The sequence below is a fragment of the Melospiza melodia genome, chromosome 2 (assembly GCF_035770615.1).
Source record: "Melospiza melodia melodia isolate bMelMel2 chromosome 2, bMelMel2.pri, whole genome shotgun sequence".
Taxonomy (NCBI): Eukaryota; Metazoa; Chordata; class Aves; order Passeriformes; family Passerellidae; genus Melospiza; species Melospiza melodia.
Genome location: NC_086195.1, coordinates 26910560 through 27054738, shown reverse-complemented (window position 1 = coordinate 27054738; position 144179 = coordinate 26910560). Strand labels below are relative to the sequence as shown.

The window sequence follows — 144179 nt, the reverse complement described above, 5'->3', positions numbered from 1 at the left end:
AAAATTACTTCAGTGTTTTGTGATGTGATTTGGGAATATAGCACCACACAAATTTTTCAGTTTAACTAGAGGATTAAAGAATGGGACATGGTCACAGCGAGTATTTTGCTTGTTGCATTTTCTATATGTAAATATGTGAACAGTCCTGCTTCAGCAATTAAATACTACCCATCTGGTTTTTTGAACTTGGAGTGATAGCTCCTAGTAAATCTATTACAAATGTTCCAACCCAAAGAACCATAAAACAGCCTGAAGTAGAAAAAACCTAGAATTGAATTTGTCCTTATTCTGTATTGGAGAGGACAGCATCTAGATGGTTCTGCTCTCCAACAAATCCAAGCCTCCTCTCTAAGCCTGCTGTTTACCTTCACCCTGCTCTCAATTAACATCTCATTAAGATGCACACATGCCAAGCCCTTTCTTATTGACCATCCCTTTTAGTGCCTTAGTGTTCTTGCATTATTTCCTACAGTTTTATTTGAACTGCAAACACAACCATGGGCAACCCTGCATGAGGAATGACCAGAAAGCAGAGATATTGACACAAGTGAGTTTGCCATTTTCCTCCTCGTAAGATGTATTTGAGTTTCCAGTGAGATGTGGATATTAAATCAGATGTAGAGCACAACAACAAAGAGGATCCTACTCTGTCAGCCTACATGGCTGCTTCAGGACCCTTTCCACATACAGCACCCTCATTTGCTGAGACAGATTTTTTTTCTCTGAGGACAACAACAAAAATATCAACGTCAAGGAAAAAAAAATTAACCAAAACCCCAAAACAAGGAGCAAGCAATGCACAAAAGTACCTTCAGACTCAGTGCACACTGAAAGTAATGTTCTGAATTCTCCATTGAGTGCTGGTTCTCATTAGTGTAGCTGAAAATGTATTCTGCTGTGTCAATGAATGCTTGGTAGAACTTTTCAAGAGTAGTGCCAGAAATGACGGCTTTGAACAAATCTAATGATTTCATTTGTAGGAGCCTGTCCTCCTCACCTGACAGCTGCCCTTGCAGAGCATCAGGTATCGAATCACTGCTTCCACACTGACCTGCAGCTAGTGAAGACTGGTTTTTCTAATACCACAAGCAGCTGATTTTCTCATCTGCTCCATGCTAGAGCCCAACACACCCTCTCTAGACAGCATGGGTCATTCTACATGTTATTCCTTTTAAAAAGGGAACAAACGGTAGTGGAAATCAGAGTTGGTAAATGCTTATTCCCCTGAAAATTCTTGCTGTCTATTCACTGTGACTTTTATGATTCCTTTCTCAGACTTCTCCATAAATCCCTTAAACTTTCTCAGTTCAAAACAATCTGTACCACTGCCTGTGCCCTGCAGCGTGGTGTCTTCCCCACCAACGACAAAGAGCTGCTCCTCTTTGGAACAGATGTATTCACTGGAATACAGAAAATGTAGGAGGTGTTTGTTTGAAGTCAGATGAATTACTATGGTACAAAATCAGGATCAGGGTAGTGCTAATCTCCTTATGCTATATATGGTAATTTAATAAACTAGCTGTTAACTAAACCTCTTTATTTAAAGCTGAGTCTTTCTCTGTTTGGGATAGGCCTAGCTTCTTGTGAGTCAACAAAGTTCTACTGGTTTGACTCCATGCTGAGGACTTAGTAAAAATGTGCAATGATCCTATCGCTACTCTACCATAGGTGGCAGACTTGAAACGTGAGGAATTGGTAGGCTGCATTTGGATGTTTTGGACCTGGATACAACAAAACACTGTTGACATTGTCACCCACTAGTCCTATCACATCTGTTCAGGGAGATACTGTGATGGTTCCCGACCCACAAAGAAAGAATAATTAGGAATCCACTGTTTCCAATTTAAATATCTTTAAATAGCTACTTCCTTTAGCTAAAATCAAATTTATTTTATGAGATTGTGGTTTTTGCATCCGGTTGTTAGGTTCTGTTTTTCAAAATGAGCTTGCTTGTAACTCAGTAAGAAAGTATTTTTTGCGCTTTTTTGTTTCTCTCCTCACAAGCCCCCTAGGGTTTAGGCTATCTGGTGTAAATAATTTCATGTATTTTTCACCTAGCTGTTTTTTCTTGTTTCTCTGTGTGTCAGTCATTTAAATGTTACAGAAAAATCACGATGCCTCTGTTAGATTTTGCAGAGGTAAAAATCCATTTTTTCAACCAAAAGCCATTCTTGTGCCTAGATATTTCCTTTGTTCTTTCTGCATTTATTCAACTCTGCCCATTAAGCTGCAGAAAAAAGGTTGGAGTTTCTTGCAGTGAAGGAAACAAACAAAGCTGCTGCAAAGAAAACAGGATGCTCCCCTTTCAGAAAGCTCTTTAGAAAGCTCTGGCTATCCCTGTAAGCACGATCTGAGCTGAACCCTGGTGACAGGGTAAGCTTCGAACATCGCTTGTCACAACCACTTGTCACAGACTTGTTCAGGTGTTAAAACAGTATCTTCATAAGCAGACACATTAAAATCAATCACTCTTGTGGGAGCACATCCCTTCTCAGCATGAACTGTGACTCCACTATTCTGAAGAATTTTGACTTTGATGACTGATTTATTTTTCTCAATTAGGAAAAAAAATAGCTGTCAGCATCTGTGCTTACTGACAGACAAAGCAGTTCAAAGAATTTTAAAGAGAAGCATCCTTGGCAATTGTACCTACTAAAAATAAGTAGTGCTTTACAATGCCATTAATTACTGTAATTACAGTGCCTTGAGTGAAGCTTGCAGTGGGCGGGAAGCGTTTGAGCATTTTGCTTTGTGCAAAGCACAGCTATGGGAAATTCCGTTTTCACAATGGATATTTTCTCCCAGATGCCCAAGCATAAATTTCATCAACATTAATATGAATTCCAAACCCCATATCCAAGTGCAAAGGATCTCATGATGCTTTTATACTCTCAGGGTCTAAACTATAATTTCAAGCATTAAAAAGCACCACTTAGCATTAAATTTGCTAATGTTATATTATGGTTCTGGCAATTCTATACAAGAAGCACTACAAGCTCAGTGAAGACTAAATTGTGGCACTGAATAAACACTTGAAATAACGAAGCAGAAATAAACACTTAAAATTAATTTAAGCATTTTTCTTTAATTTTTTTTTAGAAAACAAAACCAAGTAAGATTTGAAAAACTCAAATCACCCCATAGCAGTAAAAATGAAATGTATTGCTTAGAGATACCCACAGGAACAAACTCTATCTGCACAATGTACTTACCATCCTCTAAATGCTGTTAGGATCAGGTTTTAACCTGTGGCAGTTCCTGTCTGTGGTATCACATGGGCTATTTTGCCAATATAACCCAAGTCAGGTACTAGATCAACACTGACAACATATTTGAAAAACCCTGTTCTCATGAAAAAACACCCTGAGAAGCAGCCAGCAAACACACCTGGCAAGTCTTTGTGTACATAAACTAGGGGACTTTTATCAGCATTTTTTTCCAGTTAATCCTTACTGAGATAAAATGACTCTGTTTTGTTACTATGAGACATTTCCACCACTACCTGCACTTCAACAGGCTGCTTTGTCCTTGGGTTCCCCAAAAGCAACCAGCCCGAGCCACTGTGTGTCCTGTACAGCCTGATGGAAAAATCCCCATGTGACAGCGTTTGCTCCTCCAGCCATATATATTCCACCCAAATGGTTGTGTCAGCACTTACCAAATTATAGACATATTAGCTTTGCAAGCCCAGTTTATACTTTGCCATGAAAACAGGTGCAACTGCAAATATTTTTCATTAGAAATGTAATTAATATGCATAAACTTGTTTGCCAAGCAATTTGCAAATGAATCAAGAATTAAATTAAAAGCAGACATCTCTTGCCTCCCCCCTCCCTTTCACTGTCTGGATAAAAATAATTTAGAGTAGTTTTCTAGGCAAATTTTTGGAATAAATTTTGTTTTGACTTAAGCTTGACATTGTTTCAGACTTTTCTTCATTATTAGATAGCAAAGATGAGGTAGTAGAAGGATTTATTTCTAAAACTGATTTTCTCCTGCAGTTACAATTCCCTGATAATATGATGGATAGACTGTTATGAAGTATGAAACCTGCTGTGTCAGATATGAAATAGAGATTAAACAAGGACTGCTCTTCACAGATCTCCCTACAATTCCAAAGAAGCTATCCCTATAGAGAAACCTTAAAGTGACTCAACTGCTTACAGCAGAGAAGAATCATTATAAACCACATTTGCAGAATCACAGAACCACAGGATAAGCTGAGTTGGAAGGGACCCTCAAGGATCTTTGACTCCCTTGAAGCCCTGCAAAAGACCATCCCCAAGAGTCACAGCATGTGCCCAAGAGCATTGTGCAAATGCTTCTTGAACGCTGTCAGGCTAATGAGAACCTGACTATGAAAGATATTCCCTATTCACAAATATTTTCTAAGTTATTCTGCTCAGTCAGGGTGCCTTTGTTCACTGTGGTGAGTTTGGCCATGTAAATTACATGGTACAGCTCCTGGTCCATGTCTGGAGGGCTGAATCCCTTTAAAAGCAGAGTGACAGAGAGCAACTAATGAATAACCAAACTGGCTCAAGCTTCTGTGATCCTCTAGGCAAGATGGAGCCAGTACTAAGCTGCTCTGTTCTCAGAAAGGGCACAAAAGGGATAGAGCTGGGAAAGAAGGAGGGAAGGAAGGACACTGAGAAGACTTCTTATTGGGATGGCTAAGGAAGCAGGTGGATGGAACTGGATCACAAATTACTCTTTCTAGAAGAAGACCTTTCCTTGGGAGTAGTTGCCATGTCACAAACCCTGATCTTGGCTTTGCAGGGCTGTGTGGTAGGTAAAGCAGGTGGTGTGGCTCTGACCCACATTGTGCCCCAAGCAGAAGCTTGACTTACCCATACCCAGTGCCACTTGCTGAAACCATTCTTCCAGGAACAGCATTTGGATAAATAATTTGTGCTAATGTCCTCCATGCCTTTGCAATTCAGACACTCACCTAACAGTTGCCATCAGTCATGAGTAATGGGAGCCCACAAGTTAATTCATACCAAATGTGGTTGTGGGTTTGGGCTCTTTAAAGAAGACTTTTAAGTTACTCCTTCCCACTGTTTTTATACTATTGGAATGATTAATCTCTTTTCCATGATCTATTCCAACCTTGGCTGTTATGGACACACATTTGAATAGGGTGAAAAACTGTTCCAAATAGAATTACCTCGGGACTGAGAACAAAACTGCACCACTAAGCAGCCCTTCCAAAGTTTCATCTTGGTTAACCAGCACGGACATGCTGTAACTTTGGGAGACAAAAAGTTGCACATTTTTGTGCTGGTCTCCCAAGTTTTTCAGTTTTTTCCTAAATACATATAAATATGTGCACCACAAGAAACACAGCTTGATACTATCTCATTTTTCCTCCTATTACATAATGAATTAGAAAATAAATTTTTTTAAAAGGAACACTGGAGATCACTCTTTTGCTGCCATATCACAGCACCAACAGGGTTTTTCCCCCAGCTTAGTTTACTTTGATCATGTGCCTCAAACCTTTAAGAAATTGGCAATTTCTGTTGCTCCTCAGTAGAAAACGATGGTAGGTAGGGAATGAAAGTGAAGATAAAAAAGCTCAAGCTAAACCATTATTATTAACATTATTATTAGCCAAAAAGTGATACATTTACACAAAACATCATGGTTCTGTATCCAAATGGATTTTTGTGGAGCATGAAATAGCATAAAAACAGCTTCAAAATTGTATGACACTATTTCTTCAGCTGAAATGTAAAATCTGTAGATTTTGTTGATTTGGAAATAATTGTGTGGATCTTAATGTCTCCATTCCTGTGAAAATCAGTTTATTGTTCTTCTGGCATCCCATCCACTGGAACTAATTTTAAATGAAGTGTTGAAGCATGAATTCAAACGAAAAAAGATGCCTCATGTAGGAAAAATATAAACTGATTTTTTTTCTTTCTGTCATCATCAGTGACAGTCAAATTGGCCAGTACTTTAAATTAATGTCCACCTCTGAACTACTCAGGTAGTGAACAAATCATCTTATCTGTCTACATCAGTTCACCAATAGATTAAAAGATTCATTATTTGATACTCTGCCTTCTCCATTAATTAGTTAATGTTTGTAAAGCATTTTGGAATGAAAGGAGCTATCTAAGCAACACTATTATCATTACACACTTCAGGGCAGATAAAGAATAAACTAATGAAAGTCTGCAGTAAGAAGAAAATGGACAAAATTTAAATGAGGTGTATTCTGCAGGGACTGGGAAGGTGACCAAGTGGCAAATGAAAGCTCAGATAGGACTAAATCATTACATTGTGATGCTGAGATTTGTTGAATGCCCAGCATAGAAATAAATTGGTGATCTTAATCCATATCCTTAAGGACAAGTCTCTCCTTCATATCAAGTCATCATCTTTTAATAGACTCTCTATAATTGAGAAAAAAGCACCTCTGCAAAGTGTGCAGGGGACAGCATACTGAAGCACCTTCTTCCTGTTCCTGATTCAATACTGCAATAGAAGTTTTCTGTTTCCAGGGCTATGTGATTAGTTCTTTCTAATACCACTGACAACTTAAAAGGAAAAAAAAAAAAAGCTTTTATTTCTTCTTTTTGAAACAGGCAGTGAATATGTTTCTTAAGTTCTATAAAGGATGGACATTATGAACCCCTGGAGCACTCTACAGTGACAGAAAAAATAGTGAGGCTATTAATAAAACAAGAAAAGAGGCAGAATTATGGTGTCCTCTGTAGTTTGTGCATCTTCTGTTATTGTCCTTATAAACTTCTCTTCATTAAATCTTTAAAAACAGCTACAATATCTTATGTTATATAGAGCACATTTCCTGATAGGTTCAGAATCACAAAATACTAGAACAAGGTGGGCAGAAGAAAGCAGGACCTTACCAGAGAGGTGGTAAGGTCAGAAGTTGAGCAGAAACAGAAACAGGGAATCAAACTTGAGCAAATGAGAGAGCTTGTGTGGGGAGTGGGCTTTGGCACAGAAAGGTTGAGTATGTGTAAGCATTGTTCACATTTATTTTCTATCTCTACCTCTCTTATCATCCTCATACCTGAGGAGCTCTTTTTTCTGCTCAACACCTGCTAGTGTTTGTAAGTAAAAATGACATTCAAAATTACATTCAATTTTAAGCACCAGTGGATAGCTTGCCTTTTTTTTTTTTTTTTTTTTTTTTATGTAATGCTCTGTGATTTTGGATCTAAGAGAAGCTGCAGTGGGTAGAACAGACATGCTTGATGGAAATTAGGGCCTTTGAAAAAAAGCCAATGTGGAATACTTATCAAAGTAGTTTAAGACATGATACTGCACCTTAAAAACTTAATTCTGCCCCTTTATGCCGGCAAAAAGAAATGCATGCAGAGTCAGGTTCCTGGTTAGAGCGCTCTGAACTAGCAGATCTGGGTTTGTTTCACCTAGGCACTTATCAGAAGGATTTAGTTCATGGTCCCACACACCCTAGACTTCCTTCTGTCAATAGACAAGGGATGTGTAATTCCTAAGACCGTCCCTCTTTCCCCCAGATTTATCCTGGCAATAAAGTTTCCAATGCAGGAACTTCAGTTATGAAATGGAGGGAAGGCAGGATGACTCCAGGACGTGAGACAAGCGTGGAACATCACTGCCTCATCAGAGAACCATGGCTCCACCTCTCCCCTGTGATCCTCTCTGGGGGGAGCAGACTCAGCTGCATTGCTGTGGGACATTCCCACAGCCATTTCCACAGACTCCCTGATTGAGGGATCCCCACTAGGAACCTGCTACGGCCATCCTTAGCCCCCCAAAATGAGCAAGGTGAGTGAAAATGCCACAAGCTTCACACCATCAAAGCAAAGTCCTCAGTCACTCTGGGACCTTCAGGACTCTCCTTTGGGCTCAGCTGTTCTGGCAGTTCTTCCCTCTCTTCTTGGTTGGCACTGATTGTCATCAGCTACACGTTAGGCTGGGTTTTTACTAGAGGATGACCCAAAAATTGTCAAGACTGCTCAGGTGAAGCATAAGCATAAGCATATGAGGTAGAGATGAAATTTATATGAATAATCCCATTTTTAGATTGCTATTTTTCTTATAAATTGAAAAGCATTTTCCAGATTTGCTGGTTTCAGAAGCTGAGAGAGGGGTTTCAGTATTGTGCTATAGCTCTTTGTGAGTTTCTTCCATCACTTTTAAAAGAGTTAAAGAGGATGTTAATAAGGTATTTTAGGAAGCAGACATGCTGCCAGTAGTTTGTTTGTAGTTAGTGGTTTGTGGTTGAATTCAGCTTTACTACTTTCCTTCCAGGCCTCATGAGGCTTAGTTCATCACTTGGTAATTTACTTTTTAACAGCCTTTAATTGTCATTTAATACCTAAAACTCTATTTACATACAACTGCTGAGCTGCTACTAACCACCACCTCTTTTTGATTAACACAGTTCAGTCTGTAAGATTGGTAATTATGTGTTTAGCATGAAGGACTGAACAAAGAAAAGCTCAAACCCAGAACTACAACCCCTTCCTTTTATTACCTCTTTTTTTGGTTCTGCTTTTATGCCATTTTGCCTCTAGACTTTTGCTCCCTTCTGTGGTTACTTTAGTGCCTTACTGCTTCAACTTGTGTAGACAGCATATCTGGAACTCCAGTTTTCACAATTTCCTTCCATAAAATACACTACTGCTCCCTTCCTGAAAACAAATTCTTAAGAGGGGAATAAATGTTAATGATGAAATCCCATGGGCAATTCTGTAACTGCTAATTCTAATAGATCTAGTGTTGACTTTACAGTCTGATCATACAAACTCTGGGAAGAGGTTTGATGACCTCTTTCTTCCTGAGAGTTTTTGCAAAAAAAACCAAACCAAACCAAACTTCAGAGAAAATCCACTGGTTCCTCTACTCTCAATACATACATGTGTTCTGTTCAAAGAACATTGCTCGTTATTTGTGACTTTTGGAGACCTGAGTTTAAAATCGGTGCTTAAAAATGTCTTTCTTGCATTTCATTTTTCCAAGGATTTATATCCTTCTGATACTATGCTCTGCATTCTATGTTTCCCTATACATTAGTTGGCAAAGAGAAGCAGGGAACTATAAGCAATATTTTTGCCAAAGCTTCTCATGGAGTGTGTGAAATAGGGCTCTTTCAAGAAGTTGTATCTCAGCCTTTCATACAGGAAAAATTTATCAGATTAGGGTGTCAAAGCTAATGGCAGAGAACTTGGATGATCTGAGGGATTTTCACTCTACATTCATGCACTCCTAACTGTTCAACAATTTTGCCTTATTTTATCTGAAGAAGGAATAATAAGTATTTTCTAATCATTCAAACCAAGCCTAGGAAGGGCCTGATCAGCCAAACTTTGGATGCATTTAATCAATGTGAATATTAAATTATTATATTTATATATATAGTTTGTCAATACTATCTGCACAGTATTTAAAAAAAACTTGCAATACCAGTAGTCAGGAGATGTAGAGATTAGACTCTGACCTATTTGCCTTGATAAAAGACATACACTTTCCATCTTGTTGCTGAAGAATGTTTTTCTGAAGTCAGCGCCAAGACACACCCTTGGACCAAGCAAAACTTCCATGGCCAGAGAAGGTTTGCTAATTTAATCTGATATTTTGTCTGACTTCCAGGAGGTTGATCTGGAACGGTTTGCCAGTATTCTTGGCACAAAACACAGGAAAATTCATGTTTGGATTCTATATCATTTGCTTTGTCAAGGGAAGATGGCTGAGGAAACACTCCAATGTTAAAAAAACCCCCAAATTATTAGCAAAATCATGGAAGAGATAGGCATGAGTGAAGAGAAAACCACTTTCCCGAGATAACCTAATACTTTAAAAAGCAGCTGAAGCCAATTTATTTTACTCTTTCCCTAATGATCTAATATACAGATGTCAGCCAAACTGGGACAAGAAACAGCAGGACCAGTTGCACAGGCCCTACGCTGTAACGAAAATAAACAGATTTTAATGCACAGTTAGATTGTATTAAGAGATAGATTCATGTTTATTAGAAGGAAATCAGGAGAGCTGCAGAAATTAATTGAGGTTTCCTTTAAAAGCACTGGATGGTTTCATTGCTCTGTGATTTGTGTACCGTACATTCAGATCAAATCTATGCTTTTGCAGGAACTCACTGTGAAAAAATTACATAGTATCTCCAACATAAAGTACTAGACAAAAACGTTAAGGTTGAAAGTCAAATGCTCAGCAGCTGCAAAAAGCCAAAAAAAAGGTTGGAAGGGCAGCCTCAGTAGGATTCCTTTCTATGTATAGGTTCATTTTGAAAAGGAATTCCCATAACACTTTAAAATGGCACTGAAAAAATTTCCTCCTCTTTGAACTACCTGAACTGCTGTTGCTGAAAATTTCTACTCAGTAACTCTAGCTGATGTATGTGCTCAACATGACAAAGTTAAGTGTCAGTCCGCAGGATTGCATCTGAGTTATAGGCAATTAGGGAAATCAAAGATACCGCTATAACAAAAGGACGTGCTGAGAAATCTCAGCTACAATCCTACTTACTGGTCCTGCATCTGATGCAGTCCATTTCTTTAATATGTACTTCTCAGTGCTGTGGCAAGGATTAAGAGCACTTTACATGAACCAAAGTGTAACCAGCTGTCACCAGATTGTGTTTTCTTCATTCCCTCCTTCCAGCAACAACTGACTTCAATTTTTAAGGAAAAAAAATCGGAGAAGTTGGAAGAAAACTCAGATGTATTTATTTTCATATGCTGCTCTTGTTTCTGTTTTTAAGAAACCGTATTTGACTACTGTTAAATCATAGATTGCGCAAAAATACGCTCAATATATCTACAGGCTGCTGACAAGGGAACAGGTAGAAAAAATAAAGGAGAGGGAACTGAGGTGGCAACCCGGCTTCATCATCCTACATCCCGTTCTGTTGCTCACTCTGAGGCCACAGGAGCTGGCCGCTCCTTCTGCGACCAGAGGGGGCCACAAGATTCGCCACTCCCGGGCTCTCCTCAGAGAACCTCGGGGTAGCGGTGCCGTTTGCGGCATGGGTGGCACAGATGAGAGTGTGCTGCGAAGTGCCGAAGCAAAGGGAGGTGAGAGTGGACACTTGTGTAGACGCCAAGGAAACTTTACTCCCACCAGGGATCAGAAACAAGTGTCAGAGAGGAGGGTTCTGGGGAGGCACTTATAAAGGGAGTGGGCGCGATAGGAGGAGACAAAGCAACCAGAAGGCAAAGGTCAGGGGAGCAGGGCGAAACACAGTTGAAGCTATGAGGATTACACAGGGGAGGGAAGAAGCGCCGGAGGCAAATCATGTGTCAGGTTAGGGATGATTGGCACTGAAAATTCATGAAATAAAGGGGGGGGGGGGGGGGTGGTTTTACTGACAGGGATGGGAAATGGGCAGCACCACGAGGATGGAAAGAAACTTACAAGGGCATAGGGGGACGAACAAAGGATCAATCACTTTGAGGGGCAAGCCACTAGTGGGAGAAACAGGTGGTAAACAACTTAGGGAGTAACCATTCTGAGGAGATTACATGGGGGGAACTGAGGATCGAACCATTTCTTAAACTATACAAAAGATAACTAACTTTACAACAGAACCAACGTAAATATTTTAAAAACACACAATACCACACCGTTCCTCCTTCCACCTCACTAATTTGCTTTGACTGTTGTGGTAGTGCATTTTTTTTGTAATATTTCTTTTGACTGTTGTGTTTTGTTCAATTTGTTTAAATGGCTTGTTCCTACCTACCCCCATGCAGTTGGTTTAGTCCAGAATTGTTTCCTCTCCTCCCCTCTCCCTGTCTGTCAGTTCAAGTACCTGCCCCTTATTCCCGATACTTCCATGTCTGTCATTGTAACCCTGCCCCTCTCCCCTGTCAGGTAGTGTAAACCCAGCCTCTCCCTGCAGAACCTTTTGTGTCATTGATGTGATCCCTGAGTTCCCATTGGTTCTGGGAGGGTGCTCTCCTCCCTCACAGCCCTCATTGCTTGTGAGATTATGTATCCCCGCCCTGTGCTCTGCCCCCTCACTCTTCTCGATTGGGTGGTGCAGTGTATCCAACCCCTAAGACCTCCTTCCTTTATAAGTTGTTGCACAAGTACCAAAGTCATGAGTTGTTCCTGTGCACCTTTGGGGGGTAAATCCGTTTGGAGACTCACACAAAGGACTCCTCTCACTCCTTTGTGTCTACCCTCAGTGCCGCTCACCATCCATCCACAGTCGGCATCTGCCCCGCTGCCCGTGCCGGTCGGTGTCGGGCAGGGAGCGGCCCCTTGGTGGGGTGGCTCCGGAGCAGAAGAACCAGCCTGACACAGCTTTCTCCCAGAGACCCACATTGTGGCAGACTGTCATCTGAATGGTGGGAGTGCTGCTCAGTTTCCACCTCAGATTAAGTCTTTGCTTCCTTGAGAAAAATACTTTGTTTAACAAAAACCGCTTAACTATTAACAAAAAATCTGATACTTTCTGCTAAATGTTTCAGACAAGCAGGAAAGCAAAAAAAAGTATTTGTTTTAATTAATTTTATTTTCAGATGACATTTCTGGTTTTGCTACATAAGTGCATTTTACTTATCCCCCTTTTTTACCTTTTAAGTTTTCTAGATGAAGGCCAGCATTAGTTGTTGTCAGTTTTTGTCCTATGTATTATTTATAATGTTTCCTCCAGATCGTATTTTTACATCGTGTTTTCTAAGTAAGTTTAAAGAGTTTTTAAAATTGTGAAAGGAACAAGGAAAAACTGTTACAGTGTTGTATTTCACACTTTCAGGGTCCGTATTTTATCCCATCACCTTTTTTTCCTTTTCTTTCTACTCTTCCATTTATAATTTCTTTCTCCTGCTCCTGTCTGAATAAACTGTTGTGCCTAGAACACTCCAAACACTGTAAGCCTGTGGGATGGATAGTCAGACTGTCCTCCCCAGGCCACATCCCTTCCTCACTGCTCTACAGCCACCCTGAATCCCAGCTCTGGTTCTCTCCCTGCAGTACACCACGAGAAACGTGAAAACACCACTCAGTCTGTCCTAAAAACAGAATCAAAATCAACCACAACCTCCTTCAAAAGGACCAAGGACTCACTCAACAAGGCTCTTCTGAAAATAAAGGCTTCAGAGACTGGGTGAGTCCATTCCCACCCATGGAACTCTAGGTCTTCACATTTTATGACTTTTCAATGTTTGTAGCTCCTTACTGGTTAATGGTGACACCAGACAGGTGTCATTACAAAGAAATTAGTAAGTCTTCTTGCTGATGATGCGCAAGAAGATTCAAGAGCTCAGATAGCTCTTTCTCACCTTGTTCCTCTTCTTTGGAACACTCCTCCAATAGTAAAAATTTATTTTAATTATGCATGTGCAAAGAACTGCCAGTTTTACCTAACGCTTCATTTCAAAATTTTCTAACTTTTCCACAATTTAGCTCAAATTTCAATATAACTGCAGATTCTGTTAGTGAAGGAGAAAATGTTGCATTAAAATTACAGGTTAGATAGCTGAGGAGTAGTGTGCAATTGAGAAGGTGGCATTAGTATCCATTATTTGATTATTCCCTTGCCAGCACACATACACACAAGAACAATTGGTAGTTTAATGAAATAATCATATTCATGCAATCTGTTTAAAATACAATAACTTAATAATACCAGCCATATAAAATTTTACACTGTAAATGAATTAGTTCTGGAAGATTCTGCAGAAGACATTAAATTGTAATCAAGTAATTATCTAATGAGGTGTTACACAATACATTTTCACCTGCTCGCAGTAAAGTGAGAAACAGAACAAAAAAAGATAAACTTTCTCCAAAATGATAAAAAGTTTCAACTCTGCATTACAAAATAGTATCAATGTCTAACCACTGTTTTAGGCTCAAACATTTTATGCAAGACTTTTGATCTTTTTGTCCCGTAATTTGTACATGTAAGTTCACCAGAACTTCTCTGAAAACCGTAAGAGCATTATGTGAGCTGCAAAATACGTCTGAAAATAGCATTAATACATTAAGGTATGTAAGTGTAAGCTGAGGCACAAAGAAGTTGCCCAAATCATCAATTTCTGAAGAGCATCTATTGTTTTCAGCAATTCATGGCAAAAATCACTATTTTGACTTTTACACTTTGCATATTTACATCTTCATGTCCCTACACAGTTCTGTGGATTTGTTCCTTCAACCGATTTTTTTTAAACACCCATATGAGTACCTAAAAATGCATGAACATAATTTCACAGTGTGCAGGTGACTGTGTTGTCAGGACTGGAGTTGCAGTGAGAGCACTGGCTTTGAGCAGTGGGCTGTAAGCCGTATCCCATACCTGTCCTGGTGCCTTGCTCCCTCCTGCACGGCTCTGAGCAGCACCCACACACACATCCTGCCAGAAGGCAGTGCCCTGTATCACTGTGCTGCCTCTGCGTGGGACAGGGTTAATTTTCCTCCCAGTGGCTGCTGTGGGGCTGTGTTGTTTGTGCTGAGCACAGGGCTGATAACACAGAGATGTTTTTGTTATTGCTGGGCAGGGCTTGCACAGAGCCAAGGCCTTTTCTGCTTTGCTGCTGCCACATGCTGAGAGGGCTGGGGGTGAATGGGAGTTTGGGGGGAGACACAGCCAGGACAGGTGACCCCAGCTGACCACAGGGATATTCCAGACCAGGTGGCATCATGCTATGTGTAAAAAGTGGGGTGAAGAAGGAGTAGGGGGGGACATTTGGAGTGATGATGTTTGTCTTCCCAAGTAAACATTACCTGTGATGGGGGCCTGCTCTCCTGGAGATGGCTGAGCACCTGCCTACCATGGGAATCAGGGAACCATTATGATTACAGTTATTATTTTCTTGTTTTGCTTTGTTTGGTGTGGCTTTTGTGGTATTAAACTGCCTTTAATTTAACCCACAAGTTTTCTAGTTTTTATCATTCCACTTCTCACCTCAATTCCACTGGTGGGGAGGGAGGGAAGGGCTGTGTGGGGCTTGGCCGCTGCCTGAGGTTAAACTATTCCAATTACATGTAAATAAATTGTACTGGTACTATTCATAAGTCCTTGATGAGACATGCGCCTACTTTATTTGGCTTTATTCTCGCAAAACTACCATTCTGAAGTAGTTAATTCAAAATCTCATCTAAAGTTTTCCACACCAGTCACATAGAGCACACAGTTCAGCTCGGTGGAACCTGGCTCAAGGTGCTGACACCCTCTTGCTGGCCCAAACTGTTCATAAGAGTCTCTTCCTCAGGGTGCCTGGAGATAAGCTCTCAATTCATGTTTCCCTGTAAATACTGTACTCAGTGACACCTGTGTCCGGAAACAGTTGTGTACAGTGTCCTCAGCCAAATGCCATACAAAATGTCTTGGTATTTCATGTTCAATGTGAGCATGAAAAAAAATATGGAATAAAGCTGTAAAGTCAGGATAATCTGGAACAGTGAAACTGGTTATGTTTTGCCAGTGATCTGTAGTGATCTAATTTCTGTAAAGAAATCTAACCCTTGAAAAACACTTCTCACAGACCTTTAAGAGAGAGACCAGTAGAGAAAAATCCCCAGCCCATACAGAATATTTCACCCATGAAGGGTGAGTATTATGTTTCTCTCATGAGCATAAAAGCTCCGTAAGTCATGACTGTGAAGGCATGGATGAATTATGAAGGTCTTTTGCTTTAGTAAAAGAAGCAGGATCAGCATTTGTACACAGGACATTCTATTTATTTTACGTATTTCTTGGTCTGTTCATTTAGAATTGTTTAAAACTGTCAGTTCTACCAGTAAAGAAATGATCATAGAGAAAAATAGATCAAATTCATTAGAAACACACAAAATGGGTTTCTACAGGTGACCATAAATAATGTTGATTTCTGCAAATGGTTCTCAATTCCATATTTCAAAGAATGACAGGCATTCACAAGACCATCTTGTTTCATTCAGTGCTGCTCATTTGCACCAAATGAGATGGGACCTCAGAAAATAAATAAATGTGAGACTGTGCCATCAGGACTGGAGATTGCAGAAAAACAGAGCTTTTGTCTTCAGAAAGTCTATTTCATCTTTAGTTCTTACAGATAGAAAGAGCAAATAATAATGCCTTTCTGAAAATAAAATGTTACAAAGTGTGTCAACTGAAAAAAAATGCTGTAAAAGTACATTAAGTGTTGGGTCCTCAATGTTTTCCATGATAGTGCAAGGTCTCCTGTGGCCTCATGGCAGATGTAGTTCAAAGTTCCTCACATTCTTCCTTTCCACACTCTCTTTTCAGAGTCCCTTTACAGTCTGTTAAAGATTGGGCACACCTCAACACACCCTGATTTTCCCTGTGCTTCACTGATCTGCTCTCTGGAGTGATGGGATTCTGTTGACCTTCTTCTTTCCATTCATCTCACTGAAAATCTTGAAGTTCATCTTTTCCCACAGAAAACTTTTAGCAGGCATATTTTTCATCTCCAAAGTTTGTACCAGAGTCTGCCCAAATGTAAGTGGGAAGATACATCAATGTTATGAGGCAAGACAAGGAAAGAAGAGCAGGGAAAGTGAGGACCATGCCATTATAAGGCTAATAAAGAAGTCCCTGAAAAGTTTTAAAAATAGAAAAATGGTTTTGCTGCATCTATGCTTCAGTGTTTCATTGGACATTACCAAATAAATTTCAGTGAGACACTAGAAGGAACACTTTTGCTTCCAACATTTTTAAAATTTTCATACTACCTCTGGGTTGACATATCCCTTTCAGAATAATTTTCAAGTTGTTGGGTTTTAATATTGACATGCAGTCATTGCAAGTCCTTTTCTTATCTTCTAACTCTCCAGATGACATGAACGTAGGCCAACTGAATGCTTTTAATGGGTTTATCCTTTTTTACAGATTTTTCCAGCCACCTATCTAACCCTTCTGTCCTAGTGAAAAAAATGCAAGTATCTGTTTATCAGGAGAATGAAGTGTCACCACAGCCCCTGTAGGAAATGGCAGCCACTGTCCACTTCCAGCTAATCATATGCCATTTGAAAAGGGAGTATTGTTCTGCCTGTCCATCTGTAGACTCTAGTCCCTGAAGTAAGATGACAATAAAAAATCTTATGCAGAGAATTTCCAGAGCTGATAATATAAAAACATTGTGCTGAAAATACAATACCGTAACATAGACACTAATTACTTTATTCTTTGATTTTCTTCATCCTCAGTGTCTTCCCATCCAACTTGAAACTCTGCTCAAGTTTGATCCAAAACGGGTGTCAGGCTGGCTTATTAACTTTCAGTAAGTGTGAATCCCTCTTTATATCAGACAAGCCTAAATTGGAGCCCCACTTGAGGAACTGTAATAGACAGGCTGACACTGTTTCCTTTTCTTTTCTTTTTTTTTTTTCCCTTTTCAATCAACCAAACAACTGGTAATTTTATAGTCTGGTATCTCTCTATTCACATTAGATCAAAGTGAATACACACAGCTGCAAAATTCTGTATGCTCTAGTATATAATGAAAAAATAACCACCTAAACCCCAAATCAAGTCCCGGCCCCCCACCCCCCCAAAAAAGAAGAAACCCTACCAAAAAAAAACCCAACAAAAAAAATTGCCAAACCCACCCCACCCTCGAAACAGCTCCAGTGAGAAGCCCAATATAATGATAAGTGAAGGCAACATGTGCTTGTGTGAACATAAGCTTTTGAGTTGCCTGTTGATTTTGGGATCGATCAAGTTGTTCGAGGAGAAGAGTCTATTTGAAGAACACCATTTGATGCCTGTACCTCTTGTGCAGAATTGACTCTACTCCTTCACCCCACCCTACAGAGACAGATCACTGTCAATGATCACATATCCAGTTGCGTGGCTTTGTCTCCTTCCTCTTTCTCAGAAGCTGTTCCAGATCATTGTGTTTGCTATTAAAAGGAAGTTGTTTTATTTTCTTAATTGGGTTATTGTCATCCCAGAATTTCAAGGAAGGAAAGAAGAACCAGTGAAAATGTCACCACAGGCCCTCGGCCGAGTAATAATTAGCCTTGACTCCATGATTCTCAGAAGGCTCCCCTTCGGAATAGTGCTTGCCTGTTGCTTAGGACTGACTGAGCCATGTTCAACTGATGTTCACATGGAACCCTGCTCCCCTTTGGAATGGTGCTCGCTGTCGCTTAGGACCGACTGACCCATGTTCAGCTGATGTTCACATGGAACCCTGCTGCCCTTTGGAGCAGCGCTCGCTGTCGCTTAGGACTGGCTGACACGATACAGGTGGACCCAACTGGTCCTTCAATTCAAACACCATCACCAATGGCTGATTAAGAAACAACCCTCTGGTAAACAAATCTCCATAACACATTCCACATGTTCACAACAACAGGTGCAGCGAGTAAAGATAAGAATTTTTTATCATTCTTTTCTCTGATCTTCTCACAGCCTTCCCCCAGGGCAATGCCTGGGAAAATTATGCTTGTTGCTCTCTGTGGCCAGAGAGCTGCTGCCACAGAAAATATTTTGTAAAAGTTCAGAATTGCGTTTTGATTCTTCATACATCATCAGTAACTGCAATTTACCTTCTGAACTGAATCCTCCAGCCTGCAAACCAGTTTTAAAGCACAGAAATATACTAGTTAATGAAAACAAATAACATAGACAATCTAGATTTCAGATGGAGAATGAGGTGCATACTGTTAGCAGCAGAAGAATGAACTGTCTTTTAAACTGCTTTTTAAACTCAGATGCAACCAAAGCCCAGAAAAACATCTAGTCCGCCCACAACTCATTTAGCACAAATCCTGACCCACAGAAAAGCATCACCTGCAGATTACAGGAAAATAATGTGGTTAAATTTGGTCTCAAAATAAGGAAAGTCTTCAGGTAGCCAGAGGAAAGATTAGAGACAGACAGGTGAGGCATTAGTTAGAAACTGAAACCAGAAAATTAAAAGGTGATGTAGAAACAAAAGGTACATAGTTCAGATTATAAAATAAGTAAATATTTACATACCCCCAAGGGCTCATCTAGAAGAATGGTGTTTGACAGCTATGGACAAATATTACCTCAAAAACTTTAGGTTGGGAGGGCATTATTACGAAAAATCTTTATGATGTCCCTGCCGTGTGCCATTTATGGCAGAAAGAATTGCTATAAACAATGCTAAATCAGTCCTGAGTCTTTTGGTGTATGCTGAAGTCCAAAGAAACTCTGTTTTAACTAGTGCTGTGTTCCTAACAATACTTGTGGGCTCTGGGAAGCCGCGAATCACTGGAGCAGAGCAGGTTTGGCTGATGCCTCTCCTTTTCTCAAGGGTAGCCTCCTTTCAAAGGAATGAGAAGGCGAGTCTGGCAGTGCAGTGACACTTGGCTGTGCCTCCTGTGGGTTCTGGATGGCCAGCAGGCTTCAGCCATCAATGATAGTATGGTAAATTCATTCCTTGTCACATGGCATTTTCAGATAACTCTAAAGTCTGTTTCAAGGATACAAGCCATATAAAGAAATATTTTAGAAGTAAGAAGTGCAGAAGCTGTGAGGTATTTTTGACCACTGTGATAAAGTGATCTCCAGTCCCTGTTTCACTATTTGTTTGCCTTATACACCACAGCATTTATGGATAAAAAGACATCTAATTGCATTTTCTTTGCTCATTATATCTTTTGATCATCTGCTTAGTTGCTCCTAAATTCTGAAATGGGCTGTAGGGACACAGTCCTGTTGCCATACTGTAGCACAACTGAGAGCTGCAAAACCACATCCTAGCAAAATGTTCAGAGGCTCTGCTTCCCTGCAGTGCTATGACTGCAAGCCTCTTCTTGGAGAGGAAGACAGCTTTACACCTTTCAGGATCCTGACAAATACAGCTACAAGAGGAATGCTAAATGTTTGCAAACCTTATTCTTGGGCACACTGTTAAACAACAGGCGCCATACGAAGTGTTACAAATCTGTTGAATACTCAGATATCCCTGGTGATTTTAAAATATTTTCTCAGGTTTCTCCATGCTTCTCCTCCTTGCTGGCTCAGGTTGAAAAGCCAGATGTCTGGCAGGGATGACCACAGTGGCAGGGAGAGCTCCTGCTCTCTGATCCAGTTTGCTGCAGTTGACTGATGAGAGTCTTGGATTTGTTTCCTAGTTTTTGAGAGTTTCCACTGTGATCTTTCCAAGATGCTACCAGACTGAAAAATTTTATGCTGAACACAGATGTGCATGTTGTATTTTTAGCAGAAGATTAATTAATTAATATGGTTTATGTAAATTTAGAAGCTGTTTGGAAGGCTTCATTCTCAGCGCAGTATTCAATATTTGCCTAATGTCTTGTCAGACAGTAATTATATTTCCAGATAGGAATTTATACTCAACTGTAGCAAAATATTTCTTACCATTAATTCTGCCAGAAACAGAAAAGATTAACTGTGCTATGCCTGAAATGGATTATTTAGCATTGCACAGGCAATTAGTATGAAAATGCTTGCATCCTCTGAAAAATGCATGGAGTAAAAAGGATTATAATTCCATTAGGTATAACAAGATGAAACTAGTTTAAGAAAGGAAAAAAAAAAAAAAAAGAAGGAAATAAGATCTTTAACTAGTGACTAATAAAAAAAATTAAAAGCATAAACAGATTTTTTTTTTATTCTTAGAGACAAACAAAGCATTTTAAAATAGTCATCTTGGCCATCATTCCGATGCTGTAGAACACTTTTGATCTGGTCTATAACTATCCTAGTGACATCCTTCAGGACCTGTAACTGGTCTTTATTATAATAACTTGTATCAAACCAGTTGCATATTCCATGTCAGGAAGTCAGAGTTACATGTATAACAGGTTATACAGGTTCAAAATCTCTTTCTCTCTCTCTCTCTCTCTCTCTCTATGTATACATATATATATGTGTGTGTGTGTGTATATATATATATGTGTATATATATGTATATATAGATGTATATATAGATGTATGAAACTGGTTATACAGTAATATAGATATATATACCTGGTTATACAAGTTCAAAATTTCTGAATATTTTGTTTCCAGGCCTGTGCTGTTGCAAATATTCTGGAGTCAAAGTTCACTGTAGTTCTAGAAATGGTTCATCATTCCTGTGGTATTCTTTATTGTGGAAACATCAAAATCCTGGCTGCTGTACACTTCTCACTCAGTTAATATGAACTTTTGCTAATCAGAAGTAGAAATGAGAAAACAGGTAGCAAAATCCAAAATTGTTTATCTAGTCTTCTACAGATACAAACCAAGTAAATCAGATAATTTAAGGGCGTTTAAGGAGATACTTTGCTAATTCAAAGCACTGATTTCTTTCTTTCTTTTGCGTTCAAAAGCCCATAAAAACAATTATGTTTCAGCCGTGTAGGCTCTGTGCAGCTGCACAGCTTGCATGAAATGATACCCTTAACCCACCTTCTCTTCCCAGCTCACTGCATGAGAGTTAATTCCATGATGGCTTCTCCTGTACATCATAAAAGCAGTATAGCTGATCTCCAAACTGGCATGTCAATTAATGTTTACAGCTGCCAAAAAATGAACTGTAGGTTTAATTCACACAGTAAAATGGAATAAACACAGGCCAGGGAACTGTGATGTCCCAGTACACTTCTGACACCCCTATTATGATTTTTCTGCAAGTTCACTTGATACATTTTATTTGTTAATGCCTGTAGTAGGGTGAAACTCAACTGTTGAGGTTGTTTTATTCCAGTGCTCTGTGCTCCCTGGTGCTATTCCTCTGTATCACCAGGCAAAAGCATCTTGTCCTTGTCTGTGTAATCTATCATTTTGTTTTGACTCATTTGTCTCTGCCTTCTCCTTGAAAGACAGTGTCCTTTCACTGATGCACTCTGAAAAGCAACAAGCTTTCCAGTAAGAAATTAAAGCTTCAAAGAGCTAGTTAAATACTGCCACCCCAGAAGTATCTCAGCTTCAGTAGCCTAATTTTGGTTTCCATAAACTTTGTGGAAAAGCTTGTTTTCTGTGGAAGAAAGACCTTCTTACACCTTTAGGGTGTGTCCAGTGACATGATGGATTAGATGCCCACATCTGCAGCTGTCTCCAGAAGAGCCAGGGCTAAAATAAAAGCCATAAGTGTTACAGCCATCTTTTACTAGCACCACTGCCTCGCAGAAGAGGGAGTTAGTTCAGGTGCAGCATCAAATGGAGGCACACACCCATCAGGTGAGGTCTAGTCCCAGTTTTGAAGCCAGATTTTTGGATACTAGCTCAGGGCTCTCTGCAGTCTGTCCCATTTGTTTCCTCTGTGTTTACCTTAATGTAAGGACACCAGAAATCTAACTGGTTTTCAACTTTGCGGACTTTTACACTTATCCTGATGCTTTGTGAGAGATGAAGGAGAGACTTGGTAAAGGATTCACTTCACCACCTTATTTTTTAAAGTAATGTACTTTCTCTGGCAAAAATTAGCATCAGCATTAAAATACAAAATGTTTGAAAAAAGTTACATAAAAATTATTGTTCAACTGTAAAACTATCCTCCTTGAATATCACCTTGATCAGATACTTGTGCAGAACTAGGAAGGCTAAGAACGAATGAATCATCTTGTTCTTAGCTCTGCATTAGTAATTTGATGCCTCCATATAGCAGCTCACCTGCATATTAAAGACATGAAGGGGCTTCCAGTTTTTGCAGCCTGCCTCAGGAGAGAGAAGTGGTGCAGAAGCAGCAAGTGAAAAGAGAAATTTACGTGAAGAAAAGAAAGGGTTTGCTATCTCTGTTTAGGGCTTGGAAAAAGTAAAACCTAATGCTTCAATTTGATGATGAGCTAAAATCAAATGGAGAAGGAGTATGGTCAGTCACCTGCTTCAGTTCATAATAATTCTTAATATACTGATTTCCTTTTAGCTTTTCTTTCACCACCATTCTCCTTTACTTCTTTGGAAGAGGTCTCTCCTTTGCAAAATCACTCAGAGCCTCTCATTTCCATGTTTCCCATAGGAAGACACCTCACACAAGTATTCCCTCTAATTTTGATCCAAAACAAGATCCTACACACAGCAATGCCTGTTCCTTTGGTAGTCTATAGCTAGGCACAGTCCTAACAATGATTAGGTTTGTAGGACACATGGAACAGTATCAGTGTAAAATCTATTCCTACTTCAAGCAACTTCTCTTGCAAAACGAATGAAATGTTGCTCTGATGGCAAATCCAGAAGAGTTTTGCTGAATTTGGCAAACATGAAGTATGTGAATAAGAGACTAAATTGGCTCTGGGAGGGGTGGCACCTAGGGCAGGTGCATGGAAATCACAGTGTTTGAAGTCAGAGTGCAATCTGCTTACAAAGGTGACCCTGTGCATGAGGGGCTCCATAACAGCTCTTCAGTGTCTGGGATGAGGTAGAAGTGAAAATACTATCTGAAAATGCAGAACTGACAGATCCATGAGAAATGTGATTAACAGCTCTGAAAGGTGACTGCAGCACCCATAAATGTTCCAGTTCTTTCCTGCCACAGTACATTTGTGGTGAGGGACTCATTTAATTTCTGAACACATTCAACAACTTTATATATAGAGAGATTAAAATGTGTAATTGTTCAATTGCAAAGTTAAATTTGTATTTTTGCTTTAAAACACTTGGTAAAGTCAAAAGTAGCATTTCCTGCTTCCACCTTAATGAACTAGTGACAATTTTTCCACACCATTTAGGTTATAACCTTTTTTTTATACAACCAGTTATTCTAGCTGATGGGGAGCAAAGAAGACTCCAGTTCATCCATATCTTTCTGGTGGAACTGCCTCTCTCAAGCTTTAGATCTGTGCAAAAACCCTAAAGAGAAACTTTCACAAAAGTAAATTGAGTGTCTTAACTCCTTCTTCATCTACCTGAACAAGATGCACATAAAAACTTTCAACACCAGATGACACTTTGTGTAAGAGCGGACAGCAGATTTGAGGACAGGTGAGTCTGCAAAATAATTCTTGTTTCTGTATAGCAAGTCAGAAGCATGACTTTCACCATTCCCAGCAACAACCAGCAGACCATGAGACTAATGTGGCTCTGAGCAGGGTCCTCTTCCTTTCAGGATTCTATTTTTCTGTTATTCCCAGAGGAAAAATGACCTTATGTTCTCCTGGGATTAAATCGTGGTTTACTGAGTTTAAAAAGATGGAATTTCCCCTGACATGAATAGATCTAAGCTGCACAACATTTTAATACACTTCTAATCAGTTGTATGAGTAGCATCATTTAATTCAGTGAGATTACTCATTCCAGGAAGGACTCAGCTAGCACAGTAGGAGGTTACAGATTTAGTTCATCACTTTTAAGGCTGTAGATTAGAAAATGACACAGTTAATATACTTTAGCCTGACATTCTGGTGATTAAAAAGACACATATTTAAGCAGAAATAATCAAAGGAAGTACTCCTAATTAGAAATTTCTATGACTATCAATAAATTGTTTGGAGATTCTTTGTCAATGAGAAGTGTTACATAAATGTAAATTTCTTTCATGGTATTAGTATTATTTATCTATTTAATTGAAAAAACCCAAGATATTTTATTGTATTTTGATTAGTAAAATACTTAATATGAAGGGCCGAATATTTCCTTATTGAAAGTTTTAAAACTCACAGCACAAATTAATCTGGCCTTAATACCTAAAATACACTAGATTTGCTCAGCACAGAAAGAGGAGACCAAGGACGACCTACTTGCTGCCTACAATGTCCTCGTGTGGACAAACAGAGGGGGAAGTGCCCGTCTCTTCTGTGGTGTCCAGTGATAGGACATAAGGGAACAGATTAGAGTTGCTTCAGGGGAAGTTCAGATGGGATATTAGGAAAAAGTTCTTCACTGATAAGAATGGTCAAGCACTGGAACAAACTCTCCAGGGAAGTGGTTAATGTGGGAATTTACAAAATTAGAGGGAAAATTAGAGGGTTTTGGAGAAAGCTGCAAAAGGCAAACTTCAGATACACCAGAACTGTAAGTAAAGCTAAAGCAGCAGCTATGAGATAGGTCAGCAGAAAAATTATTTAAACTGTAGAAAAAGCAAGGGCAAATAGAACAATGGTCTGCGTATTAACGTTTGTCTGAATAGTTCTTTAAGCTGCAGAAAGTTTATCTAGCAAGATATTAGGAAGGTTAAAGCTTAATAATAGAGCTCTGTGTGTTGTGTTTTAAGGCTTACAACTAGGTATTGTATTTGAAATAAGCAAGCATTGTTTTAACCAAAAGTACGTGTGCTTATGGTGACTGGACGTGTGCTTATGGTGACTGGATAGAACTACTGTCAATATGTTTTTGCTTTGTGTGATTAGTCAAGAAGCTTATAAAGTATGTTGTAACATTAAGTTTTCTAGCCTCTTCCCTTTGTCATAATCATGTAATAAGACTGATGCTGAAAAATAAACAACTCAAAACACATACTATAGCAACCCCATCTCATTCGTGTCTGTAAATAAACCCCCTTGCTGGCATCAGTTAAGGCTCCAAGCCTATCAGTGTTCAAAAAGTTTGAACAATGCTCACAGATACAAGGTTTAACAATTTGGTTGCCCTGTACAGAAACAGCATTTGTGGGCTTGATGATCCTTGTGGGTCCCTTCCAAGTCAGCCTGTTCTGTGGTTCTATGGCCCCAAACATCTATTACCTATTAACTGAAAACAGAAAGCAATGCTATTTTAGCTTAAGAAATAGAATTTTCTTGCAAAATCCAAAATCTCTGCCTTCCTCACACTTAAATATCTTGTGTCCCTTTGTACTCCTGGTTTATTTTCAAGTACCATTTTTGTAATTTAATTTTTAGAAGGGTTTTTAAAAACTTTGTCTTGTTCTCTCATATTAGTTGACTCAACTCCATGAAAAAATTGTCACCAACATGTTTTCTGCAGGAAGATGGTTTCTTATAAGACCTTTTTAGGAAGGTCTGTTTTTTTTAGAAGGGCAGAAAATAGCTAAGATAAATATATTAAACAAAAATAAACCCCAAATCTCACTGAACAGTAGGAGTGAAAGTTTAGACCTTTTTTTTGCTTATTTCAAAAAGCAGGTGCTTGGAATAAAAATGTCCGATGTGGAGGGAGAAGTGACTGTTTTGAAACAGTACTGAGATATAGAATCATAGCATTACATGTTCTGCTTGGTAGTAATACTCAATCTCTGCTAATACCTTTCTGCATTTACTTCATGAAGTTAGTAACTTGTGTTATGAGCCTCCCAGCTTAGCTATAAGTAGTTTCAGACATTTGAAGCAGGACTGAGGAGTAGTGCAGAAGGAGAAGTGAATGTTCCAGGGAGGCCTGAGCAGGTGGACAAGGAGCTAAGGCACCCTAATCACTTTCTTTGATTACCAGATCCTGCAGAGCCTCATACACTAGACGAGAGCTCCACACTATGAAGTGTGAAACATCTAAGCAGGGTTTGCAGTGAGTGAAGCACCTGTGCCTTGCTTTCAGAAGGACTCAGTGAGTGAAACACCTGTGCCTTGCTTTCAGAAGGACTCTCCATGGTGACAGGATGTAAGGCAGAAATCTGTCACTTAGCTCAAATGGCGAGGAGGAGGGTGGCAGGGTGGGATAAACCTGGATCGCTAAATGGACACTGGAGACCACTAGGGAGGCATTTGATGCTGGCTGTACCCTGCAGGGCTGATTGCCACAGCAAGCTCCTCGTTCTGGCTGAACACGAGGAAATTTAAAAGCCTGGTTTTCTGGAACCAGTAATTGCCTTGGTGCTTTCAGAAGAAAAGATATCCTTCTTAATTGCAAAGGAAACAGCAGAAATGACAGCCAGATGCAGGCCAAGGTGTAAGGGTTACTGCAAGACATCCTTTGCCTCTGACTCTGGGTAGCTCTTCCACAAGCTGGCACTCTCCATGAAATGTATGTCCTACTTATCACATACTTTCCCTGCTTAGGGATTATTAAGAGTTCTTCAAAACACCTTGAGATGAGATTTGAATAAGGAGAGAGCAGTGCATTGCTGCAGAAGATGGAGGGACTGGTTTCAATTCAAGAACACATTAAAGAAAGTATAAAAAAGAGCTGAATGGAGGAGAGGAGCTATTTTGGAGCACATACTGTGTATTTGCTAGCATTCTGCACGGAAAAACTCTTTCACATCAGACACCTACTCTCCCTGATGTCTGCTTTCATGTTCCATGGCATTACAAAGATGTTCTAAACCAGAACATCAGAGGTGACACCAATCTCCTGAAAAATTAGACCGACAATCGGTTCTAGCAGCACTAGTTAGTGTGACTAAAATCAGAACTCTCCATGAGGAGGCAGCAACACACATGCATCTATATATATATTTAATGTCAATATCCACACTCTAGATTTGAAAGTCAAACCTAAAACTGTATATTTTTGAATATGTATCATAAATATAATATGTTGCTATTTAAAAATTAGGAGCTATGGCAGCAAATACACAAGTAAAAGTGGCATAGAGCTTTTATTGTTGCATTCGTGCATTGAGGGAGTAAGGTAGTGATGAATGTTCTTTGGATGATGCTTATTGCTGTTTACAGTAATAACAAACTACCATTTAAATGCTAATAATTGTAGTGAAGATTGTCTTGAAGGAACAGAATGTCCCAGGGGACATTCAGAGATTAAATTAGATCTGGACTGACAACTAATTACAATTGTCGCTTTGAAAAGAATCACCAAAACATTTAAGGATGAATTTGCTGAATTCAATAAACAATTGATAGGTGATTTCATTACATCATGAGAACTGATTATATACTAAGTTATCTGATGGTCCTAAAAAGGTGAAATAGTGACAAGTACTAACAGTACAATACACTGGCAGCATTCATTTCCAATCCTAAAACCAGATTCAGGATCCTTACTGCTTAGAAAACACTGCATTGCATTACATTGTGAAGTCTGACATGCCTACAAAATTATAAACTTGATTTTGCCACAGTTCCTCTCAGTTTTTTTGCATTTTAGGGAGACTCTTCCTTTCTTTACCATGTACAAGCTGTTCCATACTCTACTACTATCTGTCCTTTCATAGAAACGTATCTCAAATCAGCAAAGTTTTCACCAAACCCACTAATTCTTGAATATATACCATTTGCTTCATAACAGAAACTCACAGTGTGTTCTGCATGGCAGCAGCATTTTACTGCACCATGCTGTACTTCAGTAAGTTTTTGGTTGATTTTATTTCCCCACTTCTTCTGCAATTAACTCGACAGTACTGCCTGGGTATAAAATCTTATTAGATACAAAATAATTACATTTTTCCCTGTGTTAAGACAAGCATACATCTCTATCTTTTACCAACTGCTATATGATTAATAAGGAGAAATGTAACAACTCCTCAGGTCTATTCTATGTAAAATGTAGACCTGCTCTTGCCCACAGAAGCTGTTTTAGGAGAAAGGAAAATCCTGGGAACCTCTCTCTCTGTGGAATATTCTGACCTGCATGCAGAAATTACCTGCAAAATCTAAGCCTTCAGTAGAGAAAATAAAAGTTCTATGTTGAATAAATGACTATGGGCGGTTTCTGTGATAGTGGAGCTGAACAGCAGATAAAACACAGAGAATGAGATAGTAATATAAAAAAAAGATAAAGCTAAAAGAAATTACAAATAATTATCTGAATAGAAAACAAGAAAGGAACTGGGAAAGTAGAAAGCTCCTACTTGCTAAATTTTTGGATTTTCTAAGCACTTTTTTCTCTAGGACTCAGACAATTAAAAGTTTCTAAAAGCTCTGTGGAAAATAGGTAGTACTGAGCGTCTATGCTGAGCAAGGCAAGAGAATTCCTATGCATAAATCTAGAAATAAGGATATATGGGCAGCAACATCTGCCCATTATCTGGAATAGGATAAGACTCAAAACAAAAAACAGCAAAAGCAGCAGGAGATGTCAGCTATAAAAGCGATACAATCCTGATTTTTTCCTGACTAAGGGAAAGACATCATTTAACTTCATTGGGTCTAGGATCTGGCACTAAGTCCTATTATACAGGCCAGATGTAAGGAATTTATTCCCCTTAGGAGAAAGCAGGAGAAGCAGATGGCTGTTTCTAGCAAACACATTGCAAGCCATAGGAAGAGCCTGTCTGTATTTCCTGTGAGAACTAAAATTTCACTAAAAATAAGAACATCCTTAAAACCAATGCATTCCTTTAATGGCTCAGAAAACAATAACCTACTTATTATCTCATCATGCCTAAAGGTATTAAACATTGTATGCTGGATTTGTTCCTTTGCCTCTCAATTTTTCCTGTGCTTTAGATGGTGGATGGTCTCAAGTTTTGTACTGCTGTACCCTAGTTTATTTTTAATATCTCAGTGTTATAGTGCTCATCCTGCAGGGCATGTTTAACTTTAAGTGGGTAAGTCCCATTTAATTCAATGGCCAATTGTGTGCTTAGATAACTTGCTGAATCTAAGCCATTTGCATCCACCACTAAAAAGTAAGAAGTTGTTACCCTTCTCTCATTTGGAGCCTGAATGCTCATGTGTAACTCAGCAAAAGTTATGATATTTGGAAATATGGTGCTTGCGCTGCTGCATTACCCATTTCACCTTTCGCTAGACAGAGGTTGGAAAATCCATATCTAACAAAGTAATGTGCCTTGAATCTTGATGTCTTTTTTTTGTTTTTCTCCTTGTCACACTAACAATTTGTGAATGTTGTTTGCATTAAGGCAGCACCCTAGAGTGTTCATCAGTGCCAAAACTGTGTTGGAGAGAACTTGAAGGTACAGAAGGTACTTGTCCCTTCTCTATTTGCTGTATAAAACCACTTCAATAGCAGTGAAAGCCACTTCAATGGCAGTGCCCAGGATGTGTGCTGACAGCAGAGTGTGGCTGAGAACAACCCTTGTCATGCAGGGGTTCCTGGGGTAACCCACAGGCTGATGCATTCAAGTGCAGCCTGTGACCGGACTGCAAGAAGGATCTTGGCACTTTCAGGGAACATATATTTTATCCAAGGGTGTACTGCCGCTAAAATAATAGCAAAGGGGATATTGGGAATTGCCAGCCCTGGAAATCGTGATTTATTATAAAAAAAAGTCCAAGGAATGTATTGCTTTTTGAAATTGTGCTGCTATATAATACCCTCTTGAAGCTGGCTAAAGTGAGATCTAATTTAAGGCATGTCACTGCATCCTTGCTTTACGTTGTTCTCTGTAGGTGTTACAGCAAGAGTTACAAAAGATAACAAGTTACCATCATATTTTTCTTATGATTAACAGTATGGCTTAAAGAAAAAGGAAGGAAACCTTAACTCTGATATTCTTTTTCCCTGAGGCTTATAAAAAACAACCAACCCTGTAAATGTTATTTTCATTGCCTTGAGTTTTATATCCTTTATACCTAAATCAAAAGGAAAATGTTACATTGTGCAAATAGGATTTCAGTGGAAGCATTAGGAAATTCTCCTCTTTCAAGTTATGCCAGGGGAGGTTTAGATTGGATATTAAGAAAAATTTCTTCACTGAAGGAGTTGTCAAGCATTGGAACAAGCTGCTCAGGGAAGTGGCTGAGTCATCATCCCTGGGGTGTGTAAAAGAAGTGTAGATGTGCTTAGGGACATGGTTTAGTGGTGGACTTGGCAGTGCTGGGTTAGCAGCTGGACTCAATGATCTTAAGGGTCTTTTCCAATCTAAGCAATTCTATAATTCTACATATGGATCTACAGCAGAAAAGACAGCTCAAGGTCCATCTGCTGTGCCTGGGATTATTTAGATATAGCTCTATGTGTCCTTCCTTTCCTGCAGGATCTGATGCAAAGGACAAAATGGGTTTGGTAACCCTCAGGCAGCGTTTCTCATGAAATGTGTCAGACCAGAATTAGTTAATCCTTAAGTGGATAAAGATGATTCATTATCTTATCATGGTTAGGTCACAGTGTAAAATCAGTCTGTAAAACCAACTATGTTATATTGAAGTCCACTCATTTAGCCTAATTTCAGAATCTAAATTTTCCTATAGTGCTTTTAAATTTTCTTGACTGGTTGTCATCTTGAGAAAGGCTTTACTCCAGCCATGGGACCAAATGATGTTACTTTCTCACTTATTCAATCACACATGCTGATGGACTCAGCAAGAAACTTACATGTGACGGTAAGGAAGACTTGCAGAGTCTGGCTCCTCCTCAGCATAACAAAACTCACGAAATCACCTCATCAAAGAGCCATGGGCTGCTGCCAGTGAAGTGAAGGGGAAGCTTGATGCTGGGATTAAACAAGAATGTACATTATGCTTCTGTGAAGTCGAGGACAGTGAACAGCACAAGGCCAAAGTTTACCACTTGTTCCATTCTTCATAAACAAAGCTACAGCTCAAAGAGGACTCAGGAAGACACTAATTTGCTGTGTTCTGAAATAAGGTTATTTCAAGGCTTCTTTCTGTATTTCATTTTCTTTCACCTTTCTGAAAAACAACACATTTCCAGATGAATTCCCTATACTTGGTCTCAGTCCTAGAATGATTAGCTTTTTCAGTGAAATAAATTAAAATATCATCACCTATTTTGATTTATAGGTGAGTAAAATAGTTCCCAATTGCTTAAATAGTGATTTTTCTTTTTTTCTGTAAAAGATTACTTAGATACAACTGAAATTGCAAAGTAATCCCTTCTATATGACTGCTGTGGATTGAGAAATCTCCTAGCTACTGAAGGGTGGTGCAGGACGAGGAAAGGATAAAGTTACATGAGTCTGTAGTTGTAGCATTGAGTTTATGATCAATAGAAATATGTTATTTATTTTACACCTAGAATTTTAGGATTGCGAACTATTGAAGCCACGTAAGAATGTGTAGCATTGACATTAGGTTTCTGTTATGGACTGGCTTTAACCTCATTGAAACTGGTGTTTTTATTTAGGATAAGAAAGAAGTTAGATACGTTTTTTCTTTTCAAAGGTGGATGCAAGTCCGCTGGGAAAAAGGAAAACTGACATTAAGGAGAGCATTTCAGAGTATTATTTCATGTGAAGGAAAGTGTGAGAAGTGCTAAAACAGCCTCTAATGATACCAGTCTAAAGCAGGAAACTTAAGCCAGGTTGCTGACTAAGGGAGTTGACTCTGTGGTCTGGAAAAATGTCTTTGGGATTTTTGGATTAATCCCATTTTAAAGACATGCATTTGTGGACTTTAAAAAGAAACAGAAGAAGAGACAGTCTACCCCAAAGAACAGAAAATCAGTTATGGAGGCCACCAGTTTCTTCTCCAGCTGGAATAATTCAGCAGAAGGTCAGGAACTGTAGGGTTCGAGTTGGACACAACTTTGATCATGAAGCTCTAGAAGGACAGTGAGGACTTTGTCAAGAAAGACAACATCTAAACAGAATTTCCTTTCTATTGCTGTGTCATGATCACAATTTAAAAGGTTACAAATTTAGGAAATTAAGATGTAGATGTTTCACAATAGTCATGACTCTACCAACCTAAACAGAAATGTTATGATTCATATTGTTAAATGTCCATGTCAGTCACAAATGCCGATCTCTGACAACTCTACTGAGAGGGAAGCAATTAAATTGGAACTTGTCTTTAGGAAGTAAGCATCCTATCATTTCTAGAATAGTTAAAATTTAACATTTCTATATTTCCATTTTTGTATAATGTTTATCTAGCAATGGATTTCAATACATTTCACAGAGAGCAACTTGTTTTTATTACCTTATAACTCTTAAAGAGAAAGAAACATGAATACAACCTTGATTAGAAGTATTGCAAATAGCCAATTATTTTTTATTACTTTCACTCACTGTAGTCAAGCTAAATTAATGTTCCGAGATAAGAGACTTGACTAGACAAGGAGGGAGGGAGAGAATGGTGTGAACGACCTTCAAGGGGAGGCAGATCATACTGTGAGGAGTAGGATAAGGTAGAGCAGTGAGTGAAATGGGAGGGGGAAGGGAAAAAAGAAGTGAAAAAGAAAATACTCAGAGAATGAGAGCAACAGGCAAAAGAGAAGAACTCAGCAGCTGCATTTTAAATGGATTAGAGGTCAAAGTTCACTTAACTGTAGTGAGAAAATGTAATCTGCTAGGGAGAGAGGATGGTTAGAGCCACTGTTTTGTCCTGTAATTGCTCTGAGTATTGGGGACAGAAGCATAGATTTCCATTGAAGAAAGTCATTCACAGAATAGCTTCCCAAGATACTCATGCAGACAAAACCCTCCTTTTATATTCCTAAAAGGTACAGGAAAGGGAATACAAACAAAAATGGTACTGGTATTTCCCTGTTACCAGCTGTGATAGAAATCACAGAACTAAGTACATCCAATGTTTCATGGATATTCATGGAAGAATTTTGATACAAGGAAGAACAAACATGTTTGGATTTTTTCCAAAGCAGGATTTTTCTTTCATTCTAGTAAAATCCAGGAAGCTCTGCAATCACAAGTCAAGAACTGAGCTGTACTGTGCAATACAGGGTCATGTACATAGGGTGCCCTTCACCCTCCTTAACCAAGATCTTCTGGCACTTTTACCTCCCCCTGATCAAGAGATGGAGAAGCTCTTGCCTATGACACCCAGACATTAAATTCTCTCATCCAGGAAATATACACTTACTTTCTCTTCTCAGCAGGGAAATTCTTCTTCAATATATGACACCTTACTGCTCTTTCATATATATCTAAATTTCACATCATGCTCATGTACATATAGATAGATAGAATGTACATATATATGTTTGCAAACATTATCCAGGTAGCAAATTATCTTACTAGATGATTCACTTTAGTTGTATTATCTCCTATTTTTCTAGTTATGTAGCTTTACTGAATTATTATCAGCAATTATTAGAGTCTACAAGATTAAGACATGTGCTTTGGTCAGAAGGGTACAAGTCTTCATGACTTTATGATAGCTCTTGACATTTTTATTAGATTTAGGTTGGATGTTAAGGTTAAAGTCATATAATAATATTGATTTGATTTCATTTTAGAGCAAAATTTGTTGCAATTTTTTTAATTGATGAGAAAAGCTTAAACCTGTGAAATCAGTAGTGGAGTTTAAATGTTTTAAAATGAGAAGGGCAAGTAAATCCCTGCTATGTCCCCATTACTTACTGCTTCTAAAATGTGGTCAGCATATGGAAGAGGGCATACAAGTGTATGTATTTTATCTTAGCACCATTTTTGAGCTTGGTTTGTGTTGACAAATCCTTGTGATGGACAAAAGTAACACTGAACCCTGCAACAAAAGTTGAATAGTTCAAATTTTATGTAGAAACGTAGAAAGGACATCTCAAAGAAGAAAGTGGCATCTATTATGTCATGTGGGGTTTTCCTTGTTCTTGTCAGTTTTGCTAAAGAACATGAAAGTGGAAAATTTTTTTCTTATGATCACTGCAAAACATTTTGTGCAATTTTTCCTTTGTTGGCTTTATAAGGAGACTGAAAGTGCATCCACTGAATATAATGCTTCAGATAGAGATCTGCTGCTCTCTTGTCATATCTTAGTGATTTTGAACAAGCTCTTCTTTCAGATGTAGATCAGAGAAACAAGTAGGTAGTTGAAGAGGAAAAAAGGAAAAGCAAGACATCCTTTTAAGTTTTTGTGGTGAGGACTCAGCACTGATGAAAGATTTCTACTGTTTAGATCATGCGACTTCCTGGTGTTTGAACTTTTTGAGTTCTGAGAATCCTGTACTTGCTATGTCAGGGAGCATTTTCCTCCCACTGACCCTCCTGTGCTGGGATTCAAATGTGGATTACATCTTTCTTATTAAGAGAAGAATGTACATTGCCTTTCTGATTAGCTGATTTACTGTATGATTTGCATACAGAAATTGTTCTGAGAAGAATAGCCATATTGCACTAAATGGAGAAGCCAAATTTGAACAAAGAATCTGGTATTTAAAAAAAATTATTTAATTTGTGAAGAATTGATAAATAATTGATAATTAAATAATTTAATCTATGGCATTTAAAAAAATAATTCTTACTTACCTTTTATATTATTATGCTTTCATGTCACTACACTTCTAACTTCTCCAAAGGAAGACCCCAAATTATCCCAGAGAAAAGGTCTCAAAATATTTCCTTCTAGGTCTTTTAGAACATCTCCTTCCAGAAAGAAATCAGTTTCTCCCGAAGAACCTCATCTCATTTTATCCTTGCAAGACAACCAAACTAATTTTGAACATTCCTTTTAGCCTCCATAAAAATCTGTAAGTCGATTTCAGTTTTAGAAGCCTTTGAAGTTAATATTCTATTCTATTCTATTCTATTCTATTCTATTCTATTCTATTCTATTCTATTCTATTCTATTCTATTCTATTCTATTCTATTCTATTCTATTCTGTTCCTAATTGGAGAAAAAGACTCAATGAAGTATTAAATAAAACACAATCAAATTAAATAATAATAAAAAAACAGATACAATACTGGTTACCAGTTCTGAAAAATACCATGAGGTATCTCAGCCCTTTTTTTTGCCTGCTTGGTCAGCTGCAGTCTTTCCTCAGCTCTCTGACTGCAGTTTCCCTGTTTAGACATTTAAGAGATGTCAGAATATCATGGCTTGATTCAGTGCTTTGCTCCTGCCCCAGGGTATCCCCACTGATCTCTAGCTCATGCTGCAGAAGGATATGGGTAACCAGTGGGTTGGTTTTAGGGTTTTTGTTGTTTTTTGGTTTTTGTTTTTTGTTGTTTTTTTTTTTTTTTTTTCTTAAAACAAGCATCAAACTAGCATTAAATATTCTAGTCCTGTCCAGGCATCTTTTTGGTACCTTACAGTGCCTGAGCACAAGATGCCTCTGCTCAGGTAACTGAATTTAGGCCTAAGTGTCAGGCAACAATTATTTTTCTTCCAAGCCGTAGATCCTAAGAGTGCTGCTCCAACAGCACATGAGGCTGTTCCCATGGAGTTGACATCTTAGGTTATAACAGACTCATCAGATTAGATGATCATCAAACTCTCAGAAACTGGAAGAAATTAAAGCTTCACTATTGCCTGGAAAGTAGTAACTATTCCTGGAAGTCTCTACCCAAAGTACAATTCAGCCTTACAACTGCACCAACATGTTAAAGCAAACAGAGGGAGAAGTTGCTTTCCCTCAATTAACTGTCCTTTACAACCTCATTGCTGAGCTTTAATATGAGTGGATCCCATGCAGAGAATGAATCCAGAAGGATTAGATGAAGGAGAACCACTTTTATGAGCTGTAACTCCATCAAATGCTTATCTGTAGTGAATTACTCTACACCTCTTAAAAATAAATATCCAAATGCTATAGCTTGTTCTTTTTATGTTCTTCTTTCTAAATTATTTTCATCTGTTTTAATTCTGTGTAATATTATTGACCTAGTGGAATTCACTCCATTACATATCAGTATGACTAAGGGTGGAAATAGGACCAGGTTATTTTCCTAAACTTACAGGTTTTTCAACAAAAATGTCTTATGATGCCTAAAATACTTGCCTATAAAGCCAACTGTGGTCTGGGCAGCATCCAAAGCAGTGTGGCCAGCAGATTGAGGGAGGTGATTCTGCCCCTCTGCTCCCGTCTTGTAAAACCCCACCTGGAGAACTGCATCCATCTCTGGGATCCCAGAACAGACCTGGACACATGGACCTTTTGGAATTAATCCAGAGGAGGGCCATGAAGATCATTAGAGGGGTGGATGACATCTACTATGAGGAAAGACTGAAAGAATTAAGATTGTTCAGCCCACAGAAAAGAAAGTTACTGGGAGACCTTATCACAGCCATTCGGTACTTGAAAGGGGCCTGTAAGAACCATGGGGACGAACTTTAGAGCAGGGCCTGTTGTGATGAAACAAGGGGTGATGGTTTTAAGATAAAGGAGGGTTAATTTGGAGAACGAGAAATAAGGTTTGTTTTGTTGTTTTTTTTTTTTTCTAATGAGGGTGGTAAAACACTGAAACAGGTTGTCCAGAGAGATGGTTGATGCCCCTTTCTTGGTAACACTCAAGATAGGTTGAAAGGGATTCTGAGCAACCTGGTCTAGTGGAAGATGCCCCTGCTCTTTGGAGAGATTTTGACCTAGATGACCTTAAAAAGGTCCCTTCCAACTCAAACTATTCTATGACACTATACACAAGAGATGGCCAACAGTTCCTCATATTTCAGCAACTAGAGTCAGCCTTGGTAGCTGGGAGAAAAAAAATCCCAAAGGCTTAAAAACCACAGCAAGGACAGAGAAGAGTTTTCATGACAACACTGACAACATTACAGAAGCTGGGAATCAAGGGACACAGTATGCCAAATGTTTTAATATTGTCCATTAGAAAGAGTCAAGAAATTAGTCTCCATGGCTCCACTGAGAACACCTGTCCATGTAGAAAACCTTCAAATCAAATACTGCTGCCTTTCCATCTGAAACCTGAAATAATGCTGTTTTTTATTTTAAAATGAAAGTTTTATTTTGAAGGAGAAAGATTATTTCTCTGTGTGGTTCTAAAAAGAGAAGGATCTGGGCTCAGAAGATTTCATTGTGCTTTACTTCTTGGCCATGGAAAAAACAGCTGCCTCTCATACTGGCAAATCAGCTAATCACTGTGAAATAGCAATTGTTTTGAATGGATAATTGACTACAGGTGCAATGAATTATACATCCATTTTGGGATCCAAAGACATAAAAAGTAGTTGGGTCTTGTTTTGTTGGGGTTTTTTGTTGTTTGGATGGAGGTGGTTTTTTTTTTTTTTTGGTTGGTTGTGGGAGGGGGTTTTGTGTGGGGTTTTGTTTGTTTGGAATTTTGTTTTTATTTAAAACTTTCCTTTTTTAGGTAGCCATCTTTTGGAAACTGCAATTGCTTGAACAACCTTAAAGGTTCCCTTAAGAGAAACACTCTGCAACACTATAGGGAACAATAAAGTCAAAGCATCTGTTTCTTTTATATTAGTCTGAGGAAAAAGAAGGGAGTCCGTTCTGAGGGAGAAAGAGGAAGATGCAGGTACATGCTCCAAACCCTACACAGTCATGGGGTATTTTTGTTGACCTCTGTAAGAAAACAAGCATAGAGAAACACCCTCAAATCCTATGCTACCCTGTATTTCTAAATTATATAACCTATAGCCCTTTCTTGAGGATTCATGCACTGTGCTGTGAGGTGATAAAGAAGCTAACTAAATCAAGTGAGAACAACAAACACTGCATAGAAAAAGTCCAAATATGAGCTAGAGTACTACCTGCTAGATGATATACACCAATCAAGCTCTCTGAAGAGCTGAATCATTTGTCACAAGGGGTTTCAAAATTGCTCTGCAAATTACGCATTTAAGAATAAACATCCCCTGCTTTGCAACATATGGTATATTTAGGATGCTACACAACATCTGTTCAGCTTCACAACGAAACCTCACACCACAGTTCTGTGATAGGAGGTAAAACAGAAGCTTCATTCCCAGAAACAACTGAGTCAGGAAAAATCTCACCTCCACAGCTGAAACTAGTAGGGAAGTCTTCTGCCTGTGTCAAGGAGATATCATGAAAATCCTAGCACTGATTACTTTATCAAAACCTTGAAAAAAATTGTCTTTGCTTAATGAAGTCCATGTAACTGGTATGTTCCAGCTGTGCTAGCTGCTTAGGGAATTGCCAACAACGTACTGGATAAGACATGTTATTTGCGATCTGAGCAAAACTCTCCATCAGAGGAAGACCACTACTTTCCACAAATCCCCTAATCTTTGATTTTCCTTGGGCTTTCCTTCCTCAGAAGCAGTTTGCAGGGTTGAGTCTCTGACAATTAGCAAAAGCACATACTCACGTTAACAGCTTAATTTCACGGTGGTTTTTACTGTGTCAGCTCCTATTCCTCTGCCCCTCCTCATCTGGAAAGTCAGTCAGAGAATGTGTTCATCTCTCCCCTCCTTCCTAGGATCAGCCTGGTGCTATTTTTTCCTTTAAACTTCAGAATAAGCAGGGGAAGTTACTGTGAGCTAACGTCTGTTGTACCAAGCCCATCTGTAGGGTAAGCCTCACCTGGGCACTGGGTGAAGCAATAGGCAGGCAGCTTCTCCCCTTCCTTATCAGATTTTGATCTACTAAACTTCTGATGTGGAGGGTCAGCATATGGTGATATAAAGACAGATTAATACCACAACATCCAACATAATATGAAACAAGCAGAGTACTTCAGTATCCTGTCTCCAACAGTGACCCCATGTAAACAGCCAAAGGTCAATGATGTGTGATACTTCTCCTGAGTATTCTTCCAGCCATCAGCTATACTCAGGTCAGGGATTTCCTGATCTTCCTACTATTTGTCTAGCTAATGTCCCTCAAACTGTTTCTCTCTCCAGTTCTCATCCACTCTCCTTTTGAAACCCTGTATCACATATCTTGTAATGAAAGTTTATTTGGGAAGAAATTGCACCCCCCTATTACTTGTTGCCTGAAGAACCAAGTTGAACAGAGCATTTCCTTTCTTCTCCTATGGCTTGAAAGGGTATAACACTGTTAAGGTGAAAAGAACAATGTTGTTTTTCACATTGGTGGAGATTCTTAAGGTGTCCATCTAGTGATGAAAGAAAAAAGTGGGAGGGGAAGAATGTGGAAGCAAGAAAAAGTGATAATAGGAAGAAGAAAATAATGGATGGGAAGAGAGTTTTCTGAGCTGAACATTTTAGTCAGAAAGATAAAGGATAGTACAAATATCTGGACTGTCTTTTGGGTTTAATACGGTAGAGTAAGTGTGAAAAAGAATTCTCATTAAAGTCTTCAAAGAAAGGTTATTCCCTATCGTGTAAAAAGCATTGATATGCATGCCTCCTATTAACACTAATGGGGACTAGACATGCAAATCTTCTTAGAGAACTCCCACCGAGTTTTGTGCATAAATCTTGCAAGAAACGGTAGGTTAATAGGCCCGTGGGTATAAAACAATTGCATGCTTATTAACCTCTGGAGCTTTTCTTGAAAATAACTCTAATGACAACTGTGGTTTTTTGTAGAATCATGGCAACAGAGCTATGTTGAATTGCCCCTGTGCTGTTATGTAGAAGGTGGTGCTTACAACTGGTAAACCACACAGCAAAGGATTTAGTCACAACTGGTCATTGACTAAATTATGTCTTACACTGGCTGCTGAGTGTCACTCCGATTGTTAAATAAATTGATGCACTTGGTGCTGTTTCCTCAAAATCAAGTACATATATAGGTATTAATATATATTTATGAAAAAAATATTACTAATCTCTGTCATGCCTAAGCCTTATTTGATACTTGTAAATAATCATTGAGACTGGATATGTGTCACTGCAGTATCCTCCTTCAAATAATGCATCTTAATATTTGGAAAGTAATGGTTCACATCCTCGGTGGTGTGAAACCAAAGATCACCAGGAGTCTGTGCTACTTCCTCAGCTACTACCTATTAGCACCAGAAACTCTTTGATGGGTTCCTCATTGAGATTCCGCTTTCTCTGTAGGCCATGGAGTGCATTCCTCAAGCTGCTGATGATTACATCTTAGATAGCAAGAGTGCTTCACACTCCTATGCCATCTTCAACTTGAAAAGATGAATTGAAGTACTAGCCGGTAATTTTTAGTCTCTGACACTTTTTGGAAATAGGAAACTGCTTTTACACTCAATTTAGAGAAAATAAGTTCTCAGGGGTTAATAATCTTGTACAGTACTGTGCAGGATGTTTAGTCATGGAGCCTTGTAGACCCTCTGAGTTGATTTACCCATTTCTCTGTCTATGTTCATGGTTTTATTTTGATCTCTGATATTTAACTATGCAGGGGCTTTGCCTGTCACAAATGACCAATGAGTCTTGCATTTTCCTGGTCACCTCACAGACTTGGTGCTGCTTGGGCTGCTTAGGAAGTCACTGTTTCATGTGAAATAAGAAGGCCCCAGAATTCAAGTGATTACAGCTGAATCCACAAAGACAAGCTTTAAGCAACAAAAAAAGCTAATAAGCTGGATTTTGCCTTGGTTTATATCCTTGTGTCTGTGTATTTTGTGACTAAGAGTATCATCAAGAGTAGTGTATTATCAAGATAACTAAATGATGACCCTCTCATTGTAATTTTCACAAAATTAGATACAGAAGAGAAAACAATGAAGACAATTCAGGACATTTAGGCTGAATACCACTTCAATTTTCTAGCAGTGAGGAATATTGGATCTTTTGCAGAGAAGATTTCTCTCCTATCTAGGACAATTGTGCAGAAAGAAAAACAGGGAAGTAGAAGAGCAAGGGTGTGAACTTTCTTTTGCTGGATGGGAACCATGCTGGTTGTTCACTGTAGCTTCTAGTAGCTTCCTAATCTCTGCTGCTTCTGCAGCCACTAGATTGCTGCTGAACTTGATAATGGAATGTCACAACTGAGAATAAACATAAATCTGTTGACTTTTTCCTTTAAGAGCAGCCAAAAGTCAGCCAAGATCTCCAGACCATAGCAACTAGCTTGGAACATAAGGTGACAAACTACACAATGTCCCCAGGAAATCAGGCTGCAATCTGCTAGGTGTGTGGTGTCACAGGGCATGGGTCTTTCAGGCTTTGGGACATGCTCTCCTTGTTGTCCCTGAAACTGCACACTCTGATCAAAGCTTAGCAGGAGTCAAATGCCAGGCTGAAAACACTTCTGCCTTTATTTGCAATCAGCTTTAATGCAAAAAAACCATCATTTTGACTCAAAAGCTGTTGAGGCTTCTATGCCTTCTAGTGTGCTTGCAGTTAACAGCACCACAATTTACAGTTTTTCTTTGAGTACCTCCACACTCCCATCCACTGTCGGAAGATGCTTAATGAAAGTCATTTCTGCAGAAGATAAGAACCACTTTTTCTTTACAGGGGCTTTAAATTGTAATGGTATATTAAACCACAACTATGGATTGGAAGGGAAAAAAACCCACAACGACATGATTAGGCATTGAAACACTCAGTAAAACTGTTACTTATAATGAGTAAGAAGATGAAGATGTACAAATAAAAGCGCAGCATGTTTTCTTTGAGAGTCCTTATTAATGAGAGGGACTGTGGGGCTTCAGTATTAAACGGCCGATGAACAGCAGCCATTTACATCCAAACAAATTGATCCTAGCAAGATTAGCAGAGCTGGGGGACAGATTTCAAGCCTCTCATTACTTTATATGGAGACAGATCTTAGATAGGACTGCCTGCTTCAACAGTGTTATCCCTGAATAGTGTCTGAGAGGCAATTCCTGTGCGCACTGGGCTTTCATGGAGGCCAAGGGTGCTGAAGGGAAATGGGCACTTTGATCCCGCTGATCTGTGATGGAGCTGAAGCATCCATCTTCCATCAATTTTTAAATAAGCCCATTTTTTTCTTTCCTTGGGAGGAGCAAGTATGAATGCATTTGATGGTTGTCATACCGCTGGGAACCATACGGAGATTCTTTAAATAGTTGGAAATACTTGAATAGTACATTTAAATTATATTTGGAGATTTTCTTTTTACAACACTGCTATGCATCAGAATAAGGAATTTTCCAGCAGAAGCGGGAATAGCTTTTTATGGAAAGCTGCCAATTTCCTGACACATCTCTAGAAAAAGATGAGTGAAGCAAGAAAATGAAGAGATGTTTCAGTGATGATGGGGTTTTTCTATTTTTTTTAGGGTGTGTATATAGAATGAAAATTGTGGAAATGATAGACCAAAATAAGGCTATGGCAGTTAAGTTTTCAACTCTAAAACCTTAAAATTTTTATGGTCACCCCACATGCTCCCTTTTGAACTAAGAACCATAATATTAATCTTTGCAGGAGATTCACATAGATGGTTTGTGGGAAGCTGAATAGGCCTCAGATGCAAAAATATATTTATGTTTTCTGGTCTGTGTAGGAGGATCCAGTAATTCTTTCCTATTTAATGAGCATATTCGCTTAAAACATGCTGACTGCTTTTGGATTCATAACTAATAGACAATCTATCAGTTTCATCAAATCCAAAATGAAATGTACAATTTAGAAAGCCAAATAGAGCAATGAAATATGTGATTATTTAATAGAAAATGGTGATTTAAGAGCCTCAATTCTGTTCATCTGTCATAGAATTTTATTTGTAGCATACAGTCCAAAGTCGTTGTTTTTTAAATATACTGTTTGTGTAGAAAGTCATTTAATGTAAGCAGCTTTGCCGATAGTGTTTCTCCAACTTCAGTGCACAATAATATATGCAGAGCCAAAAACCAGGAAGTCTAAAACACTGTAGACATTTTGGAACCATTGCATTGCCCCTTAGGAAACTGCAGGACTGTCTTAACTGGCCAAAATAACAGGGAAGAGAACAGGCAAAGAAATCTCATAGTCAAGTTTCCTGGGATCTCCACAGAGAGATTTTCTTACACTGTGGTTTAGAACTCTAATTGCAGTACACCATAGGAGTGAAAAATGGGCACCTTTGTCTTAGTACCAAATATTCAAGAGCATTTGCTTTTTAAAATGAGCTTCAATCAAAAAAATTTCAAGGTTCTGTTTTCTCCTTTCCCCTTTTACATCCTCAATTTGAGTTATTTGAATTGACTATATCCTATCTCTCTGATCAGGTTAATAAATTTGATAAACTGCGCTTATATTTCAGAAGGATACTCCTAAGGCTCCTTTCCCTTTATTTTTCTTTTCTTTTCTTTTCTTTTCTTTTCTTTTCTTTTCTTTTCTTTTCTTTTCTTTTCTTTTCTTTTCTTTTCTTTTCTTTTCTTTTCTTTTCTTTTCTTTTCTTTTCTTTTCTTTTCTTTTCTTTTCTTTTCTTTTCTTTTCTTTTCTTTTCTTTTCTTTTCTTTTCTTTTCTCCTCTGAAGGTCTCTGTTACCAGTCTCTGGCTGTAGAAGACACAGGACTACTTTTCTGTCACTTGTCTTTCCATATGAGCCACTACATAGACATATGCCTGTGTGTTGTGATCTGAACCTATTTCAGTCAAAAGAATTTTAACTGTAAGCCAAAGCTATCCTGCCACCTATGTTTTTAATAGCCATTCAAGGGGAAAAATAGAAAAAAAAAGATGAAGAGATGAGGCAAAGTCAGTATAAGCAAATTTAAAGAATTTCCAGCAAAGGAGTAAAAGCACTCGGGATTTAGGAAAAGAGCAAACCCTTAAGACATACCAAGATAAAAAAGGCTAATAGGAGAAGCAAAGGAGGAAATGTCAGCTCTGCAAGATCAAGGGTTATCTCACTGCCAGGAGCTCTGCAGACTGACCCTTCCCCACATGCCAAGTGCCTGACCTGCCTAGACTCTGTGCATGATTGATTGAGTGATAAATATATTAATGCTCAGCATAGCAGCATGTTCCTCTCAGATCATTACTGGGAGCGTTAGCAAAAGTTAGGTATTTGCCATGTTATCATGGTGGACTTTAAAGTGTATCATCCTGCCTTCACATCTCCAAGCCTTGCCCTAAGTTCCCACATAAAAGTCACCCACAGACATGAGGGTTACAGTGTGACAGAAGGAAATAATCCTTTCTCCTTAAATGTTTAGTCAACTGCATTCCCTACTCATGTTTCTCTTTGCACGGTCTACCGTGAAAACAGAGGCACTGGGGTGACAGAAACAATTTAATGGTAAGGTGTCTCATTTTAGAGAAGTGTTGCCCTTTTCTTGTCCCAAAGAGATATTTGGGAATCTCCTTATAAAGAGATAGAGAAATTGGCTCATTAAAAAAGGGAATTATCAGCATAGGTTCACTACAGTCTGTCAGAAGAATATGAGTACTGTCACAAGAATATGAGAATGAATTGATGAGGACATCAAGACAAGAAGCCAGTCTGAAGTAATATAATCTATAATCCATAAAATCTTTTGAAAGCATTCTTTATGCAAAGTTAAGCAGAACAGGCCTAGTTTCTGGACTAAAAGTCAGAATAATAGTCTGTATTTAAAGCTGACTGCTGAACTGAAAGCATTTGTAAATAGCGGTAAATCTCATTTTTTAATGGGGAGTGATGATCTCTACCAAAAGGGAGTAGCAGGCCTGGTTTTACTCAGCAGTTTTAGTGCATTAACTGTCTGAATAGAGGAACAAGTTTATACGCTGCTTCTATGTGAAAGGAACACCATCAATCTTATTCAATTATATAAATACTAACACTTTACTGTAATTGTACCATAAACCACAAAATTACCTGCTAAAGGTTAAAAGTGTTAGACAGATTGACAAGATTCTTCTCATTGCTTTTCAGAATAGTGTAATAAGTTTTACCCTTTCAAAAACAGAGACCTGATTGCAGCTGTGGCTGCCTAGCACCTTCAGAATTTGTGCTTCTGAGCTCCTGAAGCTTGTGATAAGCTGAGGAACATACGAAGAATAGGGGCTAAGCTTAAATCTTCTAAAATTAAAGCAAATTGTTGAAAGTTCTTTTGGTTTCCAAATTCTTATATGTATAAATATTTGCTCTCTGATAATTGTTAGGTTGCAATTAAATCTTCCAGGTTATAAAGGAGATTAAGAGAGACAGACAATGCACAGTGTTACAGCACTGATGTTTCAAGAAAGGCCATAACACAGAGACGTCTCTGTGAGCTTGTTGTTTGCTCACAGGGGCTCTTTTGAATAGAATTGTAAGTAATTTTTACCCATGGGAACATCTCCTTTATCCATGCAAAGTCCATGTGCTCTGTGTCTCTGGAGATGGACCACTCTTCCCATGAGCTCAGGATGCTCTACTGAGCAAGCTTGACAATTTCCATTTTGCTATTTTTCTTTCTAGAGAGGGAAGATCCATGGGGGTCATACAACTGGGAATAGCTTTGAAGAAGGGACGACTTTCCTCTTCTCCCTTTTCTGCAAGTGCTCTTACATTGGCTCAGCTTTGAAGGGAGTTGCAGTGAGGAGAAGAGGTGAGAGAGGAACTGTGTATTTAGGCAACAGGGCCATGGCAACAAGAAAAGAAAACCAAAATTGTTACACTTGGGCAATTCCAGGATAAGTAAAGGCTGTAGGCAAGTCCAAATGGGTGCAGAGAAATCAGTAAAATACTCGGTTAAATTCATTACTTATTCTGAATCCACTTATTCAAAAATTTAGAAGTTATTCAGAATTTCCTTTTCAGAAGGGTGCCAATCTTGGGTAGCATTAGAGCAACAAACATGATACCAACAAACAGAATAAAAATAATTTTATAGGTGGATGTAATGGACATTTTATTGTACTGTTTTTGCAGCTTTAGATGCTATACAATTGACAGCTTAGATGATCTCTATTCTCAAAAGCTGACAGAAATTGTGTGCAAGGGAAGAGTAGACAAAATTGAGTTGGTTCACTTTGACGTAAACTCAGTGGTCTCAGTAAAGTTTGAAGTGAAGAGTTGCCCACAGCCCAGAAAATCACAGTCTCCAGGAAAATACTGGACATCACACAAGGGCACCCAAGGCCTATTTGGAGTTGAAGACTTCAGTTCCCTCTGATGACAGATGTAAATCATTCAAATTTTTAATAGGAATAGGATGCTCTATGAGAATGAAAAACATAATTGGTGAGGAAGGATGGAACAATGAACAGTACTTGCTGTCTAGGTAATCAAGGACAGTTCTGCCAGCTGAGCCACTGAAAGTGAACACAATCACTAATTTAAAGTCCAATTCTATTGTGGAGCAATTAATTTCTCAGTTCACAAACAATAGGTTGACACTCAGATCCCAGCAGAGAAGGGAGCATGATTTAATCTTGCCTTGCAAAATTCTTCTCACCCATTCAACCAAGGGAGTTTGTTTCTTGGCAGACATGCAGCTATCATTAGTTTTTAATTATCAGTATAAATGGCAAACAAGCATAGATGGTGCTTGGGATACACCATTTCCCTGTGGGATTTGCACGGCTGCCTTAGTCTCATTTATTGTTACATATTGGTGCACAACATTGAGTTTGTGGAGTGGATTTCCAAAGCATGGATCCTGAGGATACAGGATGCAAGGATACTTGGGTGGCATTGAGCACTGGCCTAACTGAACATGGACCAGCAGCCTGCAAGAGGGCAGGGATGGGGAGACTTTGCATAAAACAGAAAACCATCCTTGCAAGCAGGCAGCTGATGCTGAGTGGACAGGGCAAACCAGGGAGAGAATAAGGTGGCATGTTGAGCCATCTATTCCCATGTGGTAGCAATCTGGTGAATAAAACAGGAAGAATTTGAAGTCATAGAATGTGGATGAGACTGCCACTGCTACAGGAACATGACAGCCCAATCTGTAGGACTGGCAGGTTAGTACTGAGCATGACCAGGAATTACAGGCAAGGAAAACAGGGAGAAAGGGCTTCAAAACATATGTGGAAATGATTGCTCTAAGGTCACATTGGAGACAGGAGTCAGATTTCAAGAAGTTATGAAGGAGGAAAAAAAAGAAAGAGAGGAGTATTTCCCAGTGGCAGCCTATTACAGATTTTTAGCTGGAAGCAGAGAATTGATTCAGCCTTTATTGGGACCAGAATAAAAGATACAAAGCCATGCATTGATAAGAACAGGTAATCAGCAGTTAGCACATTATATTTTCCAGGCTGATACTGTAAAGCAAGAACAATCTATAACTTTGCTGGGATGCATGGCTATATATACATATCTGTGTCCCCAAGCAGTCAGTTTTCTTCTCTGCCAAACAGAGGAGCATTTAGTGTCACCCATCTCTGCAAAAGCCATCTGCAGTTTATCAAACAGATTCTGCACTTAAGAATGCCCTAGTTCCCAAATCACCCAGCAGTGGAGTGCACAGCAGTGCTTCACACAGTGGGGCAGCAGCAGCCCTGGTACTTCTGCCCTGCACTAAGTGTAGGGTAGAAGTTTTTCTGAGCACATCTACCTGCTGCAAGACTGAACATATACACAATTGCCAAAAAGAACACGTATGCCTAATTAGCATTAGCATCATGAGGCCAAAATGGCTTTTGGGATCCCCTGAAGCTCAAAGTTAAACAGAAATGAAACATTGTGGGGAAATATGGTACTAAGAGAAATAGCTATTTATTTCTGCCCCCACTCATACTGGGAAGGACTAGCTGAAAAGTCCGAACATTTGTAAAGTATTGCAAAAGGCAACTGCTAAGTAAAGGATGGTTTGAAATGAGGAAAGTAAGGATCAATGGACTTAAACAAAAATAAGTTCAAAAACTGTTGGGAAGAGTTTTTCTAAGAATATAATCCAAGGATAAGGGTGTACTGTAGAGAGCTGGCAGTACTGAGAGACACTTTATTAAAGACACAGTGATGAAGTATCCCAATACAGATGAAAGATAAGAAGCACTGTAAGAGAATATTACAGCTGTATCACAGGATCATTACAGATCTGAATATCAAAAAGGCACTACAAAAAAGGCAGAAACAAGATATATAGCTGCATTTGACTATAAAAGAATAGCCCAAGCACGAAAATACAAAATTTAAAAAAATACTGCACAAGAGAAAGCCAGCAAAAGACAGAATGAAATAAGCAAAGCATGTGAGAAGCACATGGAGGCAAAGGAGAATACAAACCTCATGCCTAATGGGAAAGGAAGCAACCAACAGCTGCTGTGGAGATGATTGGGTTGATATTGCCTTTTGCTGCATCTTCAAGTAAAAGGTGAAGAACATTTAGATGAACTAGATACACTTACATGAGTGATGTATGGTGAAATCCATCCATACTTAAAAACAGTCTTAAAGCAGTCAGCATCAAAAAGTCATGAAGGATGGTGAGACCTGAGGGACTGAAAGAGGAAAACGAAAACATGGGAGAACCTAAGAAAGCTACAAAATAATGACAATACTTTTTTTTAGAAGAATTCTGAAACAAATGGCTAAATACTTGTTTCAAAACCTGAATTTTGTAAAGTGATGAGAAACATTCCATTGGAGTGGTCCAAAGTAAATTTTGTGAAACCTTTACTTTTCCTGTTTTTTAGTTTGTTTTATTTTACTTTACATCTGTCCGAAGAGCTCAGGAAAAAACAGTGACATATGAAGCCTATTGTCAGTAGGATTTCTGACACTGTCCTGTATGCCACTATTATGAACATATGAGGAATACACGTTCCTAGTGTGGATAGGAGCTGCTGAGAAAAAAAAATCAACCACAACAAAACCCAACCCTCAGAAGAACAGTTCTCTTAACATTGTAAAAGTTGGGCAGATCAAGGGTGACCTTTCCAGGATGATTTTTGCAAATAATATCCTAAATTTTGCCCTTTTTGGCATTTTTCTCATAGAATAAAGAACAGCATTTGTGGAAGGCATCAGACTAGAGCGATGACAGGACTGGAATGCTAAGTGGTCTTTGTAGAGTGGATAAATATCTTAAATCTGCAAGACACCTCAGAGACAGGAAGGGAAGACTGCTTTTAGGACAGAGGAACCAAATGCCTGAATAAAAGCTGGGAATAATTGACCATGCTGCTGATAAGGACCTTCAGTGTTACAGACCACAAAGCAAATATGTGATGCTGTTGCAATCAATAAATAAATTTATACATTTCATATTGACACATTTGAGATTTATAAAATGCAGAGGGCTATTGTTGATGTGCATTTCAGTGCATAAATGGCTCTCTATATTAAAAGACTGGAACAATGTGGTTTAGCTTCCAGCAGAGAAGAGCTAAGGGAGACCTGAGGGAAACACCAGGAAGGTGAGTGACAGGCAGGAACTGGTTATCAGAAGAGGACGAAAAATGTCTTTAGTGTATGCTTTTGATAAATCAATAAGACAAACAACTTGTGAGAGAAGGTCATGGCATAACAGGGTCCTGGCTCTCTGTGGAAATGAGGAGAAGATTATTTTTCAGGGGCCTTTCAAGTCTTCTATCTACTGTGATTCTAGACTTATGTGAGAACAGGGCCCTCACCAGAATTTCTTTGAAAGACAAATTTAGGCTCCTTTGAAAAAATGAATTTTGAAATACTTTATGTAGGCCTTGGCTAAAGAGCCATCTAAGCAATAGTTTGGCAGTTTTATCTTTCAGCGGGTCAGGATTTCAGCCAAAGGCATCTTTGCTGCTTTTGTCTGTTTGAACTCAGGAGTCAGTGACCCAGAGTTGTGTGCAGAATGAAAGAAGGAATGGGCCCACAACATTCTGGGTTTGACTGTTTTTGGAAAAGCAATAATATCTGCTATGAGCCTGGGGATGGTCCAGGTGAGCAGAAACAGAACCATAAAGATGCCCTTGAGAAAAGGACATTGCAACATTCAACAGATCTCAGGAAGTGCTTGCTTAGAAATGCAGTGTTTCTTTACACTGGCACTCACCTATAGGCTAGATTTCTGCCACACATCTTTATTAATCTAGCCAATAAAATTGATTCTGATAATCCTTTCCTCAGTTTAAAATTGGATGTGTTCTGAGGTGATGGCCGTTAGCATCCTTCATTTTCAGACCTCTGTCGTTCTAGCTCTTGCTAGAAATGCCAAAGTATGATGGAAGGATACATTATCATTAGTATTTCATCATGCTGAAGGATGTTTTCCATTGTTGTTATTATCACATAAATTAGAACTTCGATGCCATGCAAGACTAATAATGCCATAAAAAATTTATTCTAGTACTCTTTAAAAATATTGATTTAAAAGAACAATAAAATCTGATTTTTGTCTGCTGCTTCAAAGCATTGTTTGGTTCTTTCTAAATATCAAGCAGCATAAAGTTAAAAACCCTCATATAATGAATGAAGCAAAAGATACAAAGATATTGTCACAAAATTTTCCATCATAGAGAGAAATATCAGAAAAGAATATTGATTTACTGGTTGGTAGAGTTTGGTGGATTTTTTGTTTGTTTGTTTTTTATTTTAAATACTTGGAAAAGTCTTTAATTTTAACCTAATTTTAACAAGTTTCTAGAATGACAGCAGAACAAGGCTTTTGTGAAAGATCTTATGCTTATATAAGACCATAACCTAGGTAGTACATGGAGTTTTAGGACATCCTGTACCATGTCAGAAATTCTTTTTAGCTATAACTCTGATCTGTCAAGAAATGAAGTTGCCTGCTTACATTTCTTTAAGAAATTGCTCCAATAGGTTAATTTTGCACCAACATGATCTATGACAGATCAAGTGTCACCTGTTGTCCTCACCTGCTTAACTTTATTCAAATTAGGCATCTTCTGTCCTTCCACAGCCAGCATAAAGCTGGCATAAAGCTTTAAGCCCACATAAGCTCTTGCTAATTTGGCAGCAATGTGACAGAAATTCAACACTGAATCTGGATCAAAAATTGTGCTGCTGAGCGATCCATTCATGCACATACCTGGCATCAACAATCAGAGACACATGGCTTAAGAAGAAGGCCAGCAGTGCGTGAACTAGATAGAGTCAAAAGGAAAAGAGATGTAAGCGGTTTCATACCCCAAAGGTGGCAGTACTGGAAAACAGGATGGGATGACAGCTATGGGATCATGCAGAGAATGATGGGAAGAGGCACATGATGTCAATCAGCAGCATACATCATACAAGGGATGTCTCCTTGTGTAGAGCACTACACAAACAGTGGTGTGGACAGAGAAGGTGGTGCTGCCCAAGAAGCCACCTAAGAATTTCCATAGAGGGTTGAATATAGTTTGGACAACAATTCCCACAAATTCTTAGCTCCACATAGGGACCATTGGGGACTGCTGGTAAGGACCTTTCCTTTCAAATAAGAACAGGCTGCTCTTGGGCAAAACAACTGGTAAAGTGATGGATTGTGCAGCAACTTGTCTCCTGCATTCAGGGGTGTTAGACGTGTGATAAAAAGACTTACTGTGCTCCTTTTGCATACCCTGAGAGCTTCACTGATCTGCACACATCACACAGGGCTGTTCTTGACTACAGGGGACTTTCCAAAGCCCTGATAAAATGAGTACATTAAGGCACAAAAAGATGTATCCCTCTTTACCATAGGACCTGAGCACTGATATCTAATATTTATCCTCACAGCACTCCTGGGATGTTGCACCTGAGGCAGAGATGGGTAGAAGTTGTATGTTCAAGGTACATCAGAAACTGCCTAGCTCTTTAGGCTGGTCTTTTTTGAGGTCCTAGACCTAAAATTTAGATGCCACAGTCAGTGTAAAAACTTGCTTTTGGCAACTAGGGCTTCAGGTTTGATTATACAGTCTCAAATCTTCCCTCCAGCTACTTCTCAAAGACTTGTAATACTTTAAAAGCTGTCCAAGTTTTCAAGTTGACACATGCAAAACTGACAAGATATTGAAGACAAAACATAGCTATTCATGAGCCATTTGGAGCTCTAGATCAGAACCTGGAGGATATAAAGGAAGATTTCCAGATGAGGCTTTTCTCCCTTTCAGACATTTCTGAAAGTGTGTTCCTTTTTTGCAGACTGAGACTTCAGAGATGCATGAAATGGAGGCTGAAGGGATTAATGGTGAAATCCTTTACATTTCAGCTTTAAACTTGTGTGTTGTCTCTTCCAACCCTCTCTATTCCATGGTTCTGTGGTCATTGATCTAAGAAACACAGAATGATTTGTGTTGGAAAGGACCTTTAAAGATCATCTAGTCCAAGAAGTCAGATCGAACCTAGTATTTCCAAGTATTTATTTGAAGACTCCTGAACAGAAGAAGTAAAAGGCAGCAACATGGTAATGTAGGAACTCTCAGACTGAACAGTTAAAAGTATGTGCTAAATCAAGTAGAGCAGAATTCTGAAGATGTCTCCTATGAACTTCAGTTAAGCACTGATCTTCAGGCAAATTAGCCTGTGTTGAGCCTTATGTTGCCATGAACAAATAGCTTTCTTTCTAAAAGACAGCTCCATACTTTTCTGAAGAACCTTATTAGAGGTAACAGCCTTAGCATCAGCTGCACTGGCCTGCCTATGAGATCAGTGTGATGCTGTTCAGAAATGCCTCTTCAAATGTCCAAAGCTAGAGAGCCTCATTGAGTCAGTCTTGCATGCAGGATACCAAGCTCTGCTTCACTGCAGGGTAATGCCATGGGCCATTTGATCTGAGGGCACTTACAGCAATTCCTCCTTGTGTTCAGCAGTGTGCACACACTTTTTGCAGTATAAATATGCCTCCATGAGCTGGATAAATTACACAGGGTCAGAAAAGAACACAAAGCTTTCTCAGTTCCAGGCTTTGCCACTCTCTCTGCTGCGCCACTGTCCAGCATGCGCAGGGGGGATGGACAGGCTTCAAACACAAACACAAACACACACCCTTGCAGCCATGTGGGGAGAACTTAGACATGAACATTGAAGCGTGGCATGATCACAAGGGCAAGAGAAGTCACAGCAAAGTAAGGTCCTTCCAGTAGCCCCGTTCCTCCCCTGCTGCAGTACCCAGATCTCAGCAGCAACTAAAGCCTGAACATGGCAGTGCAAAAGGAGCCACATTTCTACAGAGGAAATAGTAAAGTAAAGCAACACCCTGACAGCTCATAAACCCAGTGCTCATGTATTTTACTGAATTGAAATAATTTTTATAGGCAGGGATGGTTATTCCTTGACACTTGTTCATATGTAAAGCTCTCAGCTACTGTTCTTTCTGATTTACTGTGCATGCATGACCTTCTCTCTAAGCTTGACAGTAAATATTCTGTTTATTTTCTTGAATAAAAGGGAAGGACCAAGCCCAAGGCTGAAAAGTCAGTATAAGAGAGTCAAATTTATTCAGAGAGCGTGCACAAGGATGTAGTAGATAAAAACAATGCTTTAGGGTGAGAGCATATGAAACACAGCAGAGAGGAGAGGTTTTTTGTTCCTATTTTATATTCAGTCAATTTTCCTGCTAGAAGCCAGCTAGTCACTGTCCCAGTCTTGCTCAGATGCTGCTCACTGGCAATCCCAACCCTAAGTGTTCCCATGAAAATACTGTCAGATGCTTAAGCCTCTACCAACCTGCTAACCTACTGGCAAAATAAGCCCAGAAGTGCGTAGTATGATACCTCATGGATTTTCAGGCGCTTTTGCCTTCATTTCTTAAGACTTTGGCAAAGAGGATGACGCGGGAGCAACACTATCCTGCCCTGTTTGGGATGGACAAATGAGGTGAGGTTGCGTTGATGTGAAAGCGAGCAGAGTTTTCGTGGCACCGCTACACCTCTCCCGGCCGAGCAGCACTAGGTGGCACTGGTGGCATTCACACACGTTTCCATCTGCCTTTCGATTTCCAAAAGGAATCCGTGGGTACCGTTAGACTTCCAGCAGGCAAGAATGCAGTGGAAAACAACTCAAGTATTTCTCTCACTGGTTTGTAAGCCAAAGATTTTTTTTAAAAAAACCCTTTTTTCATATTAATTGAGGCCGAAGGACTGAATGACGTTCTCAGCACTGCGTCTTTAGCTTGTTAACCTCGCTTACACGGTATTTTAAGATTACAAACTAACTGATAGAAATACTATGTTGCACATAATGTTGCATTTATAATAATTGATTACACTGCTGTATTACATGTGAGAAGTGCCAAAGGGCTTGATTCTGTGATGGCAAGCTATCAGTGCTGATTGATGGCATCAATACCCTTACTTTAAAGTGTATTTAGGCTTATTTGAAAGTGCTAACACTATGCTGGGGTTAGCAGCATCACAAATTATCCTTTTCTAAACCGACCTTAGAAATTCCCTAAAGGTTGCTTGTCAGTATGTTTACTGGCTTACAAATTTAATGAAACAAACACAGAATGGAGTAGCAATTAAAGGAAAAGGAAATGTTTTTTCTTGGAGATTATGCATTAAAGCAAATTGAGGCACAGCTTAAGAACTGTACAAGAGAAATCCTTTGGGTGTGACCAGGGAAATCAAAACACCAGCAAGGAACTGCCATCAAGTAAGCAAACTTTTTAATGGAGGTCAGAGCTCAACCATCTTGGTTTTATATTAACTTCTTGCTCTGAGTTCTGGGGGGAAAAACCCAACGCACAAGCAAGGGTAATTTGAAGAAAGAAGAGAGTTTACTTATCTAAAGAACATAAAGTAATTGAGCCTTTTTCCTTACAAATGTAGTAAAAGTTGCTCCTTCCAGTCAAAGCACTTGCACAGCAGTACTGGTTTCATGCTGTGAAATCTTCCTTAGCAATGGTAATTTGAGCACAGGGTTTATCCCTGCATGGCTTACAACTACCTATCCCGGTGGTGCTCTGCTTCTATCCTGCAGAAACCACAGAGCCCTAGCACAGTCCTTGCTCCCACTGCTGACAGCCTGGTGCTAGCAATTCCTAACCTCCTTTTTGAGGGATGTGCAGGCAGAAGAGGTGCATGGCTGGAAAGTGACTTGAAGCACCTTTTGTAAATCCCTACTGGAATACTTAATTTCCTTTAACATGAAAACTGAATGAAAGGGACAGTTTAGTGACCCATCAAAAGGCCCTCCTCTTCCTTCTCCTGATGTGATCAGGCTGGAAGGTTCTCTGAGATAATACTGGCTCTCTAAGCATGCAGGTCTGCAGCTGAACTTCTCATCCGGCCTTTAAGTTGTCTTTTCTTCTTTTGCATGTTTCTGCAAAATCCCAAACCACCCAAGGCCTAGGGAATTCAGACACTCTTCTTCCTTTAGAGAAAATATAAAAAAAAATCTGAATTGGAGACTCTGATCTTCCAAAATCTATTCTGAGTCAAAATAAACAGAAAATGGACACAAAACATAGATTTATAGTTACTTCCCTAGCACATCTGCAAACCAAGATTCTTCATGTGAAAGATCATCTAATATCATGTCTTTCCAAGCTCTCTGTCTGCCAACAGTCAGTAACTCTGAAAATAAAGCTAGCCAGTTTGAAAATTTTACTCTTTGTAATTTCTAGGTTCACTGTCACCTCTTTTCAAGTGGAACACCTCTTCAAGTTTCTGTGTTCCGCTTAACAGGAGAATGTACAGAAATTGGAGCCACACTTTTATTGGAGGCATGTAGTGAAAAGAACATACTAGGATGCTCTTTTTTCACCATAAGGGAGTACAAACTCTACTTTTTAGTTCAAGCTCTAGTTCTTCATCATAAGGGAGGTCAAACATCAGGACAGGTGCCTAGAGAAGTTTGGGAAGCTTGAAATTTGAAGATACTCAAAACTCAATTGATCAAGATATTGAACAAAGATCCTGTTCTAGCTGAGCCCAGCTTCAGCTGGGGGCTGGACTAAATGACCTCCAGAGGTCTTTAAGAGTCAAAATTTTCCCATTATTCTAAATTTGTGTCACACTTGTTAATATATGCTATATCATATGCTGCAGAAATATTTTAAATTTATGATTCTTCTCTATCTGTGTGTAGACACTTTTTTCTGCCATGTTCTGTTGTACTTAGCTGAGGATTATTTAGGAGATCAGTAAAAAATTGGCTGACTTGATCTATTCTTTTCATACTTCTTTCAGTAATAGCTAAAAAATTATATTCATGCTACCTAAGGGTATGCTCAGTTATAGGACCAGAATTGATCAATACTTGAACTGAAAACTGCTGGGAAACTGCCTCAGGGTAAGAAGCAGCACTTATGCTTTTCCTTCAGCAGCAGGCCTGGAGTGCCAGAGACCAGTTCTTGATGCTGGAGGAGGTGCACCAAGAATAGTGCCTGTGCCTGTCTTGTTACCAGAGAACACCTCAAAGCTTCTGGAGTGCAAATGGTTTAATATTGGTGCCCTGGCAAAAGTTAAGCAGAGTTGTTATTGCAGGTACTCCCCATCTTACCCTTACCTTCTGTTGGGTTTCAGGCAGCCAGAGCCTTCTTTGCCAAACTGGAAAGATCTTAGATTTTCTCTTTAGACCTTGTGTCTGAGTGGAAAAACCCCAAACCAAACAAAACAAAAAGCCAATCAGGAAATTCCTGTCCATGGCTCTTTTACAGGTGGCAGTCCCATGCAAGTCCTCTGGCAGAGGCAGGGGATCTGAAGGAGTGTGAGCTCCTGGGTGCACCTCAGCTGTTTCCCATTCCCACCTCACCTTCTCCCTTGTGTCCCTTGTGTCTTGGACTCTTGGGGAAGCAGCGCAGTGAGAATCTTGTGCAATGCACTGAAGTGACTCAGGGGAGCTGTGCTGGTCCTAAAGCTGCTTATGGCAACCCCAAAGGTCTGAAAAGGCCTGAGAACAACGATGCTTCAACCTTTAAATGAAAACCAAGTAAACCATTACGAAGATCCACTGCAGTACAGCTGAGAAGCATTGTTCTTAGAAAAGTGATGCAAAAAATCCTTCTCCCTTTAGCCCTCCTCTTCAAACACTTTGTCCAGCATTGTGATTTCTTTTGCTATATCTTACATGATATGACAGAAGCAGAGATGACAGCCCAGCCCTAGAAACTGAAATTAGTTTCCTGAAGAACATGCCTCAACTGACTTATTATGATTATAGATCATGGAAATTCACTGATTACTGCAAATGAGGAAAATACAGTAAGCTCCCACCGAAGGGATACAGTAGCTATAAACAGGCCAGCACAAGCAAATAAATGCACCCTGAGATAAGCGTTCTGAAAGCAACAGAGCCAGGAAGATATGAGAGGGACTAATCATTCACAGACAACAAACTATTTTATTTGGTCCATAATGAGGCATTTGAGGGTGTTTTAAAGTTTCAGATTGTCACTGAGTGAACTATTCTCCTATTAATCTGTTGGAGAATCGGTAAACAGCCACAAAAGGAGCAGCACATGCCTACGGCATAGGAGGGAAAATTGCCTACAGATTATAGTAAAACTGTTTTCCAAAGGCTGGGAGAACACCCGAGAATACTACCTGTGCTGATAACACTATCTCTGCAGAGGAGAAAATGCTTAACAATTATCTACAACACCAAGAATGGCCACATTTTTCTGAGTGCCTCTATAAAAACAGCCAGGGACCAGGTTTATGAGGTACAAAGCAGTCAGGTAGAGAATTACCAAAAGAAAAAACTCAAAGTATTAATTTTGCCTGAGGAATGTTTGGGAAAGGGAAAGAAATGGAAGCTTTCTATATTTTACGTAGGATTGTTTTTCTCTTTTATTTTGAACCTCATTGCTTCTCCATGTCCAGGCTCTTAAGGGGTGTGCCTTTTCAGGGAGGAGGTATATGGTCTGCTGTTATGTGGGTCAGTGTGTCACACTACATCAGACTGGCTGTATTATCCACAAGGCATTTTAATGAGTCTGTATTTTGTTCTCTTTTCCTTGCACCATGTTGCAGAAGGTCTCTGCCAGCAAAAAGGCTGGGGGGGCAGGGAAGGGTTCTCCTGAAAAACACTTTAAAAATATTGTCTCTGTCACACCAAGACTCACACAATTCTTACAGACACACTGCATAGGGACTGCTCAAGGCCCAAGTAATGAGACTGGATTGTTGAAAGCCTTTCTGGATATATTACACTTGGGAGGGGGGGAAACAGCAGGTTATTTTTCCACAAAAAAATAATTGGTGTCTTTGGACTTTGAGCAGCCATCACTAAGACACTGTTTACCTAAAATATATTTTGGTTCATATCTTGTGCTTGAAGTATTCCAAAACAAAAGAGAATAAAATTTTGATGGCAAAAGGGTGTTAGAGTTAATAGAGATAGGTTATATTTTAAGACTGGAACAAACAACAGACAAACACAGAGAGATGGCAAAAACCTGCAGTTTAAAAGTCTCTGGATAGAAACAGAAATGTAAAGAAATAACCCAGTTCTCCTCTAAGTGATTGAAGAAAGAATGCAGATAGATGTCCATGACTTACAGGTCAGTATATCTCTATCTGCACAGGAAGGAAGTATACAAAGATGTATGGGAATTGTGAATAGGGTGGGTGGAAAAGTCTATATCCTTACTGGCTGCTGAAACTGCTAATACAGAAAAAAAAAAATAATGGCAATCTGAAGGAGTAGAAAAATATCAAAGAGTGGATACAGGCATACTCAAAGAGCAAGAGAGAACATGGGAGAAATGGCTTTAAGTGAGCTGTCAGACCCTACTTTTACTTTAAGGTACATTAGTCATGGCAGGCAAGTCAAATGCATTCAGGACCTTATCTGTAAGTGATAAGAATGAGTAGAAAAAGAGTTTCCATTTGCATCTGTAGGCATGAAAATGCTTAAACACTTTGATATATAAGCGCAGTATAGATAACACAGATCACAAAGTTTTAGTGACATTTGTAAAAAAAAGAAAAAGTAGTCAAACATTTCTAATATATGTGAACTACTTTTTTCAGGTGCTGTTCAATGGTTTCCACACTTGAAAACATGCAATGTTACCCAATGTTTTGTCTGTAGCTTTCAAACAGAGTCAAGATTCAGAAAAAAAGTAGTCTGATAATGTGTCAGAAAATATCTAAAGAGGCATCCAAAGTTTGATTATATTTCTTTGCTTGTTCAAAAAACCAAAACAAACCACAAAACATTTTGGATTCTGGATGATAGCATGCTCTTTTAGGTACAAAGAAAGGCAACTGAAACAATGGAGGAGTCAGAGAATCTGCTTTATGAGGGAAGTCTGAAAAGACAGAAACTCTTCAATCTGAATTAAAAATTAAAAATGACAACAGGGTGAATAAGATTAAAGCTGATTAAATAATTCAGGTGGTGGATTGCAATACTAGGAATAGGGAATACTCAGGCAATAATTAAAACACGTGAAAATACTACCTGGTGTGGCAGGGAATGCTTGCTGTCAAACCTCAGGAAGCAGGTTCAGAGAAGGCTTAGACAAACAACATACCTGGGATCCAGATGCATAAAAGGGCCGAGGCAGGGATGCACCCTGCAACACAGAGTCCTGAAGGCTGTGTTGCCACTGCTGGGGGTAGTGGTGTTGAACTGGTTCTTCTAATAATAGATAGATGCAATTAGGAAAACAACCAATACCCTTTATGTTTCTGTCTCTTTTTCTTCTCTTATTATTTCCTCTGCTTTTTCTATCAGCACTTATATTAAAGAGTTATCACTATAAACACTCCCAATGATTTCTTATTGTGATTATCAAATCATGTTCTTTGTAGTTATGAATTCATATCAGATCCACCTCTTCTTATTCCCATTCTCCCCTGTGTGTTTTCCATAGTTCAAAACCACATGCTCTCAAGTGGCAAAAGTGGCATGAAAGGATGCTAAGCCAGAAAAGCTTCCCACTGGTTTTTACTTTTTTCTCTTTATCCAGAGACTTTCACTTCCAGAGAGATATTAGAGTGCAACTTCTCTCAGTCCAGAAGTGCAGCCAGCTCAAAGACAGACTGCTGCAAGTGTTTAATTGTTCCCAACAGCACTAATCAGTAGGTAAGGGCAGGAGGTTACTATGTTGGAATGAAATGAACAAACCCATTTCAAAGGTCTTGTATTTCTTCAAAGTAGTCATGGAGAAGACAAAAAAAAAAAAAAAAGACAGACATATATAAAATGCAAGCATTGGAGAAGGAAATCAGAAAGGGTACTGGATGTGTGATAGAATTACAGAGGGGAAAGGTGAATGGATTGTTTGGCAGCCAACTTCTCTGAAAACAGGGCAACTTGGGGCTCTGGAGCCCTTTAACCAGTGCTACCTGTGGTAACACTTTTGTTTAAGGAAGATTTTCTTCATAATTTAACAATTAATCCTAGATGATACCCTGGCAAGGCAGATGGATTTTTAAGCTGTGGTATAGAAAAAGCTGTTCTTCAGTAAGAGCAACAATCCATGAAGCTATTACACATTCCCCAATCTACCCTACGTTACTTTTTAGCAAGACTGCTTTTGTGTAATTCTTGTTTTTATCTTGTGATTCTTTCTCCCTCTCTTTTTTTTTTTTTTTTTTTCTTTCCTCCAGCAAACTAATTTTTTCAGTAAGACAGAATCAGAATAAAAGTTTCTAAACCCTTCTGTTTTCAAGGCAAGGAATTAGAGAATGTATTTTCCTGGGAAAATCAGGGAAAAAAAAGATTGGATTGTGGATTCTGTGGAAAGAAAAATCAGTACAAAATGATTTTTAGAAAGTGTTTAAAAGGCACAAATGCTTATTTCCTTAATGCAGACATATGCTATAAATACAAATAACTAAGACACCAATCCCTCCCCTGGCCCAAGCCAGCTGTACCTATAATTTGCACAAAGGAGGTTCCTTGTTCCTTACCTTTCTGCTTTAGCTGTTATGGCCATCTGCACATCTGCACATCTAACTTGCCAATAAGAACTGAAGCCAGTAGAACTTTACAGATTCCTGCTAAAATGCAAAGCTTTTTATTTTGTTGGAAGGACTGCTATTTTAATTAGTGCTATAATGTTTATTGTTATATTTCTGTGAGAAATTCCAGAGGCCAGGACTTATATAAAAGAACGTCAGGGCAGTTAGACATTGTGCTCAGCATCACTCTCATGAAGTCCAATAGCTCTTAGTTGCATTTACTTTCTTGATCAGGATGTAAAAATAATTGTTAATGCCTGATAGGCAGAACAGTTCTATTCATGTTACATGAACCATGGTAGAGTTTAGGGTTCCTGAAGCATTCTCTATATGGGAATTCCCTGATTTGCGGACAGAATATTCAAATAAAATAGAACCATTTAATACATTTTAGAAGAAATAAAAACATACTGTCCACTGATCATTGGTCAAGGAGAGTTTCTAATGAGTCCAGTGGATAGGGCAAGCTGTCCCAAAATTCATACTAAGCAAATTAATTCCTGAATCTGGCAAATACAGCAAGCTCTGTTGGGGAGTTGGGCTAATCCTGGCACATTGCCGTGCTAACCCAGCTGTGATCCTGCATCCAGCCAGCAATCTCTGCCCTGCTTCACTCTGCACACATACCAGCTTGCTCAGCCTGAGTCAAGACCCCTTCATCGTGCTCCATTACACAGCTGGAAAGATGCCTCCCATCTCTCCCATATAATAAGAAGTCATGCTGTGCCACTGGCTTTGTCAGAAGCTGAGAAGAAAGCCAGCTTCTGCATCATTTCCAGGCCTTTTGGAGCCCTGATATCCAGTCCACTGGGAGTTTCAACAACCTTGGCAGCTTATGGACCAGTATGGATGAGTTGCTACTCAACAGATATGTCTTGCTTAAATCTCTGAAGGACCAGGGAGCAGCATACAAGAGTTGTGCTCTGTGTCTCTTTAGCAAAAGAGACAAATACGCCTCTGTATCTGTCTGTAACCCTGTCCATGGGTTACAAGGAGGTCAGATGAATACAGATGGATACATGTAAGCTCATGTGTCACTCAGGTCTGATCTGTTCTTGTCAGAAAAACAGAAGTTAGATAGTAAGCAGCACTGAATCCACAGGCAGATGGTCACCTCCCAGCTTTTCCCTTCCATCCACAGACACATCAGAGCACTCAAACATCTGAAGAGCAATTTACTTCATTGAGAAATGTGCAATACATTGATTTGTTTCCATGCTGGTACAATCCCTAGGATCCAGCCTAAGGTTAGTATGTATAGATTCCTTTAAGATCTTTATTTATACATTCTCCCTCTTCTCTGTCCTTTACAGATTGCTGTTTGTGCCTGGCCCTGTGCGAGGCATGAGCACATGCACTGTGCAAGGTGAAGCAAGGGCCAGAGCAGGGCAGGGACAATCAGAGCTGCATTCCTGCCACAGCAAGGTGTGAGACCTGCAGATGGAACCTGTCAGACTCCAAAAGGCTGCAGTGACAACAGAAATATTTTCTTTAAAGAAAAGGCATGAGAAGTATTTTACACTTTCAGTTACAACCAGGTGAAGTTAAATGCATGGGAGGGTGCTGCTTGGAATCTGTATTTCTCCAGACTTCTACATTCTGATCCCCAGCTTCATTTGATCAGTCTTCAGATTCGCCTTTCAGAGTACAGAAATGCTCAGTCAGGACTGCACCAGAAGCATAAGATTCCAGGGGATTATGTAATACACTTTATATTATTGTATTGTACAATAATATAATTGTATTACAATATATTGTACAATAATACTATTGCATAATGTCATTATTATTCAATGCATTTAGAGAAGTTTGGAAAACTGGCAGCCTTTAGGTTTGTCTTCTACATGCTGTTGAACAGAAAGTGGTATCAATAATGTAATTTTAGTTGCAGCTTTCCTTCTCTTGTAATTCTAAGCAAAGACAAAACTTCAGAAATGCAAGGTTCATTACTAAGTTTCCTCAGCAAAATTAGAAAACATGATTCCTATGAGTTAACTTATATAATCCATAAATATTAGTGGGAATTCACTTCTAGTATTATTCAGCTGCTCTATTTGTTTAGCCCTTGCTAAAATAATTTCTGTTCTTGGTCATGCAGAAAGAGTTTTCACCACTGGCATACCAGGCATTTTCATAGCTTTTGGCATTTGGGGGTTGTGTTTGTCCTGGGGCTTTGGGCATTTTCAATAGTTTCTGTGAGAGAATGCTGAAAATTATGTGTTTGAGTAATTTTTTTGTGGAGTAACAATTTTATAATCCCTTTAAAAAGCTCCTTGTTTGTGATGCTTATACTCGTTTGGGCAGACAGACTATTAAAGAAGAAGAGTTACTGATCTCTGAAGAAATTTTTTCCTGTTAACTGTGCACTTCATTTTACCTTTTCCTCTCCAGCAGTCACTGCACCCCAAAACAGCAGTTTGTCATCTTTATGTGGTTCATATGAGAATTGTTCTTTGGGGAGAAAGCAAAGCAAGGGGAAAGATAAAGAATTAATCCCAGATCCATCACACTAATTTTGAAGGGGTTTGATACATGAGCCACAAACATTTCTGTCTGATGGGCTCCATGCTGCTCCAGTTCCTCATGCCAGAGCAAGCTGCAGACTTGCTGTGCTGCTGCACCTTGGAGCTCCCAGGACAAGCACGGGAGAGCTGCAGGAATTTGAACAGAAATATCTTTCCTGTGCCAGTGGGACTCACACAAGCCTTCTGCAGACAGCTTATACTGCACCCAGAGAAACCAGGAACAGCATATCAAAGGAAATAACACCAAATTCCTCCTACACTATTTCTTTCCTCTCTAGGAATGATGTTTATGAAGGAATTATTACTTTCCTCCTGTCTCTGCTCTGCATACTCTATGGTCTGCACAACACATCTCCAGTCCTGGACTTGCTTTGTTTTTTGAGCAGGCTTTTACTTAGTGACTTCTGCAATTCTCTTCAGTTTAGTTGAGATAGTACCTGCTAGTCTAAAAGATCAATTAAAATACAATTGTGAAAAAAACATCCCAGCATCCTAGAATGAGGTGTGTTAGACTGAGGAATAGTCTCCTGGGGATGTGGTAGAAATGACTTTGCTTGCAATTTATAGAACCACTGAAACAAAACACTCAAAATGATAAAGTAAAGAGGAATTGAGATTTTTTCCATGGACTAATTGGGATTTAGCAGACATGGTAGGTCAGTGCAGGCATTTTTGTTTCTTTTTCTTCCTTCCCTCCTGCCTAGAACTATGTGTAAACAAAGAAGGAACAATTTTATTTATTAAGAAATAAAAAGGTTAATCAAAAATCCACAGAAAACTTATTTTAGGGAATAAATTTTTCCATGGTTTAATTGAAACTACTGTTCACTGAATTTCTGCAACATGTTCAAAGTCACCATATACTACCTTTGTTATGGATTAAGCCTTATTTCCTTTAAGGAAGTATCATCTTTGAAGTGGATATTTTCCAGACTTTAAGTAACATAACTTGCTTTCATTGTGTTAAAGCACACATTCTTTTTCTGAGCTGGTAAGCATTAGCTCTTTGTTTGGCTTACTTATTACTTGTCACTGTTTCCTCATCCACAAACTGCATTAGATTTAAGTTTGCACTAGTAAAACCCATACTGCAATTTAATGCAACCCCATGGGACATGCCATAACATCTGTCCATCCAAGAATGCTGTGTCCTTCTACCTCTTCGTATAAATCACAATGAAACAAGAATTATGGAATATACCTGTAAACTCAAATAGTCCTGTAAATATGAAGGAAGGGACCTTTAAGCTACTTTAAACATGAAAGTAATGTTAGATGTCTACAGCACATCAGGAAAAGTCAGGCTTTAACAGTCTCTTTCATTTGCCCAGGTAAAATGTGATAAATCATATGTACATAATTGGAAGCTAAAGCCAGAGTAAAATTCTATTTAAATGCAAGTGGATACTTATGGAAGGTATTGCATTCCTCTACCTCTCATTTATACTGTTATATAAGAGAAAAACCAAAGTGAATCTTGGGAGGGCCAAGTCCTTCCATGTATCTTTTTTTTTGATTGCAAGTACACTACAGTCCACTGGACACTGTGGGAATGTCACAGCTGCAGTGTCTGGCATTTACCTGTGAAAAAAATGGAAGTGTTAGATGAAGAAGAACATAGATTCAAGCTTAGAACCATAGATACAGAGCTCATGTCTGTAACACAGTGAACTAACCCAAGAGTTTTCAAATACAGATGACAATGGCTAGCTGAATAAAATGATTTACATCTGATTTTATAGCTGATTTCAGACTGTGCTTGTCTTTAATCTCGGGTGGAAGGCTATTGGAGCCTGTGGGAAATAAAGTAAATAAATATGAGAGGGAGCATATATTTAAGTGCTTAGCTCTGGGCCTGTAAATGTGTCAGGAATGGAACATCTGGGATACCCAGATTTGTTCTTTTGAGTTGTTCTTAAGAGTTTGTTCTTAAGAGTTGGCTGAAAAAGAGATTCCTTTGTTCTTCCCATTTATTCAATTTCAAGAACATATCATTGCATGAATTTATTTCTGGGATAATCAGTTAATATCTGATATGAATATCAGTGAATATCTGTCATGAATATCTGTGATGAACTTGCACATCCTTGAGATGAATTAAGGAGGCCTGGATCAGTCCCAACAATGCAACAGTCATCTTTTAATAACTGATCTCCTGTACATGTGGAACTGACAAACCTGCACAAATAGTAGGTCAGATTCCCTATTCTCCATCTAAGGATAATTTTAAGGTTTTTAATCACTCTTTTTAAGCCTGAGCTTCACATTTGGTTTGATTTCAAGCTCCCTACTATATCTGGTCTTCCTATGGGCTTTTGGTTTTTATTTTCATTTGGTTTCAACAGATGTTATTTACTGCTATTTCACTCTGCTTTGGAGAGGATTTATCATTGAGATGTATTTTCATTTTAGTGCACAAATACATTAAATCCAGGCATGAAACCTGACCAAAACAGCTGGAAAGTGACATTGAAATTAAGGCTATAGTGCTGCTTCTCTAATCTGCTGAGCAGTTTATATAAATGCAGTTTAAATAAAATGAGTCTCCAAACAGAAAAGCTTAAAGGATATTAAATTCTGGCTTTACAAATCATGGTCAAGCTAGCAGGAACCACCCCATAGCGTGTAATCTTTCTCTTTCATGTAACAAGGATACCTCACAAATTTTCTGGGGTAAACTTAATTAAAGCCAGTGGAGAGAAAATGCAAAAGGAGAATGGAAATAGATTTTACTTCAGAAATCAAGTGTATTTACAATCTATCTATCTATCTATCTATCTATCTATCTATGGGCTAGAGGTATATCTCCCTAGTCTTAGTGGGAGAAAGCTTAATTTATTTATTTTTTTCCCTAGGATATTTACACTCACACACACAATCATGGTGAGCAAAGAGAAGATGGGGGTGAGTGGGCCCTTCCCTTCTCCTGGGGGAGAAAAGCTCGCTGCATGATAAGGGTTTTTGAAAGGACAGAATATGCTACACATGTTGGCAATGAGTTTGTCAGTGTTTCTTACATTTCTATACAGCTGTAATCCATGCATTTAATAAAATATTGATATCTATTTCCACAATTCTATTGTGCAGCAAAAATCTTAATGGGATCTAAATTAAACACTTCTGCAATGGGTTGGAGACTGCATGTCATTTCTTGCCCTGGTGGAAAAGCTTTGTGCAATCCCATCTGCTGTTCCAAATGCCAGACTTCAGAAATATCACTATATGGGAGGGCTGTTGTAGAGAAGTACTTGCTATTTTATTTGAGATTCTGTTTAGCCTGGTAAAACATCCCCTATCTGTTTGTATCACTGAGCTGCTGCTGAGCCACAGGCCCAAGTCTAATCTCAGATTGATGAAATGCATCCAACATGACATTTGACTCAAACTGCTCATAAATAATAATAACACTACTTTACATTTATATAACCCTTTTCAGCAAGAGCTCTCCCAAAAGGCCTTTTTGACCTCCAATTTATCTATTGTGACTCTCAGTGAATTAGAGACAAGCATAATTCTCTCTACTCCACTACCACATACAATGTGGCAATAGCTGTGAGACAAATTACATTTGTGATGAGAATCCAGTCATTTTAGCTAGGTGATGCTCAATAATCCATCCCAGCAGAGATCACCTGTAACATTATCAGTGTCTCAGTGGTTCAGACAGCTGTCAACTGGAAAAAAAGCTCCCTGCTCTATAACTATTGCCCCCTTTCTTCCAAATTTGGCATCTCTAACCCTGAATTATCTACACAGACCTTAGCTTGACCATATTTACTCCAGAAAAAAAAAAAAAGAGATACTTTTAAGTGCAAAAATGTACAATTCATTGTTTACCAAATGAATAGATGTTTCCTGAATTCTAAAAAAGTAGGTCCTGGAGCTATTCTGAATTTAAGGTGCCTCAGTCCTAACAAAAATATATGGAAACATTCAAATATACCACCATGACACTGTCACATTAAAAAGGTTGTGTAGGTCATATCAAAACAGGGCTTTGTTCTGCTTGTAGTCAGGATTTTTTTTCCACTTCACCTTGTGAGAATATATTTTCAAAGGCATCAAGGCATCAAACAATGCAGATAGGGATTTTCAGATTCATGTGCTGTGTCTATTGCAGCTTGAAGCTTAAATCCCCTGAATAAAATTGCCTTGGATGAATCGTGAAGGCTGGCTTTAGCAATCTGCCAAAGCACAGCACCTATCTACATATCTTAAAAACTCACTGTGAGACATTTTCTCCCTGCTCATGCTGAGAGCAGAGGCACAGCTCCTATTGCCTTCCAAAGGAACAGAATTTAGCCAGTGGGGCACTTTTATTTCTGTGTAAAACTTCCTTTTCTGATTAATAGAGAGTAAAATGTTTTTGAAAATATTTTTCATTTACTTAGGTTATTTTAAAATATCTTTGAGGCTTAAAGATTATGCCAAAGACAGCTCATGACAAAGGTTACAATAACACATGGAACACATGGTAATGGAAGGAGAACACACCAACTTAGAACTTGAAACTCTGAGCAAGATACAAGAGATCCAAACAAAAATTCCTGTTCTCACCTTGCAGTGGGAGCTCAAGTGTTTTAGCTATTTTGGTGTGATTTTTTATCATTTGGTTTTAAAATTTTAAAGATGCTCCTTATTTAGCTCTATTCCCAAGGCAATTAGCACAAAACCATTATATATCACCTTGTTCTTGCAAAAAGGCTAATGTGATCAGCAATTATCAAAAGTAAACAGGATGCTGATTTTATCATACATTACAAATTTAATCAATAGTGCAAGAAAAAGTCTAACGAACCAGTGAGTTTCTCTATATATTGTAACCTGTCTTTATATTTTGTTCTGTCCTTTTTATGTTTCTCACCTGCTAATACTCTTGTCCCCAAACCAAAACCATTTCCCACTTCTGTTTTGTGTCTGCACCTCCCTACTGGAAAAGTCAGATATGTATTTGCTATACAAGGACAGCAGTTTTGAAATCTGTATTTGAAACTCGGCTAGAGCCAGGTAGAATTAAAAATCTTACAATGCTCCAGCTCTAAGAGTGGATAAACCATAAACTCACAGTCAAGTTAAATGCATTCTATACACAGTCATAGCAATCTGGCACCTGATAACCTTTAGGTTTCAGTTTGATAAATCAATGACTGATCTTGTGAGCTAAATGTGAGCTACTCATTTCTACCTTCCTTACCTGTGGAGTAATCACAGAAAAATGTGATTGAGAGCAGCCCTTATGAGAAGGACTTGGGGGTGCTGGTGGATGAAAAGCTCAACATGACCCAGCAATGTGCACTCACAGCCCAGAAAGCCAAACATGTCCTGACCTGCCTCCAAAGCAGGGGACAGCAGGCTGAGAGAGTTGGGGCTGTTCAGGCTGGAGAAGAGAAGACCCTGAGGAGACCTTAGAGCACCTTCCAGTACCTGAAGGGAACCTACAGGAGATCTGGAGTGGGACATTTTACAAGTGGGCATGAAATGACTGGGAAAGACAGAGTGGCTTTAAACTGAAAGACAGTAAGTTTAGATTAAATATTAGAAAGAAATTCTTTACTGTGAGAGTGGTGAGACTTTGTGACCAGCTACCCAGAGAAGCTGTGGATGCCCAATCCCTGGAAGTGTCTGAGTCTGGTCTAGTGGGAGGTGTCCCTGCCCATGGCAGGTGAACTGCAAACTAGATGATATTTAATGTCCTTTCCAACATAAACCATTCTGTGATTCTATGAAAAATAAAGCACTTTCTAATAAAAAACTGTTCAGACCTCTGTTCAAGCCAGAAGGAATTTTGATAGTTGTGATTTTATGGACTGTAGACTAAGGTAGCAGAATTATGTTGATTTTCTTACAGGGGACAGAAATAAAGAGAAGTGAAAGCAGATGGATCTGCCCTAGCAGTGAACCATTGGATACAATACTTTGCTTCAGGTAGTTTGGCGCATAGGTAATTTATGTGCTTCCTTCTCTGCCTGCTATTTAGAAGCTGTTTCTCAAGAAGGGATTGTTCTCCAAGCTGTTCACCTTTGCATGCACTATTTCATTCTTAACTCTTCTAATATTCTTTTTAAGGTTAACTTAGTGAATTCAATATACTTTTTTCTTGCACTCAGACTCTGCATGTGGCTGGGGCCAAACCCAAAACCCACAAAGGAGCTCCTAGGTGATGGCTTGCTTGATGACTGCACGTATCACAGCACAGAGGCTGTCCCAGCCACGACACCTTTGCCATCACTAAGCAGAAGCAACAGCGTCCCTGCAAAGGCAATGGTGCCTTTTGATCATACATTATAATTTTGACCAAATATAAAGATTCTTCCTTAGGCAAATACAAAAACTGGCTCTTAGGTAAAGCACATTTCATTTAATATTTTGGAGTATAAACCAGAAGTCTGAAGCACAAATAACCATCTCAGACAAGCTGTATTTGAAGACTCCATGTTAAAACATGCAGCTTGAATACCCCATTTTCCTGACCCCACAAACAGATAGAAAAGCAGCCCTGGTTTCTACAAAGATTCTTACTTTTGTAGTCCTCACTGAGACATTTTAAAAACTGTCAATACATATAACAGTTTTCCCTTTCCCTTGGTGAGGATGTCTAGGATAGAGAAGCAATACTACTCTTATTGACAGATACAAAATCTTTAGAGGAGGCAGCTGGAAAAAAAAGGATTCTACATCCACAAGAGGACTTTACTACCCAGAAACCATAGTGTTGAACTAAATAAACAGGATCCCTATATAAAAATGTCTCAAACAATTAAGAATAGTGCAAAATACATGTGCTTCAGTGCCTACAACTATCCAAGGTTAAAAAACAAACAAAACCAAACAACCTAAATAAACCCCACCCTCAAATAGTTAAACGAGCCAAATGTGTATAAAAACTGAACCATTATAAGGAATTTCCAGGTACCACCAGCATATCTATCTGGGTTAAGCTACAAAAATAGACAAACGTATATCTTTGGAGATTCCCAAATCTTTTAGAATCATCTGAATGGCTACATAAGAGCTGACACAAGTAGATTTACAGAACAGCATAAATCTTGGCAAAACACTGCATAGTAGTTCAATTATCCTGCTTCAGGGAAATCTAATTTAATTGCTGGAATGCAATCACTTCCGATAAGGTTTGATACGAGCATCATTTATTGTCGGTAAATGTATCTTCACCAGATGTTCTTTATACAACAGCTAAATAAAATTGATATTCACCCACTTCAAATAGTAAGCCATTTGTTGCTCCTATAATTTGTAAACTGTCTAGCCAGAGGTCAGTAACTTATTTTATAAAGAAAAATAAAGATTATAGCTTCCTTAAAAAAAACCCTATCACTAGTATTTATTATTGCAGAGTTCATTTTCTGTATGCACAGTTTCTCCTAGCTCAGTACTTCATTAGTGTGTGGCCCACTTCCTACAGACTACTCTGCTGTGCCATTTCCTGGAGGATGAAATGAAGTCCAGCATCTCATCTCATGGATATTTGAATGACCTTTTCCAAAATTTGACATTTAAGGATATTGGGAAATTGCTGTAGTGGATCGACTCCAGCTGAACACCAGGCACTGACCAAAGCCTCTCTGTCATTTCCCTCTGCAGCTGGACAGGACAGAGAAGATGTAACAAAGGGCTCATGGGTTGAGATAAGGACTGGGAGAAATCACTCACCGAATACCATCACAGGTGAAAGAGACTTAAATTAGAGATATTAATTTAATTTATTAATAACAAAATCAGAGCAGGATAATAAGAACCAAAAATAGACCTTAAAAACACCTTCCCTCCACCCTCCCTCCTTCCCAGCTAACCTCCTACCCTCAACAGCACAGGGAGACAGAGGATGGGGGTTACGGTCAGTTTATCACATATTTCTGCTGCTGCTCAGGGACAGGAGGCCCTGCTCCACTGTTGGGTCCCTCCCAGGGGAGACAATTTCCATGAACTTCTCCAATGTGATTACATCCCATGGGCAACAGTCCTCCCCAAACTGCTGCTGCATGGGTCACCCTTCCATGGGTGCAATCCTTCAGGCACAGCCTGCTCCAGCTTGGGTCCCCCACAGGGCACAAGTCCTGCCAGGGAACCTGCTCCGGTGTGGCTTCCTCTCTTCACAGGCCTGCAGGTCCCTGCCAGGACCCTGTTCCAGCCTGGCTCTCCCACGGGCTCACAGCCCTCTCTCAGGCACCCACCTGCCCTGGCCTGGGTCTCCTTCCCTCCTGCAGGTGGATCTCTGCATCCCTGTGGATCCCCATGGGCTGCAGGGCTCGGCTGCCTCACCATGGGCTGCACCAGGGGCTGCAGGGGAATCCCAGCTCCAGTGCCTGGAGCCCCTCCTGCCCTCCTTCTGCCCTGACCTTGGGGTCTGTTCTTCCTCTCACATATTCTCTCTCTGCTCTTCCCTGATCACAAGTACTTCTGTGCGATAACTTTTTCTTCTTGCTCTCCAATTTGTTATCACAGAGGTGTTACCCCCATTTCTAATTGGCCCAGCCCTGGCCAGGGGCAGGTCTGTCTCAGAGCCGTCAGGGACTGGCTCTGCTGGACAGGGTGGAAGCTTCTGGCAGCTTCTCACAGGAGCCACCCCTGTAGCCCCCCTGCTACCAAAACCTGTACATACAAACTCAATATGCTCTAACATTTGAAGAATTCTATAAATGCAGCTGAACACAGTTTTTCATTGTTTTCATTGTGCAAAGACAACCTTGAAGACAAACAATGTACAGCTCCTGCAGTGTCCTAACTGCAGGTTTGAGAGATGAGGTATAACAGGACTCATGCAGACTTTCCCCCCATGGCTGATGCTAAGTGAGGCAAGTAGGACAGCCATTCTTATGCACTAGTATGTTTTAATATTCTCTGTTTAAGCAAATAAGTATTTAGGGGTTCTGACTTACAGCATGGTGACATTTGGAATGTACAAAGGAAGGAATGCAATACAGTCCCAATACTGGAGTTATTTATACTCTATAATTGATTGACAAATTCTATCACAGGTAATTTGTATTTATAAAATGGCATAATAGACCCAAGTGGTTTTTTTAGATATTAAGCCTATCTAGCGCAATCACACTGTAGTGAATGTATCTATTGTTAGCATTAGCACTGAGAATTTAAAACGGGAATAAATTTTTGGTACCTAGGGAAATTTACATATGCAAATTTAAGGAGCAAAAATCCCCAACCTATCAGTATTGAAGATTTCTTGTTTTCTCTGCTAAAACCTCCTTAAAATAATTAATCTTCTGTAGGGGCACAGTTTAGCAGATGTGCTATTTTGGAAATAGACCTTGAAGCTTTGTAAGCCTGTAAAATTTGCAAATAGATGAGAACAAACCCTTAGTAAATGAGATAAGGTAATAAAGTATGTACTCTTTAACTAATTGTAGACATAACGCCTAAAGATCTTGTGAAATAACTTCTGTTAGGCCTGGTATTAATATAAATTAGCTCAGCTGTGAGCATGGTCTCTTCTTAAAAGCTGAATAGATTTGCCATGACATTACCTTAAAAACCTTTTGAGGTACTCTGTGGATAATGATGAATATTGAATGAATTTCCATAACATTAAACTACATGGAAACATTTGACTCCTTGTTGAATTCCCTGTTTTGTCTCCACCAAATTTCCTTCATAACTCATGTATCTTCAGCTGAAATACCAGTGCACACACCATAACCATTCTTTTCCTAAATAGTCACTGGCTTATCAGAAGAGGGGACTGGATTCTGCAAGTGAAATTTTCCAAAATTTTAATTTCCAAAAATTTCCAAATTTACAAAATTTTCAAGAATAAACCCAAGTGAATCTGTGTGAATATGACACCTGTTCTGTGTTCAAGGATTCATAAAAGCCTATTACCTCAAAACAAGAATGTGCTGCTGGGAGCAGAAGCAAGGAAGTCTAGAATTGGTAGATTTCCACGTCTCCAATTCCAATGCATAGTGACAGCTGTTGGAAAGTTGACACCTTTCAGTATTTTCTACAAAGCTGTTCTCTTCACAGTTTAAGAAAAACCTGGGCTATCCTGCATAGCACTGTGTAGAAGCACCTGACACTCTACAATGCAGTCTTCTCAGACATGGAAGAAAGTTTCATTTGTCTCCCAGAGGGTTTTCTGATCACAGCCATCAACATCATTTGATCTGACAGCAGACAAAAAAAAACTTGCTTCAGAACAAAATGCTTTACCTACAGACAGCCATACCTGAGCCACGGATACCTGAGCTCGCTTTTGGTCTCTAGAGAAATGGAGAGTTGCATGCAGAGAACCATGGTAAGCATGACAGGGAGGAGGATAAAGGGTGATTCCACCCTGTGGTTCTGTGGCTCACAATAATCTCACTCCAGTTCCTATTTCCCTTTACAGAAGGGACCTATGGAGCATCCAGAAACTAAGGAAGTGTGGGAAAGCAGGCCACATACAGGGTTCAAGGCCATGAATCCCACCTATGAGAAATCCCACAAAGCAAGACTGGAACTGGAAATAATAAATCTGCTTCTCAAAAAGGGTGCTGGCTGCTGTTGCCTGTAATTCTCCAAGCTGATGGAGAGATTTATGAGCTCCAGTGAGATCCACAACCTGCACAAGCTAACTTATCTCTGGCTGCAATTTAACCCAACTTTAATAGCTCCCAGGCCCTCAATAACAGTTTGATCTGAGCTGGAGCTTCTCAAGTGCTTTATTCTATCCCATGTTATAAAAGTTTTCTCCTTAAGGATATTTCCAGCACAAATCCTGCTTTTGTTTTTTATGTCTGAACCTGTAGCAGCAGAAATAACAAATATGGATCAGGGAAGCCCTGGAAATGTGTCTCTCAAGTTGTTTGGAGTTTGTTATCACCAGAATAAAACTAAGACGTTGCTGGCAACAATTTCTCTTTCAGGAAACCTATTGCCTTAGCCCGTGTTAAAGGAACAGTTGGATTAGCAGGGAGCATTAATCAATCCCCACTAGTACTACATATGCTATTTCCTAAAAGGCAAGACATACCTTTTGGATAGGATTTTGCAAACACAGCTAGCATAGAGTACAGTGAAAGTGACAGGTACAAAAAGGCGTACGGATTTTTTCTCACTGTGAAATGAGCTTTACCTCAGCTACTTTGACTGGATATCAGTTAACAAGAACATCCTTTCCCCAAAGACATGTTTGGCTTTGTGGCTTTTATAATGGACTTGAGGTAATTGCCTACTTTGTAGTTTTTATACCTTTTAAATCCTAATTATTTTTTTACAGTGTCAATAGCCAAAATGCCTAGGGTTCAATACAAGTTGTCACAAAATCCCATGGAGGGACCACAGTGAGCAATGATTTCACAAACTTCTTCTCTAGCAATCTTCTCAAGATAGGTCATTGGAATTTTACCTGACTGCCTAAGTCATTCAAAGGGTCTTTAGACCAGTCATTTACCAGAGGGCATCCAAAATAAGTTACATACATTTTCTGCTTGGTGCTAAATCTAACTGGAAAGCAAAATTTGTTTCCAATTTCTGATTGCTGAAAATAGCTACAATTAAAGGATAAACAGTCAGAGGAGTAAGAGAGGGCTAGTTTTGGTTAATTGATTTTTTAGGTTTTTTTTTAAACAGAAGGACAAAACTCCAATAGTCTTCACAAATAATCCAGCAAAACTGAGAATGTCTATGCATAGAATGACACTTGAAAATAGTTTTCTTAGTGCATCTTTATAGGAATGATTCAGAATATCAACTCATTTGAGATTCCTACATATTGTTTCCTTTCTTAACTGCTAAAATCCAAGTCTTTACAAATGATGGTTTCTTTAACGTTTGTAGATACAAACCTATTAAGAGTAATCTTTAAACTCATATGTTAACCACATTGTCCTTTTGCCTTCTGATATTCAATTATGCTCTCAACCTATCAGGAAAATCTCTTACAGCACAGGACTTGTTCCAGCAAGTACTGGAAACCATCTTTGACAAGATGAGTTTTCACTGTTATTCCTATCAGTGCTAAACAAACAAACACTATCTGGGGTCAACAGGCTGACCTGGAAACCAGAGGATCTTGGCTTGTGGTGTGCAAACTACCCAGTATCTGCAAAACAGCAGAAAGTATTTAAAAGGGCTGAGGAGAAGAGGGAGAGCACTTTAGAAAAAGAAATATTCCTACCCATTAAATGAAGGAAAGAATTTAAAAGAAGAGAAAATACAAGTGCTGGATGACTTAAAATTTAGTCTAATTTTTATCTGACTGAATGTAAATGTACCAAGCCATGTACACCACAGTCTGCAAAAAGAACAGTTAATTATTCAATCTTGCATGAGTGCAAATGCAACCTTGACCTTCTGAGGTTTTTCTACAGGACTTATCTATTCAGGCAGCATAATCTTTATTATTGCTGAAGGGTTTAATATTTTCACATTGCTTTGATAACCAGTGGAGCATAAAAACACAGGTATTCCATGAAGCTCTTTGTAGAATCACTTTCCAAACAGAATAAGTTATCTTGGAAAGTTTTGGTTTTTTATTTAAGAGATCACAAAATTCTAAATATGCATTGGCACACACACACAAAAAGCCAACTAAGACTGATGTTTGCTTTTAGCCTAGTTTGATCAAACTCAATTGTATGTGTGTATTTTTATCTGCCTCTCTCATCCAACTAAGCAACTCCTAAGCCAATTCCAGCAACACTGAACAGAGAGTAAAGGTCTTTGAACTAGGTCTCAATATTCTGGATGTCAAATTTTCCACAGAATTACTGGAAACAGGTAGCTAGGCAGAGATGAAAGGCCATCCCTTGCCTGAACTGAGTTACAGTGTGACCTCAATTCATACTAAGCCTCAGGGTATTTACAGAGGCTAGAGAATTGCTGAGTGTCCCAACACTGGAAAAGTTTCCATCTGCAGTCATATTTTTATTAAATGTGACACAAGAATGCTATCACAGGACTTCAAACCACTGAGAACCAGACCTTAGTACTGCCACTGGCCAAGAAAACACTTTTCCCGTTCTCTTCAGAAGTGTTAGACACCCGCATGAGTGATAAAATCTCCCCAAAGAGCCCTTTCTCTGCCACAGAAAATTGTCTTATCACAATACAAGCACTTTTTTGTCCCTGAATCCAAAATTCGACAACTTCAGTAGGATGCCACATCTCATACAGGGAGGCTGAAAACCATGCAGATACTGGTATTCATGTTCATGTTCATGCATTGCCCTTTCAGCTGCTTGGCTCTTGTTATGACTCTGTGGAAAAGAGCTATGATGAACTTAACAGCTTTTCTTATTTTTGTTTTTTCTCTCTAATTTTTTTATTTTAAAGACAGCTAAGGTAGACTTTAAGCCCAGCACAGCTGCTCAAAATCCTACCCAGCTACCAGTAGCACCAGCTGCAGTACAGACTTAGAACCCTCCTTCTGCCAGGAATGCCCTCCACACCAAGACAGGAAAACATGAATTTGACTTTTTGACTTGAAGAATACTGACTTTAAGAAACCCAGGTAATTCAAAGTATTTAGGCTATTTCTTCTTACAGAAACAGAGGAAAAAAGTGCCTTGATCTTTTAACAAGTGCAGATTTTGAATTTTTTTTCTGTACTTCGTAGTCTTCCTGGCTAATTAACTAAAATGCAGCGCAAAATAGAGCTTGTAAAAAGACAGAAGATGGATGATGTTCTCAGAGAAGGGTGTTGCTGCAGAGTTGCTTGCAGAGGATATTGGATGTTTGAAAAGAGAAAAGGGTTTTAGTACCTATTGTTTTAAATTTATCTCTGATTATACTTGCACTTCTTTTAGAACTTGCTCTGCCTTCTCCTGTGCTGCAGTTCAGATGCTGACATGAGTAAGGAAACTATGCAGAGCTAAATCAGTCATTTGTTGTCTAGCATTTCTTGGTACATAAAGGTTCCCTTCCTTTTGTCAGAATATAACTACTTGAACGAACTATCTCAACAATGTTTCCAATCTTTTTTATTTTATCAGTCATTTTCAAGTCTCTGGAATATATTGTTTTGTTTAATACCTTATCAATGATCTGGATGAGGAGATTGAGTGCACCCTCAGTCATTTTGCAGCCAACAACATGTTGGGTAAGATTTTTGATCTTCTTGAGGGTAGGAAGTCGCCCCAAAGGGATTTGGATTTGGAGCAGAGGTATGAGGTTCACAAAGTCAAAGTGCCAGCTCCTCCACTTGGGTCACTTCACCCCCATGTAATTCTTCAGGCTTCAGAAAGAACGGAAAGCAAGCCAATGGAAAAGGACCTGGGAGTTCTGGTTGACAGTTTCTGAACATGAGCCAGCATATGCCCAGGTGGGAAAGAGGGCCAATGGCATCCTGGCCTGAATATCAGAAATAATGTGGCTAGCAAGACTAGGGAAAGCATGGTAGGCCACATCTTGAATCCTGTGCCAGTTCTGGGCCCCTCTCTACAAGAAGGACACTGAGGTGCTGGAGCACTTCCTGAGAAGGGCAATGGAGCTGTGGAAGGGTCTGGAGCACAAGCCTTATCAGAAGCAGCTGAGGAAGCTGAGGATGTTCAGCTTGGAGTTGAGGGGCAGCCCTTGTCACTGTCTACAAATCCTTGAAAGGAGGATGTAGCCAGGTTGGGGGTTGGTCTCTTTGCTCAGGTAGCAAGTAATAGGACAAGGGGAAAGACTTGCCTCAAGCCGAGCCACAAGGTTTAGAATGGATCCTGGAAAAAGTCAAGCATTCAAACAGGCTGTCCAGGAAAGTGGTTGAATCACCATCCCCAGACATATTCCAAAGATGGGTAGTCATGGTGCTTTGGGGCACGGTTTAGTGGTGACCTTGGCAGTGCTGGCTTAACAGTTGGACTTTATGGTCTTAAGGGTCTTTTCAAACCAAAATGCTTTTATGTGTACCAGTCAAAGAGCCAGCCCAAATGACATCTCTCTACAGGCCTGTAACATAAGAGCACCTTGAGTTGTTCTCCAAATATAAAATTGCAAAATTGCTCCTGCACCCTACTATGCTCCTTTGACCTCCACTCCATGCCCTGTTTTCCCCTATAGTCTTAGCATAAGAATCTATGAGGGAGCTACAGGTATGACTCCAGCTGTGCCCTGTGTAACAGAAGTGGTAATCCCATTATGCAGCTGTAATCACTGTCAGCCATGAGTGTAATTTGTCACTTTCATGACACTAAAGGAGGTAAAAAAACCTGAAGAAATAATATCTCCATAATACTAAAAAGCACATGGTCTGCCCTACTGTCCTCACTTTGCCTTCCTAGCCTGGGGTCATTATGTATAAGCAACCATATATTTTAACTAGCACTGAAGAAGGCTGTTAGCATTATTAGTCTCTGAGTATCTTACCTGTGCTGGTTGCTGGCAAACCTTTTGCTGCTGGTACTTTCACATCACTCTTATGCTGCCCATGTTTAATAATGTTCAGTGAGATCCAGAGATTCCATTCAGCAGTGCTCAACAGCACTGAGCATAGTGAGTGATTAACTCAGGGCGCAGATCTTTTGGTAATGGAAGCTGTGTAAGAACTTTGGTAATTTGTTTATGGAAAGATGTTGACTTGGCATTATGTGATTAAAGCACTTGCTCACCCACAAGTAGTATCAGAAAAGTAATTAAAAGAAAGAAAACAACTGATTCCATTTGGTCAAAATGGAGCTTTTGGGACATTACTGCACTAAAAATCAGGAAGCCAAACAATCAATAGCTGTAGTAAAATATTTTTGAAAACTTTTTTCTTTCTGAGTAAGACAGTTTTAATCCCTTCTCACTGGGCATCACTCTTGGGAAATTTAATTAGCTCTGGACAGCTGCCTAATGTTTACACAAAGTTTAACTGTGCTAGCTTCAACCAGAATTTTTATCAGTGCTCCTTATTTCGCCTGCTTTTTTTAATGTAGACTCACAACTTACAGCCTTCTCCCTATTGTAATTCTTTTTTCTCACTGAAAAATTTTCCTCCAAGGCCAATTCCCTTACTATTGCATTCCCACCTCAAATTCCTTGTGCTTTCCTTAATATCTATTGGTCACATGGACAGGACAAGGAAAAATTAAGGATGAAGTGTAACATTTGGAAGCTGGTAATTAGCAAGAAATTTATAATGCAGTATAAAGTAATGTGTCATAATGCTACCTACCACTTTTAAAAACTTGCCTACAAATGGAAAGAACAATAATAAAAGGTGAGATTAGTGCTAAATGCTTCTATTCTGCACAGAGGAAGAGAAGAATTACATCACACTAGAATTAAAAAAAAAAACAACAGAGAATTCAGCAGTTGGATTTGTTAATTCTGAAAGGTACTATCGCAAAGAGGGGAAGTAAAAAGTCAAGTTGAGGGTTGACATTTTGCCCTCTATTTAACGAATAGATAGATACCTCACACCAGCTTGCAAACCTATTTGGAGCAAAGTGAAGGATATATTCCAGTTTCACCATGGAACTCACCATGACTTGGGAGGAGTCCAGAAGAAGGTTCTCTGGGAAAGTGAATCTTGAGTACGCATCCATCCTAAAACAAGTCAGGTGAACAATAACATTATCTTTTTTTTCACATCTTTAATACACTTCTTAATTAAAGACTCTTTAAGAATCTAACAGGCTAAATTAGAACATTGCAATTCCATTTTCTTTAAAAATGCTTTAATTTAAACAATTGGATAGGAAAAACAGAAGTCTCAACTCAAGGATAAGGCTGGTTGTGATACAATCTCCCCTATTCTTTGCCAAGTTGTTGAAGTTTTACCCTATAGCCAGAGGCAGAAAAGCCATCATCTCACTTCATATCCCTTGTTGGACATTACTAGAGCAGGTTTAGTCTGGGACAGAAGTGTAGGACCAGGTTACCTGGCTGCAAAAGTACACAGAGAAAGAAAGGATGAACAGAGGCTCTGGCTTTTCAGATAAAAGGACCATAAGCAGAGAGGGAGGCTTATGAAGGCTTATCTGCATTTCTAATCTGGAACTGATGGTTTAATTTGGTTGTTGAGGTTGGGGAAACTGTGGGCTCAGGATAGAAAATTCTCTACATCTATGCCCTGCTTCTGGTTTGGGAAACTGATTAGTGGGCTTGAAAGACAGCTAAGGCTATCACAGCTGTAGAATAAAAAATAGAATAAGCTAGTTAGGAGTCTTTATCTTCCAAAAAGGCAGGACAAATAATAGAGCTTCACCACACAACAGAAGGCCTTTCACAGTGAAATATTGTCAGCTCACTTCTGTGGCAGCATGAACACGAACTGCAGGGTATGGAACAAGTTGCAGTAAGCTGGTGAAAAAGGCAATTAGTGGGAGCAGAAAACTCCAGGCTATTTCCCTTCTTCCCACACATTATTTTAAGAAAGCACCACTGCATGACACATAACTCCCCTTGCTACCTACTTTAATCTATACTCAAGGAACATTAAGCAGGTAAGGCAGGGTAATGCTGCTCACCCAGCAGAAACTAAGTAAAGATGAACAGGGAAGATCCATTCATTGTCTCTTCCAAAAAAGAACGAGAGGATGTCAAAGACAACTAGCAGGTGTCAAGTTCAAAACATGTATTGTTTGTCATATAATGCCCAGGGAATCTTCCTGACACAGAATGCTACTGATAAAAAAAAAAAAAAAAAAAACAAAACAAAACAAACAAAACAAAACAAAAAAAAACCAAAAAAAACAAAAAAAAAAAAAAAAAAAAAACAAAAAAAAACACAAACAAACAAACCAAAAGATAGAAGATTACCTGTGTTCAAAAAGTAATTTGGCCAAAAAAAAAAAAAAAAAAAAAAAAGAAGAAGACAGAAAATAAGATGATCCCCCATTTTTTTTCACATTAATGACACTTGGAAAACTCATTTTTTTAGAGCTGAACTAAAAATTTCTAAATTACTATCTTAGCCAGAAAACACAGAAAAAAACATTGCAGAAATAATGTTGGCAAAAACCAGAAAAAATACTAGATGCCTGTAAAATGAGGAAATGTTGGTTTTGTTCCCTAATACATGAAATGCAGTATTGCATACTGACTTGTCTTTTGTGTTGTTTTGGCTTTGTGATTAAACTGCTGAGACTTTACATGCAGTCATATATTTAGCAAATATAGTAAACTGGGTGAAGAGGTCAGCACGTAGACAGCAAAGGGAGTCAATCATATATCCAAGGATAAATTCTCAATTATATATAAAACAACATGTGATGAGATCTTTTCATCTGGCTGAACTACAGTAACTACTCTGTTAATCCCATCAAATTCCATTTAATGTACTTCACTGCAAAACACTTGGCCTCAGACACTGTCTAAACCTCTGTTGGAGACACAGTGTCTCTCAATGGCCATGCTTACATGCCACGTGTGCTTTTCTTCTCTAAAGACATTTGCCACAGCCACGTGGATGGGCTGGCTACAGAAACCTAGCTAGGATCTGCTTGTGTTCTATTTCCACTTTGTTGTTGATGATGTGTTTGTGTTCATTCAAGATACAGAGAAGGAGTTAGCCTAATTTCCTGCAGGAGCAGCCACAGTGTTTCACCCTGGCAGAGTGTGTGCCTTGGCACCAAAATTACAGAACAAGGAGGAGGGTTTAAAGATGACCAGTTCCTACAGGTTTCTTACAAGACAGAGCAGAGAAGAAGGAAGATTGGGAATAGAATTTTTGGAAGTTCACTCCTCTATTTTTATCTTTTCAGGCAATCCCACAGCCAAACATGTCAACCCAGAGTTTGTCATTACTCTACAGAAGAGAGCTAATAGGGAAAGCAGAGGAAAATGTTCTTGGTGTTTACAGAGACAGCAGAATACCTTTGCATATTTCAGTCAAAAGCCCCACATTTAATCAAGACACATAATTTATGAGATTTCTTCATCCTATCGCTTAGAGAATTTCTTGGTTTGTTTTCTACAGAAAATGAGTGCAGTGCTCTGTTTCTTCTGCTCCTTGTTCTCTTTTTTCCCCTACACTAATAACTTAGCCAGCTCCTTCCTTTGCTTTTCCATTGGACAGGGAACAGTTTGGCTTTCAGATGTATTTAGTATTCTGATGAATGCTTTCTTCTCCACTGCATCCTAAACCTCTTCTTAAAACTTTGTCACCTTTTCTTCTGAGGTGAAGCACCACTGCCTAAGATGAAGAACTTGGTATATTTTAAAATCAGTAAAAGATATTTTTGTACTAGGTATTATTACAAACCATATTTCTGCAGTATGATATTTCCTCATACATTTACTTCACTCACTCTCTAATAGCAATAAGATCACAACTACAAACTTGAATTTCATCCACTTGTCTTACCTGGGCTCTTCTTTCCTTGAAGCTATCATTGTCTCTGACAAAACACTGGCTTGTACACCTGTGTACAGCTTAAACAAATAAATGTTCCATTTACTTTCTGGGTAAGAGCTCATTTATCTTCTACTGAAATCTTGCCCTTTGCTTTTGTGAAGGTTTGCCTTTCATAAATGGTGCTGGAGATGTCCTCTTACACAAGTTTTTCATGGTTAGCCAGTGTTTGCAAATTTGTGGAAGTCAAGGTAACACAGCAGAATGTTTGGATGCTTTCCAGAGTGTGTGGCTTTTTGTTCCTTGTCCCAGTCCAGACAGCTCTGCATGTGGGTTTTGTGAATTCAAGACTTTAAGCTTTAATTCCCTTTTTCCCCACATCTCCTTTCTGGGCTTTTGCAATGACCCCAATGTCAGAACACTGTTCTCCTCTCAGTTCTGCACTTGTGATTGCCATTCCCTGTCTAAACCCCATGCTTTCTTGAAGGTTAATGCTGGTTTCCTGAAGTCTCTCTTTTGACATTTTCCCTTAAAGCCAATCATAGGAACTGATCAGGATCTCATGCAGTCCCTTGCAAATTGACAAGTTGTCTCTTTGGCCTCAGAAGAAAAACATCCTTTTCTATAGGATCTTTTTCTTTGTCTACTAAGTTTAAAATCTGTCTCTCATACAGGTCACTTTTACCTTGAGTGCAGAACTCACTCCTCAAATTTCTGTGATGTGGAATATCCATTCCTCATCTCTGTCTGAGTTAAAGGTAAGATATTTTAAATATGAATTATCTGTTGCCATAAGGATGAGGCTATATCCTGTTTGTTTTCCTTGTTGTTGGCTCCTACAACTCTTAGTACTGTTTGAGCACATTCCCATCACCATCCATACTTCCAGGTGTTTCAGAGAGGCAGATTGCTAACAGTAGTTCCTTAGTTCAGTTCTATTAGTACTCAACAATCACTGAGAGCCAAGTCATTTATCAGAGCGCCATTTATTTAATGGTGCAAGCTCTGACCTCTTAATTACACACATCTTTACTCCATGCAACTGCCTCTTTACCACCAAAACATCTTATAGGTATGATTATTACAGACATGGGAAAAACAAGGCAGTCCATGGAAGATTTGTGAGGAGAAAGAGGATTCATAAGGGACTACTTGAGAGAGAAGACATGAAAACAAAGTTAGGTCCAGAAGGGAGCAATAACCTGAAAAAGGAGAAGAAAAGTGTAAACAAGAGACTCACTTAGTTTTGCTTCACAGCCCCCAATGTACCATGGACCATTCAAGAAAAATGTCACGGAAAAGTCTAAGTATTTCCCCTGCCATATGCAGTAGTCTTGAGAGAAAAGAGGTTTTTTTTTTCCTTTAAAATCCAAGAGGCAGTATGAAGAGGCTCTTCACATTCCCTGGTCACCAGCATGAATTCCAGCTGATAAACTTAATTTGACCTAATGATGTGAAATAAAAGTAATAATTTCTGTTACAGCCCTTATACCTGCCAAAAATTAAGTCACTTGACTTATGTTCCCTACACTAGGTAATACCAGTGCATTATTGGAAGAAAATTACTGAGACAGTTAAAAATATTTAATCCTCCTAAAAAAAGGACCCACATGATAATATGGACAGAGATTGCACTGAACTTTTGGTCTGGCTTTCAGATGTTATTTCTTGCTTTACCTCCTGTGTGTCTGATGGAGCATTGCCAACTCTCCCAGATTTGTACAGCCAAGTGATTTGAACCCGTGGGGTAGGAACAATTCAGCTTCCTGACAATGTCAAGCATTTCTCTTTTCCTTGGTAGCCCCCATATGATGATTAATTTTATGTTCCCTGCTATTTCTCCAATAAACACATCAATTAATTACATATATTTTAGTCTTAGGACCAAACTTACTCTCTCTCCTCCCAGAATCATTCTGCATTCACTAGCCAGTGTAATTTCCCTACTCAGTTTGGCACCTGTATTTAACAAACAATAAGCACAGGATGAGATGACCTTAAAACATGATTGAACTCAGCGTGCAGCCCATAAGAAATATGGGTGCATGTGTGTATTGAGGGATTTCAAAAGCCTTGAAGTAGTTCATTTAGATGCGGGCAGCATAAACTCCTTGTTTTGAAAATACTTTTTTTCATTACTATTATCAATTCCAAGGAGCTCTTTGGTTTTCCACTTTTCAGTTGGAATCCTATTCATATTCACATTAATTTGATTTAAAGTTGACATAAAATGAAGGAAAAAGCTCGAACAGAATTCATATTCCCTTTATCTCTGCACCAAAAATAAGAAGGGTGAAGTTGAACAAACTATTTCCTTTTGGATCAAAATAATTTCTACTGTATTTCTGTCCAGCTGCCCTTCTCAGCTCCAGGGGTTTTGAGCAGTGCAGCACCAAATCAATGCCTCTCTTATTAATCCAGCATTACCTGAGTGTGCCTCTATGTGGGTGCTTCCCAGTTTCCTTTGCCAGCCTGCCAGGGTGAGTGCACTCTCCTTTCCCAGGACAGCTGCAGAGTTCCCCTTGGACAAGATTTGTTGTGGGGAAGGGGAATGAGAGGGAATGAACAGGACCCATTTTTTTTCCCAGCCAAACGAAAGCAGAGCTGCTTGCTTGAGTCTCCATTTGTCTGCCCATGTAAATGCCTCCGATTCTAAGAGAACAGAGATGAACCTTCGCTCGCTTCTTGCAAGAGTCCTTCTTCAGATTGTCCTCTCCAGGACACACAGAGAGAGGGGAGATTGCATGGGGTGGTACAAGCTGAGACATGGCTGAGACTTCTGGTTAGGGAGCAGTCAGCTCACGAACTGAAATTTTCAGTGCTGCACTTACAGAAGACAAAACAAGGATTTTTACTTGCCAGTGGTGCTTCACTCATCCAACTGCTCTCTGGGCCAGCACAATCAGCCACCTAACAGAGATACCCTATAAAGATCAAGCAAAATTTCAGTGCAAGACTTGGGGATACATTAAAGTGGTTGCTGATGGCAGAGTTTACTGAAGGGTGAACTGTCATGGGTACAGATTTCACAATACATGCTAAAAAAGCAACTTTTTAAATGCAACTTTCATCCAGAAATGGAGTTCCTACAACCTGAATTTAGAGATGACCTCCACCCAAAGACTTAGGCTGCAAAACTGATCAAATTCTTCTGCACCAAGAACTTATCCATTTTCCAAACTGATTAATTGAGACAACAGCCAATTCCTTTGGATCAGCCAATTAAAGTTTTCACCAACTGGAGCTATTTAGCTGCGCTCTCGATTTTTTAAAACTAGCATGTGGAAAAGCATATTAAAAACTAACTACTCCCAAAGTCACCATTATTGTCCAAAATATGTTTTGTTTAGGAAATTTAATCAGGCTTTGTTCACAGCAAATGGGAAGAAAATCTGCTCTTTCTGCAGTGCTGAGACCTCCTTTGTGCATAAAGTACAAAGAAGGAAGAATTGCACATCAAATTGCAACTAGATAAGGCATATCTTGTGATGAGAAAATGGTGGATTGTTGGAATTTAATATCACTACTTTTATGGAAAATGGCACGTGGGGCTTTCATAACCGTGAAGATTCAATGCTCATTTGAGCAATCACACCTCTCACAGCATGCTTGTTCCCTGACATTTATGCTGGTAGCCGTCTCTCAGCAGCCTCCTCAGTGCAAATCTCTAATGCCACTTCTTGTGTCATTTAATTTTCCTGTGAAGGTCTTCTACTCACCGCCTTGCCACACTATTTTGCTCACAGTTTCTGATGAAACCACAGCCAAGATAATATCAAACACAGCATAACATGAAGAGGGGGAAAGCATTTAGTCCTTCAAAATTCACTGAAATTTGCTGACCCACAAAGAAGGACATTTTGATAAAGTACTTCCTCAGAAAAAAATATTTCTCCTCAAGCGAGTTGAGGTGTCATACTTAGACAAATAAAAATCTTGACGCTGTTTCTTGGAATACAAAATACTGTAATTCCCATTTCAGGATACAGAGGTTGAAAATATTCTGTAGATGAATACCAATCCCTGCTAATACTTGACCCTTGGAGAGGTCATTAAGTGGCAGTCTCTGAATGAAACCAGGAGGCTGTGAGCAGTTTTTGGCACAGATGATAGAAAGGACAAGTTTCAGCTGTTGGCTGCTTTTTTTCCCCTTTCCCCAAATGATGCTGCAATTACAAGGAATTTTTTTGAGAATGTGGGACTAATCAAAAGAGGGAAACCATGAGGAGAATGGAAATGAGGAAGAACAATTTAGCAGCAGAAAATAGAAATCTCAAAGGGAATGCAAACAGATGGACTTCAGGGAAAAAAAAATTAAATTATATTTTAGGAGTATTACTGATGCCTGATGAGGAAAAGGGTTAATTAGCAGATAAGGGAAGAATTTTGCAAAACTGCTTTGGCTGAAGAATAGAAAACTTCAACAGAAGCAATTGAGAGATAAACAGACCACATTGCCTGAGAAAGGTGAAACAGCAAAGCCTCCGGAGATGTCAGGCGCTGAGAGGCTCTTACTGTGGAGCTGATACCAACAAACTGTCAGCCAGGCAGCACGGCTTCTCTGCATGGAAAAGCAGCTTCTGTAAGAGCTGTCTGAGGGATAAAGACAACAGAGCTGCTGCTGTAACAAACTCAGCATGTTGTTTGCATTTGCTGGTAAAATCCATTAGCAGACTTTAAAAGTCAGAAGCAAAGACCTCTCCATCCCCCCTAACTGTACACACCTGGTGTTATCAGTAGATCAGTTTTTTGGCAAACACACCTGGTGTGTCAGTAGATCAGTTTTGCTGGCAAGGTGATGCACCAGACAAATCTGTTCACTGACCAAGGGGGTTTCCATCCCAAAACACCTTGGTGATAATCCATGGGTGTGGGTACTTGTGCTGGGGGCGACTGGGCCATAGGCTCAACAAGTGAGAGGGATGCCACAGAACAATTTCTTGTGAGCCATCGTGTCCCTTTAGCTACAAATAACTTTCTGTGTGAAAGCCCTCCAACATTCACCTTTACCTGCCCTGTAGGAGGGGAGAATCTTGAAAGGAAAAAGACCATACTGAAAACCAACAAAACCCGCCGCGCCCTCGCTCCCCGCCCGGAGCCGGCCGCTGATAAGAAATTCCCGAGGCAGCGCACACAGGTTCTTGCCAGGGTCCAGGGCAGCAGTCATGCGAGCCTTGAGCAGCAGCACCGGGGGAGGTTCGGGAGGATCCCGGCTCCCTGTTCCTGGCTCCCTGTTCCCGGCTCCCTGTTCCCTGTTCCTGGCTCCCTGTTCCCTGTTCCTGGCTCCCGGCTCCCCGTTCCCGGCTCCCCGTTCCCTGTTCCCGGCTCCCGGCTCCCTGTTCCCAGTTCCCCGTTCCCTGTTCCCGATTCCCTGTTCCCGGCTCCCTGTTCCCTGCTCTCCGTTCCCTGTTCCCCGGTTCCCGGCTCCCCTCCCCCGGCAGCGGCCGGCGGGGGGCGCTCGGAGCCCGCGGCGCGCAGGGGACCGGGCGGAGGAAGGGCAGCAGCATCGCCCTCCTCCTCCTCCGGCTCCTTGCAGCTCTGCTGCTCTTCCAACGGAAATAGTGAGCTCCCCGATGAAACTGGCCGCAGGACCTAAACCTAGGAAATAATGCAGGAGGGAAAAGATAGAAAATATGGCTTCAAAATATTGCCGGGCTTTTGTTGTTGTTGTTGTTGTTAGCCTACTATTAAGTCTTGATTTCTGCAACAAACCCTTATTCTCTCCACCCTCTATCCAAAACCTGCCAAGAAATCCTTGTGTATACATCCAATGAGGCCCTAGAAACAAGTCCTTCTATTTTCTGTGAGCTTAATTTTTTTGCACAATGTGAGAGGTTGAGCATGCTTCTTGCCAGGTGTTGTAGACAATTTCCTGTTGTGCCTCTCTAAACACCTCACCGATTCTACTAAAGAGACTGCATCGCTTACAGTTTAACACCTTTCTTTTCCTTTGTTAAACAGTATTTCCTGTTGCGCAGTAATGTGGGTTCTCTCACAGAACTCATCACTCAATACTTAATCACTCAATACTGCATGAGCACACCATCTTTTCTCCTTCATCTTCTCCCCTGAAGGGTCTTACCCTCCATGCCTCCTGTACTGCCACTCACAACTCACAAAGCTGACTCTACCTCAGGCTCCTTCCATGCAACAAAGCCTGCATTTGCATCACTGCCCCTCTCCTGCTGCTGGCCCCTCTCCTGCTGCCTGACCTTTCCAGGCAGGCACAGCTGGTCACTCTGATTTATTATTCCCTCACTGTGCTCACTCGGGCATATGGGGTCCCACTACAGAGGGAGGCTGTGACACCAAACTTCAGCTGGAAAGGTGACATTCAGCAGAGGCCATGGGCCTCAAAACATGGCACATCCTTCTGTCACCACCTGCTGTAGCATCCCTGTCTGGGCTCCTGGTTTGGTGTTGCTTTCCTTCATGCAACCAGGCACAGCATTCTCATTTCTCTGAGACACCATTAGACACCTCCTTGTTTAAACTAATAGAGTAACTAGTTTGTGAATAACTAAGGGGCTAAAAACTCTGCTTAATTACCTCAGGAACCCTTTTTTGCTTCCTCAGGCATGAACTTTGAGTGGTTCCATTGAATGGAAGGAGAGACTTAAGGCTACTGAACATCTGCTTGAATGCCTCATTGAACTGGAGATGTGAGCCTGCTCCTGTTGAGCAGGTGTTCCACATCAGAGCTGTGCTAAGGGGCACTTTTGGTAGCATCCACCGAAAAATACTGAGGCTGACCTGGCCTGGATGTACTTTAGGGCTCCAGCTGCAGCATTTTCACATGGAAAATGAAGACACTCATTTAAAAAGAAGCATCCATTTAGGGGTCAGAGACCACTTTTCTGACTAATTCTAAGACAATCTCTCCATTGTCAGTATATTTTCCCACCTGAAGAGTCTTCCAGAGAACAGAAAACCAAACTCCAAACAAAATAGAAAAGGTCTGAAAGACAAGATCTGCAAAGAAATATTTGATAAATTGGGTGGGTTTGATGTAGAGAAGATAAAACTAAAAGAAAACTTCCAACTGTACACCTTCCTTGACAGGTTTATTCTTTCTTAAAAAGATTCCCAAGCAGCAACTCAGACCACCTCTTAGATAGGATTCAGACATGATGTTAATCATGTAGAGGACGCCCTGATCCTCTGCCTTATTCCCAAACTCCTTTCATCTTATGTACACATTAATACACATAAACTTTAGATATTATACAGGTGGTTCACTATTTTTCTCCTTGTCGACACTGTTACCAAACTATTCTATCTGCTCTCTCAGTTTTAAACCTGTGTTCATCTTGCTTCAAAGAGGAAGAAAATAAGCTATCCTCCATGTCCCTGGTGAATCAAAAAGAACCAAGTAAATTGCAGTAATGCAGATGTAGGATAGGCAGTCTGAAAACCTCACTAATAACTTATGGGTAGGAAAACATGAGAATAATTCACCCAAGCAAACTATGGAGTCTCCCTCCTCTGACGTGTTTCAAAGCAGGCTACAAAACAATCTGTCAGAACTGAGAGATCTTGCACATTGCCTTAGGCTTGGGATGATGCCTAGGAAAATCACAAGTACCCTGTGTGCTGTGTCTGCTGAAAGGCAAGGCAAGGAAGAAAACATCTTTGGCAAAAAGAAAGGGAAGTGCTGTGTAAATGGTGCTATAGTCGCACTAAAGAGAAGAATTCAGCTTACATCACTGTCATTCTACTTATCAGAAACACTTAGTTTGCTTAAGCATACAATGTCCAGCATAGTAATTCCCTAAATTTATAAATTAACTTGTTGAAATGCTATTGCTTTCCCATCTGTGTCTGAAACTGATTTACACCATGACTAGAGCTCTGTAGTAACTTTTCTTTTGCCTTTGTTTTTTTTATAATGCATTCTTAAAGAAAGGGAATATTGTATGCAATAATGAGTTAAAGTAAAAGAAGTAAAAAAGCTATTGTAAATCAGGACATCATGTCTCTTTTTAACCATAAGAGATGAAAAGAAGTTAAGTGAGAGTGTAGTAAACATCAAAAAATGAAAGCATGCAATAAAAATGAAAAAATATCAAAGAAACCTAAAATACATTTTTTAAAATCTTTATAGCACTGGTAATAACTTCAGTAATGATGTGACCTTTTGTTGCCTTCTAATAACACAAAATTCTGGATTAAGGTGTGATAGAATAATATCAAGGATATAAAGGAGAGGCAGCATTTTACACCAAATAATGGTGAGTGTGTCTCTACTGAGAAGCAGAGAATTTTTGACCCTCTGTTTTGCTGCACCATGTGAAATTCAAACCAACCAGATGATCCCATCTGAACCTGGAACTAGTTTCTTCTAGATGACTATCTGTGCAAGTATCCAAATACGCCTCCAAAGTGCCTGAAGATAAAATACAAGTAATGGGAGGTGACTCTAAATTGCTTGGACTGTGAGTGAGCCAACTCTTCTTCAAAACTTATTTCCTGGAAGGATTCCAGACTTATTTTCAATTAAAACAAGAATGAAACAACTTTTGCTGTACTTGCTCTTCAGAGACTCCTCTTCTTCCTCAAACTGCAGCTCTCGGGCATGTGACTTCATTTAAAAAAATGAAACACTTTTAGGCCATCTGCGTTTTTCTGCATAGCAAGCAGCCTTATGTAATCCTGCTCTGCTGACCTCTCTCCTGCTGCAAGGCCTGTCTGCAGAGCCATTGCGTTAGGAGGAAATGGCAAGAGGCCTTTTGGAATACTCACTCCCCGAGCACCGTCATAAATCAGCCCAACTCCTACACTTTTGGGCACTGCATCCATTGTTGTGTCTGACATGAGGCCACCCCCCTCTCCCCTCCCAGGCCCTAAAGCACATGTCCTGATCTTGCCTTCTCAGCAGAGAATTTGTGGGAGGGGATGAGAAATTCCAAAATACGGATTCCTTCGGAAATCAGCGTCATCCAGTGTTGGTGATGTGTCCCCTTGGCTTATCGGATGAACAGCCCACAGCACGTCATCCTAAACTTTACCACAATTAGTCATGAAGTTAATCCAGGACTGGGAGAAGGGCAGTGACTGCATTGTTGGAAGGACAGCTAAATGAGAACATATGTGCTACTGAGAAACAGCTACAGCTACGTCCTCACTCCTAACTGCATTGTGAAACAAGGCTGACACAGCCTGAAAACTATTAATTTCCTGTCTTGGTGATAAACTTCAGTACCCTGCTTAAGAGATCTGAGGCTACATTGAATTTCTGCATGCCTTCTAGACCCTCTTACCAGTTTTCTAAACAAATGTTTTCTAGTTTGTTTAAGCTAAAACTGAGAATATAGATGTATATGTAAAAAGCTGCTATTACATTGTGCAGTGTGTATTTGTCCTCGCTATCACATTTCCTTGGATATTCTTCAATAACGCCTGTGATCCACGCATGTGGCCATTTAATTTGCAGCAGCAAAGCCAGAAAAAAAAGCAGGGCAATTGCTTCTGTTCCTTAGTTTACCTAACTTTGAGACAGGCACATTAAAGGCCTTTCACCTGAAATTCATTCTTGAATTTGACAATTGAAGACAATTTGACAATTGAAGACTGACCAGTGTTTGTTTCCATTTGGGAAGGATATTAGTTCTTCACAGAGGCGGAGACCCTACTCTTGTATGAGAGTTTGAACTACGGTCAAAAGGCAGATATTTCTTTATTGCTGTTTCTGATGCATTTGTTCACTGATTTCTAGCAGTGCACCTCTTTTCGTCATATACTCTAACTCGTACAAGTATTGAAAAGCAGTGTTTTATTCTGTAAATAACTGTTTGCAGACTTGAACTATGTCTATAATGCTTGGATGGAAAACAGCACCCGCTTGAAACATCAGCATTGACGTATTATGCCATCTTGACTGTGGTCTTATTCTTGTTATTATTATATGGATTAAAAAAAAAGAAAAGTAACATTTTTCTGTCAGTCTTCTGATTTTAAGCAATAGCCTGTAGGAAACAGGCAAAAGAGAGAATGCCAGAGCTCCAGGTACAGGATGATGGGCAGGTTTCCCACCAGAAATAGCTTCTTTCTGGTACTGTTGAATGGATTCTTGGGACTGCCCCAGCCAGGGCTCGAGGAGAGCCAGCAGGATGGTGGGCTGTAGACTAGATAGACTAGATGGCTTTATGCTAGAGCAGCCTCAGGTTCTGGTGACAGAGAGGTTACTTTCTGTCACTGTCTACCCTTTTATATGACACTATTTCTTTGCAGCTCCACCCCTTCATTTCCAGCAGTTTGAAATTGCAACCAACAACCCGATATTTAAACACTTGGCTGCCTGACCATTCTTTGTCCCCAGTAGGACACTTCAGAGGGCAGCAGGAAATATTTCCTTGCTGATTGATTACTCTGGAGGTAAAATGCTCTCTAGGTGAGGATTGGAACAAATTCCCCTTCACATGAGAATACTTAGAAGATGAAAATGAGAGCAAGAGGTACTGGAGAAAGGATGGGGTTAATAACTACCACAGGTAGCCCACACAGGTCATATCTCTACTCTTGCTTTACCTGCAGACTTACCAAAAAGTGGCATTTTGTGAGTTTTGCTTCACAGCAATGGGAAGATGGAGACCCAAATGACCAGAGGCTAAAATTAATAGGAATTCTCAAAATGCCATCTCAGTGTTTCCATTTGCTGTCAGAAAACCCAAAACCCAGCACTGTAGCCATTCTCTCTTTCCGTTTGTTAATCTCTGCTGGTAGGAATACAAATAATAATTTTTGAAATAAAAGCCATGAAACACTAGAATCATAAAGCAGGTTTTACACATTGTCTCTTAGGATGTACCTGCACAAAAATTACAAAGTACAGACTGCTGACCCAGCCTGTGTACCTGGAACAGTTAAGCTTTTCCCTGTTTCTTAGCCCATTCCAAATGGCATTTGCTATTTTTTCATAGCAAGTTGCATGGCTACATCTAAGTCTATCTTAATTTTTTTAAGTACCACAATAACTTACATAGGATTATGGCCATTTCTCCTTGATGTGGAACCTTTCAGTTGGATCAGGAGGCCTTCCTGATGATTCAGTGCATCTCCACTATAAAAACATGGGCTTTATAAAAGAAATTTTGAAAAAGAGTCATCATTTTTTAAGAAGTCCTGTTAGATAATAATAAAGATCATTTCAGAACACAAAATCTATTACTCTTCCTCAGGAGAATTATTGTGGATTGACAGTCTTATAATTAGGCAGAATTTCATTTTACAACTAAAATATCACATTATCAACCACACAAAAGGAGAAGAAATGCTGAATTTTTAAGTTCACTCTTACCATCTCTATTTCTGACTTTTTAGTGTGCCTACCACCACATCACTAACTGGCAAAGCACTAATGGCATTAACAAAATATCTGGCAAAAGTATGATTTTTTGCTGATATATATTACATAGGTTTTTTCCTCAGAACAGGTTTTTGGACCCATATTCTAGCATCTGTGATCTTTTAGGTAATCATAGGATGAAAGTGCTTATCTGAGAGACGAAGTTTCTTTCTTTATACTCTTCGGCAGCTGAAATGAATAATACCTTAATCCTTTGGCTACTTCATTTGTAACTGCTTGGCAATTGTGAAAGGGTACATTCCTGCTAAAGGATTAATTTAGTTCCTGCATGAGAATTTTCAGCACATGCCACATATGCATTAGCCCTTCGCAAAAGAAGGTGACTCAGTTTCATCTAACACATTAGGAATGTGAACCTTCCCTGCTTCTGATTAATTTCTGAGAACTGAGTACAAGTAAATAGCATTTCCACAGCCCTTGCTGATTTTAATAGTATCTCTCCTGAAACTGCAGGTGAGGGAATGTTCATTTTCAGACCACTGCCTATAATACCAAAGATGAATAAAATTGCAGGTTTGCAAGAAATGCCAGAGATAAATGAAATTATATGTTTACCTTAAAATAGGCCATCATTGCAGTTTTCCAGCCAACCTCACCTGTGAAATCAGGTGAAAAATAGCTGGTTTCCCAACACGTATTTTCATTGCCTTTTTTTTCCTGACCACTCAAAATCTCTGAGGACATATATGAAAGAATAAAAGACTGTACAAATTGCTGACCCCTTTATATTAGTCTGAAGGGAAGAGATACAAATAAACATCAGAAAAAGAGATAAGCAGTTACTATTTTTCAAGATGCCTGAGGCTAACGAATTCTGGAAAGATGCAAGGTCATGTCACCAGGCAGAGTATTGAACCAATTAGAAAATGACTCACCAAAATTTAATGGAAGCCTCGTTCAAATCTGCGCTGAAATTTAAATATATAGTGGAAAAGTCACATACTGCCATTCATTGTGCAATGATCTGTGTTTACAGAATTCTCCAGGGCTGGCATGTCTGAGCCATAAGTAACATATTCCTCCAGCTCTAGACTGTACTCCCGCCATCAGGAGCTAAAGACAGACAAATGTAGCAGAGTTCTGCTGAAAGTTGAAATAATTCTGTAAACTGAGTTTTTATCTGAGCTTCAATTGTGACATTCTAGTTTCTGTGCATCTACCAGTGCTTGACTGGCTCCTTGGAACTTTGAGGCAGTATATGTATTCATGAGTAACATTTTGATGCATTTTTGAACTCAGCACCTCCATCATGTAGCATTCAGTTACAAATGATAGTATAATAATTGACATTTTTATGATGTCAGCTAGTATTCAATTTCCATAAATCCTTGATTTCCGATACCAAGCTAATGCACTCATGAAAGGCCTAAAATAAATTTTACTTATCTTAAACCCATGGTAGTTAGATACTTGAATTTGCTGTTGAATCATCATATTTTATTTGCATGTGCTGCATCAAAGGTTAATACTTTTTCATTTGAGTAGACATATTGGAGATGGGTGCCAATAATTCAGAGGTAACTGATGTGTCTGCCTGCAAATTCACAGATTTCATATAGATCTTGTCTGTTATAATGTGACTCATTCTTCTGCCCATGATCATTTGTATGCAGTGACATTTGTGATTTAATTTTACAAATCAAACTTAAAGCATCAATATAGTTCAGGTTTTTTGGCATGATAATTGGACAGTATATTATTGAACATTAGAGTCTGTGCCCATTCCCCTTCAGCTCAGTTCTCAGCAATGCAATCTATATTTATATGATGCTAAAAAATTATTGATATCAACTGCCTCCATCTGTTGTACAATGAGATGCTGAAGAGGCAAACAAACTCATGGGTGATGCAGGGAGTGGAGCTCTTGGGACACAGGTTGGGATCTCAGCTCTTTCCTGTTCTGGTTAAATGGCTTATATTGCTTGTGTCTCAGATAACTGCCTATAAAATAGTAGCTCTGTTTGTCTCATGTATAAAGGCAGAGATGGGGACCACTCATCCTGCTGGTTTATACATACTGTCCAACACAGCAGGTCTCAATCTTATTTGGAGCCTCCAAGCATGACTGGATGTCAATACAGTGAAAGGCAGTAGAGAATTCTGCACTGATTTGCTCATTAAAACCTTTCAAATGTTTGTAGCAAGTCCTTCTTAACAGGGACCAGAAGTGTTATCCCAGATTGAAGTTCTTCCATATATTATTTTTTTGCTATGGTATTTACATCCTGCTTCCTGTTTGATGACAGTCTAGTCTCAAGAATTTCCTCTCCACAGACCTGTTTTCAAAACACAGGACTGCCCCAGACGCTTGCTGTCCATTGTGTGACATGATCCTGAATTCTGGGATCATCTTAGAGAGAGGAGCATTAAAAAAATCTCTCCTTCAGGAGAATTGTTTAGGTTGTTTTGGATGTTTTAGTTTGGGGTTTTGTATTTTGTTCAGTTTGTTTTGTTTGTTATTTACCTGAGATAATTTCCTTTTTTGCTCATCTTAGGGCTTGTTTAGAGTTGGAAATGTGAGGGACAAAATTAATAAACATACTTTTTAAGCCAAATTTATGAGTGAAGTGGGTAATCACTGAGAATGCAAATTTAATTCAAAGCCATAGAGGAATTTTTGTAACCTAGGGGATGAGTATAAACTTCACACGTTTCTGGACATTTTCTCACCTCTGAATTTTTAAGAGTATGTTTTGCTATATTTTCCATGAGGAATATGGTTTCTTTTGATTTCTTTCAGTCTGCATTCCATATGGTGACAGTAAATGATGCATCCTGTCCTCAACAGCTGCAAAGTTGATGGGTGTGAAAGGAACTTGCCACCTTCAGTCCTTGCTCCTCACTGTGCCAAAAAGAGCCCCACACCTACTAGTTTTCAAGACAGCAGAGGTGGCATGAGCTGGACTATCTGATAACAGGTCTGGTCAGAGGCACTCTGGGTGTGAAGACTCTGGGTCAGAAGATACTAAATAATATCTCAAGGAAAAATTTAAATTTTTGCAGCAACACCAAAGAAATGCTGGCATCCTGAAAGTGACAATGTTTTTCTTCAAACAACTAACTCAAATACAGAGTCAAAAGTTTCATTTCCTCAGTGGGAGACTCTTTGTGTTGGGTACATATATCTTGAATCACTGAAATCCCTCAGCCTGTAATTAATTAGCTCAAGTAGCTTTGATGTTTACAGAGAGAGAGGCAGTGGAGATTGCCTGCAAGGCTCAACACTCTCAGTAGCTTACAGGCCTCTTCTGGCAGGCAGGGGTTTAATAGCACTACACACTGCAAAACAGCTCAGCCAGGGTTGTATTTGATTATTGCTCGCCTGCTGTGGAAGGTGGAAGTTCTCTGAATGTGAGTGTTTGGGCATCTGATCAACTTCTGTAAATGTGAGGGTGAGGTGGGGGAGATTCGACATGGAGAACTTGTCCCTTGTCGGAGGGGGCTTGAGTCAGAACTTCCCGTGCTCGTGGGACTGCTTCCACTTTGGTGTGTGAATGTTCCAGGTACTGCAGATTACAAACAGTAGCTGCTGAGATGAAAAGAAAGCCATTGATTGAAGGGAGAGTGAGAGCAGATGGAGGGCTCCTTCCTGAATAAAAAGAATTAAGTGAGAAAAAATAAGAAGTAGAGACAAAGAGAGGAAAAAAAATTGACAGAGCAGTATATCACAAATGTACCACAGAAAAGAGATTCTGTGTACTCCAAGGTTAGCAATGTCTGACTCTGCACTTCAGATCAGTTTTACTCAAACCATGTGTGCTGTTGGGTGTGTGTTTTACGTGTGTTCAATTACAGGGGTTATCTGTTCCCTGCAGGGATTATCAATAGGGGTTATCCAATCCTTCAGGTTAATTCTTCACTTAGTCGTCTACTGATATAGAGCAAATGCCAAATACTTTAAAGGAAATGACAATAGTAGGAATCAGCTCATATCGTTCCTATTGTGCACTAGAATTGGTTTTTTTATAGTTGTTGCTGTGTAAATGTTTCCAAATTGGCTTGTGGCCCAGAGACAAGAGAAACACAAAACATTTTCTCTGGTATCTTTGTCATGTTTATTTTCTTCCCTTATTTAAATGGGGATGTTCTTTTTGCCCTAAGGTTACAAAGTAGCAGATGCTTTTCAAGCTCTCCAAGACTATAGTAAAAATCACGCAACTTTTTAAAACAGAAAAATGCTATAAAAACTAAATATTTTTAGGGTTTACATAAGAAATCATAGTCTAAATCAGATAACTCAGGTAAAACAGAATCACAAAACACTTAAAGCTTAAAAAGATACCCTTGAAATACATAGTAAGATGTGATTTATCAAGTAAATTTGAGAAAACCATTCTGTTTCCCAGTATTCCACAAAATTAAGAAAATGCTTTGTTTGTTTATCTAGTAAATAACTTGGTAAAAATACTCACTTAGCTCTTGCAATTGTACCCAATATCTATTCAACTCAAGCTCTGATTCTAGATATGTTTCTCTTAATTATATTTTTTAGTTACATCTCCAGATGCTCAGTGACTGGATGCTTTTCCCAGTGGCTACAACTACATCAGATGCCAACAACCAAGAGAATATTTTTCCTACAATGCTCAATGCCCTGAGGTTTGAACCCGTACCACTAAAAATTGTGGGAATTTTGCCAATGGTTCCAAGTGGTGCAGAAGTACATCTACCATTGAAATCTGCATAAATGTTCCACCTCTAGTCAAAATATTGAATAACTTCACAGAGCTTTTGGTGAAGTTTCCTGTAAACAGTTCTCTAAATTTCAGCTTCTAGGGCTTTGTTGAACCAAACCGAAAGGGAAAACATTCAACAGAAGCAGGGCAGCTAGAAAAATGCACAAACCATAGCAATGTTTTTTGGCTGTGTTGCATTATGCACATAAATTTGCAGACATACATATACCAGTTAATCAATCACCTCCAGTCAAAAATGTCAGGGTATCATAAATGACATTGTATCATCAGCCTGTGTTCAGGCAATTTCTTTTCACTCTATTATAACTTTTCATCTTGAGCCAATATTAAATTCCATTTGTCACAATAGGTGTCAGTAGCTATACCATTTTCAGTAGCATCTTCTAGATAAAACACCCCAATGTCTCTCTGCAGCACCATTAGCAGTATTGACTGCTCTATTTTCTCTCAATAGAAAGCCCCTCACAGATACCTTATTGTGGAAAAGGCATCCTCAGCAGGGCCAAACATCATTTGAGTGATATTTGAAGGAGAAGAGATTAAATACTTAGTAAGAGTTATGAACAAGGCTCAATGCCATTTTAATTTAGGGACTTGGATCATTATAAGGACGTGCTTTCCTTGTCGGTGATGTTTTATTGTCATTTAAGTGGGCTCCTGCCATGCAAAGGGATGGAAAGTTATTAATACTTTGGCTTAAAACACCTCCAACAATTTGTCATTCAACTCTGAACAACAGAACCACTGACAGAAGCAGTGAGGTGATCAGGAGATGTCGGGAGAGGACAGCTGACTTTCTGTCATTTATCTTGTCTCCTTTTGAGAAGCCATGCTGGGACACAGGGTATGCAGTTTGTGCCCAAGGGATTATCTCAGACCATCATTTAGAGATAATGAAGGAATGCTCTTGTTCTTCTGCAGTAAATATAAGGAACATTAGCAAGTGCCAGGGAGTACAGTCTGGCTGTTAGAGCAAAAGACAAGGGGCAGCTGCTCTTTGCTTTACAGCTGCTGGTATTATCATCTCAGCTGAGTCATATTAAAGAAGGTAGGAGTGGAATGGTAGGCAGAGGTGGAGATCAGAACATCTATTTGTTCTTAATTAAGTATCTTCTTATTCTCCCTCCCAGTCTGCCAGTAACATTAAGGGAAAATAATGGCATTTGATATCTCACTGGAGAATTACCTGAACATTTTTGCTCTTGGAAGTCACTGCATATTGCTATTAGTGGGTCTTTTTGGGTAAATTACTCAGCTCCTGAGCAGCGTATGTGACAGAAAATTACTTTCTAGTACCTTCCACTATGCTGATTTTAGTCATGGAAAGGTTCTGTTGCCCTGAAAGAACAATTGTATTGCTGCAATCAGGGAGAGAAAATGCATATGATATATCCTGACCTCAGTGTCCAGGCAGCTCACAAGCAGAGCTTGCTTTCTGACCTCTGGGAGTAAAACTTCCTTAACAGAAAAAAACATGAACTGATCTCAAAACAGACAGTGACAGAAGTTCGGATGGCAAGGGGAAACTAAAGGGGACTTTTTAAGCTATTATGAAGTTACTATTCCTGTCTTGCACTGCCAAAATGTGGAGGTTTGGGATCACATCTCTTCCAGTTTTTTGATCAGTTTGTGGCCAAATAACTCACTCATGTTGTTATGGCATTTCCACATGCAGATAAAACCTAGAAGCTTGGGCAAATAAGATATTCAATTTAAGCGCTGCAAATGGTTTGCTTACTTTCAGAATTGTATAGTATTGCTTCTTCATAAAAACAGATTAATCTCTCTATATTTAATAAATTACTAAACTACCATTCTCTCAAGTGAGGCTAATATCTGATTTAAGGGAATGATTCTTCCCTTACAAACAGGTGTATTTCACAAACATTCCACAGAAAGTGGAAGTAACAAAAATGTTACATGGGAACAGAGGGGAGCAGACCCATCTGTACCCATGTGGGTGAGTCCTAAAAAGAAGCACAGTGGAAGAACAATCTTTGAAGTTGTTTTGTAATGATCTTGTGCACTAAGTTCTATTCATCAAACATCTGTGTGCTACAACCAGGTACGATGCAACAAGCATGAGACTCTTAGCAGATGTGCTAACAGTAATTTTCTAAAGTATGTAAATTTAGATATGAACACTGAATGAATCCCACTGGCAGCTGTCACTAAAAACAGAGTTCTGCCAGAGTTTTCTTACCCTTCCCTGCCACTATTTCCAACTTTTGAGTTTTATTTCTCCTGACTTCATGGAAAATTGACTGTATTGGGTGCAAGAAAAATTGCAAAACTATTCTCTAAGAATACACAGAGATCATTTTTACTCTATCCATATGATGACTCATGTCCTTTTTGAAGATTGATGGTTAATGACTACAGCATGACTATAGGAGTTATCTCCAGCAGCTAGATATGACATTTTTTGTGACACATATTTGACATTTGCTTTACGGACCTATTTGCTTTCAGTGAGACAAATTTTCAGATCAGGCAGAACTGCATCAACTCACAGACTAACCTAGGACAAAACTCCCTTCTACAGCCACTTGTAGAATTGCAGCACTGTGCAGTTAAGGATACGTGTTCCTGAGGCTTGTGGAACTTTTTCTATGCTCTGATTCAAGCATCACGTTTAAAGCACTTGTCCGCCATCTCTGCCAATGTGATTTTACATGTGAAATGATCTTAGAGACACCTGTAAAACTTGTTGTCTTAACAGCTACTTTATAGACCTTAGCTGAGCCTGAAAATTCCTCGTTAGCCCCAGCTTCGCCCTCTGCCTCTCAAAAATAAATAGTAGGTATTGAAGGGCAAGAAAGACACATACCCTGTGTGCTCCTCTTGTGTTTGCTCTGGGTTTCCCTCCAGGTCCCCTCCTTCCTGTCTTCTTTCATCCTCTCCTCATGTTCTCTGAAACTACATGACTAGAAAGGTCAAATGTTATCTACTTCCTCAGTTTGTTGGAGGCTGTTTAAAAAGTTCCTTTCCAAAGCTCTGTAAAACTTCAGCCCCTTTCACATTCTTTTTTTTTATTTCTCACAAAACCCAGATGACACTCAGGAAAGGAAGAAAGTACGCTGACTGAATTTAAAAGTGTGCTGCTAATATTTCTTGCTCTGTGGAAAGGCAATCTCCCTCAGCACACTGGAAAATGTCCAAACTAATAACTGTAATTAATAGCTAGAGTAATCACATCCCATGCAGTGGCAGCATGTGACCCCTCATAACCATGAATATATTTTCCTTCTGGCACCTACCAAGAGAAAGAAATATTATTCTGCTGGCACAGGAAGCTCAGAGAGACTGAGCCACTGGACTTCAGGCCCTGAGGATGACCACAGCAGCACCAGGATCTGCTGCTGGCCTTGTGACACGCTGGGTTATGGCACCCTATTGCAGCCAAACCCTGATCTTCCCAGCTTGCAGCTTACTGGGAAGTACACCAGGTCAAGGAGTAATGGTTTTAAATTGAATAAGGGTCAATTTAGATTAGACACAAGGAGCTTTTCTACAGTGAAGGTGGTAAAACACTGGAACAGGTTGCCCAGAGAGGTGGTAGATGCCTCACCCTTGCAGACGTTCTGGACAAGGCTCTGAGCACCCTGGTCTAGTTGAAGATGTCCCTGCTCATTGCAGGCGGTTGGGCTGGAAGGTTCTTAAATGTCCATTTCAATTCAAACCCTCACCCCCCGCTTCTTGCAAGAGCAACACACAGCACTGCAGGGTCTGTGTGCTTCCGTAATCCAGAGTAATTGGGACCATATCCACATGAGTCCTTCCTCATGGCATCTCCTGCCCCCAGGGGTATGAACTATGGTACAGCTGCCAATGTTAGACCAAGGACACGGATCACAAGGATACAGATCACAAAGATAATGAAGATTAAAAGAAAATTAGTTTTGTCCCTAAGAAGCAGACACTTTCTTGGTTCCTGACCAAACAGAGCGCATTTTATGCACCAGTGCCATAGCACAAGGGCATTTGTGGAAAATAGCCTCAGGGAGGGTCCCTAAAGAACAGGAGAAATTCAAAAACAAAGCAAACTATTCATTTATAGCAGTGACAAAGGCTGTGAAACTATGCTTTATCCTTCTTACACATTTCACTTAATAGAAAAACAGTCAGCCCAGACAAAGTCCAGCCTTATAAACACAAGGACACACAAGGGTTCAGTTGTGTAAACATAAGCAATCCAAGCTTGATACTGCTCCCAGCTAAGTGACTTGAGGGGTGAGAAACCAAACGAACAGAGGATCCAACTCAGAATGCAGAGCAGTAGCTGGTGCCCAGTCCTGTGCCTAGTGCTCTCATCATGCAAAACAAAATGCAGTTACATGGGATGCCATTAAATGAGCCATCCTTTTGACCTGCTTTTTGTGAACGAGAATACATAAGCTTTATACTTGAAAAAAAAGAATGGTGGTGTCATCTAGGTAGCTTGTTGACCTTTATGCATGATCTGTTTATGACATGTCTGTACTTTCCCATCCTCCCTTCACTTTCCTTCTTCTATCACTGTGAAAAGCTTTTGTTCATTTATTTATTTGCTTTCATCCATTTGTGGTATATATTGTTTTTCAGAAGTACACTGAAAAATAAAAGCTAAGAAAAAATTGTATCTACAACCCTCTTATGCAAAAGGTAGACTTCTTCAAGGATTTGCTTCCATACAGCCTTTTAGTTTTGTCTGAAAGTCTCTTTCCCATTTATTCATGCCAGTAACCTATGAAGAAAAATTCATGATCTGATTTCTGTTTTTAAAACCACGCATATTCTGGTCTAATGCTGAAGATTAAATAGAGTGGGGACAGATCTAAATTTTTGCTGTAATCTGTTGACCTACATCATGACAAATCACCTTGCAGATATTGGACTATGAGCTGATATACATGTGTGCATGTGGAGTGTGGCAAGAATTTGCAAAGTTTTAATGAAGTTAATGGATGGATTTACTACAAGTTTTGCACCTTTAATTCCACAGGGCAATTTTTTTTTCTAATGTTTTATGTATTTTTCTGTATGAAGTGTTTCTTATTTCTGGATGCAAGCTCAAGGTCGTCAAATCCCCAGAGGTAGCAACGGAGCAAAAAGCAAACACAAAGCCCTTTGCCATTCTTAAAACCACTTCTTTCTAGGTAGAGGAAACAGAAGTTTAATTGTTCACACTCAACCTATTTTAGGACAACGGGAATTATCTGTGTGCTACTTCTGCCTGTATATTGTGGAAAGATATCCAAGTACCGGGAACAGATTTCTGGGAAGCTGCAGATTCAACTTTGCTGTATCCTGATAGAAAAAAGCCACCTTTCTGATACAGGGGCTTGAGATAACGTCTTCATTTCCAATCTGGATTTTCCCAGCTCTTCTGTATTGCATCCACATAAAACTAAACTCTGGGGCATTCTTGAGGCAGGATGGTATCCTCTAAGAAAAGTGGTATGGCAGCTTCAAATCTGCAGCCTGTAAGCCCCTTTATTTTACCAGTTATGAAACCTGCTCCTCTGGGATGTTTTGTACCCCTTCACTCGTGCCAAAAGAAAAGGGGTTAATACTCTTTCCTTCGAACTTAGCATTGACTCAGTTGAAAGACTAATCTCTGAACAGAAATTGTGCTCGCAGCCTCTATTGCAAGGGGAAAACTTCAAATGAATAAAAACATATGAAATGAGAGGTTTTGAGAAAATCTATAACCAGAGGAACATCTCTAATAACCTGTTTTGGCTCCTAAGGAATCTCTGGAGAGCTGGTTTAGACCAAGACCTTTGGAAATACAAGGAAACTATTTCCCACAGGAAAAAGTAATGAAAAGAAATAGAGTTGCTATTCCATTCTTTAGCTTGCAGAATAAAAAGTTTCAGATAAACAGACTTTTTCACATCCCCAAGGAAAGAAGAAGTCACAGATGCAGGCATGATGAGGTTTGTACTTGTAAAAGCAAAAAATTTCAACTTGGTAACATTCTGAGCAACAGGCTTATGCAGTCATATGCTGGAGCACATTAACATGCAGAAAGCATTGAAGAAAATATAAGCCTGTTTCCTCTGCTGACATATATACAAGTGTAAAAGGGTGCCATGCACAATCTTCACAAGATACATGCCCTCAGAGCTTAGCCAAGAACACAGATCAAGCATAGCCTCAGAATGATAAATGGTGGCAAAAGGTGAATATAATTTTATTCCTTACAAATGAAAACCAGTGATTTACAGTGTTATGCTTTGGATATGGAGCTAAGACATCTCCTATCAATCATTCAGACTAAAACTGTCACTTTGGAGTGGCTGGAGACAGACAGACCTGCTGGAAACATTGGCAAAGTTTCCTACATGAGAAGTTAGAAATTCAGGAGCATGAAAAGCCCTGAGTCTATACAACAGAATGACTGGTAATGAAGCCACCAGACAAACATTTGGCACCCAGAGGTCAAAATTTTTGTCCAGTGTAGTAGAGGAGCTACACTGATTAGGTCCTCAGCTACCCAATAAAGTCCATTTTTTAATAATACAAAAACCGCGTGGTATCTTTTTATGTTTATTTACTGTCCAACATGATTTTACAATATTTTAAACAGTGTAGAAACAATATGGGCCAAAATGACTTACTAAGCTAGATTCAAGTTTATAAGTTCATAAATATGTTCCAAAAACTACATCAAATGAACCTAAATCGCAACATTTTAATAGTTGAATTTTAACGTAGTTTGAAAAATTTGCTGACTGCTTCACTTCCTACTTTCAATCCCTTAACTAGGTGCTGGTGATAAGCACTATGTGATGCAAACAGAGGTGTAGAGCTGTGAAAAGCTGAGCTTTATTTAACCAAATACAAGGCCAATATTATATACTTGAAGTGCATAGAAGAGTTACAGCGAGTAAAGCTAGTCTGATGAGATGCTGAGCTGAGCTTGGAAAGCAAATTGCACTGAGGGATGCTCTTACTGAATGAAAAATTCAAGGTATTCCAAGGCAGCTTACCCCTCACTGAAGGAGAGATAAATAATTATTTTTTTAACAACAATCCTACAAGCTTAGATTCCTCTAAAGCTGCTCCACTTCAAGACAGCTTTCAGGAGAGGAAAAACCAGGACTTGGAAAGCATTTAAGTCACCTTCCTGCCAGGGGCTCACAACTCCATCAGCTTCCATGCTAGCCAAGGATGAGTCTTACTTGGGAGTATACAATGTGCACTTGTATACTTGGGAGTATACAAGATGCACTACCCACACCTTCCCTTCTGCCTCATAAGATGCAATAGGCTAGCCATAAATAGATATGCTTTATCCAAATGTGTGCACAGCTTTGAAGTGTAAACTACATTTCATTTTGGGGGTGGGGGTAGGAGAAGCATCAAATATGTTAGCTTGCCAACTGTAAATTAAAACAAAAGAAAAAAAACCATCCGTTGCCCCTCATGCACTTTCCCCAGAACTGTGAGATTTAGTACACCAAGACTTTAACATCTCAGTTAGAAAAATGAGAGAGATACAGCAGAACATATGGCGTGAAGAAGGTTTTAAACGGCAGAATTTGAAAATGGTTTGCAAGATGCTCCATAAATATTCCAACCCCAAACACAAGCTGTTTTGCAGCAGACTCTTGATGGAAGTTTATGCACACAATAAAGCGCTACTTTTCTTAGCTCACAAATGGCCTGCTCTGGTGACATTGAATGGTGTGATGCAGAGTTAACCAGCCTGAGGAGAAGCTCAGAATCGGGCAGGTTTGGCCAAGCAGTGTCATTGTTATTGTTCCTACTGGAAATAGGGGTCAATATTCAGTGGAGAATATTCAGTGACAACAAGGCCTCTCATTGCATCTATCAGCCCTAAGGATAAGCTCCCAGGAAGAACAAAATCAATGCATTTTACAGCCTATATTTCTCCAGCATTCAGAGAGGTACTGCTGCCCATAAAATTCTGGACCTATTTCAGCAGAAGCCACAACACATATTTTCAAATTAAGTCAATGAGAGACATGAAAATCAACCTCCAAGACTTCTACTTAGGGTAGCAAATTATTTGCGTGTAGCTACATTTAAGTTGACATCAGTGAACTGGAGTTTCCTACTAGGTATTTTAATAATATATTCACAAACACTTAAAAACAACAAGAAGGAGACAAGAATATACATAAAATCTAGGACTATTCAAGCTCTTAGTGCTGAATGCCACTAAGAAAGTTTGCTGATATATGAAGTACTTCAGAATACTAGCACGAAAGGAAACTTAGAGTCCTTTGGGGCACACTGTAAATTTTCTTGTGAGTTACCACAAATGCACCTACTGTTAACAAATGAGATTTTCAATAAATTTTCATCTATTGATCCAAACCAAATCCACTTTCTTTGAACGAATTGAAAATGCAAGTGTCTGGCTGAAAGCTTCACAAACTGAAATCTCAAAACCAGATTTTTCAGTCAGGCCAGGATTGTGATTCAAGAGAACATTTTCTCACTGACTTCCCTCATTTGGATCTGCTTTTTGGTGGTACTCAACACACAGCTCATAAAATTCAACACAGTAGGTTACATACTGTTTTATTGTGAATGTTTTGTTTCACCTGCAAGGCATCTCTTAAATGCTAGTCTGTGAGGGACTCATTTGCTTTCATCTGCACAAGCCTCCAGCTGGTAGCCCTGCAGTAAAGCCACAACCTTCCTATTTCATGATTCTTACTTCAAATCTGTTTGTGCACTGGAGAGATGCTGGCAGGAAAAAACAGTTGGAGAAAGGTGCCTTGACAAGGACTCAGAAAACCAAGGCTGTGATGTGCCTCTGAACTTCTTCTCCTTAAGGCCCTGTAAAGCATGGATGCTTCTTCCTAGGGAAAAATAATACAGTACACTGGGATAATCTCTTTTAAGCTGCTGATATAACTTAGGTCTAAAATATATAACATTGACTCTTACTTCTTTTAAAAGAGACGACGCCAATGCCTTTACAGATGGCCATCCTGCCTAGAGGCAATGGGCCATATTGACTATTATTCACTTGCAATATTGTAAAGGTAGTTGGAAGCCCTAGAGAAAATAATCCATTTGTGGGGGCTGGGAGGAAAATGAATTAATGTAGATGGCAGAACAGGTAAAATGGGGGAAGAGGGGAAGTGGAGAGCAATTGTGGACAAAGATGCAGTCAAAATTTACTTTCATAAAACCAAATGCTTATGCATAAATACTCATATTGCAGAGTGCTGTCTCTGCCAACAAACATAATTCCTTACAGGAAGTGTGGGTGCTGCAGGATAAATGCAGAGCCCACCAGGTCCTCCTTGCATAATCAGAATCACCCATCTTCCAGAGGGTTCAACTGGTAGGTTGCATCAGGGTTGTGGACTAATGTGAAGGTGGACAGCCATGGAGACACACTGTCCTGGGTTTCAGACTCAATCCTTCTCTGTACCAGCATCCCAACACAAAATCTTTCCACAAGCCACCTGAGACCTATCTAGAGATCAGGTGGAAACTTTACATGTGCCATTCCTATTGAAAGACTGTTTAAGGACTTGCTACACTAGGGTTAGATAACTCCTATTCACTTTTAACCTTAATGCAATTACACATGATTTATATGTCCTTCTTCTCCCTGTCTCATGTAGTTCTGTATTTACTTAGGGTAATCAATCTCCTCTCATCCTTCATTAGATTAGCCAAGTCAATACTTATAGATTTCCATTACCCACATTATTCAGGTAGCTTCCACTTGGTCAAGGTTTATTTAATCTTACCCGGCCATGCAGAGCACTGCACACAATATTTTAGATGATGCCTCAGCTGAGTCTCACAGAATTTAATAAATTTTTCCCCTCTGTTCACAGTATCTTGAAATTGCCCCTGCTTTCACCCTTTTTTCTGCTCTCTCATGCTTGTGGTACATAGTCATCCTGTGATCAAGCAGGCTTGTTTCTCCCTCATCATGCTGGTTTGAACTCAGCTGATGGCAACCCTGTTGACAGCTGAGGGTTTTGCTCTGAATCTAAATGTGTCTAGCCTTACACACTATCCTGGACTGACTATTCATCTTCATTCTATTTCTTTTCTTGTCCTCAAGGTCGTCCAATTCTCAGAGTATAACACTCCAGTCCTACATTTCATCGATGGCCCCTCCTTGGGCTGTGTCATCACTACAGTCTATTTGCTCCTTCCTCATTTTGTGACAGGTTTATTGGTGAAAATACTAAGTAGCATTGGTTTAGAAACCTATCTTTAAAAACACTACTATTAGCATCCTTCCAGCTTAAATGTTTCCTTAATAAACTATGTAATCTCCCCACTAGAGCAGATACTTTAGCAGTGTACAGTTCTTACAAAAATCCACATCTTCCTCACTGGAATATTTAATTTCATGTTCTGTAATCTGTCAAATTCTCTCCTATGGGTTAAGTAATACTCTCTGAATTTCCTTTGCCTAAAATTCAGGCACATTACTGTAAAAAAAAAAAAACAACAAACCAAAACATAAACATATGTTATTAGTCTGTGTTTGTCCTTTAATGTATTTGGGTTGCATTTGATACTGTTTTCCTTTATGTGTATATACTCTATTATTCTTCCCTTCAAAATGAGTACAAAGCCAATATATACAAATGCACTTAGACAGGTCTGCATCTTTTTAGATTGCTTTTTCCATTTATGTCAATCCCTAATACTGGCAATACTTTTGCTGTTCTCTCTTTATAGAAGCCCACTATGACTTTGTTCCACAGTAGAAGATCCTTGTGCTGGATATCCGTTTTTCCTATGCCAGTGCCTTCTAAAGTGAAAAGTCCCTGTAATCTGGAGTGAACTAAGACCACAAAATTAGGTTTTCATGTCTTAGTTGTGGACATTTCCATATCTTTCTTTCCATTAGCCATCTTCTCTATCATTCATTCTCTTTCCCCAAAATTCAACTTCAAAGGAAATGAAGAAAAATATTTAACATGGGAAGTTATATCCTCTTTAATTCTATCCCCATCCTCATTTCACAGTGCTTCCATTTATTTTCTTGTTCTTTTTATTTTCATGGTTGAAAAAACTTTCACAATTTGCCTAAATTTCCTGTCTCAGCTTGACTTTTGGCAGTTATCATTTTACCCCTGCTCTTTCTGACCTCTCAAATGCAGCTTTAGCACTAGTTCTGACATATGTTCTCACTATGCTCTTACATATGGGTGATTTCTCTCTTCATCTAAATTCCTTACTCAATAAACACTAAAACTGATTGAATTCTAAAACTGCATAGAAGTCATGAATATTTTCATAAATAAACCCACCACATTACTATTTATGAAACTGTGGTATTTGATAGTGAGAAACATATGCTGATCAATAAATAAGAATGGCAGTCTTTCTTAAAAGATCAAGAAGTAAAAATATTTTGAATGAGAAATTATATAAACCTTTTTCTTCCCTGAAAATTAAAACTCTATTTTCCAAATTATGGTTACAATACCTTAAAGTAAAAAAAAACCCAAAAAACCAAAATCCAACAAAAAACCCCAACACACAGCTGCATGTAATAAAGACTTTCAATCAAGCATTGCACAGTCGGTTTTAAAAAGCAAAGCTTCCAAATTTGAAGTCAGGAAATGGAGCATATCTGAACTGCTTACAAAATACATAGTTGAATTAAACCCTTAAATGATAAAATGAGTGAGGAAAGAGTATAAATAAATTTTTAAAAATATATTAGTGAGCATGCTGAGTAGATTAGGCAAAGGATTAACATGGTAACCTATGACATTTTCTATTATGTTTTCTTCAGAAAGTGGTACAGTGCCTGGTCTATGAAGATCTACTTTTTCTCATTGTCACCATCTATGCTTCAAAAATAGCCAGGGGAATGAGCCATGACCAACTTTATACTTTTTTTCCTCTGCATGGCAACTGTACCTTCAGGTTGCTTTCCATTAAGAGCGGCAGTCATTCCTGTGTGAGGCAGGGGCTGGTGGTGTGCAGTCGCTGATGGATTGGAACCAGGGCTACAAATCACAGAATCTCTGCCCCAGACCTGCACCTTGGCTGCTCACTGAGCAACGTGATCCAACAGTTACAGGGAAGCTGGAAAATAGATGTTGGCAAGGGGTTGTGCTTATCATGAAACATGGTAAGAGTGAGTGGTGCAACAACAGCTTAGGGGATTAATTTGAAACAGAAGCTGCTCCCTTCAATGAGGGAATGATTAAGCATTAAACAAACAGTTGCCTTAGTAACTAATGTATTTCCCTTTCACTTTGAACATAACCATCTCTGAACTCAGTTCATCATCACCTTTTTTGTTTGCTTAACCGGTCTTCTTCAAGTGTCAGACAGCCAAATAGCTTGCAGTGAAATGTAAGTCTATTTCCTTTTTATGAACTGCCCTAAAATGCAAAAGGTATTCTAGGATCTTCTCCTCAGTTTACCAGGCTTTGAGTACTAAAGAGCGATATTTTATATCTAAGCTGACAAGTCTATTTCTGATAGAAACAGGAATACTGGATGCCATGTATTCATCAGACCGACATGTCTCCAGCAGTCTTTCTGAATATCACTTCTTAAGAAATGCGCCATCCAGGATGAATAAACTGTAGTGTTTCTCTTGATGTTTACCTGTTCCTATGTAGAAGGTCAAACATACTGCCAATGAGAACCAAACAACTTTAAAAAGAAGGAAGAAGGGACTCACTGTACATGTTTAAAGTCTGTATCATCTATATGACTTCTATAGCAGAGTTTGATGCACAGTTGAGGAAAATAAAGGGATTAATCTGTCTCTTAAATCTTGACATAAATTTTAGATGGAGCTAGAACAATGATATTTACTCAGAGTCAGAAAGGATTCTTGTATATCCAGTTTAGATATAACCAGAGAGAATAAACTTGCAAGTATCTCCAGAGTTAGTTCAGCCTCTTCTGGAGATGGCATAATAAAGCAAAAATCTATAAAGTAACCATTACATAAATAATGTATCTATTTACTTATAAGTTCCAGGAGGAAATAATATCCATACTTCTCCAAAACTGCTCCATCTTCTGTAGGATGGATAGAATTTAGGTGTAGTTTATATGGTTTTCTCAGGTCCTGGAAAAACAAAAAATGTGGATATCATTGTTCTGAGTACCCCAAAATCCCAACACACATTTTTTGCCTTGACTTTCATGAAGCAAGCTAAGAGCAGCTAAGTATTGAGCTTCTCCCCACACGGGGTGCTGTCACTAGAGATGATCATGGGACTCCAGCTTCAGGTTCAGCCACATGAGAAATCCAGAACAGGCAAAATGCTTCCTGGTATCCAGCCTGTGGTCCTTGCTCCCATTTCCCATAGAAATGAGTTTGTCTTTTTCTGAATGAGATTTAAGCCTGAATTTGCCTGGAATTATGTACTGAGCAATCCCATGAGATCTGTCTATTCTGTCCCAATTACAAACTTATGAATTTATACAGAAAGCAGGTGCACATTTTCTGGGATGTATTAGGCTTTTCTGCAGCCTTGGAACATGCACCATCCCTAATACAGAGATATAGTGTGAAATCTCAAAACAAACCCTACTATTTCCGTGATTTTAACTGCTATTACTGTAGTCAGTGAAATATGCCCAGTGACATGGAGCAAAAAGATAGAAAGCTGAAAGAAAAAACTCACAATTTGAGAAAAGAAACTTTCCCCATGCCTAGATACAAGGGATAGTTGATGCCTTGGGTTGGAGGAGAAGGAGGCTGGGTCAGGTGTCTGAGTGAGAAGTAGGGCACTGAAGTTACAGTCCAATGATCTTTTCCATGTGGAAAATCTAGTGCTGTTAAATTGATGTTCTATGGACAGAAATTGATTCATTAGATTTTTCTGATGTTTCAGTAAGACTATACTCATCAATCTTTTAAACCATTTATAACCCCAGAGATATACAGTCAAATTTATCATGTTCTGGCATCGGAGACGCTTGTGTACAAGCTGCAACCTTTAAGAGGAGAAATTACCATTAAGAAATTGCTCCATCTAAAACTGCCAATATTTTTACTATAACCAGTGGTGATGGAAAAGCAGATCAAGCAGATCTGTGTCAGATTCTGTAGAAGGAGCATGAGAGATATTAAAAATTAGTCTGCATCTGATTTTCTTACCGTTTTTTCCCTCACTGTAATCTCAATGTGTTTGATACACTTTAATGTTAGACACTTATTTGGGAAAAAGAATACAAACAGGAAATAAATCACTGATTACACTCTGACATGAGGGTAAAATGACACACAACACTACACAGTCACAGTGGAGAGGTTAAGACTCAATTATTTAAGCAGAGAGCTTGTAAAAAGACTCTACTACTGAAAAATGCCTTTTTATTTCTTACATGAATTGAGATTAATTATAATGCCCAGCTGACAGAATATTAGAATGAGTTGAAAAAAAAGATCAGATTCATTTCTTATGTGTTGAAGCTATTAGCTTAAAATAGTCTGTAATTGATTTTGGTCTGATGGTGAAAGCAGGGCTGCCATTTTTTAAAATGGATTGTGTAAATTTGGCCAGACAGTATTAAGATGAGACCAGACTCTGAGAGGGTCAATCAGGTCAATCAAGGTAAGTTTCTCTGCTAGACAGTTACTCAGCCATTTTGGACAGATTCATGCATGGAATTCCATCCCTCAATTATCTAAAATCTATTACAGTTAAAACTGTGATCATGAGAAACAAAATCAGAACAGTTGCAGCTTGACATAAAATCAGTACTGGAAAAGAAGACTGCTCCAGTACTAGTAAATGGGCTTGGTGGCTTTCAACTAATGTGTCTTGCAAAGAAGGGTATGAAGCAGTTCCACACACCATGAAAATTAATTTTTCTTACATGGCTGGTGGGCAAAGTTTCATATTATGAATCAGTGGCATTTTACCCATCTGTTTGTACTTAATGAGAACGTGACATCTTGGATTTCATGTGAGCTCACTGAAATTAAGGGAGTATAGCTTTAACTAAACCCACAGGATCAGGATTTATTAACAAGAAGAGGTTTTGAGGGGATTTTTCATGAAAGATTTTGCTATTTTGTTACCTCACTGCTTCCAGGACAGGAATGAAGATCAAGTATTTCAAAATTCTCAAAGGAAAACGTTCAATGACTAAAATATTTAGAGTCAATTGACTTCTATATTATTGTACTGTAGTATGATGCAGAAATAAAATACAAATTAATTTTTGGGGAAAATCTAAACAGAGATTCTGTTATGAGAAGACTGCATTACAGTGATGTGTACCCAACTCAACAAATTTATTCATTTTCATTAGAAGTTGCATTTTTGATGGAATTTTGTCCCAGTGGCTTTTTTTTGAGCCAACTTTTGTTATATCATATTTACAGAGAGACAACAAATGAAGATTGAATATTTTTTTAAGTGTTGAAATGCCAGTGATTTTGACAGATATGCAAGCACTGGAAGAGATATTTGGAACAGCTATTAATATATGATTAACAAATAACTAGAATTAACAGCTGAGCTAATATGAATGCATATTCAGATGCTTTTATTTTTACACATTCATGGGATGTATTTGTGCAAGAGACAGAACAACAGCAAGTTAAAGGGTATTGATAGGAACAGACTGTGAGCGAAGTAAGAGGCACTGCAGAGTAACCCTCCCCATCATGAGGAGGAGGTTAAGAAGAAACAACTTTTATTCCCTGTCACTCATAATGATTAAAGCTCTTTTCTCTAAAGCAGGCAATGCTGGCTGCCCTCACACAGACTCCTGGAATGAGAACAGCTGCTGTGAATAAGACAGGGTAAGGTTTTTAGACCCTCAGGGAGGCATGTGCTAGGAAGCAGCAGTATTATACAGGGTGTATAAATATAAATGAAAAAGCTCTGGTAGGGTGGAGTGCTGCCAAGCAGGAGCAAGAAAGAGATTACTGGCAGTGGGGTGGGGCAGAAACCCAGGCTATCAATAGAAATGGGAATGAGATATTAGAGGCCTGGAGAACTGGCTGGAGTTTCTCCAGACTTAACCCAGCATGTTTCACTGTCCTTACATCTTCTGTACGTGCTGGGGCAGTAAACATGCCAGATGGAAAGGCAGAAAGGACTGAAGGCAAACACACATATTGATTTAAAGGAGGTTTTATAGCCATTTTCTTGGAAAGCAGCTGTTCAGCTACCTTCCTGTGTCATTTGAGAAAGCTTGCAGAGTCAGTCCCTATGACAGCAAACTGTGCTTCTGCTTTGGTTTGTGTTGAAAAAAACACCAGCTCCATCCTCTGCCTGCAATGTTTAGGAGTCCAACAATTGTGTACTTCTGCAGCTCTTTAAAAGGATGGGTCGTTCCAGTGTGCTGTTATTGGTTATTTTTATTCATCAAATATAAGTACAGCTCTGAGGGAGCACCTGTATTTTGCATACAAAATAATGTGAAGTGTAATCTACTAATATAACCACCACAACTCTCCTATTCATACGATTTCTGCTTTGAACAGTCTAAGGAGATAAAGAAAAGTAAGGCTTCACAAGACTCATCATTTAACCAATGCTCCATCTCTTTATTTCATCTTATCTCTTTCCTATTTAAAAATGAAGTTCACATGTTCTGTCTAAACACAACAAAAGGAGGTTAGAATTCCTAATTATCAGTAGTGATACACAATCTAAAATAAGACCTGTATCTCTGATATGCTCTGTAAGGTGAATGCAGGTAATTGAACAACAAAAGGGAAAGAGGGATAAAGAAGTCTAAGGAGAAAAAAGAACCAAAACCAGTAGTGCCAGCATAACTTTATATTCAGTTACAAACCAGGATCATATAAGAAGCAATTATTTTCACTACACTCAAAATCCTCATGTTGAAGATTACTTCAGTACAGGCTACAGAGTATTTAATAAAGAAAGGCTTGAAAGCCCACAGGGTATAAAAGCTTTTGTATGATTTGAAGAGACATGACAAACACGCTCATCAGGATTATTTTCTCAAAACCCAAATTTTTTAAGCATATATGATGTGCCAAGTAAAAGCCTCTAATATCTTCCACCTTTCTTAGAAAATCTGGCTGATGTTCATGTCCTCTGTATATTCATTAATCCAGAGCTTTAGGATGGGAGGCAAAGGATATTGTAGGCATCTTCAAAGCTACAAGTCTGTGTAGTTGTAATGGATGGCAGCGTTAGAGCTCAGACCTGCTCAAACATGATAAGCAGAACAACCAAAATACTGAACACAGCAAACAATTGTGCCTCTATTGACTGAAGGCTATTAACTGTTTTTATAATTTTGTAAATTAGGCTTCTTAAACATATAAATCTGGACAAAAATAAATTTTATTACCTGCAACTGTAGACATGACATCACGTATACCAATATTTAAATGCGAGCCCTTTGATTCTCAGGAAGGGTCTTTCTACAGCTTGATTTAAGCTTCAGATTGTAACTCTAACCCACCCACACAGCCTTGAGAGAGCAAACTGAAAGATACTATGCCAAGTAGAACAGAGCCACCCTGTTGAGGGGCAGTCATGAATTCTATCTCCTGGTATCAAAAACAAGGCAAAAGCTCAAGGTCAGACAAGATGGGCCAGGCTGGGGCACACCAGGAGAAACTTGGTGCCATTCAGCACAGTTGGGTTTCCCTGTGCCATCAGCTGGCTCCTCAGATATGAATTCCTACTGTTTTCTTGAGAGCTTGGGCTTGCTCTACACAGGTGGCCAGAGAAAGTGCTCCAGCCCTGCATGGGCCTGGCAAGAATTAAAGAGGCTTGTAAATAACAGGTGTTTTGAGATATATCAGACTGCCCAATACACCTCTCTGCTGTCACCTGGGTCCAAACACACCTATGCCAGTCCTGAAAGTTATTGTTCCAACAGGAGAACCCATACTGGACATTGAACACAGGCATCCAATGCAGGGACAAACAACCTCCCCTCCTGTCATAAGTCTTTCTCTGGCAGCTTTTCCTGTTGTAGGGCAAAATTTGTTAGCAGCTGGCTTCTGTGGATGAGCACTACTGAGAAACTGATTGTTATGATGCTTTTTCATAACATTCAGCATATCCAAGATATTTTAAAAATGGCGAGGATGCATTTTATTGTGTTTCCAGCCTTTCTTCTGCTGCCATGACGGTCAGAAACTCTTGCACTTCCTAAAAGCAAGCAGAAGGAAATTTAGTATATTTGCAAGAGTACCTGCTCACATGATTCCCTCTCCTGTATTTTGCCTTTTACAAGTAGTATATTACTTCAGTACAAGAGCAAATCAAAACCAAATCAGACATCATTTCAACATATGCCAGCAGTATGTTCAACTAAAGCAAAGAACATTACTGCTGTTTCAATAAGAAATTAATGAAGGCCCTCAGTTATTTTTGTGAAAACTAGGCACCAGAAAAACAATTGCCAAGTTGTTTTCCTTCTTTAAAACAAATTAAATATACTATTTTCTCCTGAATATCCTGCCAGCTTCTTGGTCAGGAAAATAAAAATCCAGCCCCACAGAAATTAGGCAGCATTTCATATTGTGAGAGAAGAACAAGTGAATTAATCACTGAATGTGAACCAATGTGTATGTAATCACTTCTGGTGGTCCACTGGTCTGCCTGTACAGCTTTGGATGATGACCTTGCTACTTAGCCCATTCAGGTACTGCTCTCTCCTGTGCAAGCTAAAAGCCAGTCACAGCTGAGACAAAAACAGTCCTGTGGATTTTGAATTGAAACATACACACCAAAGAGTGCAAAACGAGTTCTTATACTGAGGCAGCCACTCCTTGCATGATCAGGTGAAAACCTAGGTGTGGTTCAACAACTTGTGTGTGCCTTTCCTGCCAGTAGCAGGAAACATTGCTAATGCAAAAGGAAAACATGGAAGATGTCAGGTTCTGGAAAATCCTCCATCTGCCTTTTCAAATGCTTCCAGCCTCTCATTCATATTAAACATAATCCTGAGCTGTGTTTCAAAAGCATTGTTTAAACAAATTGTCTTAGGGAGTAGACATCCACTTTCCCAACCTCTGATTGATGCCCTGCAGAGAAAATAGTGCAGTGCTACTGCCAGTTCAGAAGAAGCAATGCCATAAAGGAAATAATGCACACTTTTAATCTCCCAAGCATCCTATTTTTCTGCAACTATTTAAAATTTTAATATAAACTGCCGAAAATGCCCTGCATGTGTGGCTTGCTTTCCTGTGATCTCACCAGGACCCTCTCATTATAATCACAGAAAAAGCAGTTTAACTACATTCAGTGAATTTCAGTTTCTCAGCCCCCACAGAGGAATCTATATTAATATGCAGCAGCAAAAATGACAAAGCACAGAATTCTATTTATCCAGAGGTGTTTGGCTGGAAGAAGGAGCTAAGTTTGCTAATGAACTCCTGAGCCTGGCTCTTTACAGGGTGCACACTACATGCTAGGCTCAATACATGACTAAAACTAAACTGAAAAATTCAGTCCATTTGCCCTCTGTACTGCCACCAGAGATGACTAACAATATCACTGAATGAAAAATGCAGTGCTGATGCAGTCACACCAAAAAACCTGTGCCCTGTGTTGAGCCCAGACTGGTGGGTGCTCAGGAAAAAGGGAAAAGATCATTAAAGAGATGGCACAATTGTCTTAGAAAGACTGGGAAAGCTAAGTGGCACTTGGTTAGGCTAGCATGGAACAGGGGCAAGGTTATTGAAAGCTCTCACTTGAACTTTCCATTGTAAAAGGCCTTTGCTGGGAGGGTGTCTCAGGGCAGCAATGCTCCAGAGGCAGTTCCAGTCAGAGTATATGTGGATCTTATTTCACAGACACCAGCAGATTTACCAGCAACAGTGTAAACTGATTTCTTCAGTAGTACTGTGAGAAAGAAAAAGTACCTAAGGAAAATGCTGAGGGTCTGAAATTTAATGACTTCTTTAAATTACCCAGGTCCAATTGATGAAATCTGAAAGAGCTCACTCAAACATCCGAGACATTGTTTGGTGGTGTGACTGAAACACTTACAGAAAAATGAAATTCACTTTCATGGATCCTCCAATGCCAAATGTAAATAGTATTGGAGTTACTCAAAGTTTTTCATGCTTCTGAAGAGGCTGCTATTTGCTGTTTTGCACAGAAGAGAATAAGGCAGATGGCATCCAGTACAAGTGCTGTAGCCAAATACTGGAGTATTTAGGAAAAAAAGGGAACAATTTACAAGTAACTGACAGAAGTTCAACTCCAGCTACCTTGTGGTAACAAGTACAAAGGAGAAGAGATCAATTCTACATAAGGGAAGTCAAGAGGCTAATTTATAACAGTAATTACGTCTGAGAACAAGTGGAATACACCTGAACTCCAAACAAGGAGCAGCCCTACACAAGATACCTTCAGGTAAGGTTTCACTGGCTGCTGAACTGTGAAGGGAGCAAGAGGTTCCAAGTTCATGTTCTAGTCAGTCTCTAGAAGACTCAGCCTGGCTTTGACCACATCATTAAAAAAAAAAAAAAAACCAAAACCATGGGTTCAGCTGGACATCCATCTGAGCATCACCTTGTTTCTGAGCTGTAGCAATAGGGTTGGCCAATACCAGAATTTAATAATTGCCTTTTTCTTTCAGCATCTAGTCACAAGCATAAATGTCTAAAACAATTCAGGAACAAAATTTCTCTTAACAAGGCAGTATTTATCCCTTCAGTACCATCATTAAATACAAAGTACGTAGCATGCAGGGCTCAAAGTAGTCATAGTTGCCAAAATAGAAAAAACTCATGGGAAGGGGCTTTACCCTGGGTTTTACACAATCCTCATCTGTCAGGCCACATCATCTGATGCTAGTGGTATGTCTGCTACATTAATCAATATATATATACCATTCTGTAAGGGCCAGCTGTCAACATGGGGAAGATAAAATGGGACAGCAGGATGCATAACATCCTGAGGCAGAATTTGAGGCAGGGCTTGTGGCACTGTGCAAGAGAGTGGCTACTACCCTCCCTTCAAAATCTGAGAAAAAATGACTTTTCAAAGGTTATATGGTGGCAAGACAGCACTTGTGTTTAAGGACTGTCTCTCTGATCACATTTGGATTTTTTCCCCCTCCTTCTATCTCTACACTTTTACAAGTTCTCTCACCTGATTGTTCTTCCAAGTGCAATAAATGAGGCTTCCTTGTGTGCCTTTTTTTTGTGCCACTCAGCTCTGACTAGAAGATGTAATTTCCCCTCCTTTTGCCAACTTCATGTCCCTCTTTCTCAGCTATGGTGCCTTTATACACAATGTCCTATTTGTAAGTTTGCATTGTCAACATCTCACCAGAAGACTAAGAAATTTCTCACTTAATTTCTATTTTGACAGTTCTTTCCCATCTTTCACTACAAGATCTTCACCTTTATCACTGTTGCAATTCCTGTTTGTTTGCCACTGGAAAGATTCCTGCATTCAATCAGTTAATATTGACTGACATCTGCAGAACAGATAATCTTTATTTTTGAAGTGTGTATATATTATGCATAACTCATTCCACATAATTATACAGAGTGCTCTCATTTCTGGAAATGATTGCTCTTTGTGTTCTGTGTGGAAGTAATGATACATTACAACAGGTTTCACTGACTGCACAAACAACACACTATACAATGTACTGATAAACTTACAAGAAATCCTTCTCAAGTGATTTCTCATTTAAGTTACTGGGAAACAAGTTATGCAGACAGGAGAGGCTGTTTCAGCACACTGCCCCCTGATGCTGCTCCATTAAGAATGGAGGACTTTGCACCGTCTAGATCTCTCATGTCCTTTTTCCTGTATTTCTTAGCCTGCCCCTTCCAGTTGCCTGTCCAGCTTTGACCATTCAGCCACCATACTCTTATCTCATATACCATTTTCCATGTTCCTATATAAGGGAACAACCTCTAAAATGTGATCCATAAGAATAATCCCTAGTTTTTCTCTGGTAAAAAAGTCTCCAGGAAGAATTACATTAGAAATTAGTCAGCTGGTGAGCTACTGTTTTCCTTTGATGTTTTCAAAAAATAAATCACAGAATTAAAATGAGCTGTGGGTTATGTCCTCCACAGGCAGGCTGCCTGCCAGAGGAAGGTTCAGCAGAAAGGTGTTGGGGCATCTTTGTTTTGTGGGCTCAGGGGCAGACTGGGAGCTGTGCACACCCACACCTGGCTGGGCACAGGCACAGCAGGAGCCATGTGGCTGTAGATGTGCTCATGCCATGCTGGCATGTCCCCAGGCCTTCTCATGCCACTGGAGCAGCTCACAGCTCCAAGCTTCTGGCTGGTTGCACGCCTGGCTCTCAGCTTGGCCACCCTCTGCCAACAGCCTTGCCTTTCTCTTCCAGAGGAAAGTTCTGGGATGCCTCAATTCCCCAACAGTAATGCTCCTGTCCAGAGGGGACGATGTTGACAATCTGAAGTTGTGACAGCTCCATTCTCTCTCACTGCTGAAATTGTTTTGATCCTGCATCTGTTTGGGGCTCTTACTGGCAGCACACTTACCCTGCCAGACATTTTGCAGTGTCCAACAAGCATGAAGTCCAGAAGCATTACTAAGCAAATTCCACAAAACATGGAAATCCTTCCTTTCACCCCATGCCAGGAGCTTTCTTCTGGCTGACCACAGCTTTGCACCAGATAACCCAAAGATTAGTTCACAGAGACATCCAAATGATTTTTATCATCAATCTCTAGTCTGCTTTGGGACTACAACTGCTGTAAATCCTCAAACCTAACTCAGCAGTAAGAATATATTGTCACCCATTGCTTCTATTCTCTTGCAGCCTTGACCTGCAAATATGATGATATTATCTTTTCCTCTAATGCCACTGCCATCCCTAAAGTGCTCATGACTCCTCACTCTTTATGCATGCAGCCCAGGCATATTTACAAACAAATCAAATACAAAGGTACTTTGTTTTGAAAGCTGTATTCTGCAAATTGTAGTTTTTCAAGTGAGCACACCATAGAGTTCAACCTCTGTCAGAATCAAGACCCATAATGCCTCAGCACAAAACACAACATCACTGCTCTTGCAGCTTGATGCAACACCTTAATCAGCCAAGAAATCACGTGGTAAAGTTTGAAAAAGTCTTTGCTGAAGATTGACAGATTGACTCAGTTGACATCCATGTCTTAATGAAACAAATTCACCAAACTGCAGTTAAATACATCCTCAATCTTTCTGCTCTCCTCAGCAATTCCACAATTTATTACCTATGACAATTCACCTTAACCTACCCTTAACTACATGACCCCAAGGTCATATAGTTTCATGTTTCATATACATTTTTACTTGAGCAAGGCTTGGCCTCTCATCTCTCAATCAGTTTCTCTAGATCTGACCAACATAAAAATAAAGGAAATGCATAACAGAGAACCCTCACACAGCATTCTGCAGAGGAGGCATGAAAGTGTCAAAAGAAAGACTAACACATTTCCCTAGAACACCATTTAGGGAATGACATATTGATATATTTTGATAGCAATGAATATCACACTCCATATAACTTCATCCTTACTATTCCCAGGAAATGAACAGATTTTCTGCAGTATTTGTAGTGGTATAAAATAAACCATTTTTCATGCAGTAATCAAAGATCTGATAGGAGAAGGAATGTGAAGACAAATATCTCCAAGAACTGACTTGTACCTGAAACCACCAGTAGAAACTATGAGAGTTACTCGATAAGCTTCTTGGTTAACAAGACGTATCTTTCAAAGTATCTTCTAAGCATTGCTTTCTTCATTCTTACTCGGCACAGACACCACAGATCCCTAATAAGCAGCAGAAACAAATCAGAAATCTTTCAGTTTTTTTTTTCTTTTGTTTAGAAAGGTCCCACCCCAGCCAGCTGTGTCCTCTTCCACAGAACAGCTCCTTTGCTCCCATTTCTCTCCGGACACCTCCATGGACTCAAGCCAAAGCACAGATCCTCCTCCTACCTTCTCCTCCCCCAGCACAGAGAAAGCTAATCGACATTTTCAGCCTTGTTTCTCTTTCTGCTCCACTGCCTTACCAGAATGCATTGGCTATTAGCCCATTTCCTGTTAGCCACAGCTTTATCTAGTGAACCTGCTCTGTTTGAATGCTTCAGGCATCCATTTACTGTGAGACCTCGGGACATCCCTTCAGTCCAGACTCCAACTGCTACACACTGCCTCCGAGTTAGTAGCAGCTGAAATGTGCCATTTGTAGCTCTAAACTACATCACCATGAAGTGCACTGCTAAATTGTAGCCCTAAATGAATATGGTGTCCAGTCACAGGTTTTGGGGCTAAATATCAGAGGTTATGTTATTTGATGACCTCCTTCAAAGTCATGCATCTCTGCTAGATGCTATCAGAGAATGTGTTCACTCCAAGCAAGAAGGACTGGAAACTCATCACTTTTTACATGGGAATCTCCACTCGTTCAGTGAGAGGAGGGTTGGTTGGTCCAGACGTTATGGTTCTGGCTGGCAGGGTGTTAGGAATCACCCTAAGAAGCCCTGGGTAAGTCAGTGGTGTGAACATGTCTGATATCCCTGAGTCTAAATGGGGTAAGATGCCTTCCTCATAGCTGGGACATGAATTGGAGCTGGGTTCATTCTCTTCAATTTACTAATCAAAAAGTGCAAGAAATAGCAGCTTAGCTGTGGTCTATAAATATCCTGATATTTACACTGTGTGCTCAGAATTTTTTGTATTAAAAAATTCACATGCACCTAGTACCAGAGGGGAGGAATTTGTGTTCTGTGTTTACACAATGCTTAACACACCCACCATAACCTAAATGCAAATAAATTAAATGGATGAATGACAATTAATACTGTAGAGAAAGATAAAATCTTAGTTTTATGCCACAGGAGACCACTGAAGACCTTTCCCTAATGACCTCCTTCCCAGAGATGATAATTCTGTTAATTTTTTTTATAAAAAGAGAAAGAAACAGAGATAGAAGTCAAATCTAAATATAGCAGAACTCTTTGCAAGTCACACATATTTGGCTATTTCCTCCAATAAAAAGCATCTCAAGTTTCTCTTTAAATGGGTCAGGAATGTGTTGGCTGCACCTGAAAGTTTCAGCAACTATGAAGGCTTTAAAATCTGTGGTTAATCCTTAAAGAGAACTCATGCAAAGTTAATTCGTACTCTTGAATCGTTGTGTCTAAATTATTCCTTAGTATTAAATATTTGAAGTGAAAGATTTTCAAGGACTGTTGCAACTTTGGAGGAGTATTAGGCTGAATTCACTTGAAACCTTGCTGGGAACAAACAATCTGCTTTCTGATTATGAACAAAGTATTCTTTTTTTTTCTGTCAGCAGTTTTGTATTTTGCTGTTATCTCCAGTTAGGCACACACAATTACCCACACATGGAACAACACTGAAATTAAGGAAAGGAAGTTAACTCAAGTATGTCTGACAAACCCAAACACAATAGCTCAGTGTACAAAAAAGTATAAAATTAAGCTATCTTTCCAAGTCTGAATAAGTGTAATTTAATGAAATTTACAGGAAGCCAAGAAAACAGTGTTTTCCAACAGTCAACGTAAAACCATAAAAAAGCCAGTTTCAGATCAACACAACATTCCTTTTGGGCTCTACCAAAAATCTATTTTTCATATGAACATTATCAAAGGCTGAAAAAGTAAGGGCACATACATTTATTACTAAATCAAAGAAGAAACAACCTTCCAGGATTTATTTTATTAAATGCAGGAGAATGTGCTGAAAAGATTCTAACCAATATCCCTACTTTTCCTGAATTTTCCATTTATTTAAGGATACAGTATTAAAAAAATCTATGTAGTGTTTTACACTTGTCAAACATGAAGTTCTTCATTTTATGCAATAAAATATTTATTCTAGAAGCCCTTTAAGTGAGATGTTAAACACAGTTGCTGTTCTCATTCTGGTAAACTTGAATTTCAGAAATAATTGAAATCTGAAATGAGTCCTTGAAATAAAAGGTATTTGTATAAATAAAAGGATGCAATTACTGAGATAAGTAGAATGCAAGAAATTTATGTACATAATTAATCTCCTGAAGGAAACATGATTTTCTTCTTCTTTCTCTCCCCAGCTCCACAGCACTGAAATACACAGTTCTTTCTTGCAAGTGACTCTCTCTAGTTCAAGTTTTAAGAGAATTTAAAGGTCTAAGGAGAAAGCTAAAAATTGTAAAGTTATTTCCCAAGTTGTTCCACCATAGCTAGCAGTTTGTCAGGCAGTCACTCACAGGTGCTCCTGACTAGAATCATGTAGACCACTCAACCTTAATATAATGGGGTTGAAATCAATAGACCCACAAATTACCTAGAAAACAGGTAAAAATAACTTGCCTAGAGGCACCTGTCCAGGAAGAACTCTTGAAGGGGTAGTATGAGCTTTCCCTGAAGTGCTGCACTGAAGTCCATGAAGGAGCACACCATCTTTTGTAAAGGGATTTAAGTAACACTGCTAACAGTGCCCAAAAGGTTTAGTTTTTCTCTGAGGCCTAGGGATTAAAACAAGTTAAGGCATGATTTCAAGTTCACAGCTTGTTTGCTATCTCCTGTGCCTTTTCTGTATCAGCTCATTTCCACTCAAGTAGCACGTCAGAACATCCCTCTTATTTTGACAAAATACTCGGGCAGGTACAGGAGGGGCTGTTGCTGTCAGGGCGAATTGCTAAGCAGCTCATCTCATCAGTGGCACTGAACTTGCCTGCAAGGCAATGCTGCTCCTTGTCCATGGCATTATTGTAGGTGCCTCAGGTGCTGCTGGTTATCATTTTCCCTTGACATTCCTTGCCTCATCATCAGATAAACGATCCTCCTTCTTTGACGAAGCCTTTTGTCAGTTCTGCTTTCTCAGGTTGACTCCGCCTTCCTTCACTTGTGCTAGAAGTGACTGTGAGTTGCACTCAGGCAGTTCCTCATGCTTGGTGCAGAAGGTCAGCCCTTGGCACGTGGTCTGCTTAAGAAATTGGCAGTGCAGAGATACAGATAGCTGGCACTGCTTTTCTGCACAGTAGCTGAATTTCACTTGGGTAGAAGCCATTCTCTTCCTTTGCAAAAAGCCTGTTTGAGGGCTTTAAATGAATATTTCCAGTTTGCATGCCCAGAGGTTGTAATAACTATGCTCTTCATTATTATGGAAAATGAGCTTTCTCTGTTGGAGAACTGTGCTCTTTACTAAGGTCAGAACCCACCTGGATGGCAAAACGTACATAAAAAGGACGTCATAAGCATTCACGAGAGAGCAGCAATAGCAATGCAGAAGCTGCTCTTTTATCCTAGGTGGTAATGTGTTATTTCAGAAGGCATTAGTACCTCACAATAACTCTACTTTCATTGTGTATAATGATTAATGGTAATTGCTTTTGTACTTCAGTATTATTCAGAGACCAACTTTGGCTTCCATTGAATACATTAGTACCTCATTGCTGTAAACACCCTCCTCACAACTTGGCCTATAACACAGAATTAGATTACAAAGCAGTCAAGATGGATATTTTTTTCTGTGTTTTGATTTTTCTGGGAGATAAGTTTTTTGCTCTGATGTGAAGGAGAAAATTGTTCAAGAGCTTCCACTTTAATCTAACCATGAGTGGCATTCTAACTCTTCCTAATGCGTCTACAATTCTAATTCTCTCTTAGATTGGCTTAGTGTTAGGACCGTGATCAAAGAATACATTTTCTTCTGCATTCCTAGACTTTCCAATAATGTAAAATGCCAGTTTGTGGGATGGAAAAATAAGAAAGATACCTTTTCTGGTTTTCACAGGAACCATTTTATCCCTAGACACTACATCATCTCACTGTCCTCAAATATCCTTTATGGGATGACCCACATTAAAAAATCTTGCTTTTAGAAACTTCAGTTGGAGGGGCTTATAACTCTCACTCTTACTCTCCCTTTCGCTTCCTCAATTCTCCTTTATTTTTAAATACTCTTTTGCCCCCACTGTAAACTTAGTTTAAGGATAGGGAATTACAGCAAAAGATTGCCTAGGGAGATTTTGGGGTCTCCCTCATTATGGTTCTTTAAAAAGAGATTAGACAGTATCTGTCAGAAATAATTTATGTACTGCTTATCCTGCCTTAAGGCAGAAGGACACATGTTGTTATGACTGTCAACAGGATTTCTGTACCTACACCACCTAAGGATTTGTGAAAAGAGCAATCTCATATTTCTTTAGGTAAAAGAATTATGTTTTTAGTCTCTAAGTCATTGCAGCAGTTCACATTACTGTGCTACAGATAGCACTAAAATCTTGGATAAAACAGTAAAGCAATTGTTTTTAAGAATTAACTTTGATAGCAACAACTGCATAAAGTTGAAATGCTCCTATGATCAAAGGAGATGTTCAAAGTTAATGAACTATCCTAGTCTTATTTAAGACCACCTCAGACCTTATTTAATGTTCTACTAAAGGACTAAAATGGGATTATATGGGTCTCAAGGTCTTCCTTTGATGATGTGGTTTCCTTCTGTGTTAGCAGCCCACCAAGCCTCCTTCAAAATACTGCCATGGGACTGATGGCATATAACTGCTGTGGTGATCATGTGCAAAGTAAGAATTTCATATGAAACACACTGGAGAACAATTACTGCTCTATAATGTCAGCTTGATGCTATAGCATAGACACAATTTGTGTCAAATTAAATTCTAATCTTTCCATAGCAACTATATTATCAGAACCAGTTCTTGCTATTAAAAAATATTGACTCCATGGTCCTTGATAAACAAAACCAGTCTTAAATTCAGGAGTGAAAAGCTGAGTTTCCATCTTCAAATTCCCTACTTGCTTCAAATCAAGACATTAACTGAGGGATGTGACCCAGTGAAGCTGTTGACTCATTGCACAAGAAATTTTGTTTTTGCTGCTGCTTTACCAAGAACAAGTCACACTGTAAAACTTGATGCAAGGCAAGTAAATAGACCTTGGTTTAGATAGCAAAATTCCTTACCTGAAATTTCTACTGAAGGCAGCAATAGACTCAGGCATTCGTGCTACACACACATGCACTTTTATAGAAGGGATCTCCAGCTTGGGCCTCTAAGAACTACGTAGAGGGTTGGAGTTTTCCACAACCCTGTGGAAAGCTTCTCTGTAACTCTCTCTGCAGATGGAAAAACATCCCCATACAGCCAAGAAACAAGACCCTAACAATGGCATTTCAATCATAGTGTCTAAAGTTATTAAGAGACTGAGATCTTGAAATTCTCAATGTTATGTGAGGCTGCTAGTAATAATTTATGCATTTACTTACTATTTGTCTGATAATAGTAATTTGCTGAAGCAGAGACTCAGAATTAGGCACAAGTGATTTGCAATAATGATATCTTCAAAGCTTATGTCTGGACTTTCAGTGGAGACTGAAGATTGAAATCAGAGATTTGTGCTGCTTTCTCCAGTTTGCACCTAAATGATAGCAAATTTGTTCTGTACTAACCCATGTTTCTTAATCTTCAACTTTTACGTATTTCTTCTCTCTTGTCATTACTTTTCATGTAAATAAATTCAGGAGGTCTCCCTTTGATTCTGTCTCAGGAGGCAAAGAGCAACACACTGACATTTTTTGTGAAAAAGAATTCTTCTTGTCATGAACTCAAGGCAGTTGCAGAGTTAAATTTAGGACCATATTAATGAATATTCCCCAGTATTTCCAGTCATCCATGCATTTTCAATACCCACTTGCATTTTATTTTTTCAGATCCAAAGCTAGATAGAATATATGGAATCCAATGTATCATGTTTGAAAGGTTGAAGGGCAGCTGGGATTTATTCCACAACAGCTAATTGGGATCTCTGCTTTTGGATTTCACCTGCATCCTTCTGCCAATATAATTCTTTATGTCATACTGGTAAAGTCATCAGAATGTCAGGAGAGAATAATTTGCTTCCCCAAGATTAAAGCAGTGAACACATCAATTTTATCCTGAATTTTGGGAGACAGTCTATTAATCATCAACAAGGAAAAAGAGTTATGCACTAATAAGAGTTTTCTAATTACTAAGCAAAAGATGGCGGGGGGGGAATGACTATTCCAGTTTGGCAGGTTTGCAAATAACTCCTGGTAAGAGCAAACAAAATGTTTCTGCTGCTCCTATTATTACTTCACTTCAACACATCAACCTTGCATTGTCAACAGGAATAATTCGGCTGAGCCTTAGAAATGGGACTCTGAATCCAAACAGCTACCAGGAAACCCTCTCCCTGTGCTTTATGAGAGTAACCACATTGCTCTGGTGCTTTATCAGGGAAATATATGTGGTATCAGAGCCTTGAACTTTGAATCAAACAGGGTTTTAGTGCTGTCTACCCTGGAGCTGATGGCACCTTGCATTAGCATAGCTGGTTGGGAAAGCAAGTCGCCAGGTCTGGTGGCTCACAGGAATTCCTCTGACTGTTCCTCACAGCTGTTTTGTAGCAATAACAAATGGCCTACAATACAGGAATGCTCAGTATTGTAACGGGGTTGATCTGTGTAGTAGTGACTTCCAAAATTCTCAGAATTTTGGAAGTTCCAATAAGACTCTTTTTTATCACTCTATACTGCTAAGATTACACTTCCTTTCGTTATTAATATTGCTCACAGAAATCCTTCCCTCCCTCAGCCTCACTCCACTCTTTCACCCCACTGACAGATCTGCACCAGCAGAGTAAAAACCACTCTCTCTGCACAATAACATGCTAATGCCTGACAGATCCTCTTTCTGCTCACTCAAAGCATAGTCTTCACAACAGCCTGAGTAGCCTTTGATGAGAAAAAAAATGACTGGCCTTCGATTGTTTTCTGAGCCATTGTGTATTCCAAATTATTTATTGACAGACATTTTCGTACCTGAGGATCCCATATTACTTAGCTTATTCAACCATAAATTACAGTGAATTTTTTTTTTCCCTTGAAGGGCTTCCTTGATGTAGCAGAAGAGAGGACTTCTAGAACTAGGAGCCAGCCTAGTGCTCATGAAAGTTACAAATCAATGGAGGTGGTGTGAAACAGCCTGGCACTGTACAAAAGCACCAGCCTGCTCTGCTGCTGCATCTCAATTATGCTGCGTGACACACCTGCTGTCCTAGCCCTGCTTTTCCCTTGAGGCAAGCCTGCTAATGTGCTAATTTATATGGTGTGTAACAGGGGTTTTGGAACAGAGGCCTAAGAGACTCCTTTTCACCTGGTGCCTTATTAAGGATTTGAGCCCACTTTGCTAGAGATGAAAAGCCAGTGGGTATAAGGCATTTGTGTAATTTAGTTCTCAATAGGCAGTCAGTTAGTGAATAATGGTCTTGCAATGACTTTGTTCAGGTCATTTCCTTTAACAGATGTTCCTTTGTGAAGCTGCTATCCCATAACAGTTTTTGTGTGTTTTGTTTGTGTATTAACTATACACATTGAGGAGCTATTTATTCCTTTGTCATTAAACAAAATCAAATTAATTACATGTTAATAATAAGAAAGCAACAAGTACATATTTTACATTTCTACAATATTTCTGTGGATTTCATGTTCTCCTACTTTCAGAAGTAAACTGTGTGCAGAAGAGAGAGCTCTTACTGTTTTGTTAATGATAAGACAGACAAAGAAAGGTTTGGCTGCAATTCTGAAAACTCCTAAACCTCTCCACAATCACAGACTCACAGAACAGCTGAAGCTGGCAGGCACCTAAAGAGATTGTCTAGTCTAACTCTCCTGCTGAAAAAAGGGTAAGGTGGAAAATGTCATTCAGGACCATTTTCAGGTGAGTTTCCACAAACTCTCTGGAGAATTTGTTCCAGTGTACAATACCAATGGAAAAGCCTTTTTCTAATGTTTAAATGAAATTTCTTGTATTTAAATTTGTGGCCATTGCTTTTTTACCCTTTGACTGAGCACCACTGAGAAGAGTTTAGCTCTGATTTCATTTTCCCCCCCTCCCAACAGGCATTCAAGCACATTGATTAAAATAAACACAAGGTTAAATAATCTCAACTTTTACAGGTTTTCCTCACATAAAAGGTACAAACATCACCTCCTTCAACCTGCTTGTGACACTCTTCCTCATGCAGACACTCCTGGCTCACATTCACCTTGGTGCTCCATGTATTTTTCTGAAAAGCTTCTTTAACACATCTCCAGCACACACACACGTGATTGTTACACTGACGTGGGGTATTACTCCCAAGGTGCAAAACTGAACATCCTTTGCTTTAACTCAATGAGGTTCTTCTCTTCCCATTTCCCTAGCTTGTTGGGGTCCATCTGAATGGGAGACAATTATCTCATGTACCAACACCTCCTCCTGGCTTTGTATTGTCAGCAGACTTGCTGAGATTACACTCTGCCCCATTATCCGGGTGGTCAATGAAGTCATTGAGAAGCACTGGTCCCTGGGGCACAGCACTAGTGATTGGTCTCTGGCTGTACTTCAAGCCGCTGATCACAACCCTTTGAACCTCATTTTTCAACTAGATTTAGGAAGGATGGTCAGACATCACTCCTCACTTCATATGTCTGACAACTCCAAACGCCTCTGTTCTTTTTATGTTTGGAAATGGTTTCCAGGACTATTTGTTATCTTATTATAAACTTTCAGGGCAGAGATGAGGCTGGATCCTCATTCTTGTAATTCATGAAGACTCAAGGGATATCTGCATTCTTCAACCTTCAGGAATCTCAACAAATTGCCATAACTTTTCAAAGACTTTTGAAAGAGTAAATGTGGCCTCACAATGACATTGGACCACACTCTCAGCACTCACAGGCACATTCTCTCAGCTCCTATCGGCTTATGTATGTCCAAGTTGTTGAAATGTTCCCTATCCTGATCCTCCTTTAGCAGGTAGTAGTCTTCCTTGCTCCAGACTTCCTTAATGATTTCAACAACTTGGGATTCCTGAAGACAAGACAAACAAAATATTTAGCACCTCAGTCTTTTAATATTCTTTGTCAAACGGCCCTTACCCATTTAACACTGGGTTCTCTCCAGTTTTTATTTCACTGCTGATCTGATCTACTGGTAGAAGTCTTTCTTGTTGCCCTTCCTGTCCTTCATCAGATTTAATTCTGGGTGGACTTTAACATTCCTTATCCAAGTCCTGCATATTTGGACACTGTCTCTGTATTGTTGTCAAGGCCTCTTGTCCCTGCTTATACTTTATACACTCTGGAATGCTGCATACCATCATATCTTAAGGAATGTTGATAAGAACTAAAGGTATTTAGACAACTTCATTGGGCAGTTTCCTTAGCCACTTGGTATGGGATTCACTCCATCCAGTTTTAATGACCAGAAAGACACATCCAGTCTTAAGTAATCATCCCCTGATTAAACTTCAAGTGATGAATAATCTCCTGGATGTGACCATCTCTCTCAACTCAGTATAGAAGCCCTGACTATTTATATAAAGTTTAGACTATGTGTCTAATTTTCAGATTACTAAAACAAATTCCATGCCTCAAACTCTACCATCCCTTATTGAGCAGTCAGTAAAACAATAAGTAGAAGCATATTTATATTTAAGTGTGTGTGCACTAACATGTACAAGAGCTGGAAAACCAAATTCCAAGTTCCTTCTTTCTATAAACTTTGGAAAAGTAAGACTGCAACCACAGTATACTGCTGCACTAGAGATGGAGCCATATACGGAGTTCTTCTGTTTCTTCTTAAACAGAAAAACATGACATTTCATAAAACTGCAACCTTCCACTGTTCAGGAGTAATTTTTGCTTAGTAGTGGTGAAGAATACAGAATATTGAAGCCAGTGAAAACAACAATGCCAGACAGGCTTGCTGTCAATGCATTATATGGACTTAGATTTTTCAAACTTCTTGGAAGTAAGGTTGCTATATCTGCAGCATTCACCTGGCTTAACATTTAATATTCTTGCAACATAAAAAAGCTGAGTGGTGTGTCTCTAGTTTTGTTTGCCCTTCATTTGCAACCTACTTTCCTAGGTCAAGAAAATCTCTGATAGAAATGCAGCTACACAGTTACACAAGAATGTTGCAGGCAAAGCTGGTTTAACTCTGGGAACAGGTGTAAGAGTCTTTAGCAAACACATGATTGGAATAGGCAGAATTTGCTGACAGCTCCATGGCTTTCAGAAGCTGTGCCACAGTGACTTCAGAAGGTCGTGTGCTGAATCAGATGCAGAGCTCACACTATACTATTGGGGTTTCAGCATCCACACCCCTCTGCTTCATCTCTGGCGCAGACAAATACTTCTTTGCTTGTATCAGAAGGCCAGGGAACCACTTTTCACAGGGCTTCAGAAATAACATTTAAATATTTTCAGATTTAGTTATGTAAAAATCGGCAAGAGAATGGGAAAAAGCCCCATCACTGGACAGTGCACAGGACTGGAAGAGCTCAACATTTTGAATCCAATATTATACTGTTGAAGATTTGCTTAACAGCTCCTCCAGGGATAAGACATTTTTTATTGTTAAAAGAAATTGTCATATTTCTTTCTTTTATATAAAATTTGAATAACATGTAGTTGAAACAAAAATTTTATCAGTAGTGATTAAGTTATAATGAAACCACAGTGAATAAAACATTTAAGTTATTCAGAATTCAAATGTGTCTGTCAGGATGTGAGAGGTAAGATGCTTTCAAAATCCCAAGGCTTAGCATGAGTACAAGTGATCTGCATAGAAAATGAAGTATTTTCATTAGCTATTGATTTTTGTTCTCTAAGGGCCATTAATGTTGTACATTTCAACAGTACAAGATGGTGCCTATAGTTTAAACAACCCAAGGACTTTTCTGAATAATCTCAATTTATCCAATTTGCTCTCTCTCGGTTTGAACCCTGGGTATAACAACAGGCTTCAAAGCCTGCTGTTAAGTGCTAACATAAAGCCTTGAAGCTTGAGATTGTCTCTTCCAGATATTTTACATGTGTGAGCTTGACAAAGATCTTAATGGAGCTGGGATTTTGCATTTGCCACCTTCTCCTGTCTGGGAAGGCAGATAACACAGAAGTACAGCTCGAGCACCAGGCAGGGGCACAGCCGATTTCAGAGGAAATTGTAATAAATGATGGCTGTGGCTTATCATTCCCCACAGGCTGTTGTGCTTAGCTGCTGCTCTTCAGGTCTCAAGGTCTGTGAAAGCATGACACTGCTGTGGTGACAGCCCATCACCTTGGTGCCTGTCATCATGGTGTGGGTGTTGGGCAGCAGCAGAACCTCACACGGAACCTGCTGTGGTGATGCTTCTCCTGAGCTGAACCCAGGGCCCAGAGCGGCAGCTGCAGCCCAGTGCTGCTCTCAGCCCCCGTCGGGCAGGCCTGGGCTGAGCAGGGGCTGGCAGCTGCCCCAGGACAGAGCTGTGAGGTAGCACGGGGACCAGGCCTGCCACAAGGCCATGCCACCCTCACTTCAGGCCCTAGGGAAGAGTGGTCAATAAGGAATGCTGGGATCAGCTTAGGCTCTAAAGTGAAGTGACCAGAGCGGCAGCTGCAGCCCAGTGCTGCTCTCAGCCTCCATCAGGCAGGCCTGGGCCGAGCAGAGGCTGGCAGCTGCCCCAGGACAGAGCTGTGAGGTCAGCCCAGGCACCAGCCCTGCCACAAGGCCGTGCCACCCTCACTTCAGGCCCTGGGGAAGAGTAAGGAATGCTGGGATCCAGCTTAGGCTCTAAAGTGAAGTGACCATCCTCCCCAGCCTTCTGTGCCATGAGAGGAGGGAGGCAGGCTCCTGTGGGAGAGCTGGGGCAGGAGCATCACTGAGTGCCCAAGGAGAAGTCTTTCCTCCTCACCCACATCACAGTGCTAACACAGACTGGGTTGCTGGCAGAGCACCTTGGCATGGTGAGCACAATTAAGCTCACACCCCATTCAAGACCTTGGGCAGGTCTGCAGAGCAATTCATTCACCCAGTCAAGTTTCAGAAAAGCATTTGGAAACTTCTGTTGTCCTATGTTTTAGCAAGACAAGAAAAAAGAGTTGAATTTTCAGGGATTTTGCATAAAAGGACACAGAACTGAGGCACTGAAAGTGATACTTAGACAAAATGCCAAGCAGGCATGTAACCTGAGAGCTGCTTTTCTTCATCTCTAACTGGGTGTTAATGCTCAAATCCACATTTGTGTTTTACAGACACTGTTTCATGCAATTGCTCTTTTTACATAGTGTAGGGGCCTGAGTTAACTTATGTATTGTAAATATATGTATGGCAGTGAAAGACCTTTGTATTGTATTAGTGACCCTGCCCTGATTCTAGTTATTGTAAATGGGCTGCAGCTGTGATGTCCTTGATTGGGCAGCAGCTGTAGCCCATGGAGGTAACTGAGATAAAAGGGGGCGGGATGGTCAGGGAGAGCCTGGGAGAGGAGCCCTGACTGAGAGGCAACAACACCACTGCTGTGAAGATCTGCCATGAGAAAACCACCAAGAAGGTATGAGATTCAGAAAATATAATTATACAACCATATGAATACAACATCTGGTGACCCCGACGTGATAAAGATCTGCAGCTACAATGAACATCAAGAGAAGGTATGGAATCCCCTGGACAGCCGAGAGCTGTGGCAGCCAGAGAGCTGGGACAGAAGATAGGACAGCTGAGAGCTGTGGCAGCCTGAGAGCTGGGACTATAGAAGAAAGGACAGCCGAGAGCTGGGACAGAAGACTAGACAGCTGAGAGCTGTGGCAGCCTGAGAGCTGGGACTATAGAAGAAAGGACAGCCGAGAGCTGTGGCAGCCTGAGAGCTGGGACTAGACAGCTGAGAGCTGTGGCAGCCTGAGAGCTGGGACTCTAGAATATAGTAAGGCCTTTAAATCAAGGAGCTGTAACAGCAGAAAGCTATAAGATTATGGCTTTTCAGAGAGCTGTAAGACTATGGCCTTTGAGGAGAAGAGCCTGGGAACATCTAGGGATTTGTGTGTGTGTTTAAAGACAGCCGAGAGCTGTGGCAGCCTGAGAGCTGGGACTCTAGAAGAAAAGACAGCCGAGAGCTGTGGCAGCCTGAGAGCTGGGACTCTAGAAGAAAAGACAGCCGAGAGCTGTGGCAGCCTGAGAGCTGGGACTCTAGAAGAAAAGACAGCCGAGAGCTGTGGCAGCCTGAGAGCTGGGACTCTAGAAGAAAAGACAGCCGAGAGCTGTGGCAGCCTGAGAGCTGGGACTCTAGAAGAAAAGACAGCCGAGAGCTGTGGCAGCCTGAGAGCTGGGACTCTAGAAGAAAAGACAGCCGAGAGCTGTGGCAGCCTGAGAGCTGGGACTCTAGAAGAAAAGACAGCCGAGAGCTGTGGCAGCCTGAGAGCTAGGACAGATATGTATATTGTAATTGTAAAGTTGCTAAAAGAAAAGGGGGAAATGTAGGGGCCTGAGTTAACTTATGTATTGTAAATATATGTATGGCAGTGAGAGATCTTTGTATTGTATTAGTGACCCTGCCCTGATTCTAGTTATTGTAAATGGGCTGCAGCTGTGATGTCCTTGATTGGGCAGCAGCTGTAGCCCATGGAGGTAACTGAGATAAAAGGGGGCGGGGTGGTAAGGGAGAGCCTGGGAGAGGAGCCCTGACAGAGAAGCAACAACACCACTGCTGTGAAGATCTGCCATGAGAAAACCACGCAAGAAGGTATGAGACTCAGGAAATATAATTAGACAACAATATGAATACAACAACATAGGACCACAGAATGAAAGGTGGAGCACTCCAGTACCCCCACATTTCTGTACACTGCACATCTCCAACCGCTTTCAAACCAGCAGTAGTTTTGGATCTGATCTGGGGGTTTTGCTGCTCCCAAGGGAGGTAGCAGGACTTGACCTACAATTGGGAATTTATGCCCACAACTTGGCCTTTGAAAATTAGAGACTGCAAAGTTGAGCTCCTCCCATCTCGTTTTATAAACTTTCTCTTTTCAATTCCCACTCAGTGAGCTCACCTCTTTCTCAAAACTAAGATGTGATAAATATCCGGTAGCACAAAAGTTGAATTTTTAAATATCAGGCAGTCCAGATACTTGGAAACAAATCCTATATATAATATTGACTAAAATACATTAATTCTGATGCTAGGTAACACCTTTTAGTGATCCCAGAGCATCTACCCATCACTATGCCTATGCTTACAGCAGATCAGGGAGGCCATTTAATAGGTCAGGCAGATCATGTGTTCTGAAATATGTTCTCTGGAATACAACAGTAAAAAATTATGTAGGCACACAAGTTCATACCCAAAAAGGGAAGGACATCAAAGATGGCAGCTAAAAGCAGCAAGATAAAACTGTCACTCATGTACATACTACCTACTATTTTACACTGTCCTGCTCACTACTTGTAATTTCTGCCCTTTTTATTTCACACCGTGAAAATTATGGCTCCTTACACTAGATTTCTAATGAATTAAAGTGGGATTCAGATTATAAGCAGTATCTAATACACATTGTTGCTGATGTTGACCTCCACAGTCCTGGCACTCTCTTAATGCACTACCCCTAGTGTAACTGAAATCTGCTCTAAATTAAGCTGGCTGGGGAAGTTGGGGAAAAAAGTAATTCCCTACAGTAGACAAAACCAAAACATTGCTGCTGGCCAAACCACCCACATACTGTTTTTTCAAAGAAACTGTTTGCCCTGATGTCTTCTCCAAGAGACCAAGAAACAATTTACTTAAATTTCCTAACTGTGTTTCCTTTGGGAGCATCACGGTACCTTATGTTGTACATAAGCACCTTCTGCACTAGGATATAATTCAGCCCTTGCATTCTCCCCACTTCTCTCATCCATGCTGCAGGGCAATCGTGGTGCTGGGACACAGCTTTGGCAGGTGGCATTGCACCTCTGAGCTCTGCAAGCTGAGGTCACAGAATCCACAGTCACTAGATTGGAAGGGACAATAAAGATCATCGAGTCCAAGCCAGCCCTAACAACTGAACTAGACCATGGCACTGAGTGCCACATTCAGTCTTTTCACAAACACATCCAGGGATGGTGACTCCACCACCTCCCTGGGTGGTGTAAGGTCCCTTTCTTACACTTGCCCACAGTTACATTTCCATCAGTGCTGACATGTACATCTGCAAATGAAGAAAGGGAAAACTTTTCATTCTTGAGTTTTGCTGCATATCTGCCTTAAAGTGATCTAAAGGAGTGGACATCATATCCTTTATAAGAATTAAAATAAAGGTACATTCTTCTACTTGTTGCTTTTGTCTTTGCTTTTTTCTTTTTTCCCCCTGTTTGATAATCCAGGAGTATCAGTATTTATCTTCTTAATGCTTCCACAGTTCCCCTTAGATTGTCAGTTCCTCCATCATTGCATTAAAGGTCAGGATGGAAATCACTTTCTCTAAGGTATTTCTTCTTCGAGAGGTTAATTAAAAAGAATGATGGGCCAGATACTCCACTGCCTTCTGTTTTGCACAGTCATTTGCAGACATGCATCCATTCACAACTCATACAGGGATTCACAGCTCCTCAGACATCCTCCAGTGTGGGCCATCAGGCTGTAAATATATGGGGCAGGACAGAGGAGACAACTACTGAGGCAATGCTTAAGCACTTAAAGATCACCTGTAGTTGCCTGACTGACACAAAGGCATTGGCAGGCAGCCTGATCACTGAAACAGCTCAGAGGAGGAGGGCATATGAGCTCGGCAGGGGATTTCAGCTTTTGGGATTCTTAGCTCCTGTAAATTCATTTCACTGAGGAAAGGGACCGTGACTTTAAAATGTTCCGCCACAAAGACACAACCTACTTCATCTAAATCTGCCCCTCAGATTACTAGGTAGAGCAAGAAAACACTACCAGCTCAGAATCCCTGCCTCATTTGATATCAGTACTAGCATATTATGAAAGTTTAAATGGCCATACAGTTGATTGGCAATGGAGAATCAAAATAAAATCAATTTTACCACTCATATTAATTTGGTTTCACTTGCATGCTTTCTCTGTCATCCTTCCACTTCTCCAGTCATCCATAAATTTTCAGGTGAAACAAGACCTGAATTTTAAATGCAAGGTTCATGTAGGAAAAAAACCAAAACAAAGCGAAATAGCAAATCACTGTTTTAAAGAAGGAACATAAAGGAAGCATGGGCCTGGGCTGGACAACAAAAGACACTTTTCCACAAAGTGTCTTTGTTAGAAAAGCTGTTTTTCACCTAACTTAAATATTTCCCCAGTCAAGAGCCTTAAAGGCAAAATATTTTTCTTTAAAAATGTTTTCTGATATATCAGCCATATTGTAGTTGTTAGTCCATATCCTCATTTTTCTGAATTACCTGTACACTCTAATTCTCATAATTACTAATGTGAAAATCACCCTGGAAGCTGTAGACTGGCCAGGCAATCTAGTTTAGAGAAGGCAAAGAAAGAAGAAATACCCAGGAATTCAGCACCCAAGGTGTTCTGACACCTTTTTCAAATAGCGATTAAGAAAAACCAGTCAAACCACCAAGGTCTAGGACATGAATGTTCCCTTTCTCCTGTGGGTTTCTGTTTCTCCCATTGCCTCAGAAGCACTCTGTGTTCCTCAGCAGTGCTCTGTAGAAAGCTCTTTAGAAATCCTACTGATTTTGCGGGAGCTGCAATCAGTAATGGCACATTTTTCCATCTTCATGGATGAGCAATGGGCAGCAGTGGAAGTGGGGATGTGATTCCATTCTCAGTGTTGTTCTCACTGGCTCATCACTTCACACTTGCCAGAAATCTCAGGGAATTTCTCAAAGGGGTAATGCAAGGATTGGTTATTTTTATAAACTGCTTTATGACCACCATTACCTAGATGCTACAGAAACTGCACATAAAAGAGCTCAACCTTAAATGAGAGGTGAGGTAAAAGGATAAAAAAAGAGTGTTACAAGAGGAAAAGCTATTAATAGAATGAATCTGATAATCACACCTGTCACCACACACTTATTCATATTCTTAATTTCTCTGGGTGAGATTCTGTATCTCTTACTTCTGTGGGACAGCAAACACAGCTACACTGGGAAGCACAACTTCCTGAGAGAGCTGCAGCTCTCTGTGAGGGTATCAAGAGCCAGGCCTCCAACAAGAGGATTGCTTGTCATGATGAAAGTGTACCTTTTTTTCTGTGAGAGCAAGATGCATTCTAGAGTAGAGTAGAAGCCAAATCCTGAGTAAATATAACCAGAGTTCAGCAAAATATGGTGCCAAGAGCACTCTCCAGAACAGGATCAAAGAAAATATGAAAAATAAAATGCAATCACTAATACCGCCTCACTCTTTATTATTTAAAAACTTTCAGCACCTGCAAGAAAAGAGATGAAATGGCAACGTTGCCACACTTACTGTTCCCAAGGAATTACAGAACCATGGTTTCCGGGTAAAAATTGCTTTTTGTGAAGTCTGATATATTTTAAAACACTTTGTAACAATTCATTGCATAATTCAAATGGCTCCTACACTACAAACAGCTAACATATTTATGCTGGCAGGACTGTCAGTGCATTTTTGTTGTAAGAAGCTTGGAGGTCTGCTACAAATAATCTCCAAAGAGTAACTCTAATTAGCGGCTAAAGTTGGCATATTTCCTGCTATCTGAAATTAGATCAGAGAGTTAGGCTGAGATGAAAAAGCCCTATTAACTCCCTAGGCTTCCAGTTTCTGTTTATTGGTGGAAATTAATGTTTTGAACTTTATCAACCATTATCTAAAGAAGTCTGGAGTCAGTGGTAACAGAGTGATTCAGGAGAGACTTTACTGCCAGCTTCTATTCAAGTACCATAGGCACTCTACATAAATATCCACATGAAAACTTTATTTAATGGTTACATGAAGCTGAACAATAGTCAGGAAAGATGGTTGAGTGGCCAGCATGCCAGGCTGGCAGTTATAAGGAGTGGGAGACATTCCTTGCTCCAAGGTACTATTTAATCATTTCTGCATGACCTAGAAAAATTCTCTTTGGGGGAGGGTGAAAGTAAGGTTGACTATAGTTAAGCAAATCTTTGTTTTCCTACATCTTGTGGATGCTTTTTGGTGTTCAGTGACTGGAGTTAGCCTTTGAAGAGATGTATTTGTCATCTGTGAAGCAGGAATAGCACTGCCCCACCTCATGGGGACATTAGACAGATGGATACTTTGCTTACCAGAGACCTCAGCCCGCCCTGGACAGGCACATCAGAAGCAAACACCATAACTCTCTCCACATGGCTCTGCAGCTTCCCTGGGGCCTTTGGTGCTGAGACAGGGCTTTGCAATTCACTTTGCCTTCCACACAACTTCAGCAACTCTAAGGCTTGCCACGGCTACATGTTCCTCTCCTCCTGCACAGCTTGGAAAATATTAAAATGTATAAGCTCCTTTTAAACACTGGGACAGGGAAGGGACAGGTAAAAAGACAGCAGAAAGGATGGCACAAGGAATCATCCTCTTGGAAGTATATTTGAACCTCAGTTCTTAGAACTTCTAAACAAGAAAGATATTTTTCAAGTTGTATTTTGCTCTGCCAAACACATGGGAAAGGAAACAATTTTTACATCCTGAGGCTAAGCACCAAAAGCCAATGTAATTCTAGAGTTAATATGTAGACAAAGGAGGAAATATTATTAGGTCAGGCTACTTTTGTTCAGACAGAGCAATAGAGAATTTAGGCTATCTCTTATTTCTGGTAATCAGCCTGAGCAGAGAAATCAATGTCTTAAGCTCTTAGCAGCTACAGAAACAAATACTAAAGTTAAGCTTATGTTTCAAAAGAAAGCTGTGGTTTAAAGCAATCCATTATCCTACCCAGTATGTGGAAATTTTCTGCAAAATCCAAAAAAATTTTACAATTTAAAATCTGCAGTGAAACAGAATCTTCACAGACAGATTTATGAAGGTACCTTCACCCCCTCCTCCAAACCACAAAGTGTACCACCCAAACCCTTGCATTTACAAGTTGAGATTACCCTTCTCCATCTTTTCTTTCTAGTACGAGTGGTTTTTTACACTCTTTGAAGTGTAAAAAGAGGATATTTTCCTCCTAAGAGAACAGACAGGATTTGTCTAAAAACATTTTAAGGGAAACAGGAAGAATCTACCTCCTTAGGGCTGTGCTCACAGCAAAACCAACATAAGTGAACTGCTGTCTCAGGAATGGATCCTATCCAAAGAGCCCTTTGCTTAAAGCCTGACAATGGTTAAAAGCCAAGTTGGGGGCAGCCAAGAAGCCAGGGGTCAAAATTCAGCTGAGTGCAATTTATTCTCCTGGCCACCCAAGCACCATACTGGAGGGAGGGCAGCAAAACCCAGTTGAATACAACCAGAGTTGCAGTACTCCCCCAAAGGTTCATTCCCAGGAAATTTAAGCAATTTCAGAAAATTTCTCTCAGTCCCTTCCAGCAAACAGCAGTGTATCACAGCAGGGGAAGCAGCAGGTGCATCTCTGAAGTCTTGGGATTGAATAGAGATATGTGCAGGGTGAACAAGGCAACAGGGCCGAGTTCCAAAGCAGAAGTCTGCAGAAGCAGGCTCACTTCTTTCACCATAACATTATGAAACTAAAGCAGACCTACTCTATACTGCCAGCAGAGCAATGAGTGAATCAAATGAGCCTCCAGCAACTAACTGCCATAGGAATTTTACTTGCAGAGTGCAGTACTTTGGAGAAAAGAGTTTATACAGTTGCTATGAATTTCACGTGTCTCTGTGGATGCTATCTGTACCCTGTATTTTTGGGGAACTAAATAATCCATTGGGTAAGAAGACCTAGACACTGGCAGGGTTGCCTAGAAATGTGAGATCAAGCAATCAAGAATTCCTTCCCTGGTCTGTTGAGGGAAGCAATGGGCCTTCAGCCAACAGAATGTGTTTGTCTTTGGACATGCTCTGCAAAAATGCACTAAAGGTGAGGGCTTAAATACCTAGGTTGAAATAGTGTCAGTTAAAGCAGCAATATTCTCCACTCCACCAAACAGTGATGGGAACTGTTTAACAAAGGAGAATTCTTCAGCAAAAAGGAGTAATTTCTTGCTAGAGGGCAACATGGAGAGGCTCGGTCTCCCCTGAAAATTTAAACTAAACCTGGGACAAAACCAGAGTCATTGGATGCTTAATATAGATTTGTAATATTTTGCATTTTAACCCTGTGGTTGTTTATTTTGCTAAACCTCTTCCTTTAGTATACAGTTCTGTTGTCCCCAAAGTGTGTAATGAGGTGAGACCCACCAGCAAACTGGGGACAGTTTGGGAGACCCAAGAAACGACCTCAAGTTGAACAGAAGGCCTGCAAGTTTCAGTGCCATGGGGATGTGTGATAAGGAGACCTAGAACTATTAAAAAGATGTGTCTTTATGTAGAAACAGGAAATTAATGCCTACAGAATAATGTACTTTGAACTAATCACAACAGCCTGGAGAAGATTAAAGAAAAACAATGAAACCTGTCTTTAACACAGATGATATATGCTTTTACTAGAGGGCATGTTACTATTTTGAACTAGTTTTCCAGCTGCAGTTAATAAGTTCTGGGTTCAGCTCCATTTGCGAGAATACAAAGCAGCTCTTTATGATATCCCCACCCTAAAAATTGCCTCACTTTGGTCTGTTCCCCACGACAGCAGTAGCCCCAAGAGAATCTTCAGCTTACTGGACAATAACAATTTTTGTTATTGACCTCTAAGATTTAGTAGAGTGATATAGAGGAGATGTGACATCTCTGAGACGTTACCTCAGTATTTCCAGAACCAGGGTAAATGAATCAGGCCAGCCTGTACTCTCTGTGCTGGGAAGGCTGCTCCAAAATGCTCCAAGATCTTTTCCTTTGCTGAGCATTTCCTGGTGTCCTTGACAAAAAACATGTCTACAACTCCAGCACAGTGGAAAAGTTCCCAACAGCTTGTGGGCACTGCATGCTCCATGTCCTGCCCATATTGCCCAGCCTGTGCAGGTGGAGCCTCCCAAGGAGCTCATGCACACTTGGGCACCTCCTCTCTTGGGTGTGCTCCAGTCCTTCTTGCACTCAACTGTGCCAGTGAAGGGAGTCCTGAGACCTCAGAGCTGCCCTAAAAATCAGTATAGCCGCAGCAGACATGCCAATTTCTAAATTTTCCATGATGAGTTTGCTGGATTCTCTAACATGAAATGCACAATAGCCACCAACTCCAAACCAAAGTGAGTGAGTGGCAAAGAGCCCCTTTGGCAAACAGGTGTAGCTTCTTCTCCGTTTACACACGCCGCCTTTCCATTAGTATATTCAGCTAAATAACATGTTTATTCTGTTTTATAAATAGTTAGCTCTTCCCTAGCTCTAGAGAGGATAGCTGTGTGTAGTGCTGTTGTTTTTCAAATGTATACATTGTTATTTACTTATGATGAGAGCATTAGGAAATACACCTTGTGTGTGCAGGAGAAGAGACTGAATCTCATGGTGGTTTTAAAGGAATGCTGTTCCCTGCCTCTGGCAGCTGCACCAAGTATTCCTGAACCTGACTCTTCCTTGAAGCTTATCTGAAAAGAGATAGCACAGGTCTGGATCTAAAATTGTCTTGAAACATGCAGAACAAAATTTTAGAGCACAGTGAAAGCACGAATTAAGAAATTTTGTTGAAAATGCAACAAAACAGTTCAACAGATTTCAAGTCCAGTATATACCTCTGCATGCTACCATCTTAAATCCCATTGTAGTATTTGAATTGGGTGTGAATGTTGCTTCCAGCATGCAAGCTGTTATCTACGCCTCTCTGAGTCTCCTGTTACTGAAGAGGGAGCACAGTG

General features: G+C 39.6%; 1 long non-coding RNA gene across 3 annotated transcripts; it reads right to left on the bottom strand.

Moving 5' to 3' along the window:
- Positions 1 to 36306: 36306 nt before the first annotated feature.
- LOC134415094 (uncharacterized) lies at positions 36307 to 143299 on the bottom strand. Of its 3 annotated transcripts, none has more exons than XR_010026933.1 (4): positions 143134 to 143299; positions 140574 to 140758; positions 79763 to 79826; positions 36307 to 36457 (listed from the first exon to the last, which is right to left on the bottom strand). It is a non-coding gene; the product is annotated as an uncharacterized LOC134415094 (long non-coding RNA). The 3 variants fall into 3 exon arrangements; XR_010026934.1 differs by having other exon boundaries at positions 140574 to 140750; XR_010026935.1 differs by lacking the exons at positions 36307 to 36457; positions 79763 to 79826 and adding an exon at positions 115316 to 116717.
- Between the last annotated feature and the right edge of the window lie 880 nt (positions 143300 to 144179).